Source organism: Triturus cristatus, chromosome 10, assembly GCF_964204655.1.
Source record: "Triturus cristatus chromosome 10, aTriCri1.1, whole genome shotgun sequence".
Taxonomy (NCBI): Eukaryota; Metazoa; Chordata; class Amphibia; order Caudata; family Salamandridae; genus Triturus; species Triturus cristatus.
The window spans coordinates 1048690568-1048834746 of record NC_140593.1 but is presented as its reverse complement, the minus strand read 5'-3'; the positions used below and the strand labels follow the sequence as shown (position 1 = coordinate 1048834746).

The 144179-nt window shown below is 46.9% G+C and overlaps 1 protein-coding gene across 1 annotated transcript; it reads right to left on the bottom strand.

The window, feature by feature from the left end:
• Positions 1 to 33172: 33172 nt before the first annotated feature.
• Positions 33173 to 137815, bottom strand: LOC146796538 (actin, cytoplasmic 1-like). Its single transcript, XM_085629159.1, has 6 exons — positions 137669 to 137815; positions 117001 to 117129; positions 91579 to 91818; positions 87752 to 88190; positions 42112 to 42293; positions 33173 to 33669 (listed from the first exon to the last, which is right to left on the bottom strand). Exons 2-6 carry the CDS (start codon positions 117121 to 117123, stop codon positions 33526 to 33528), a joined length of 1128 nt encoding a protein of 375 aa, XP_085485285.1. The 5' UTR covers positions 117124 to 117129; positions 137669 to 137815; the 3' UTR covers positions 33173 to 33525.
• Positions 137816 to 144179: the final 6364 nt, after the last annotated feature.

Sequence of the window (144179 nt, the reverse complement as noted above, 5' to 3'; positions counted from 1 at the left end):
GGACGACTCAGATCGGGGGAGTCCGAGCGACCGAGTAGGATGCATCCGGATGCTTCCGGATACGATTTGGTCGGGCTCCCATTGACTTCAATGGGAGCCTGTGTTCCGAACGAGAACACAGTCTCCCATTGAAGAAAGGAGTGGTTGGGGAAAATCGTGCACCCTGTGGCAGGTACCCAATGGTGAATGCAACATTGTTAATGGTTGGGAAGGGGGGTCCCTTGGGTACCCCTACGGTCCCGATTCGGAGGCCCCCAGGTGAAGGGGGGCCTGCTACAGGCCCCCAAAGACAGATATTGGTAGGCAATTCGATCCGTAGAAACCAATTTGGAACGATTGTCCGAATTGGTCATCGTACTCGCTAGTTCGTAAACCAAGTCTATAGAGATGTACGATTCGGTTCTGAAAGACGCGACCTGTCCGAACACCTTTCGGAACCAATTCGGACAGCCCTACTGGTTTCCAGGCATTGTATTTGGTCATTCAAAAATGTGTACGATTCGGTTAGAAACAAGGGCTCCGGATCAGATTCGGCAAACCCGAATCCAATTCGGAGCCCTTCCGAACGACATCGGAATGCAAGGGCATAGTTAACCTTCCACTATATCCACTTAAGCAGGGGTGCTACAGAAGCAGATTCTATCATTTTGTGACCGTTCTTAACTTTTATCGCGGGCTCACAGGTCAGCATAAGTCAGAAGAATAAAGGTTGACAGAGAGAAAGAAAAATATTAAACTGGCAAAGAAAACATAAGATAGAAGCAAATGAAGTGAGACGGCATAAAGGAAAGTAAAATGCAAATAATGAATGAAGGAAGGTAAAATAAGCATGCAGGAAAGAGTACAAAAGTACATGGAAAATAAGAAAAATATGTTAAAAAAAAAGTCATGAAAAAGGCAAAAAAATTAAAAAATGAAGGATGAAAAGAAGAAAAGGAAGATACATCGAAATTTCTAAGAAAAATAAAAGTCGAGAAAGAAGGAAAGCCTTAAAATATATTGAAATAAAAAAAGAAATGTGAGACAAAGGGATGGGCGACTGAAGGAAAGAAGAGATAAAAATAATTAATTAATGGAAAGAATACAAACATAAAAGACGAAAAGAAGGTATAAAGGAACAACATGAGCATGATAAGAATAAATGGATATTGAGAGGATGGATAGCTAGAAAAGGGGCAGATGGGCAGAGAGAAGAATGGACAGAAGAAAAGAAAGATGGAAAGAAAGAATGAAATATGCATAAAAACAAAGGAAAGATGATTGAAAGAAGGAAGGAAAGAAGCATAAGAGAAAAGAAAGAAGATGGAATGGATAAATGAGAGAAATATGCCAATACTGGTAAAAGTGTGGTTTTATGCCAAATTCCTTTCAAATCTTTCCCTGAGATTCGTAATTTTGCACCAATTTTTTCACATTTTCCCCATGGGTTCAATTCCCATGGCACGTCATAGGAAGAGTTGGTGTCACTCACTTTACGTGCACATTTATGACTATATATGGGTCAAAGTGGGGGTATTTTGTATTTCTGGCTACTCCATTAGACCTAGTGGTGGACTTTCGGCGCAAACTCCTGCCTCCTGCTATAAAACTTGAAAAATCACCATCCTCCAGCTCATCTCGTCACTGTGTGGCCTCAACAAAGCCCCAGAGGGTCCCAAACCACTTTGCAAATTGCTAAAGAACTCCCTTGAGATAGAGGCACTATCACCCTGCAGCCGCAGGTCTCCAAAACAGCAAAGTCCGGTCCTGCATCATCCAGCTTCCCAGCCCGACCGATGTCTCCCAGTGCCATCCGAAGATGCAATTTCTCTGGAGGGTCTGTTCGGACCCTGCATCAAGTCTTGAGGCTCCAACACCCACCTGTACCGGAACCCTTGCTTCAAAAAACACCCAACAAAGCCATTGCACTTTGCAGATCAGTTGTACGCCTTTTGCTGGTCGGTTATGTAGTCAGTGGGTTGGTTGTTTTTTTTGTCATTTTATACAGCGCGAACTTGGCCCAAAGGCATTAAAGCACTTTATATGAGTGCCAGATTCACTTTTTGTCTGTGTGTATTGTTTTAGGCACAGAGTGTTTATGTGATTTGCCCAGAATTACGGGGACTCGAACCTGGTTTGCCAGTTCCCAAATCGTCAGGTCTAGTAAGCTACTTCTCCCCAAAGGTTATTTCCTTTATTGCGATTCAACTCTATGCCTGTGATGTACGGTAATTCCCCCTCGGCTCTAAGGCTGTTCTGACCCTGCATTAGGGAGCTAGTGGCTTATGCAAAGTCAGTGTTCATTCTCATGTGTGGGCGGCTCTTTGTCTCAAAGCGGTCCAGTCTCATTGGCTGGTTGGTTCTTTTTCTCTATGTGGTCGGTGCTGCCTCAGTGTAAGATGGGTCTGTTTATTTGGAGGCTTGTCTTTTCCAGGGCTCTTTCCACATGAACCCCGGTCTCGGTCTGTTGCTCCCTATTCAGATCAGTCCTTTCCCTGTGCAGATTGGGCCCTGCATGACGGTCCTCCCTTCCAATGTGGAGCTTAAAGGTTTTTCTTCTACAACAAGGCCCCCTCGTTGTGCACTTTGGCCCTACTCCAGTGCAGCTTGGTTCTGTCGCTGTTTTGATCAGTTCTTTATCAGTTTAGATTGGGCCCTGCCTGACAGTCCTCCTGCCCACCTCTGCCTTGCCTTCAACAAGATGGTCTGCTTGGTGTGTATGGCACTGCGGCTTGATTACATCACTATGTGGGTCAGTTCTTTACCAGTACGGATTGGGCCCTTCCTGACAGCCCTCCAATTTTGCAGCCCATGTACTTCCTTCTACAAGATGGCCACCACAGTGTGCAGCGTGGCTCACCCTAGTGTGGCTCTTTTCCGTCAGTGTTTGGGTCAGTTCTTTTCCAATGCGGATTGGGCCCTGCCTGACAGTCCTCCATTCCACCATGCAGTCCTTTTCTTTCCATCTACATGATGGGCCCCTCGGTATGTAGGGAAGATCATTCCTGGGGGTCTCGGTTCTGCTGCATAGCTCTGTTCGGTGCTTGTCCATGAACGGATGGGGTATGTGTCAGAGTGATTCTTTCCCTGTGTGACTCGGTTCTGTCGCAGACGATCCCTACCCTGCCCGGTCGGTTTCGACCTTCTGCCTCTAGCGCTTCACAATTCTTTAAACATCATTTCCCAACCAAATGGTACTTTTCAAAACTGTCAAAATGATATTCCAATCCATTGGCTTCCTGATTAAGAACGTTCTTAAATATTTTGCACTATATATTTGAGGAAATATGAATTTTTATGGTCAATTGTGTCCCCTATCTAGACCCCAACGGCTCCATGTACATGTTACAAGTACATGTATGTTCCCTCCACTTCAAGCTATGAAGACGCAAATACAATTGTGTCCAACGTTAATATGTACTCTTTCATATCTGCCATGAATGGGCCAGATATTCCGTTCCTAAGTATGCCTTGCCACCGTCTTTACATGGTATACTTTTCACGTTTTCCAGCTCTGGCAAGGTAGGCCCTGAATTCTGCCATCGAGCTTTTTCCTGCTTCTGCCTCTGAATGCTCCAGCCTGGACCTGCATCTGTATCCATGAACTTTGTCTTACTTCCTGCGCGGCTAACGGTGCCTAGCCCGGCCTGTTGCCTGGCAAAACTGTATTCAGCCTTCAAGTTATCTGCTCCGTTCCTCAAGAAACGCATTCTTGTCTAGTAGCTTAGGTAAACATCCCTCCAGCTGCAGAGCAAAGGGCCTGGCCTTACTGCCTCCGTGCAAGTAATTCATGACTCTCGTTACCATGGTAGGCCCATGCCCCCTCGCATCTCATGTAGACACTTAGACGCTTGTACACGCACTAGCAGTCAGTATAGAATAGGATCTGTCCGAGAAGACCTTTCCGTTCAGATAATATAGTTCCTTAAACACAAGATATTAGATATGATTTAGGACTAGGTTGTCCTGACACCCCAGACTTCTGTCTCCTCATGTAGGGCTAAATGTCAAGTTCCCTTCACCCTCTAGTTACACGACAATCACACGTCATGCGGCTGCGCACGCATCTCTGCCATGTATTTCTGCTGACTTTGCAGGATTCTCTTATGGATCCACCCACTTGTGTCATCATCATAATGACGTTTTTAGTATACACCTCTATGCACGCCTATTGTAACGCCTTTTTCATTACGTATGTGTATTCTTATCAGCTGTTACGCCTCCTGCATCTGTCTTTACTGTAATGCATTACTATATATGCTATAACCTGTCAATAATGTATTGCTGATCCCTTCCTGAACCTTCGTGGTGGCGGAACTCGATTGCCTGGTTCGAACCATCATTCCTTTGTAAGGAATAAATTCCCTATTATACCCTCGAATACCACGGATTCTGCCTCTTATTTTTACTGAGTTATTCGTATTGTATTTTACCGCATAAATTAAGTCTAGGTAATTTAAATTTACCACATAATTGGCGCCCGAACAGGGACACCTCTCACACCCCACGCGCCGGAGGTGCGTTGCAGACCCGGTCTCCTGCCACAGCCGGACGGACAATTACGCGTACCCGCAGGATTTCCTGTATCTCCCTCAGGCCAACGGGGGCGACTGAGGCTGCGATCAACACCCAGACGAGGCGGTGAGGAGTGCGGAGAATCCCAACCAGAGCCTAGCTGAGAGAGCAAGATCCGAGGTATACAGAGGCCCACCAGAATCCGAAGTTCCGAAGTATCTAAGTCACGAGTCGAGTCCAGTCCAGTTTGGTCTAGTCCAGTCCAGACTTCCGAGGCCTTCCGTTCCGTGCTTCCCGGTGAGTACCGTTGCTGGGGACGCATCTAGACGTGCACATTAGTTTGTGCCGGTCAAGACGGGTCTGGGTACACAGACCTGGTCCGCACTGTTTTAGCAGTGTATCTGTGCTGTTTAGCAGTACATACAGTATATTTAGTATTATGCAGTTAACTAGTTTTATTCTAATTATTATTGTTCGTTCTAAAATGTTTGATATGTTTTAAATGTCGTGGTATGAGTGATTGTTCGATCTTCATTATTGTGTTTATTGTAATTATTGTGTTAAAAAACCGAATAAGAATTAAGTAACAAGGTTCAAGATGCCGTTATTTTCAAAATTAAGACAGATAAAAACTAGAAAAGGGATACTCGAGGAAGCTGTTCCCATCCCACCTAGGGACACTCCAGGGTACTTTATGTACCATAAACATGGCCTAGATGCCGTATTATATCTTGATCTATGGGTGGACTACACCAAGGATTTAGCAGAGAGTCAGAGATGGCCCGCTGCCGGAACATGGGATGCAGATTGCATCATGAGAATAGAAGAAGCGTTATGGAAAAAGAAAGCCAGACAGTCACAGAAGGATGCCATTGAACTATGGCGTAAAGAATCGCATAGACGCACAGAGAAAGCGCTCAGAAAGGAAGAGAAAAGTAGGGAAGATTCAGAAAAAGCCCGAGAAAACATTTTAATTGACGAAGGTACCCGAGTAAAATCAGAACAAGTAGACAGACAACGAAACACTCTTATGAATGGTATGTATCCTCTTCTGGCCGAGGGTTTGCCTAAGGCCACCTTGGAGGTACCAAAAGATCTGCCACCTCCGTTACTCCCGATTAAAGTACATCCCAAGACCGCAAAAGACATTTTCCTTTCTTCCTATTTAGACGATGCAGCCCCCGAATATGCTAATGGTGTGCAGCCATGCACACCACCCGTTAACGACGCTCAACCCCAAAATCAGCTGCACCCACCTCCGCAGCAACAAACTCCTACTCAAGTTCTAACCATTCCATCTGTTTCTACAGTCCTTCCTGCACCCACACTCTCTACCCTACACCCAACAAATCCTTTTGGACTTGGCACCTCAGGAGGTGCGACAGGAGGTTTTTCCACGCCACCGCCAACAACTAGATTGACTTATAGGGATTTAGCATACCAACGTACACCCCAAAGAGCTAATGACAATATATTAAATGAGCCTCTTTCCGATTGTAGATATGATCCAGTGCCAGGAAAACACGACAGAATGTTGCTGTCTTCAGTACGTTTGCGACGAGCTGCACAATATTTAATGACGTTACCAGGAATGGTTGAACATCTAGACAAAATATATCGTTTTATCCAAACAGGGCAAGGTCCTGAAAGTATTGCCGAAGCCATGGAATACCAGAAAGTAGACATACAAAAATTATTGTTACGCTTTTTCATAAACTGCTTGATCAGAAATAGAGATAGGCCTGAGGTAGATTCGGAGGAAATGCAAGCACTTACCAAATGGGGTCAGAATATAACAGACGGGAGACATGATAAACAGAAGTGTATAGAAGCCATGTGCCGAAGGATCAGAAAAGAAGTAGAACGAATACATGAAAGCAGAGTAGAAGCAGATAAAACTGAATCAGAGGAAGAGGAGGAGGAACAGTCAGAAACGAACACAGGACAATTTGAATTACCAGCTAAACAAATTATAGCTTATGTAGGAAAAGGAAGATCTTTTAATAAAACAATACGTCCGATACGTCCAGAATGTAACAGAATTTTTCAAACAGTTATCTCAAATCCAAGGACCCCTGAACACTTATTCCAGGCTACTGATAAATTACTTCGAGAACAAAGGGGGTACCATATGCTCGATTCTATGGATGAACAAGAATTAGCTAGGTCAGCAGTACAATGGGCTGATAGCTCTGAAAAATACAGTGATGATGCGCTAGCACACACGTTTCTGAATCTCACCCCAGACGAACATCGTTTAGCTAGTATATACATGATACAACATCTCCTTATATTATATAAAGGCCAACACTCCGATCCTGGTCCCCTACCTGATATATTGATAGAACTACTCATGAATAAATGGAGAGGTTTAGGTACCGATCTAATTAAAGTAATTCTAGAATACAGACATAGATATAGTGCCTTTTTGTGTCCAGAACATGATCCAGCTCCTTCCATGGAGAGAAAAACGTATTACATAGACAGACAGAATCCCTTACGCGAAGTACACCCAGTCAGAAATGATGACAATACGTTTAGACGCGTGTTTGTGTACACGCCCATAACTAAAATAGAACTATTGGAAATGAAAACATTAGTGCCCAGCCATGACAAAGATCCAGCAGGTTTTCACCGTGAACTAAAGGACATGTTACTCATGGGTGATTATACCTATCCTGACATTATGAAAATATTGAAAGTATTATTGCCTGCCGGTATTTATGAGAAACTCAAAGAAAAAGAATGGGAGGTGGGAGACCAAAAGATTGATTGGACCGCATTAGAAACTGAAGAAAATAGCAGAACTGCAGGCGTAGGGCTTGGGGATAAAACAAAAGCATTGCCAGGACTATTAGTACAAGTATTGCCACGTTTATTAACTACGAAAAAGGAAGATTGGGGAGCAATCTCAGCTTGTAAACAGAAACCCGATGAAGACACTAGTGATTTTTATTCCCGATTTGAAAAATGTTTTGGTATTAATAGCGGCCTGAAAGCAATTAGTGAGTCATATCCACATCTTTTTGTAACAAAACTAGTCGAGAATTCCCTGCCACAGGTTAAAAACAGAGTATTGAAAGTTGAAAGCACTTGGCAAGCTAACACTCCTTCACAAATGTTACAAATGTTACAGTATCACCAGAATAGAATTAGAGAAGAACAAGAACACGAACAAAGACGTATGAAAGACACGAAAATGAAAATGCTTGTCGCTCAGTCAGTTCCAGCTGACGGTCATAAAAAGGGTGCGACACAATCCAGTAACTCAGCGGTTCCCGTTAAAGGGACATGCAACTATTGTAAACAGCCAGGTCATTATATAAACGATTGTGCAGTTCTAAAACATAATATCTCCACGGGTAAAACTAAGGAGAGACCACGTCCGCCTAGACAGGATCAGATCCAACAACAAGTACCTCAACATGCACAGCCTATGCCGGTTCCACAACAGACCGTAGTGGTTCCACAACAACAGCCACAGCCTATTGCTGCAACACAAAACACGACACAACAGATGTACCAGTATGCACAAAATGACTACCCAGAGTATCAGCGTTACACATGAAATAGCCTAGAGAGGGAAGTTGGCTTACCCCTTATTGAGGTTCCTGTAGATCAAGAGGGTCCTTATGTACAGAGTCAAGTATTAGGGAAAGACAGAAAGTTTCTACTTGATACAGGGGCAAGCAGAACAACTATAAGCCACGATGAAGTCCCAGGGGCACCCCTCTCAGGCTCACAAAATATTTCCCTTGGTTTTTCAGGAAAGCCTACTATTAACGAAGTATCGCAACCACTTGCATTTACAGTCGGTCCATTGACACGGACTACAGATCTATTGCTCACGAAATCATGCCCAGAAAACTTGTTAGGTATAAAAACATTGAAAGCTCTAGGAGCTATAATATGTTGTTCTCCGGACGGAGTACGACTATTTTTGCGTGACTTTAAAGGTCACTACGTGTCTAGAGACATGGATCACCGGTTACAGAACCTACCTGCAAATTTATGGGCACAAGGCCCCACTGATGTAGGTTGTATGCACATTACACCATATCGAGTTACACTAAAAACAGGAGTGGTACTACCACGAATGCGACAGTACAAGTTACCGCCAGATGCTGTAGTGGCTTTACTGCAAATCATTGACGAGCTCATTGCACAAGGAGTGGTTGTAGAAACCGACTCCAATGTATGTAATTCTCCGATTATTCCGATTCTTAAACGAACTGATCCAAAAGCACCCCCAGTATATCGATTAGTTATTGATCTGCGAGAATTGAATAAATGCATTGTACCACAATATCCTGTGGTCCCAGATATCTCTTCATTACTGACAGCTATTGATTCAGAGGCAACGTTCTTTACTGTAATTGACCTCAAGAACGCCTTCTTCAGCGTCCCAATCGATCCGGAAAGCCAATATTTGTTCGGATTCAGTTTAAAAGGACGAAGTTTTAAATTCGCACGCGCACCTCAAGGATTTACAGAAAGTCCTAGCATCTACAGCCAAGCACTGAAAAGACAACTTGACAGTATCCACATGCCTGTTAACACTGCACTGCTTCAGTATGTCGATGATCTGCTGATCACCGCCCGAAGCGAACTCGAATGTGAAAAAGCATCACTGACGGTTTTACATTTCTTAGCCGACAAGGGGCACAAGGTGTCCCCTTCAAAGCTGCAATTTTGTGCCCAGCAAGTTGTGTACCTAGGGCACTTGCTGTCCAAATGGGGGAGACAGCTCACACCTGATCGCATCCAGTTAATTGTAAACATGCCACCACCCAAGACACAAAAGGAGGTACGGGCCTTTATAGGCCTCACTTCGTACTGCAGGCAGTGGATTCCCCAATATGCATTTTTAGCAAAACCTCTCATTCAGTTGACAACCCAGGAGGCAGCGACATCGACTGTCCTCCCTTGGACTCCAGAACATACACAAGCTTTTGAAGACTTAAAGAAAGCTTTATGCCAAGCACCTGTTTTAGCGACACCATGTTACAGTAAGCCTTTTACACTCTTTGTTACGGAACGTGAAGGTACTGCCTTGTCAGTACTCACGCAGGAACAAGCAGGATCACACAAGCCATGTGCTTACTTTTCTAGCACGTTAGATCCCGTAGCTCAAGCTCTTCCTGCGTGTCTGAAATCAGTTGCAGCAACAGCTTTAGCGATTAGACAAAGCGATTCCATAGTATTAGGACATCAATTGACAGTACAGGTACCACACGCAGTAGAAGTTCTCTTGAACCGGACACAGACACAACACTTGACTATAGCACGACTGACAGGTTACGAACTCACATTGTTTTAGCCACACATAGAAATCAGACGTTGTAGTACATTAAATCCTGCCACACTTTTGCCATTAAGTGGAACAGACCCACTGGCACATGATTGTATTGAAGTCATTACTATTACGACGAAACCCAGACAAGACTTGACAGATGTCCCATTACCAGACCCAGACCTGACACTTTATGTAGATGGTTCATGTATGAGAACAAATACAGGAAAGTTAGTGGCCGCTTATGCAGTCACGACAGACACCGAAGTCATTGAAACAAATTGTATCGACACATTATCAGCTCAAGCAGCAGAGCTTATTGCTCTGACACAAGCCTGTATTCAAGCCAAGAATAGAAAAGTTAACATATACACAGATTCACGTTATGCTTTCGGAGTTGTACACGACTTCGGAGTCCTTTGGCGAGAGAGAGGTTATTTGACTTCTCACGGTGCCAACATTCAACACGGTCCCCTCATTCAAGCCCTGTTAGATGCAATACATCTACCTACTTCAATATCTATCATGAAGTGTAAAGCTCATACAAAAGTCACCAATATTATTTCCCAGGGTAACGACCTAGCAGACCGAACAGCTAAACAAACAGCACAGAATCAGACTCATGCAACTGACTTGACAAAGACAATAGTTCCGACGCCGACACACTGCATGACAGTTAAGGATCCCGCCCTTGATGTAATTGACATACAGACACATGCTACACCAGAGGAAATAAAGAAATGGACTGAATTAGGAGGGATCCAAACAGATCAGGGATGGATGACGAAGGGAAAATCTATATGGTTTATCCCCGACTCAATGGTTCAAGTTATCATTAACACAATACATAGTCCAGCACATCTAGGAGAAAAAGCCAAGTTAGACAGTATTCAACATATTTGGTTCAACAAACACTTACGAGCTGCAGCCAAACAGAAAGTCCGAACTTGTATGATTTGTTGTCAGTTCAATCCAGGTAAAGGCGTACCTGTAGAGCAGGGTGGATTTCAACCTCCCGATCACCCTTTTGAAGTCCTCCAAATGGATTATATCCAGATGGAACGATGTCGAGGATTCAAATATATCCTCGTAGTTGTATGCGCTCTTTCCCGTTGGACAGAGGCGTATCCCGTCTCAGATTACACTGCCCCGACTACTGCCAAACAATTAGTTCGTGAATTCTTCCCACGGTATGGTTTGCCCCGTATCGTGTACTCAGATAATGGCCAGCCGTTCTCATCCGAGCTAATGAAACACATTTCACTCTTGTTAGGCTATCAATGGAAATTCCACTGTGTCCGACATCCCGAGGCAGCAGGTCTTGTGGAACGTCATAATCAGACCCTGAAAATACGACTTTCTAAAATCTGTAGAGAGAAAGGTGTCGACTGGATAGTAGCCTTACCGGTTGCACTATTTTACATGAGAATGGTAGCACATTCTCGCACAGGGCTATCCCCGTACGAGGTGGTCTTCGGTAGGCCACCAAATATGTGGGAGACGCCTATACCTCGTAAAATAACTGATGTTGATTGTAATATGCTGACAGATTACCTTGCTTCCTTGATGTCTGCACTACAATCTTGCCGTTCACAGGTAGCTGCAGCCTTTCCCGACAACACCGAGGTAAAGCCCCATGAAGTGGTTCCGGGGGACCTAGTTTTCGTCAGAAACCTCGACAGGAGGAGCCCGTTGGAGCCTCGTTGGCAACAACCAAAACTGGTTCTTCTAACGACGAGGACAGCAGTGAAGGTCGAGGGTCGCAAGGGTTGGTTACACTCGAGTCATATCAAGAAATTTCATGGACTACCATCCGATCTGAACTCTCAGCCCTGCCCCCTTCCAGAGACTGATTCAAAACTCCCCCTGGTTGAACAGACCGAATCTCAAAACTATAAACTGAAACTAAGGTCTAGCAGGTCAGACAATTCGATTGTTTAAGTACTCTCCAAGGTGAATCGGTTGAATTAAGTCTTGACATGTATCCTCTAGACCGAATGAGAGAGAGAAATAGACAGAAACAGCTCAAGAAACATGCATACTGTAAAACACTTCATAGTCACTGTATAGTGACATTGTTGATTATGTTTTTTCTAAGTCTTTTTATTATTGCTGCAAGTATACTGTTACACATGTACTATCCTATTTTCAAGCGTGCTTACAATGTTACAGCCGAACATTCTTCTAGTGAACTACCTCCACATGAGTTGTCCTATAGATTTGCGCTGCGCAACAACACATTCATTAGTATGTTACATCATTCCCATCAGACCAGCAATGCTACAAATTGTTGGATATGTGGCCGACTCCCTCCCTATCAGAAATACAAAGGAGTTCTGCCTCTCTTTCCGTACCCATTTACACACAATGGTTCCTGTGGAGCATGGTTTAGTTTGATTAACTCTTTAGATTCCAACACTGTAGTTTACCAGAGCAACTGGGTATGGGGAAACCTGAACTTAGTTTTGCTTAAAGCCTGTTATCCTAACAAGGAGGGACTTCCCAAAAGAACAGGAACTGACCTAGAAAATGAAGTATATGGATTAGATAATTTTACACTTAACCTCATGATTCTAAATGTTGAATCTGAAGCTACACTAGTCTTGCCTGCTATGTCAGTATTACCAGTTAAAGGTGAATTCTGTGTAAGAAAGAATGGTTCAGTACACCTGGGTCATAGTAAATGTACTACTGTGATCGAATTCAGTGATAAAGGCAAGTCTACATTTAGAGCTTCCCGTCACTCCTACTTCATCTGTGGCCACACCGCATATATACGCCTACCCCTAGACTGGGATGGTACCTGTTACATTGCATTCCTTCTGCCACCTGTTTTCCTAGCCCCTCCTGATTATCATAGAAATACCAATCTAGTACACCATAGACCCCAGAGAGATATCCCGATCGTTGACTACACCGAAACAGCATGGGAACAATATACAGACTTCAATAAAGGTCTCTTTCCTTACATAGGCGTTGTCTCAAATAGTAAACTGATACGTAGATTAACCAGAACCCTTGAAGCAGTAGTGAACGAAACTACCTCTGCCCTAGGCAACTTAACAGAGGAGCAGTCTGCGATGCGGATTGTTGTTCTCCAAAATCGTCTTGTCCTTGACGTCATCCTAGCAGATAGGGGCGGAGCTTGTAGGGTCATCGGATCAAGTTGCTGTGTTTTCATCCCAGAAAACGCGCCATCTGTATATAAAGCCATAACTCGTCTTCACAAGATTGCAAACCAGATACATCAGAATGCAGGCACCTGGACATGGTCCGGTTGGTTCTGGAGCGTGTTGTCAGCCTGGGGATGGAAAGTCCTATCCTTCCTAGGTATTGGCCTTCTCATAGTATTCAGTTGCTGCCTATGTCTACAATGTGGACCAGCGATTTGCGGCCTGTGTGCCACATCGTGTATTCCACGTTCAAGTTTTCATTCAAGATCCCGGAAGAAGAAAGAAGAGCAAATGATGTTACATGAACCGATTGATGGATTCCTGAAGATCGATATTTCATGAGGGTCCGTAGGGGACAAGGAGGGAATGAGGAAATATGAATTTTTATGGTCAATTGTGTCCCCTATCTAGACCCCAACGGCTCCATGTACATGTTACAAGTACATGTATGTTCCCTCCACTTCAAGCTATGAAGACGCAAATACAATTGTGTCCAACGTTAATATGTACTCTTTCATATCTGCCATGAATGGGCCAGATATTCCGTTCCTAAGTATGCCTTGCCACCGTCTTTACATGGTATACTTTTCACGTTTTCCAGCTCTGGCAAGGTAGGCCCTGAATTCTGCCATCGAGCTTTTTCCTGCTTCTGCCTCTGAATGCTCCAGCCTGGACCTGCATCTGTATCCATGAACTTTGTCTTACTTCCTGCGCGGCTAACGGTGCCTAGCCCGGCCTGTTGCCTGGCAAAACTGTATTCAGCCTTCAAGTTATCTGCTCCGTTCCTCAAGAAATGCATTCTTGTCTAGTAGCTTAGGTAAACATCCCTCCAGCTGCAGAGCAAAGGGCCCGGCCTTACTGCCTCCGTGCAAGTAATTCATGACTCTCGTTACCATGGTAGGCCCATGCCCCCTCGCATCTCATGTAGACACTTAGACGCTTGTACACGCACTAGCAGTCAGTATAGAATAGGATCTGTCCGAGAAGACCTTTCCGTTCAGATAATATAGTTCCTTAAACACAAGATACTAGATATGATTTAGGACTAGGTTGTCCTGACACCCCAGACTTCTGTCTCCTCATGTAGGGCTAAATGTCAAGTTCCCTTCACCCTCTAGTTACACGACAATCACACGTCATGCGGCTGCGCACGCATCTCTGCCATGTATTTCTGCTGACTTTGCAGGATTCTCTTATGGATCCACCCACTTGTGTCATCATCATAATGACGTTTTTAGTATACGCCTCTATGCACGCCTATTGTAACGCCTTTTTCATTACGTATGTGTATTCTTATCAGCTGTTACGCCTCCTGCATCTGTCTTTACTGTAATGCATTACTATATATGCTATAACCTGTCAATAATGTATTGCTGATCCCTTCCTGAACCTTCGTGGTGACGGAACTCGATTGCCTGGTTCGAACCATCATTCCTTTGTAAGGAATAAATTCCCTATTATACCCTCGAATACCACGGATTCTGCCTCTTATTTTTACTGAGTTATTCGTATTGTATTTTACCGCATAAATTAAGTCTAGGTAATTTAAATTTACCACATATTGATCCTCACAGAGTCCAAGAGTAACAGATCAAATAATTAATAGTGCTGTGGACTAGCAATCTCCTCCATTCCTTTTTAGGTCGAAGGACCGTCCGGTCTGCCGAAGGCAGAACCGGAAGTCCGGAGATCTTATGTTTCTTAGAGTGGCTATTTAGCCCGCCTCTATTTTTGGCTCTCCTCCATTGGCTGGCTTCCTAAACGGAGGCCAGCCATTGGAGGAGAGAGCCGTCCCTCCAAATAGGCTCTGTCTTTTTCAGATTCGGGGGCGTGTTCCGTGCTGTTCTTTCCACTTTTTAGCCACGCCCTTTTTGGGCGTGTTTTTCTCTCCTCCAGCCAATGGCAAGAGGAGAGAAAAGAAAAACACGCCCCGAATCTGAAACCGCCGCTGCGTTTCTCCAAGGCATTTCTGCTTTGCCTCGGAGAAAGGCGGTGGTGTGCTTGTTAAAGATTGGGTTTCTAGCAGGTGAGCTTCTGCATTCTATGATAGCCTATTGCCGCCAAATAACGAAGCTTGTCCAGCCAGGTAATGTGGGTGGATGTGTATAGGGGCAGGGGGTGATGCATGCCGTTTTGTATGCAGCCTTGGCTTCATTGGGAAAACAGTGAAGTGTTACCACAATCGGTGAAACATGGTGATTCCTTTTGGTCCCTGAGACGAAAAGTGCTGCCGACTGTAGGCTTGCTTTTAGCAGAGTGAAGTGAATCTTGCGAAGAGCAGTCAGGAGAGGGTTACAATAGTGGATATCGCCAGAGTGCACACTGTCATGCTGATTGGAGCTCACCCTACTGCTGTTACGGTATCGGGAATAGTTCCTGCTCCCACTCACCTCGAAGGGGGGGCTCACACGCCCGAGCCCGGAGGAGCACCCGGTGCCCTGGTGAAGACGCTTCCACCGTTTCCTACACTACTTCGTCCTGGCTTCTGATTGGATGGATTACAACGTCCCAGCCAATCATGTGCGACGCTCGTTGAAAGGACGTTACAGATCACTTTGCGTCCCAAGCCTCGTTTGGGGGTTACAGTCTGTTCTCATACGTTTGTAAACAACTTACGCGGGGGATACCTGAACAATTGATTCAAAGTACAACTGGGCGACTATCGTAGCCACAATAACAACACATATGTTATTAAAAGGTACATTAATTATAACATGTACTTTTACTTTAAATGCAATGTTTTGTTATCCATGCATTATGCACATTTTGTAATACCAGCTAAGGTTTCCGAAGGTCATTTGGGTAACCTATGCAATAGACTGTGGGCATTTTATTTACGGTGCACATTTTTTGTTCCTTCTATTGCATTTTATTTTTTTCAAGATGGCAGCCTTATATACCAATAGCAGACGCCATCACTCTGTACCGTTGCTAGGCGCTTGAAGGAGGTGGCGCCCCCAGGGTAGGAGACACAGCCCACTCCACGCAGCCCCGCCTCCCCCGCCTCTCTCTCTCCTTGCGCATCCTCCCCCCTGCCTTGCCTCTGGTATCCTAGCTCCAACGCAACAAACAGCCGCTGGGGCACAAAAACACCCCCCACCCCGCCTCAGTTAAAACACGGCGGCACGCTACAATCACTCTCTATCTCACTACCTCACTCTTTCTATCTCACTAACTCACTTTCACTACCTCTCTCTCTATCTCACTACATCACAACATCACTGTATGCTTATATATCACTACCTCACAACATCCCTCTCCCTCACTACCTCACTCTTTCACTACCTCACTCTCTCTATCTCACTACCTCACTCTCTATCTACCTCACTCTCTATCTCACTACCTCACTCTCTATCTACCTTACTCTCTCTCCCTACCTCACTCTCTTTTTCAATACCTCACTCTCTCTCTCTATTTCACTACCTCTCTCTCTCTCTGCTAATGCAATAGGTATCACATATGCAAAAAAAAAGCTAATGCCAATAGAAATGACAATGCCATTTATTTAGGGATACAAAAATGATAAAAAAATAATGAGCAATACCAATAGCTCTACCTATAATATTGCCGAGACCATTGCATTGTAAATGCTTGTTTAAAGATGGTAAAAAGTGATGTAGGGCAGTTGATCTGACCAGTAGGAGATGTTTTGCAGCCTGTGTAGAAGTTTGACGGTTGCAGAACAAACATTGTTATGCCAGTTATGCTTCCCAGTACATTTGCCTCATCTGTTATATTTATACAGTTGCTACATTTTGCTTTATAATAGATGGATTGATACAGTTCCACACTCGTTAGAATCAACTCGAGTCCACTGATGACCCACTCGGGGGTGGAGTACAAATGTTTCCCCTGTAATTTTTCCACTTGCCCCATGTCGTTCCTATTTCTTGAGGCGCCCCTGATGCATATATACCTCCCTCTCAGCCACCATAGCCCCATCCATGTCTCCACGCCATTCTTGATACGTCGGTGCGGAGTGAGCCCCCCCCAGTGCTTAGCTATGTTACGTTTTGCGAACATCATACCTAATGTTGCCCAGTCTTGATCCGCGTGGTTGAGATCTGTCTGTTCCCATATACTTAGTATACATCTTTTGGGCTCCGGGGTGATCGTCACTCCTCCAACTTATGTAATTACATCCATTTTTGTCTCCCAGTAGGATACTATTGCAGGGCATTACCACAGTGTGTGATAGAAGGTACCTTCCCTCCCACATTGTCTCAAACAGAGTCGGCTGTCAGTCTTCCCTATCTTGTGTAGAGTTACTCTAGTGTAATAGATACGTTGAAGTATTTTTAATTGTACTAACCTCAATTTGGAGGACATTGTTACTTCCAGAGGGGACGCTATTGCCTCCTGCCAATCAGTCTCATCTAAGTCTCCCACCTCCCCCTGCCATTTTTCGAAAGCCATTTCGTGGGATCTGGTTGATTGTTGATAATTTTACTGTAGGTCAGGGAGATGGCTTTCTTGTCTATCTGTTCTGTTAGGAGCCTATCCTCTAATGAGGAGGCTTCGGGGAGTATAGTTCCTGCTGGAATGGCTTTCGAAAGTGCATGCCTAATCTGGGTATATCGAAACAATTCTGTAGATGCTATCTCATATTGCTCTTGGAGTCGTGCAAAAGTAACTATTTCTCCCTTTCCCCAAAGTTACCCCACCGTTGAAATTCCGATTGAGTCCCAATGTTCAAAGCCCTTACTAGTACCGAGTCTGCCCAATCTCTGAGTTTCCCAAAGCGGAGTCATTTGCGTTATGTGACCGTCCCACCTCAGCTGTTTGAGTGCTATGTGCCAAATTTGAACTGTGGGTGTTGTGGGGCCCGTTAGTGATGTCTTACGAATTTTATTATATAGATGCCTCATGACTCCTCCCTCCTCCAAACTATTCCTGTCGGCGCAAAATACCGGTTACGTTTGCGGGGCGTGGAGCCATTGATTTATCACAATCAGCTGGGAGGCCCAATAGTATGTTTGTATATTCGGAAGGGCGATTCCCCCATCATACCATCCCTTTACCAATTTCTTCATGGCGATTCGGGCCGGCTTGCCATCCCAGAGCAGAGTACTCACCTCTGCCTCAATTGCCCTAAAATAAGTCAAGGGGACCAGAAATGGGGTGTTTTGAAGGGCGTATAGGAATCTAGGGGGTGCCATCATCTTGAAAAGTGCCGCCCTCCCAAGCAATGTCAGCAGCAGGGAGCGCCATTGCTTTGTGTCTTGGCGAAGTCTTTGCAGGGGTGCGAGGAGGTTTTTTTCCATAAATTCTTCCGGCAGTGAGGTGACATAAATTCCTAAGTATTTAAAGCAACCGCCCGCGATTTGCAGACTATACCCATTTGGGAGTTGCGGTGGGGGATCGCGTAGGATGTAGAGGATCGATTTAGCCCAATTAATAGTATATCCGGACAATTTGCCGAACGCTTCACAGATGTCCAGGAGCCTGCCAATGGATCGTCTAGGGGAGGCTACTTACATTAGTATATCATCAGCGTACAAGGATATACGATCCTCACACCCCACCGCCCATCTGAGGCCTCGAACGATAGAGTCCCTCTTTATCCAGGCTGCCAACAGCTCCAGCACCAGGGTGAATAAGATCGGTGATATGGGGCAGCCTTGACGTGCTCTACGCCCAAGGGGAAAGTTAGCTGAGGTGTGACCGTTTACTACTATGTGTGCTAAGGGTTTTGTATAGAGCAGCTGAACCCATGCACAGAATACAGAATTTAGGGCCGAAGCCCATGTGTTTGAAGACGGCAAAAAGGAAGGGCCACTGAACCATATCAAAAGCCATACGTGCATCTAACGAAAGGATGGCTGCTGCTTCTTGGATTGTGGGAGTAGGAGCCAGTACATTGTGTAGTCACAGATTAAGTGCTGTGTTTCTACCCGGCATGAATCCAGATTGATCTGGATGTATTAATTTAGTGAGATGGGGTGTGAGTCTGGCCACTAGAGTGTTTGCTAGTATTTTGGCCTCCGTGTTGAGTAGTGATATGGGCCGGTGTGACATACATTTCTGGGCAAGCTTTCCAGGTTTGTGAATAGCTATTATCGCCGCTATTCGCTGGTCTTTGGGGAGTTCTCCAGCTTTTAGGCTGTCAACATACATATTTAATAAATGTGGTGTAAGTGTTGTAGCAGTTTTTTTGTATAGTTCAATGGGTATACCATTAGGTCCTAGGGCTTTTCCAAACTGTATAGCATCTATGGCCAATGCTACCTCATCTGTGTTGAAGTCTGTCTCAAGGTCTTGGGCTTTTTCTGGTGTAAGTGTGGGCCTACCGATATCTCTATGGAATGCCTGTGCCTCCTTGACTGTGGCTGTGGTCTCTGGGGTATATACTTTCCCGAAATGCACCGCTAGTGCATTTCCTATCCTCAGGGCGTCTGTTATGGGGTCTCCCTCGTCCAGTTGCAGCTATGTCACCCACCAAGTAGCTCGCTCTCTTTTATCTAGCCAAGCCAGAATTGTCCCCGCTTTGTCTCCTACTTTATATACTTTGTGTTGGGTGACTAAAAGTCTAGTTTTCGTTTCCTCCCATAGATATTCTCTATAACCTTGCTTTTTTAAATTAAGGTCATGGGCACTGTCTGCGGTGGGGTTCAGGGTGTGTGTTCTCTCCGCTTGGCTCAGTTCTCGCTCTAGGGCTTCTACTTGTTTCTGTTTTTCCTTTTTTGGCCTGTGATTGCTAAAATGGCCTGACCCCGGAGAACTGTCTTATATGCTTCCCATAAAACTGCTGGGGAGGCGAGTGAGTGCTCGTTCTTTCGAAAATATTGTTGCGTCGTTTTGGTTAGGGTTATCCCAATTTTGGGTTGTTTAAGAAATCCCGGATAGATTGGGAAGGTCCGGCGTGGAATTGTGGCTGGATGTATGTATTTAACCACAACTGGGGAATGATCAGAGATGCCTCTGGGTAAGTGAGTCGCCCCTTCCAACTTCCCCAGACTATCTGCCAGCGTAATGTATGTAGTCTATCCTGGAGAGGCTATTATGTGCACTGGAGATGAAATGTGTTTTGTTGTTCTGAAGGAAATTTGAAACGCCATATATCTATGAGGCCCATCGCCTCAAGGAAATCAGCAAATCAGGGATTCGTACAACGCTGCTCTTTAGGTGGCTTACGGTCGAGCGTATCAGTGACTGTGGCATTAAAGTCACCACCTATGAGGAGTTCTCCTTCATGGAGTGCGAGGAGGAATGTGCTAAGGGCTGGGAGCGCCGCCTAATGGAGTGCAGGTGGGATGTACACTGAGACTATATTACATACCCGTCGCTCCCATTGGCATGTGATGGCTGCAAATCGTCCCTGGTCATCTGTCCATGTTTGTTTAACAATAATTGGGACCTGCTTTTGGACCAGGATGCCTACTCCTCGGGAGCCCGTGGTGAACTCTGAGTGCGCCACCTTTCGGTAACCCCATCTGTCCAAGGCCTTACATGTGGTTCCCACTAAATGTGTCTCTTGAAGCAGGGCTACTGCCGGTGATTGCCGTTTAAGATACTGTAAGACCAGACCTCTCTTTATTTTATCACGCAGCCCTTTAACATTCCATGACAGAAGTGTCAAGGGGGAACCATCCGGTATGGGCTCTAATGTTTTGGTGGCTGCTCCGTCTACCAGTATCCTACCCATTTACATAGCTTGCAATTGCGAAATGAGAATCTTGAGGATTTTGTGTGGGAAGCCTAATGCGTAAGTATTGAGTCCAAACCGTAAAGTGTGTGAAACAATAAACACATGTCAAATCTAAACCAATTATTTTTTCCCCCTTGCCCACCCCCCTCCCTGCCTCCCTGCATGACGGACTTAAAACTACCCGTCACCCCATCTGCGCAGAGTGCCTAATTCCCTTCCCCTATACCTGTATGGGGGGAGATTCGTCTGCTTACCCCTCCAGAATACCCCATCTCTGGGGTGAATCATGTTGGCAGAATCTTACTCTTGTTCCGGTACAATAGAAACGGGGCGAATATGCCAACCCAAACCAGTATGAGGCACCCTTAAAGTATCAAGTGTCTGACAGTTGTATTATCTTCTTGCTGCTGTCTCAGCATATGTGACTGCCTTATTGTCTCTTGGACTGCGTTTATAGGGCATTAGTGTCCTATGGCAGGACTAAGTCCGCTTTGTGGAGTCTCCTGCATATTTCCCACTGCCCTTCTCTACGATCTGGTATTCACTGCCTGAGAAAGGCTTTGTACTCTTCTCCGCTCGCCTGTGATGTCCTTTCCTGCCCTCCCATTTCTTCTGGCTACGTTGGCGTTCCGTCTCGTGAGCACTGTATCCCTCTTCTGCCAGTTCGTCCTGAGCCCGGGGCCTAGCACCAACCCTCAAGCCACTCCTGGACCTCGTCAGGCGTCGCAAAGAACCATGTTTTTCCCTCCGCTTCCACTCTTAGTTTTGCCGGGAATAACATTGAATATTTGAGTTCACGGTTCCGGAGCTCCTTTTGTACCTCTAGGAATCTGCGGCGTTGCTTAGATACTGTGGCCGTGTTGTTTGGGAAGACTGCTATAGTACTGGTTTCCATACGGAGTGGGGGGAAACACGGGCTGCCTGTGGAATCAAGTCACGATCCCGGTAGTTAAAAGTACGGGCTAGGATTGGTCCCGAGGGGGGGGGTGGCCCGGCCTGGGCTTTCCCCCTGGAACTCGGTGAGCTTTCTCCACTGAGAAGTAGTTGGACAATCCCAACTGCTGTAGTTGGTTCATGATAAGGTCTTCGATGAATAATTAGAGTGGTGTTCCCCTTGTTGTTTCAGGTACGCCAATAATTCTAATGCTATTGCGTCGCGACCGACCTTCCTGGTCGTCGGGCTTGGCAGCCAGGAGCTTGTTGTCTGCCACTAGTTGCCGCACTTGTTTTTGAAGAGCTATCGTCTCAGTAGTGAGAGTTTTTGTTGTTACTTCCACCTCTGCTACTCTAGTAGACATCTTTTGAAAGTCCGCTTGGATCAAGGATATTTCCACCGAGACTGACCAAATACGCGAGTCAAGGGAGGTGTGAACATTATTCAAAGTGGTGAGGATGTCTTGCAGTGTTACTTCTGGCCCCAACATCGTTGTAGGGCACACAGCTTGGGTGGCGTCTCTTTCCAGAGGTTCCGGCGGAGCCTTTGTATAGGCGTATTTGTCTAGTTTAGGTTGTTGTGTCCCCCGCTGGCCTCTGCCCCCCATCGCAGCAGTTCCTTGCCTGCTCAGTATATATTGAAGATTGGACTGAGGTGGTACTCACCGCTGCCTGCTCGCGTGTCGTGTAAGCACACGCGGCCTTTCGGGTTTTCCACCGCAGACCCTCTGGATTGTTTGTATACCAAGTGTCCGGAGGATGAGGCCCGGAGGGGGGAGGTGTCTTCCCTGCACTTAGTCTCTTATTATATATGCAATGCTGCAAGTCTGTTGGGGAGCAAGTTTATGGTGGTATTAATAGGCCTTGCTCGCCGTGTGATGTGTCACTTATCTCAACTCAGGCTCCACACAGTGCCTCTGCAGAGCCAACCGTTACTTAGTGCCTATTATGACTACGGCACGCTCTGAAATGCCTTATTGGTGGGTTCCAGTCCATTCTGTGCCTCATATTGCGGCCAACTTGCAGAGTCGAAGTCTTAAAGGGTGTAGTGATATTGGTGTGGGGGGGACTGGCATATCACCCCAGAATCTGCAGTACACGCCGTAGTGGGGCCCCACGCTGCAATTGCCAGTGTGTATGCACCGTTAGGAATCTGGTGTTTGCGGAGCAGCTGTAGTCTCAGTCCGCCCCTTTTTGTGTCCCACTGACCGTGTCTTGGCGGCGGCACCCTCTGATTGATGTCCGCTGTGTCTGGCTCGTTTAGCCTCGTCGTTTGACTGGGGCCGCTGTAGTAAGGATAGGCGGTGCCGGCTCCACCAGAGCCGCCGGCCACGGCTTATGGCGTAGGTCACATCTCCCTCGCATCTGCTCTCTCCCTTGCTCCGCTCCACCGGCTTTGGATCGGAGTCAGTCACGCCGCCTCTCACTGTGTGTCTGTGTCCCAGCTGGACCTCACTTGTGGTTCTCCTTAGTCAATGTGCGAAGCTGAGCCTCTATGCCTAGGTAGTACCGCTCTCAATGCGGGCGGCGCTGGATGGACTCCAGCTCCCTGCTTCAATATACAATTGAGGCTTCGCCCCTCGGTTCCGGTGTGGCTTCGCTGGTATGCATTAGGGTCTTTTTAAACCAGTGCTTCAGATGCCTACTTGTTCAGATGTTCCTCCCACTGCTTTTCAGGGAGTGTATGCCAACTTATTAATTATTGGATCGTTGGGATGCTGCCTGGGTCTCGGAGCTTCTCTAGGCTGCGCCATTTCCTTCAGCTGCTGGCCACGCCCCTCTTTGGCAATGTTTTTGAGTATGAGCTAGTGCTGGGTTCTGTGACATTGCCTTCTGTCCTGAAGCCAACCCCGGAAACCCTAACGTAGGTTCCGATTGTTCCAGGAAAATGTATGGGGTGTGAAAAGCCAGCATTAACCACAGCCACTGGTAATTCTTGTGGGCCACATTCCAGTTCATCATTTTTCACTCACAATTTTGCTACAGAGGCCACCCATATGCAAATCCATCGTGGTACTGCTACCATCGCAGCAGTTCATCTTGACCACATACCCTTTTGGTTTGAATAACATTTTTGTTATTCTCACTAAGATGCCCTTTTGCACAGGGTTTGCCCAGACATAGCTTCTGTTGTTTACTGTGCAATTTGACTCAAGTCGTACTTCAAAAATAAGGCCAGTAAGGCTGAAATTAGTTTGGGGTGTCTCGTGATCCCATTCATAGCAGACACGGCCTAGAAGTTCCAAATAGAATGTTCTTACTGGAGCAGAGCGAAGACTGGTATGCTTATGGTTGGTACTTGCCTACAGTGGCACAGTGAGTGAAAAGTGATGGACCAGAATGTTTGACAAATGAAGTCTTTTGGTTCGCACGGGGTACGTTCGGTGTATCATGCTTCTTCTCCAATCCTTTGATCAGATATAAAATTACTTGCAGCTACTGGTCATGGGTAATCAACATTAGGACTAAGGTGATTAACCAAAATGTGCTTATGTTTCCTGAATGTGGAGTGGTAGCTGTGGTCAAGAAGTTAAGGCGTATCGTTAACAGTTAGTGTGGTGCATGTTTCAAGGTATAACATATGACAAAAGATTAATCTGTAATATAAAGTTTCTTAGCTAGAACTGTAACACAATTAGGAACAAGAGCGATATCAGAATTGCCTAGCACCTACACTTCCAGAGACAAGTACACAAATATATTGCACATAGCATGCTGTAACATAATCAAATGTCATCTACTTCCTCTATTTTGAATAGTGCCACAGTAAACAACTCGCTGCTTTACCTTTTCCAAGCCCTTTGCCGGTCATTATTCGAAAAGTCACTGCTTTCATTACAAATGTCCAGGCAGTCAATGGCCAACTGTAATAATGAGGTTCTGCAAGGAGTTGGAAAGTTTATTGAAACCGTCACTAATATCAGTTGATGGCTTTCAGAGTTTTTCAATGGCTTTTGAAGCTTCTTATGGGATGATATGACCATAAGGACATAAATCACAAGTTCTTTAAAGAATAAAACTGTTTCTTGGTTTTAAAAATATATTTAAGACTTTAGGGTCAAACTTCTTAAGGTCCACCAGAGCTGCACAGACTCTCTTATGGCCTTAGTGTGAGTACCAACTGAATTTTGAACCCTGCACGTTAGTAGTTTTTAGTACCCCTGGGTATTTAATGGTGAAGGATGTGGCGGTTAGGGGCTAAGGAACTGGGTAGGTTTTAGCTTGAATTTGGCCTTTCACAGTCAAAATATTTCAGTGCCCTCTGTATTCCTCAAACCAAAGGAACGCCACAGATAGAATTATGGCCACCGCAAGACTTACCAAGAACTAAATGCCATGATGTTCTAGTAGCAGCAAACAATTATTTTCACTGATAGGTGCCCGTTGGGCTGGTGGTCCCTTTGGACAGCTTCAGCTATCTGAGCTAAAAGGAGCCTGAGTGGTTCACAAAGTATATGTTACAGGATATGGTACTTGAGCTATTGGTTGTTTGACCCTGACACTTTACCGGGCAGTGATCAAAGGGCCAGGCACAGGTGGGAGGATTCCCAGAGCTCACTTTATTCCAGCAAGGGAGATGGTTTGTGATGTGGCACAGGGTGGTCCTCAAGGGGGTAACAAGTAGCCTGGAGTTGTTGCAGGGAAGTATACACCGACAAGGAGCATTTAGGAACACCTGGGAGCGACTCACCAGTCCATTACATTGTCACTATCCCCTCCTTAGGACTGTTTATCCACTAGAGTGCCTCTTGATCCTCGACTGAACTGGTCCCCATCACAGGTAAGAACAGCCGGGCAGGTCCTGAGACAGATCACTGCTGTCCTCTGGCAAGGGCAAGCTCATAAGCAAACAGGTAGGCAGATTTGGGTAATGCTCAGCCAGATCGTCTCCTAGCCATGTCCTAAATGAAGGGAAACTAAAGATATACTAAGCAGCGCCAAGAGACTCACTTTGGAGTGATACAGCACTTATTGTATTGCCCGCTGGCTCTCAGTATCAAACAATGCAGAGGGTCTAGACAGAGGTTCAGATATTATATTAATCTGCAGGCCCTCATACAGAACATTTTGTGGGATCTCTCCAAGAAAGATATATTGAGAAAACTGCATTAGGCTGGCAGGACCGTATCCCAGCCCAAGCGAGACACCTCAACAATATCTCCTTACATGGTTAAACCGTGGAAAAAGCACCACACCATTATCAGGTACTCATCAAGCTGGAGTCGCATCCACGCTCACATGGAAAGGGAATGATTTATGGATACAGCCTGTTCATTCTTTTTTCAAGCCCATAGCCTAGACACCGTGGGCCCAATTCACAGAACTAACTTAAGACAAAATCCTAAACTTACTACCATTTTCGTATTCACAGAAGGCACTTACTCATTTTGGTATTCACAGAAGACACATACTCACTTCGGTATTCACAGAAGTTAGGAGTCCTAACTTTAGGACTCCTAAATGCCTTCAGTAAATACCGAAAGTCTTAAAAGTAGGATTTTTCTCAGTTTAGGAGTAAGGGTGGGCGTAGTTCGCGAAGTAGCACTTCGCGAAGCTACGCAAAGTGAAGTTCGCACTACGCGAGCTACGCGTAGCACTTCGCGAACTGCGAAGTAACATGTTCGCACTGTGCAAGATGTTGTTTTCAATGATTGCACAGTGCGGACAAGCAACCGGCACTGTGCAATCATTGAAAATGGCATCTTGCACAGTGCGAGCTGTAGTTTTCTGCTGCTCGAGTAGATTTTTACTCGAGCTGCAGCTTTCTCAACGCGAACTGGTAGTTTCTCATCGCGAGCGGTCGCGAGCATACGCGACCCCTCGCAATGAGAAACCTGACCTTCTCGCGTTGGGAATCTCGCCGGGAGGTTTATTTTCCATGCTCGCGATCGCGAACAAGGAAAAAGTCTCGCCAGGATGTCATTTTGCTTGCTCGCGGTCGCCAACTTGACGTTGAGGACCGCGAGCAAGCAAAAAATGACCGCAGTACTACGCAACACTACGCTACGCGTGTTCGCACTGTGCTACGTGCAGTTCACGTAGCGCGAAGTAGCGCGAACTTCGCAAACTACGCGAGCGTAGCGTAGTGCTTCGCCCAGGCCTATTTAGGAGTCCTAAAGTTAGGACTCCTAACTTTACTACTACTAAACTGAGAAAAATCCTAATTTTAAGGCTTTCGGTATTCACAGAAGGCATTTAGCAGTCCTAAAGTTAGGAGTCCTAACTTTATTACTACTACTAAAGTGAGAAAATCCTAACTTTAAGACTTTTGGTATTCACAGAAGGCATTTAGGAGTCCTAAATTTATGAGTCCTAACTATACTACTACTAAACTGAGAAAAATCCTAATTTTAAGACTTTCGGTATTCACTAAAGGCATTTAGGAGTCCTAAAGTTAGGACTCCTAACTTCTGTGAATACCGAAATGAGTAAGTGCCTTCTGTGAATACCAAAATGAGTAAGTGCCTTCTGTGAATACCAAAATGGTAGTAAGTTTAGGATTTTGTCTTAAGTTAGTTCTGTGAATCGGGCCCACTGTGTCTAGGCTATGGGCTTGAAAAAAGACCATCTTTTTCATTGGTTACTCTTGCTGTCCTTTGGAAATGCCGGTTTTTCACTTAGTAGTTCCTCCTTTTGGAATTTTGTATTCTCCCATGAGGACTGGCCCTCTTACGTGTGTTCTTACTGCCCTGGTTACTTATACTTAGAGATTACTCTTTTTTTTAGTTGGCCTGCCTCTTTGTTCGTCAACTGTTCTGTTTACTTGTGCAGTGAAACTTTGGTCATTTCATTTGCTTAACTCTCCCTCACTTCTTCCACAACACTGCTTCAGTTTTTTTGTCTTCCATGCCTCTCCCTCACCCCTCCCACAACACTGCTCGCAGGCCCCCATCAGCCCTCTTAGGCCACTGCTGGTTGCCTCGCTTGGATAATTTATGCAGTCTACCCCCACCCTCTTGCATGAGGCTGCTTGCCCACTCCAAAGGTCGCTGCTATGAATTCTTATGTTATTTTAAATTCGTCACTTTAATTTATATAGTTCACCTATCCATGCCGCTCAACATTGAGCCGACAACAGTCTCAAACACAGATATCCTCCTCCCCATTCGGGTGCTCTCCCCGTTGCGCCATATCCTTTCCCTAGTCATGTTGCTGGGTGCAGTACACCATGTGTAAAAAAGAGGTCCAAGGGACGCCTAGTGACAGACTGTGGTACTGCACCCTCACAACACTGCTTATACATTTGGTGGGCTCTTTCTTTGCTTCTGCACTTTTCATTACACTTCCCAGGGAGTGTGTTTTATAAGTTTTATAGGAAAAAAGATATGTCGTAACGTCCAGTATTGCCGACTTGGAGCGACACTGGCTCAACATCTAGTGATTCTGGGCTATCCTTTTTTGCTTTAATATTGTTGAAACACCCCAAGAAAAATGAAACAGTGGCATAAAGCCACAGCAAAATAGGGAAAAAAATAAGAAAATACTCTTCAAACTCTCCCATGCACAGCGGGAGAGCCACTGCTATAAAATTCACTGGACCATGGAGACTCACCCCATAATGCTTTGTAGGGCCTTTTATTTTAAAAAGCATGTTGCCCATATCTTTGCCTGTGGTAGTCCTAGGATGATGGGGCCCCACCAAACTGTTCAGCACCACATGCTTTTGTCTCTCAGCTCATCTTCTAGGGCTTCACTCACCAAGTTTTTTTTATAGGCATTTGAATTCTTCCATGGTTGGAGCTTTTGTTCTACAGCTGGGAAGGTGATTTCCTTTAGAGTTCATATGTATTCCTGAAATGTACATCATCGAAGCAGCTCTTATTTTCGTTTAGAAAGGAATCTAAATCTCGTATCTAAATCATGTTTGTCACTTTGCTATCACACAGTCACACATGTCACCTTTGCTTTATTTCTGTTTTAATCATGGTACAGCAGAGTTATTTTTGAAAACTTTCTATAGACTATTCATGAAATGCAAGGCGCAAGTCAAGTCACTGCTTCCTACAGGGTATTAGAATGGTTTAATGTGTATTTCTTTTTCAGCCAGTATATTACTCTTGTCTCCTCTCCCTCATAACCTATTTCCTATTTTCTGGTTCTCTAGTGCCACAAAGTCATACAAATGGCAATACCTCTATGCAAATATCATCTCTCGCCTGCATACAAAAAATAAAAGTAAAAAACATTGTCTGTTTCAATGGCAACAGCTCTAACTTCAAGAAATGCAAGACCGATTGCATTGCAAATGCCTGTTTATATATTATGCCCCGTGTGAGCAATTTCAGCCAGCCTCTTATCTACTCGTGTCTTGCGCATTGTTGTTAGCTCTAACTTGGCTTCGGCGCTAGACGTGCAGACGGACAGAGGAGTGCAGCTTTCATTAGTGTACAGAACCAGGGCCCAGACATGGTGGGGTCTGCTGCACCACAACGATGGCTGTCTTGTACTGCTCAATATTTAGTCCAGGGCCCCCTTTCCCTGTTCACAATAGCATCTAAGCTAAGCTAGTTAAACCAGTGGGCAAAGGAAACAAGCATTTGGAATGCAATAGGTCTCGCATTACTGAAGGTTTGACCTATTGGCGTTGCAAATAATAATGCAACGCCAATAGCTAAAACTTTCAGTAATACGAGACCTATTGCATTGCAAATGCTTGTTCTTACTTTCTTTTACAGGGACACAATGATTATCTATCAAAGCAACAATGTCTATCCATAAAAAATAGTAAACCATTCCAAACGGTTGAATCAACGATTAAAGGGACAAAAATGATAATGAATGAGGTCAATGTGAAAAACGTAAACACCCAGTACTGGGGTAAGAAATAACAGTCCGAATATGTGATCAACTTAAAACGGTGATAAACTATATGCTAAGTAGTACCTTTAACCCCTTCGACGCGCTTGACGGAACGGTTCCGTCATGCACGTCGGTTGGGCTGTGCTTATGACGGAACCGTTCCGTCATGGCCCCGCCCGCGCACGGAATCTTCAGCGTGGCGCGGAAATCCGCGCCGCGCTGAAGGGGTTAAGATCCCATGACATTCTTCAACAGCAGGCCAGTAGCCTGTAGAAAAGGGCCGAAATGTTCCTCCTCCAGATAACGACATGGATGGATGCTGCATTTGCGCTCGGAGAGTGGGGGGAGAGCTCACGAGTCAAGTGAAGGTCACAGCTGAGCAACCAAAAGAATCAATTGGTGATATCCCCTGGGAGGGAACCAAATACCGAAAGGCGGGACAGATGCACAATATTAACCAACCAAAGAAAATAAATTTTCAAAAGCAATCCAACTAACCAACCAAAAGCAGTGCAGGCCACTCGCAATTTTATCAGGTCGAGCTTTTTTTAGCACTTACTCGATCTTGCTGGCGAGTAAACTTAAGCTGGAAGAAACAGGTTCATTCAGAAAGTGAATGAGCAATTAAAAGGCCTTTAAATCATGTTTTTATCTTACGCATTTGCTGACTGCTGAAGGACAGAGGTTAAATGTCAGGTTTTTTTTTAACTAATTGTTGCCTAACTGTTCCTGGAAAATGGTTTTAACTTTTCTTTCACTTAATTATCACAGTTAATGGTTTTTGTCTAGTGAGCTGACAAGAATTGTGAAACAAAAGGATGTAAAATGTCAGCGGTCATGTGTATCCCTTATGTAGCTAGATTTGTATTCTATATAGAGTTAATGTTTAGTTTACTAAATAAAAGAAAATAGTTTTCTGTACAGCAGACGTGCTGAACTCATGTATTTAAAGGTGCTCTCATATGTGATTAAGAAGAAACTGCAATCTCAGTGAATTAAAATACTTGGCCAGGATCTAATAATTTGAAACCAGTTTATGGGTCAATAGCATTATAATTAGGCCGAGTAGATTATTTAAGACACTAGACCTGCAGGTCTAGTAACATTTTTAGGATTTTTTAAGGCCTGCAGTGGGCGTGTCCAAACTCCCCCATAGCCCATATACCAAATACAGTATGCCTTGCAGAGCATGCATGCGCTGCCCAGGCTCGACCTAAAAAAAGCGTCTTACTGGAAAGAGGGAATGAAGCATTCCCTTTCAGCACTTGGAACAGCTGCTAGTTTTTTGAGTGACTGAGGTGGGGCGGTTTCATGAGCGGGTCCACATAAAAAAACACAAAAAGGAGAAAAGAATCCTTTAAGAGAGGTGGAGAGGTGTGGCTCACTGGTTAGAGGCGGCAGAACCGTAAGCAGAGAATCGGCTAGGGACCAGGGTTCAATTCCCGACGCGGCAGGGTTGTGGACCAGGGTCAAAACAGACTCGATAATTCTCGCCTCGGTACCTACTCTAACCAGGAACACACTCGGCAACTCTGGGCATTAAGCTTGCCTCATCTCTACAACGGCCCCCCACAGACGCCAGGGATGCCTGGTTTCACTTTGGAGATACCCAGAAAGGGACCATCTCACAGGGATAGCCAGGACGGGTTCCCCAGCGGTCTACAGCGCCGGGACGCCCCGTTGCTGGGGCAGCTGTGCGCTTTACAAGTCTACAACATTTACATTTACATTTAAGTGGCTTTCTTAAAAATTAATGTTATTTCTTTTTAGAGTCTCCTTTTCACATAGTGTTTTATGAGCATGCAATATAATTGACTTCCTAAGATTACAAATCATTCCTAGATAGTAAAAATTACTGTGCAAATTTTGACTGAGAGTTCCCGGCTGAATAAGGAATCTTGCCAGGTGCACAGGACAGGAAACCACTCGTGAAGATTGGAAGATGCGATCCTGGAAGAAGCTGGACTCCGGCAGCAGCAGGGCTAGGTAAGTTCTTTTTTATATATATTATTTCCACCGCCCTGCGCTGCCCCACCACTTGGTTTTGGTAGCAGCTGCCTCTGGTCCCAGGGTAAATCCCACCTTGCCTGTAATGTAAATGGTATTTGAACCCGCATCCAGCTTCCGAGATGTGCTTAAAAACAGCCTCCAGGTGCCTTCCTCTCTCAAGTTACTCCAGATTAGTCCTGAGGGAGTTTCACCAGTAAGAGGCCGGTGATAGAGAAAATTGCAGAAACAGGATGCAGTGCAACTGTAAACACAAGGAGATGATGGATGGAGCGATGAAACCTTATCAGACACTCAACCCCCCCTCACAGATCTGGGTTGAATCCATCATCGTTCTTTAGCGCACTTTGCCACCCCAGTTCAGACCCAGCCATATGCAAAGCAGTCTTGACCGTGTTCCTCGTGGGAAAAGTCCAGCCCGAACTGCCAAGCCATGTCTTCCCTGGACTAGAAACAAATATCCTGGGACTGGTTTCGGGGTAACACCCCTCATCACCCAGGCTACGTTGAATCCAATGGCAAAGTGAACAAGAGACCCACGTCTGGGTATACCCTGCCAACTTAAGGGGAACAAAGCAGACACAAGGAGATGATGAACGAAGAGCCGGACCTTTTCAGACACTCACCCCCAGTTACAGATCTGGGTTGAATCCATCATCGTTCTTTAGCTCACTTCGCCACTCTAGTTCAGACCCAGCCATATGCAAATCAGTCTTGACCCTGGTCCTTATGGGAACAGTCCAGTCCAAACTGCCAATCCAGGTCATCCTGGGACCAGAAACAAGCATGCTGGGGACGTGGTCCCTTTCTCTCTTTGCCACTGTATTCAAGCTTGCCTGGCTGATGAGGGGTGTTACCCCGATACCTGTCCCAGGATGCTTGTATCTGATCAAGACTGATTTGCATATGGCTGGGTCCAAACTGGGGTGGCAAAGTGAGCCAAAGAAATATGATGGAATCAACCCAGATCTGTGACTGTGGGTGAGTGTCTGAAAAGTTTCAGCACTCCGTCCATCATCCCCTTGTGTTTGCAGTGCAACTATATCCACAATTCATTCCTCATTCTGACCCCACAAACTCACATTGTAGCAGTAAATGCGTTCCAGGGTGAAACTGCAAGGTCTGGCAATGGATTTAACCCAGGTTATTTTGCACACAGCTCAGAGCGAGGCTCATGGGAGCCCATTAAGAGCAGGGTAGTAAATTATTATTATTTTTTATATCTAAACATATATATATAATTCTATCATTTTATACCCCACTTGTGAAACTTCTAATCCCTGTAAATAATACAGGTTACTATCACCTAATTTAATAGTGCTCAATTTCCGTAGCTCGGAAGGATAAAAGGCTGAGTGGGCATTGCTGAAAGACAAACTTGTGATCCGCAGATGACAGCACACGTCATAAGCAGATGTTTTTAGCTCCGTGAACCACACTGTAAACTTGCTTTGGATTTTTACATGCACTGAACCCCTTAGGTCATTCAGATTAACTACCTGCAATCAGTCAGGAAATATATAATTTGACACCCCAAAAACCCTCCAAAATTCGTACCTTTATTTTCTATTAAAAACAAACGGCTATCAAACTTCTTTTATTCTTTGTAGTTGAACCAGCCAAGACTCAGTGAAACACTGTGTTGTGGGCACTTCGATGAAAAACAGCGTCGCCCACAAAGGTATTTAGGCTTTACGGCCTATTCCCTGTATGGCAGACTCTGGCCGGGATCATGGGCTCTAATATTGTACAAGATGTCCCCAGAAAAGAGGACAAACCAACATCCACGCCAACTGAACTCTGCCAAGATGATATAAAAGCTGGTAATGTGAACACAGATTTATTAAACCAGAACAAGATGCATTTACAACCACATTGACTGCCAATAGGTGCCTCAGGTGTCTTTTCTCATGGTTCAAAAAGGAATTTTAAACCTAGGAACACTGGTATGATGTAATCTTTCTTTTGGAAAGACATGGTTGTACAATAGATCCTGCATGGAATCTATATGAAGAAACGCTTTACAAGAGTAGAGTACCATCTCCTCTTTCCTCTAATGCTCGAAAATGTTTTAAATCTCGACTAAGGGTATAAAAATACAAGGTATAAAAATTATAAAAAGCCTCGTCTATGGTTGCTTTGGTGTTTGTTTCACTGCAACTTTATGGAGAGTCCACTTAGAAGCATTTTCGGTGGACGATGCTAGCACCGGACTCCTCGTACTCCTGCTTGCTGATCCACATCCCCTGGAAGGTGGACAGGGATGCCAGGATGGAGCCACCAATCCAGACATTGTACTTGCGCTCAGGTGGGGCAATGATCTGTGGAAGAAAAACAGAAGAATTATATGAACATGTACAACAACAATCTTTGGACAGAGGTGGACCGAGACAACATTTTTCGGATCCTATTCTCCCTCTTGGTAATAACCTTAGCTACAGGTCAAAGCGATGTGAAAGATATACTTGGGTCTTCAGTAAGACATTATCCTGCCAGCACATGGGAATACTGTTTCTACTAATGATAAATGTTTGCCAACTTCATTAATCTTTTCTTCATCATCATTTACACTAAGAGGAGTAGCAATCAGAAGGCTTTTCTTGCAGTGCAAGCAGAACCTAGGCCTCTGTCTGGGGTTCTGTGATGCATGCCTACACCTTTCTCTCTGCATCTCTCCCTCTTGCTCTCTCTCACTCTTATTCACTCATTCATCTGCATCTTTGAAGCTGGATTTAGGATGGCATTGCAGTTCAGGGCAAGATATTGGCTAAGCACACTTGGGTCAAGATTAAGGTAACTTTTCCTTCTCTTATTCCCACTTCTCTTCTTTTGTCAATGTATGGAGTAGTTTGCTGTGCATGAATTTAGAATGAAAATAGTCTTGCATCACCTTGCACCAATCTTTGGCATGGAGAGTCTGCTGACATAGCCTGGGCTGTACGTTTAATGAGATTTTGGGGGAAATCTTTCTTTTAGGCTATTACCAGCCTCATTAAGTTTGAGGGACAGGCAATACTTTTTTTGCTCTGTAGATTGTAGACTTGTAAGACGTTTATAGATCTTTTTACTCTAATAACTGGGAGTTATAAGGAATGGTTTTGCCAGTGTGTTGTGGCTTTCTAGACCCCTACCTTCGTGGTCAACCCACGAGGGAACAAGGCATTGGATTTTTTTTTTGCACCACCTGTAGGAGAGTAGGATCTGCTTCACATGGGTACCCCCACTTTTTGCTGGTGTTTCACTGTTTTTCGACCTTAGTCTGGCTGTGGCCCTGCTAATCAGGACCACAGCCTAGCTGCTTCCTCTCTAAAATGGTTTGCATGTACATTAAGTACATATCTAATTGGATTCTGGAGTGCCTTATAAGCCCCTAGTATATGGTATACTATGTACGTAGGGCATAGGTACCTCAGAGGCCTACCAGGGGCTGCAGCATGTATTATGCCACCCCTGGGGAGCACTCCAAAATGACACCACAGGTCTGCTACTGCAGCCTGGGTAAGGGTGTGCTTGCACCCCTTATCGTAGTATAGGCTACCTATTTCACTACCATTATACAGACACATATAAACCTATAAGCAACTCCTATGGCATGCCTTGACAATCCTGAAGGCAGAGTGCTTGGTTTTGTGTGAGAGGGTGCCCAAGGATGAGCTGAGCCCCTCTGCAGCTTTCGGAAATCCTTCCTTATAGCTGTTCTGTGATACAGCCATGCCATATCCTCTTAACTGCATTATAACCTCGTGGTAAATGCTAACTTTGGAATGGCTGCATCAAAACATGTTGTGTTTGGTGTCAAACGCTTTGGAAGACTACTCCCCTGCCAATTCTGGCGGCGGGGGTAGCATTCCACCCTTCTAGAGGGAGAGACATGTTCACACTGGCTTAACCCAGTAGGACTTTCCTGAGCCCTGGAATCACAAAATGGATGCTTCTGCCACAGACACGGGTCTGGCCTCCTGCTGCTGACCAAAACTCCGGCAGGGGAGGCCTGGACAATAGGTTTCCTGTCGAGGGGAGGTGTAACCACCTCCCCAGACAGGTAGATGTGTATTGGGACTGGGCGGGAGCACTCTCTGGTGCTTTGAAGTCCTGCACTGGGGGCACACTTGGTGTCCCTGTGCATAGTCCAGTTCAAACCGGTTGCAGGGGCTACCTGCCCCCGCTCTGGTGCGAAACTGGACAAAGTTAATGGGTGTAACCATCCCTCTTTCCAAGCCCACCCATAGGTGGGGCCTTAGAGTTAGTCCATCCCCTAAACTTACTATAAGTATAGGAATCCAGTCCCTAGGACTTTAGATTACCCTGGACGAAACTCTGCAACATATTTCCTGGACCTTCGATGTTCTACTTTAACTAGAAGACTGAAGAAATCTCCCTGGGGTCAAGGAGTGACTCCTCTGCTTGGAAGGCACCAAAGAAGCAACTGACCGGTCTGCATCGCTGAAGCTCCCGCCGGGCACCGAAGTCTTTGCATCACCAGAGGTGGATTTCCAGACTTCCCCAAGGCTACCCTGAGTCCACAGCAAAGTTGAGGCCTGTGGCTATCGTGGGTGACGTGGAATCATGACCCCTGGACACTGTGATCTTTTGCAGCAACAGCATCTTCCTGGTCCTCCTCGAAGTTGTGCTTTGGGCTCCGAGTAGGCCCAGCCTTGAGCACCTCCGGCACCGAAGATTGTTGGCCTCCACTCCACGAGTGACCTGTGGGCCAGTTTCAAGTGCGACCGCTCGAGGCTCCTTTGCGATCACTAGCCCGTTGGCTAGCAGGTCCCTACAAAGGCAACTTCTTTTCTGCTTGGGCTTTCCTGGTTGCTCCAGACGTGCCCTCACTTACCCTTGCTGGGTGAGTCTCTCAGACCTTGCTGGTCTGCACTGCAGTCCTTTCTCTGAATTCCAGGGACTTGCCGTTGCCAAGGCTTGTTGGGTCCATCTGGTCGCCGACACCGCAGCACTTGACAGACTTTGCGGGACAGCTCGAATCCGGCTCGTGGACTTTGTCGACGCCTCCTGGACCTCATGGCTGAAGAGTCAAGACACCCATCAACTCACCTGAAGCACCCGACATCTGTGGGCATTGGTCCATCCTGCCCTCGGTCACTGGCTAGTGACCCAGACTCTGTCCCCTCTGCTTTCAGGTTCCTTACATCCTAGATCCAGGCTTGGGTATCTCCAGACACTTCTCCTCTTCACGGCAGCAGCAGTTCTTTGCAGGCTCCCATTGAAATCGACGATACGACCGGACACCAAAAGACACCTATGCACCCGGCTTCTCTGGGTGAGGTAACTCGAGTACTCCGGTGCTCACGTGGGTGCTAGCCCTAGAACTTCTTAAGTCCAAAAGGGTTTGGTCCTGACTCTATTAGAAGTGTCACTAATCTTTAAATTTCCAACCTCGACATTGCCCATAGAAGATAACGGGAACCTGCGGTTGTGTTTACACACTGCATACAGTCCCCGTGGGTCCCCTGTGTCACTACCTTGTGTGTTTCCTTGGGGTCCCAGCGATTCTACAGGCTATAGGCCTAGTGTCTATTCCAGTCATGGTTCTTATACCACTTTTTTGGTATATGGTTTGGTACGCCCCTAGGGCCCAAACGTGTATTTGTGCTATTACTGATGATTGCTATCTTGTAACTTAAGTACTTCGAACTCCAGTCTCATAAAGAGACTAGAGGGGTGTGTGTTTACCTAAATGCATATATTTTAAATATATACCTGGTGTGGTTGTCCTTTCATTTGATCATTCAAGAGATTATAAACTGGTAAAACAAGCTGCTTTACATTCCTTCAAGACTTAGCCTGAAGGCTGCTCTCCATAGCTACCACTAGGATAGCTTTCAATAAAGGTTGTCTTTAACCTATCACCATAAGGGGTTGTTTGGACTGATACAAGGTGCCCACTACAACTAGTGGACAGCATATATCAGGCCACCTTCTCACACCACCCACCTTGTCATGATATATTCTGCACTTACAGGCTTCTCCTTCCCTGAGAATGTTGGTTGGGTGGAGATTCGGGGTCTTTCTTATAAAGACATTTGTAGTGCTGGTACCATGGAATCATAAACTTTGTGCTTCTCTTCTACATTAACATAGGAACAAAGGCATGTTTTTGATTCCAGAGACTATACCATATTCTGAGGGCTCCTAAATTAAGGTTTGATTTCCAGAGGGCCCTTACAATGGCCCCCTTGTTGCCCATTATCATAAAATAATTGAAGATGTAGGGCCACATGTATGAAGCATTTTTGCTGTCGGAAACGGCAATCAAAATGTTTTTACATATGAACAAAATACAAATTGCGATTCGGTATTTGGTAGAGGCATGTTTAGTGTGTCCCTTCCAAATACCAAATCTAAATTGGATGTATGAATGTTTTGTGACCGAGTTACTGTCACAAACCATTCGTATTTTACCGACTCTTTGAAGGAAGTGGTAACTCATTCGCAAATAGGAAGTGGTCCCAAAGGACTCCTTCCTCTTTGAGAATGGAAAACAAATATTTTTTAAGAGCAGGATGTGGTCCAACGGCCTGCTCTTAAAAAATGAAACTGCAAAGTTTCATTTTTTCTTTTTAAATGCATCCCGTTTTCCTTGACGGAAAACAGGCTGCGTTTTAAAAAAAGACTGCTTTATTAAAAAGCAATCACAGACATGGTGGTGTGCTGACCTCAGCAGACCGACATCCTTGTGATGGCTGCAATTCCTAACAGGTTGCAAATTGCGACCTACCTCAATCATATGCATGGCGTAGGTCTATTTGTAACCCACTAGGAATTCCTAATGAAACCCAAAAGAGTTTCATACTTTAGAGATCCTGATTCAGAGAGAATCACAATTAGGAAATTGGTAGTCCTAATGTCAGTACATCTGGCCCTTAATTATATTGCTTTGGGTCTTGATCAGTGATTATTATTATTATTGAATTTTATACCGCGCACGGTTACCATGAGGCATCCCAGCGCTTATAGAGACCAAGAGCAGGCTACTAATAAAAAACAGAGAAGCTACAGTTATTCTGGGAACAGATACGTTTTCAGATGTTTCCGGAATCTGAGAAGGTTTGGTTCGGACCGCAGCGAGAATGGGAGGGAGTTCCAGGCGAGCGCTGTATGGATAGAAAAACTCCTGCCCCCTGAGCGGGCTCTCCTGATTCTCTTAGTCTGAAGGAAATGTTTATTGTCAGAGCGTAAGGCTCTTGTAGACTTATAAGGGCGAATCATGTCCTTCAGAATAGCTGGTCCTTTCCCCTGTATGCTCTTGTGAGCGATGCACAGGGCCTTAAAGGTAACTCTCTCTTTAACAGGGAGCCAATGGAGTGCTTTTAAAGCAGGCCTGGCTGACTGCCTGGCCGGAACATTCCGCAGCAGCCTTGCTGCTGCGTTCTGCACTTGTTGCAGGATCTTAAACGTTGACTCTGGTGCTCCAAGAAAGAGCGCGTTACTGTAGTCCAGGCGTGAGATGATTAATCCTTGGACTAACAGCTTCCGGGAGAGTTCTGGTAACAGGGGGAGAACCTTACGGGCCGACCGGAGCATTCCATAACAAACGCCCGCGATCTTCTTGGCGTGTGTCCTAAAGGACAAGTCCGGCTCCAGCCAGACCCCCAGGCTCTTGATCTCTTTTTTTGGGTCAGGCGGGGTGCCCATGCAGTTGGGCCAGCTGTTTGGCGAGAGGGCAAAACTTGAATGACCCAAGATCATCAGCTCAGTTTTTGAGCCATTCAATTTGAGCGATGACCTGGACATCCAATCAAACACATCTCTCAAGCAAGCATGGAGTGTCTCTGGCTGTTTCTCCAGCTGTGTAAGACTCACCACTAGCTGGGTGTCATCCGCATAGCTTATGGTCTTAAAGCCAAACGGAGACACCACACCCTCCAAGGGTGCCATATACACGTTAAATAACGTGGGGCTAAGGGATGAGCCCTGTGGCACCCCGCAGTGGAGTGGGAGGGGAGGGGATTTTGCATTTCCTTCCCAAACCTCGAAGGTACGCCCCTCCAAAAAGGAGGCCAGCCATTCCAGGGCCACTCCTGTGACACCCGACTCAGCTAGACGTTGTATCAGCACCCCATGGCTGACGGTATCGAAGGCCGCACTGAGGTCCAGGAGGATCACTGCCACTGATCCCCCTGCATCCAAAGTGTTTCTGGCCTCCTCTACCACTGCTAGCAGAGCCGTGTCCGTACCATGGCCTGGTCGAAATCCCGTCTGGGAGTCCCTCAACCGGCCATTCTCCTCAAGAAAGTTTGATAACCGATGGTTCGCCAGCCTCTCGGCAATCTTACTCACTCCTGGTAGTAAGGAGATGGGCCTGAAATTGGCCAAGTTCTGCGGGTCCAAGCCCGGCTTCTTCAGAAGCGCTTTGACAACCGCACTTTTCCAGTCAGGCGGCACTATCCCCTGAATGAACGAGAGATTGATCAGATTGGTCAGGGGCTCTCCTATCGTCAGGGCGGCCTGCTTAAGGTACCGCATCGGGACAGGGTCCCGAGGTGAGCCACTTTTCATGCTCCCGAGGACCTTCAGTACTTCACCTGTAGATACAGGGCCAAATGACGTCAGTCGATTTTCCGACATGCTGAAGTCCTCAGAAGGGGGCGATGTTCCCAAGACCGAGGGGAGAGAACTAATAATAATGTCGATTTTGTTCTTGAAATAGGTGGCTAATTCCAGACATTTTTCCTGTGGTCTGTCATAGACAGGAGTAGGCTCAGGTGGTTTAAGAAGCTCCTTCATCACTAAGAAAGCTTCCCTGGATGAGGACGCAGCATGGTTTACTCTCTCCCCATAGAAGGAGGCCTTAGCAGTACGTATAGCACGTTTGTATATTCTAAGTTCGATGCGATATTTTTCCCTGCTATCTATCTCCGGGCACCTTCTCCATAATCTCTCCGCGCGTTTGCAGTTCTGTCTCAAGGTTCTGAGCTCTGGGGTATACCAAGGGGCAGACCCCATTCTCTTGTCCCTAATGAGCATCTTCTTGAGGGGAAGCACATGGTCCAGTGCATTGGTCAACCAGTTCCTCACTATAACATCTGCAGACACCGGGTCACAGCCCTTCTCAGGCTGAGTGTCCTCCAGACGGGCATTCCAAGTGTCTACCGGGAGCCTTGACCATGCCCTATCTATTCTAAATTCCCTGAGTGGGAGCGTGTCATCACACTTAATCTCCCAGTTAGCCATGATCAGTGAGTGGTCAGACCAAGGAAGAGCGAGGGGAGGCATGGCGGATATACCCATCATGTTCGAAAAGATGGGGTCAAGAAGATGGCCTTTGACATGGGTGGCTCCAGTATTTATCAATTTCATCTGCAAGGCGCTCAGCTCGCTCGACAAATTGGTAGCCCTAGGGTCAATTTCTTCATCGAAATGGCAATTGAGATCTCCTAGCAAGATGAAGTTGGATGCGGCCGCAGCCAGCAGAGTAGTAGTTTCCATTAGTGACGATGTAAAATCACCCATGTTTCCAGGGGGCCGGTAGACTAGGAGTCCTGTCAACGTGTAGGTAGGGGAAAATTGAAGCGAGAATTGGCAGCTCTCACAGTCCTTGACCCCTGCCTCACGTGCCTTACAACTCAGTGACTCCCTGTATAAAATGGCCAGACCCCCCCCCTCTCCCTGTGCCTCTGTCAAGATGGTAGATCAGATATCCCGGCGCCAGCGCTATCACCGCATCCGGACCCGAGGTGTCAGATAGCCAAGTCTCAGTAAGAAACAAGGCATCAACCTTGTGGTCCAGTAGTAGGGAGTTAATCTCTGTAGCGTGGCAGGGGAGTGATCTGCAGTTAAGCAGGGCAAGCCGACACAAGGTAGTGGGGATGGCATCTTCTACATCCAGGTGGCAAACTCTACATCCCCTAAAGCGCTTTCCGTCTTTGGCAACATAGCAGCATTTGTCATATTTCGGTGTTCGGTAGGATAGGAGCTCATCCTTCGTATACCTGATCGTGATGGAGTGCTGGGGACTCACATCGGGCATAGCTACTGGCCCCGGACCCGGTTGGGCACAGACGGGCTTAACTCTGGCGAAACTCCGGCGCTAGTCCGGCGCGTCCGCTGCTCGCGTCCGCTGCGCGGAGCCATAAGGGACTATTTATATAGGGCGACTAGACCGCTCGGCGAATGTGCCCCCACCTAAGATGGCCGCCAAAACTGGATCGAGCCCGGGGCCGGTCTAAACCCAGCACCCAGGGATCAGGGACAGATGGAAATGATTTATCTGCCTAACGAAGGTAGGAGCGTTTCAGAAAAACAATTTTAAAAGTGATTTTAAAAGTCCGTTTTTTTCGTCCTAAAAAGTAGTTCTAAATGCAGGGGGGATCGGACACAAGGGATAAATCAAGTGCAATTCTTCATCAAATAAAGCAGCAACTGAGCGCTCGACTAGCAGCCTCTCAGTAGTTCTTAATTGTCTTAAAATGATATTGTTTTCCTCTGTGTGTGATGTTCGGTATTCCTATAATCTGTTTTCATTTGCCAAGTACTCCAAGAACCTGGATGGTGGGGATACACATTTAACAAAAGTATCCAATAATTTAATCGCACATGCATTTAGCTCTCCTTCTGCAGCTGATAGGTTTGACGTACTGTGCAGTTTGATAATGCATAATCGTACTAGTATTAGTATTAGTAGTCGGAGGGTCTGAGCCAATCATGACATCAAGCCGAAAGTTACCTACACAGTAAACCAGCCTCCAATCCTGTTCATTACAATGGTTCCATTGCTTGCATGCGGTACTGCTGTTGGAAATTACCTTAATCTTCATTGTTTGTGGTGAAAGGCTTGTGATCTCCTTCTGCATTCGGTCAGCAATGCCCGGGTACATGGTGGTACCTCCAGATAGCACAATGTTAGCGTACAGGTCCTTACGCATATCAAGATCACATTTCATGATGGACATGTATGTAGTCTCATGGATTCCAGCCACTTCCATTCCTGCCAGGAATGGATGGACAGGTCAGCAAAGGACATAGTGCACCACCAAAAAAAACAATTCCTCCCCAAGACAAAATTAACAGTTTTCTCTCTCAAGAACATGAGGTTACCTTTCCAACATAAACAATGTATTGAGCTTGCACCAGTGTTGCAATATATTTTATAACTAGGCTTTATCCCTCCAATTTCAGACCTACATTATAAAGATCGTATGGCACAATAGGGTGGAAACACATCAGCTGCGTTAATATTCAATTGCATACACTAGAACAAGATGCAACATAACAGGATTTTTGTTATTTTTGTTATTTTTAAGTAGAGTGTCATCTGCATAAGCTGAATCCCTGACATCAGTATCACCTATTCTGAAGGTTCGAGGTACATCTAATTTCTTCAAGTACTGTTTCCTGTAACAATACAAATAAAATAGGAGGCGGTGCTAAACGTTATGCATCATATCCACTTGATTTATTTACCCTTTCCTTTGGCATAATTTTCATCTAAGGAAAATTGCCTCTCTGACAGTGAAATTCTTATGGTCTCAAAAACGTTTTCATATCCAGGGATTTCCTTTGCCAAATTACTGAGAAGAAAATGGTGTGGAGAGATTATTTTGCCAATTTATAATCTCTTGGTTAAAGTTTAGAAGATTATGCCTCTTATCTTACATATAAGAACTTCTATGAATACTTTGGATTTGGGAAAACAGGGACACTTAGAGGTTTGCCTAATAGATAATTTATTAAAATAATGGCATGTGTTCTATGTTCTGTTTATAAATCAAGGAGGTACTGTTCCTAAAAAATAGAAAAAGAAAGCCAGGTTGGAACCCTGGGGAATCTATATGATAATTACTTGGTGCCCTCACACATCCGCATGGATGCCATACTTCATCAAAGGATGTGCTCTTTGTCTGGCTGGCGCTACAATGCCGTACGGGCCCTGCGATAGGGCACTATTAAAGGTACTGGACCTTTATAAGTGCCCTAACCCCACTTGTGCATATAACTATATTCTGTCTAGTCAGTAATCTGGTGATTGGAGTTTGATTTATAGAAAAAGGCATACCCGTTATTTATTGATTGTAATCTTAGATACTGTAGCTAGATGTTTGAACCAAGTGGAGGAGGAGTGATACAGTGAGCTGATTAACAATCTAGCCTCTTACAATCAATGCAATGAACAGAACACTTGCAGGGAGCCTCCGAATCATGAACATTTCTTAAGATCAAAAAGTGAGAACAGGTCAAAAGAGAGGGTGAGCTTGAAAGGGAAGATGTAGTTGACTCATATTTTGAAAGTAGTTGGATGAGTGATTGACCTAACCGTATGAAATTATCTATTTCTGTAAATGCAGCACACACCTCGTTCTTCCTTATGAACCAATTATTGAGGTTTCGTGCCTCTAAGTAAAACTTAAAGGACAGAACAAGGCCCTACCCACTGAGGAACCAAGGGAAATAGTTATATAGGAAAAACAATGGTTCCTGTGGAACAATAAAACCTATATTTGTAATAATATGCACAATCGCGATAAGGAGGGTTCGACTAATGTCAGAGAGGGAAGAAACCACATAGACCGATGATTTAGTATAACACCATTTATAAGTTTTCAGGGGAGAAAAAAGATATATACATTGTTCCAAATTCATTGAAAAACATGTGTGCATAGTGTCCCAAGTAAACAAGGGAACCTAAAACATAAGTGAGAGTGTGATAATTATATACAAGGTTTCCACAATTTCATACAAGTCGACCATTATCAATTTATCAATTATCTTCAGTGTGAACAGCAGCCATATACAGCGATACGCGCTGGGTAATGGTTAGCTTCTTCTATGTGTCGACAGCGTTTCGACCCTCTAATCAATGTAGGGTCTCTTCAGGACTGAATGATGTAGGGACATCGATGAAGGAAATGATAAGAAAAGCATAAGGCCCATGTACTGGCAGAAATGTGAAAAATGAGAAGGATGTGTGTGGTAGAAAGTACCTGTTAGTTCAATTGCGCAGCCTCGTGAAAATGGTGTACCACACATGAAAAATGAAAGGGAAGTAAATACTCACATGAGGACCCGGCCGGGTACTGGTATTGTGAGGAGAGAAGAAAAGGGGTAACAGTCACACATTGATTGTGATGTCAAGGGGAAACTGGATGGAGGGGAAAGAAGGGATTTCAAATGTATTGGGAATATCCGGACACCACTTACCCCAATGTGAGTGAGGGAAGGCTGACAATTGAAGGATTCAAGCGGCCTATATGGCTCGTAGACAACTCACTACATCCGTAGGGGTCTGGCAATTCCAAATGGACTTTTGGAGAAGCGGTGTGGGGAGCAGAGATGCTTTATCGTTTAAACAGTGTCAGTCCACTGTAAATATTCCTGGGGAAAAGACTTAAAAAGGGCAAGATATCAGTAGCAAAAAAGGCTTTGCAGCTAAGGTGAGCATCGGGAAATGGTGGCGTTATGGCCGTTCCTTACCAGGATCATGAATTCGTTCCAACCAGAGTGACGATGCTACACGTGTGCCTCCACAAAGCTGCGTGGTACACTGATGTTATATTCAGTGTTTTTCCACCGTCAAGCAGAGTGAACGTCAGGCCTCGCTTGCGATAACCGCTAAGGTGTTTCATTCGGTTATCAGTGAACGTGAAAAAGTGAGGAAAGACCTCAGTTTGTGATAAGTGGGTTAAAGAAAGAATAGAGGTGTGTGGCACACGGTGGAGTAGGCACAAAAACGCATGTGAGCAGAATAATTACTTTTTAACTTAATGTTACAAGCGCACTGGACTTACGCGTGCATATTTACATATTATACAGAGAACATGGAACTCTTGTGCATGGTGCCTAATCAGTGATGGTTAATATTTCTTATAGGCTTAGGCAACAGGTTGCAAGTATCTTATCTCAGGGAGGACTCTAATCAGGTTTTCCCTAGTGTCAGTATATTACCACAGTCAACATATGGTAACATGGACAGTGTGTTTGGAAAACATAACAACTGTAGCATCCTGTCAAAACAGACTCATGAAATAAAGAGGTATCTTAGTATAAATGATCTCATATGTCATAATCGGTGTGTATACATATATTAGAACCAAATAATACTTAATTATTTCCAAACAAATCTCTATATACATAAGATATAGTAACGCACGATGTTCGGTACACAGGTACTGTTTCTTGACATAGCAGGCCAGTCAATGGAGTAACATTAGTGTTTCAGTGAAGTGTGGTGACATAACCTCTCCATTCTTCAGCACTCAACACTATTCAGACCCATCTGACTTTTACATCCACAGTCACACCATGACAATGGGATACTCTATACTTTCCTCCATAGAAAACCGACAGAAAGAAATACTCTCCTCTCATACAAAAGCCAACACCCCCGCGCATTGCGGGATGGGCTGCTCTTTGGCCAATTCCTTAGGGTACGCCATAATTGCACACACAAAGCAGACTATCTGCAGGAAGCTGAAATACTCAAAACCAAACTGGTCGCAAGAGGTTACCCCAACAGACTAGTGAAGAAGTCTATGAAACGTGCCTGGCATTGCCTCAGAGTAGAACTTCTCAAAACCAAAGACAAACCCAGTCTTGACAAAATTGTATGTGTCACTACCTTTGGCACTCATTCTAACCAAGTCCGCAGCCTGATAACAAAAAACTGGAACATAATCAGGAGCATTGATACCCCACTGTTTGCATACAAACGAGGAAAAAACATTAACGATCATCTCATCAGGTCAGCAACAGATATAAAGACACACAGAACTAACACATTAGTAACTGCATGGGGTCTACCTAAAATGAAAGGGCACCACAAATGTGGGAATTGAGTCTCGTGCAATTTCACATTTAACACCAATACGTTTGAACATGTTAATGTCAAACACAATTTAGACTCTTTCTCTAACTGCAACGCAACACACTTGATGTTGTGTATTGTATATGGTGTCCATGTGGCCTCCCCTATATTGGACAAACACAGCAACCGGTCAAGGCTCGTATCGGTCAGCACCGCTGTCGTATACGGCGATAAGTCACCAATGCCCCCCCAGTATCTCATTACAACGACAAGAACTACACTGCAGATGAGATGAAATGGCAAGTAATTCACATCGCCATTTTACCTGAGAGAGGTGGAGACAGCTCACAGATACTACAGCGCAGCGAATGCCGCTGGATAGATAGAGGTAGGTCAATAGAAGAAGGGCTCAACTCGGCTGAAGAATGGAGAGGTTATGTCACCACACTTCACTGAAACACTAATGTTACTCCATTGACTGCCCTGCTATGTCAAGAAACAGTACCTGTGTACCTAACATCGCGTGTTAATATATCTTATGTATATAGAGATTTGTTTAGAAATAATTAAGTATTATTTGGTTCTAATGTATGTATACACACCGATTATGACATATGAGATCATTTATACTAAAATGCCTCTTTATTTCACGAGTCTATTTTGACAGGATGCTACAGTTGTTATGTTTTCCAAACACACTGTCCATGTTACCATATGTTGACTGTGGTAATATACTGACACTAGGGAAAACCCGATTCGAGTCCTCCCTGAGATAAGATACTGGCAACCTGTTACAGCTTTCTGCATAATATGTAAATGTGCACGCGTAAGTCCCGTGCGCTTGAAAAATTAAGTAATAAGTGATTATTCTGCTCACATGCGTTTGCGCGCCTACTCCACCGCGTGCCACACACCTCTATTCTTTCTTTTACCCACTTATCACAAACTGAGGTCTTTCCTCACTTTTTCACGTTCACCAATAACCGGATGAAACGCATTAGCGGTTATCGCAAGTGAGGCCTGCCGTTCACTCTGCTTGGCGGCGGGAAAACACTGCATATATTGTCAGTGTACCCTGGTAATCACTGTCATCTGACCTGGAGACAAAGCTGACTCACGCAGCTTTGTGGAGGCACACGCGTAGCTTCGTCACGCTGATTGGAACAAATTCACGATCCTGGTAAGGAACGGCCATAACGCCACCATTTCCCGACGCTCATCTTAGCTGCAAAGCCTTTTTTGCTACTGATATCTTGCCCTTTTTTAATCTTTTCCCCGGGAATATTTACAGTGGACCGACACTATTTAAACAATAATGCATCTCTGCTCCCCACACCGCTTCCCCAAAAGTCCATTTGGAATCACCAGACCACTGCGGCTGTAGTGAGTCGTCTATGAGCCGTATAGGCCGCTTGAATCCTTCAATTGTCAGCCTTCCCTCACTCACATTGGGGTAAGTGCTGTCCGGATATTCCCAATACATTTGAAATCCCTTCTTTCCCCTCCATCCAGTTTCCCCTTGACATCACAATCAATGTGTGACTGTTACCCCTTTTCTTCTCTCCTCACAATACCAGTACCCAGCTGGGTCCTCATGTGTGTATCTACTTCCCTTTCATTTTTCACGTGTGGCACACCATTTTCACCAGGCTGCGCAATTAAACTAACAGGTACTTTCTACCACACACATCCTTCTCATTTTTCGCATTTGTGCCGGTACATGGGCCTTATGCTTTTCTTATCGTTTCCTTCATAGATGTCCCTACATCATTCAGTCCTGAAAAGACCTTACATCAGTGGTCTTCAAACTTTTTGATGCCGGGACCCCCCCATCAAAATATTTTAGGCATAAGGACCCCCTCTTGCCAAAAACGTCTTGAACCTTGTATTCCTTATCATTGACAACCATAAATGTTCTCCAGAGAGACAGTCTGTGGTTGCACCTCATTAGTACCAGTTTAACACCCAAATATAGCAATAAGCAACAAAGAGGTAACTGGTACAGTTTTACAAAGGGCCTTCTACAGAGAGGTAACACCTGTTGCTGCTTTTTAGTAACATTTGAACCTTTTGAGTAAATAATTTTTTGTTAAAATTAGCAGATTAAGCGGCAGATGATGGATTATGTTGCAAATGCGGCAAATCTATAATTATGCTAAAATCGCTGTGGCCTTACACCATTTCATTGTAAATGAGGCCCATAGATTTTAATAATATTCAGACCCTATATAATGCAATTTTTAGGTCTCACCTGGCGAAAGCAGCACATGCGCTGCCCTCGCCATGAAGAGGACCTTTTTGAATCAATTCTCCCCGTGGGTTTACATGCACGTGTCTGCATGGACAAAGATGGCTGCTCTCGCCATCTGTCCAAAGCAGACAGCATACGTGTGTCTGTACTGACTGTGGACAGTCCGACGCCATCTTGCGAAGCTTTCATTGTCATAGCAATGAAAAGGCCGCTTCGCGTATGCAGCTTGCCGTGTATGGGTGTACAAAATGTGCTCGCGCATGACGGCATGCATTCAATTTCCCTCCCTCCCCTCTTCCATTGTGTGCATGCTTTCCCGCGTATGTGTGGACAAAATGTTTCTGTTGGTTTTTGTTGTCTCATGTTTTCCTAAAATTCTACGCCTGAAAAGGGCTCTCAGAGTGAAAGCACTGCGAGACCTAACCATGGTAGCAAAAGCTGTGTATGCTCGTAATGTAGAGCATGTCACTCTGGACTCCTTGGCATAAATGGTAGTTCTTAACTGGGACTACCCTCACAAAGTCCATTATGCAGGAAATGGAATGTTTAAACTAGGTATTTGATTTTTTGGTGAGAGATCTGGGTCCCCTCCGTCTTGCACCATGGTGTGAACTCCATTTCATACTTGAAAAGCTGTGAGCCATTAGGGTACTTCCAACTGCGTGAACCGCCATGTTTCAAACCGTTCTGTGGTATCTTTGCCCCCCGCGGAATGTTCACGCCTCCCTGCCATCATCGTAGAGTTACAGCCGTACTCTTGTTCTCCTCAGCGCCCCCACCCCCTCAGCGAGCTGCACCCATATTCCCTCTCCTGCAGTTTGACATTTGATTCATTTGCCCTTTCTGTTGGCGTCCAGACATTTTAAAAAATGTAGCTCCTGTGCTGTGTTTTGAGGAGCCTTTGAACCCTGAAGCCGTACTACATGCCAGAACTGGCCCATCGCCTCACACTGGCGAGACAACAGTACCTTTGTGTATTTACAGGTCTTCTACAGCCCCATCACCCCCACTTTTCAATATGACTCCCCCAGGTAATCTCTCCTTCTCTTTAGCCTCCCATGTTGGTTACATTTGATCACCAACCCCCCAAAAGTGTTTACAACATCCCTTTTGAGCACATGAACTGCGTTCCTTGCACTGAGTCACATCTACATTGCTATGCTATCGCCTTGTTATGCTTAAAGGGGTGTTCGGCGGTGGGGGCCGTGGATGGATGGCTGCCCCCACCCCTTCTCCAATACACACTCATTGGAAAACGCACATCTCGTGAGAATCAAACTGGATTGCCTTGATAGACCTCCACCTCCCCAAAAAAGTATTTGTGATGCCATGCCTTCAGTTCGGGAGAAAATAGGTAGTTTTAAAAAGCTTATTCGTGTGTATGTGTATCTTTATATACACACATTTTGGGCACTTGGTGCTGTAAGTAAGAACATCCCCTGTTTGCTTAATTTGTAGCAATGTTTTACATAGTCAGTTTTGACACCCTCCCCATTTTACTCTTTTATTAACATTTGTGCTTCTTCCCATTCACTTCCCACCATAAAACCGCCGACAATCTTTTCCGAGCATAACCAGGGGTTCTGCTTCCTGGGGTGCTCCTATCCCGATCTCCAAGCTAGGTCATATGCCGGAGTTTTACAATGTGTGTTTTCTTTCTTTTCTGTTACTTTGCTCATTACTTCACCCCATCATTGGTGCTCTTCCGAGGACATGGGTGAAGAGCCGCCCTGTGACCCTCCAGTTTTCTGACTTTAGATGCAGTTCTCATGACCCCAACCCCCACAGAGATATACACAGAATCCTAAGTGGAAGGACATATTTTTAACCCAGGCAGTGTTCAGCCCTTGTTTGATATGGTGCATACCATCCAACCCGAGACAGTGGAGAGCAGTAACGTCATTTCTTATCTATAATGACCCCCCACCCCTTCTTTTATGTGCTGGCATGTGTTGGGGGGTATTTAAAAATGCAATTGATTCAGAAGCCCCCACACAGGATAAGCCCCTCACGAGTTGCATTACTTTCCCCTTTTAACAACAAACCATAAAATGATTTCAAATGGTAAAGGCAGAGGGGGCACAAGCTGTTCCTAACGCAGGCAATGGCCCGTTTTTGCCCCTTTAATAAAGAATGCTGTCTGAGTTGTTTCTATTTTATATGCCCGAAGATGCCCTCGCCCCACTGCTGCCCCCCCCAGGATACTCACACCAGGGTTGTGACAAAATCTTTTTTTTTGCTCTTAAAGAAACGATGCTTAAATAAGCCCACCCCTTCTCTATTTAAATTCTAAGCACTTCTAAGCACTCTGCACCCCAATATTGTCCCATTCTATAATGTCTCTTCCGATCGCATTTCAAGTGCTATTTTTTTTTAAATCCCTTTTTGCACATTCAATACATAGACCCCTCCCGGCCTCTTGAACGCATTGCACTACCACTCAAAAACGTCAAGTGATTTGATCAATTGAATGCAACTGCACTCTCTGAGAAATCAAAGCCAGGCAGACATCTGAACACACCTTTCTGCCAGTGTGCTGCTGGCCTGAAAGAAATGCAAATGTTCACAACGAGTTAATCTGCAAATCCTTTACATTTGCAGATTAACTCATTGCACACATTTGCATTTCTTTCACAGGCCAGCAACACACTAGTAGAAAGGTGTCTTTAGCTGACTACGATTCCCCAGCACAGGAGATTCCCGGAATTAACCGTCTGGGAAGTTTTCTTTTATCAAATGAAGAGCGCGACCCCCTTCCCATGCCTCCACGGCCCCCCTGGGGGTCGCGCCCCACAGATTGAAGACCACTGCCCTACATTGATTAGAGGGTCAAAACGCCGTCGACACAAAGAAGAAGCGAACCATTACCCAGCACGTATCACTGTATATAGCTGCTGTTCACACTGAACATAATTGATAATGGTCGACTTGTATGAAATTGTGGAAACCTTGTATATAATTATCACACCCTCACTTATGTTTTAGGTTCCCTTGTTTACTTGGGACACTATGCACAAATGTTTTTCCAATGAATTTGGAACAATGTATATATCTTTTTTTCTCCCCTGAAAACGTATAAATGGTGTTATACTAAATCATCGGTCTATGTGGTTTCTTCCCCCTCTGACATTAGTCGAACCCTCCTTATCGCGATTGTGCATATTATTACAAATATAGGTTTTATTATTCCACAGGAACCATTGTTTTTCCTATATAATTAAGCAAAACTTAATCACAAGCTCCAGGTTCTCTGGCATTGTAATTTACATGGTGTCAAGGCGTCTCATATGTTGCTTGACTTTGATCTGATACACAATGTCTGGCTTAGAGAGTGGAAAACAGTCTTCAGAATTATGGGAATTTTGTAATTAACAGGTAAATCATAATATTTGTAACCCTGGGCGAGACACTACGCTTCGCCCACGTAGTGTACGTAGCGCTGCCTGCTTCGCAGTTTTCGAAGTAGGCAAAGCAGGCAGCGCTACGCACACGCCAGGGCGAAGCGTAGCTGCCTGCCACCCACCACCCACCTCCCGCCCGCCCTCCTTTTTAAAACATACCCTAATTGTAAATTAAATAAAAGTAAAAACTCTTACCTGAAGCCCGGCGTCTCCGGGGCTCCCTCTTCCTGGTTTCCAACTTCTTCTGACAAATGCGCATGCGCGGACGCCCGCGCATGCGCATTTCTTGCGAGAAATTTCCACGTAGTAGTATTTTGTGTGAGCTTCTTCAAGAAGGATGTCTTGGATTTTAATGGTATGGTTTCTAAATTGTAACCAATATGGCTCTGTAGTGCCGGATTCTTCTACTCTCTCATTTAGCTGCCATTTGTTTCTTTCTTGTCTACAGAGCACAGACTACTTCCCTATTACTATTTTTAGGATTGCTTAGGACTGTAGACATCTATTTAGCATCGAATACGGACTATAGCTATGTAAAACTGTCACAGGAATATTAGGGAGGGTGGAACTTGCAGAGTTTCACTCTGCAGAATTTCGCCAACAGGTGGAAAATATCCTGCTGGTGCTGCAATTTAGCACCGGTAGCGCGAGCAGTGCTGAAAATCAGCACAAACAGAACGTGCGGCCTTTCGAGTTGATTTTACTCCACTCAAAGTGAAAATCTACTCGAGTGATAGCAGATCTACTCGAATGACAGCCCTCTGACCAGAATGCCAGTGACCACCCGGGTTAGAAAATAGTGTTAGGAATCGCTAATTCTCATTCGTGCTCACCAGCTCCAATATTTTGAGCCTCGTGGGGAACAAAATCAGCCACAGAGCGATTGGCGGAATATGGCTTGAGTAACTCTGAGAGGTCAAAATTCCTCAGGCGGAATGGAATTTTTCACCCACTCCTAAAGAATATAAGATACAGATCCCATATTGAGTCATGGAATGAGGGCTTGAGAGCCTATGGAATATGAAAGCCTAGAGTTCAACTAAATAATTCTGAGTTTTTATCATTCTCTTGGTATGTATTTTGCAGTACATGCAACTCTGGGGCATATTCTAAAGGATTTATCGCCAAGTTATCGGCACTTCATCGCAGCCAAAGTAGCGTTAAATTCATCGCACCATTCACAAGCTGGTGCTAACAGCCGATATCACTAGTTTCCCTGTGATAGCAGACGCAAAAAACATCACGATGGATGACACTGGCAACTAACGCTAATGATATGCAGAGTAGGCGTTCCAGTGCAAAATGCAGCGAAAAGACAACTTTGCAACATTCTCAACGACCAGCCAGATTTGCGATAAGACCACAAAACAGGCGATATGGCACGTTAGCAGCAGGAAATTAACACCTGCTCCGACCTGGTGCAAAGTCGGACGACAACCAGCACCAGAGAAGGGAGCACAGCCCATAGCCACACCTGAAGAACAACAGATGCCATTGAGCTACTCATCATGCAGCTCGGAGCCCCAACAGGGCCACAACACCCACAGCAACCACCCCCAGGACTGCCACCCCCACACCCCAGATTCCCCCGCCCCCCCAGACCACCACAGTGGCAGCGCAGACAAAGACAGCGGACCTTCAGGAAACGCACCAGCCTCACAGACTTAACTCCAGAGCATGTCATTGCCCACTACAGACTCAAAAGGACAGCCATCCTTCGAATCCTGAACATTATAGCCCACAGGCTGATGGTACCAACATAGCGGAAAACCAACATCCCTACGCAGACAAAGCTGCTGGCTGTGCTGCACCTGGTGGCCTCTGGGACATTCCAACCAACAACCGCCAGAGTCGGAGAAGTCTCACAGCCAGCCCTATCCAAGTTCCTCACACCTGTCCTGGATGCCATCATCAGCTTGGTACCCCAGTACCTATACTTCCCACACACTGCGCAGGAACAGCTGGAGACCAAGCAAGGCTTCTACGCCATGGCTGCTTTCCCGCACGTGTTGGGGGCAATCGACTGCACACATGTACTCCTCGTGCCTCCTGCCGCCACTGCACGCAATTACCACAACAGGAAGCACACGCATTCCATCAATGTGCAGGCCATAGTGGACCACCGGGGACTTTTCACCAATGTCGTCGCCAACTACCCAGGCAGTGTGCATGATTCATACATCTTCCGACAGTCCATCATTGTTGGAGGGAGGACCACCGGGTAGTCGGAGGGACTATTCCGGGGCACCTTCCTACCGCAAAGTTATAGCCGAGCGCCGCTGAGAAGCCACCTCGGGGAGGTCTTTCTCCTAGGATCGTACTAGGCCCAGTAACACCACCACACAGGACTCAATATCAGTTGCGTGACTTGGTTCTTTATCAGCAGTAGCACCTTCAATATTTACAGTGGGATCGAGGGATCCTATAAGAGTCTCAATGTCTGTTAGAGGGATAGGGTAGCGGGACAGTCTTAGTACCAACCAGGTACGGGAGGGCTCGGCGCCAGACCTTGAGTGCTGGTCTCAGAGCGGCTCGGACGTGGGGAGCCGCGACGGCGTCTGCAGGGCTCGGGTGGCAGTTCCGCTTAGGTTGAGCCGCGACACAGTCAGCAGGGCTCCGGTGGTAGGTCCGCTTCGGTCGAGCCGCGACGAGGTCAGCTGGGCTCTGATGGTAATGTTCAACAAGGTCGGGCCGCAACAGCGTCAGCAGGGCTCCAAAGGTTCGTGAAGGTCTTTAAGCACGGTGGAGCCGCGACGTCGTCAGCAGGGCTCAGAGGGTGGGTTCAAGGTGAGTCTTCTTCCGTAGGGTCAGCCGCGATCCGATCAGCAGGGCTCTTGACTCCAGGATACAACTACTGTCCTGTTGTCGGGTCGCCCCAGATATAGGACTGGAGCCCTTTGATGTCCGGACCCTTGCGCCCGGAGGGGGCGGAGAGGCCGAGTAGGGAGCGGCCAGACGCCCAGCAGGAGAGGCGCCAGGCCCCAGAGAGCTGTGGGGCGATCGCACCTAGGTGTGGAAGGACGGTTGGGGGTCCCATCGATACTGCCCTCCGCCGGGAGTGGGAAGGGTTCCCGTAGTATCCCCCGGGCCAGGGGTTGGCGCCTTGATGTTGGGCCTCGCTGGGACAGAGGCCGGGTGAAGCGGGGTCACGCAGGTGGTCACGTGGAGTGACGTATAATCCAAAATGGAGGAGCCCCGAGGTGCATGGGACCTCGTGCGGCTTAGCGCGGGGAAACAGGACCACGCCACGAGGCCGGCTCCCACATGCGTCCCCCCCAGCTGAAGGCAGGGAGAGTCACCCATCTCCTTGGGGGTTCTCCTCGCCGAGGCGGAAGAATCGGGACAGGCCGTCAGCATTGGCGTGGTCGTTGCCGGGCCGGTGTTCCACAGTGAAGTCCATCCCTTGCAGCGAGATGGACCAGCGCAACAGCTTGGGGTTCTCGCCCCGCATTTGCATAAGCCACCGCAAGGGCCGGTGGTCAGTCTGGACCCTGAAGTGGGTGCCGAAAAGGTAGGGCCGGAGCTTCTTGAGAGCCCATACCACAGCGAAGGCCTCCCGCTCGATGGTGCTCCACCTCTGTTCTCGCGGCAGCAGTCGGCGGCTGATAAAGGCCACTGGTCGGTCGAGGCCCTTGGCGTCCAGCTGGGAGAGGACCGCCCCGACCCCGTACTCCGAGGCATCGGTCTGGACTACAAATTCCTTGCTGTAGTCAGGGGCCTGTAGCACAGGGGCAGCGCACATGGCCGCCTTGAGAGCATCAAACGCGGTCTGACAGCGGGGCGTCCAGTGCACCGCCTTGGGCTGTTTCTTTGAAGTGAGTTCCGTAAGGGGGCCCACAATGCTGCCATAATCCTTGATGAATCGTCGGTAGTAGCCTGTGAGGCCTAGGAAGGCCCGGACAGCGGTTTGGGTTGCGGGGGGCTCCCATGCCTGGATGGCGTCGACTTTTAACTGGAGGGGCGCCACCTGGCCACTCCCCACCTGGTGGCCCAGATAGGTCACAGATCCTTGACCGATTTGGCATTTACTGGCCTTAATGGTGAGCCCGGCTCTTTGGAGAGCGGCCAGGACTTCCCCAAGGTGCCCTAGGTGCGCGGCCCAGTGGTCGCTGAAGACAGCAATGTCGTCGAGGTAGGCCGCGCTGAAGGCTTCTAGTCCGGCCAGGACCTTGTTTACTAGCCTCTGAAAGGTCGCTGGGGCGTTCTTCATACCGAAGGGCATTACCCGAAAGTGGTAGTGCCCATCGTGGGTGGAAAAGGCTGATCGTTCTTGGGCGCCAGGAGTGAGCTTGATCTGCCAGTACCCAGCGGTGAGATCAAAGGTGCTTAGGTAGCGGGCGGCCCCTAAGCGATCGATCAGCTCGTCTGCTCGTGGCAAGGGGTGGGCATCGGTCTTGGTGACTGCGTTCAGGCCCCGGTAGTCGACACAAAATCTGAGTTCGGGGGCAGTGCCGGGGGCGGCGGCCTTCGGCACCAAGACTACCGGGCTGGCCCACGGGCTGTCGGAAGGCTCGATGACTCCGAGGGCGAGCATCTTGGCGACCTCGGTCTGTATGCAGGCTCGGACCCGGTCAGGTATTCTATAAGCGCGGTGTCGTACAGGGGGGCTGTCCCACGTGTCCACGTCGTGGACGCACCAGGGGGTCACCCCGGTGGTGAGAGAGAAGAGGGCAGCGAATGGTTGCAGCAGCTTCTGGCAATCATGGCGCTGTTCTGGTGTCAGGGTGGCGGAGAGGCGGACGCCCTCCAAGGAGCCGTCTTGGCCCGAGGACCCCAGGAGGTCTGGTAGGGGCTCGGAGTCACTTTTGCCCCCATCGTCGGTAGCCAGCAGTAGGCTTAGTTCAGTTCGGGCAAAGTGGGGCTTGAGCCGGTTGGCGTGCGGGACCCGGAGGGGGTTCCTCGGGGACTCCATGTCGACCAGGTAGGTGACGGGGCTCTTCCTCTCAACTACCTTGAAGGGCCCGGTCCACTTGTCCTGCAGGGCGCAGGGGTCCACGGGTGACATGACCCAGACTTGCTGGCCCGGCTCGAACTCGATGGCTGAGGCATTTTCGTCATACCAGCGTTTCATGTCTTCTTGGCTGGCTTCGAGGTTGGCTTCTGCCAGGGCCCGGAACTTCCGAGTCTGGTTCCGCAGGGTCAGGAGGTACCGGTAGACGTCGGGGGGGGGCATCTTGGACGTTCGCCTCCCAGCCCTCCTTGACCAGGCTGAGGGGCCCTCGGACGGGGTGCCCATACAACAGTTCGAAGGGGCTGAAACCCAGGGATTTCTGTGGTACCTCCCGATAGGTGAACAGGAGGCAGGGCAGCAGGATATCCCATCTCCTCCTCAGGGGCTCTTCCAGGCCCTTGATCATCCCCTTCAGGGTTCTGTTGAACCGCTCGACCAGTCCGTTCCCCTGGGGGTGGTAAGGGGTGGTGAATTTATAGGTGACCCCACATTGTTGCCAGAGGGATCTCATGTACGTCAAAATAAAGTTCGTACCCCTGTCGCTCACCACTTCTCGGGGGAACCCCACCCTGGAGAAGATGCCCATCAGGGCCCGGCCCACCACTGGAGCTGTCACAGTTCGGAGGGGGACGGCCTCTGGGTACCGGGTGGCGTGGTCGACCAGTACCAGGATGAAGCGGTGCCCCAGGGCGGTTCGGGGGTCGAGGGGCCCCACGATGTCGATTCCCACCCGTTCGAACGGGGTGTGGACTGCTGGAAATGGTTGGAGGGGACTTTCACTCGTCCCCCAGTCTTCCCGCTAGCTTGGCAGGTCGGGCAGGACCGGCAGTGCTGGTCCACGTCTCTTCTCATTCGGGGCCAATAGAAATGGGTCACTAGGCGGCTGTAAGTCTTGTCCCGCCCGAGGTGTCCGGCGAGGGGCACGTCATGTGCCAGGTTCAGGAGGAACTCTCGAAATCGGAGCGGGACCACCAGCACCCGGCCGCCCCCTAGTTCGGCGACTTTCTGCTCGCTATACAATAAGTCATTGTCCCAATAGACCCAGTGGGTTCCCGTGGGGTCCCCCGCGGCCTGTGCGGCCGCTTGCTGTCGGGCTCCCTCGAGGGACGGGCAGGCCTTCTGCTCTTGCTGGAATTGTTCGCGGGTGGGGCCCCCGTTGTGGCGCCACTGGGCCAGCTCGGGGATCTCGCTGAGGGGGGCGGCCCCGTTGGGAGAAAGTTCGGATGGCCCGGCCTCCTCGTCAGGTTCCTCCGTGCCGGAGGAGGGTGATCGTTCGGGGCCCGTCGGCTGGTCGGGGGCCGTGGCAGCGGCTGGTTGGGCGGTCATGGACCAAGTGGTGGCGCAGGCCCACTCGGGTAGTCCTAGCATCCCCAGATGCTCTTGGCGTTCCACCTGGGCCCAGGGTGAGCTCTCTAGGTCGTTCCCCAGGAGGCAGTCCACCGGGGCGTCGTCGCGGACAGTTACTTTTAGGGTGCCGGACACTCCTCCCCACTCGAAGGGGATCCTGGCCATCCGGCACATGCTCTCGGTGTTGTCCGCGGTCCGGACAGGGCATAGGACATGCGGCAGGATTTGTTTGGGGGTCACCAGGTGGCAGCGGACAGCGGTCACACTGGCCCCAGTGTCCCGGAGGGCCTCGGCCCGTCGCCCATTGATGGTGTCCCACTGTTGGTACTTCTGGGTGTTGCTTGGGATAGCGGCTCGGGGCACCATTTCTCGGGAGCCCAGGCATACAAGCGACATGGCAGCTGGTTCCCACTCGGGGGACCCATCGTCGTGGTTTTCCTCCTCGTCTTCTCCCTCCCCCAGGGCTGCGGCGGCTATTTGTCGGGGAGGGGGCCCAGCGGTCCCGTTCCGTCGGTTCACGGGGCAGGCCGGGTCACTCGCATAGTGGCCGGTCTGCTGACAGCCGAAGCAGGTCACTGTCGGTCGTGGTCCAGGCCGTGCGATAGGGGTCCCCCTTCGGCCCTGGGTAGGGGAACTGTGGTTGGTGGCTTGACCCCGTGGCGGGCTTCTGGGCGGCCCGGCCGGGAATTCTCAACTGCGGTGGGACCCCCTGTGAGAAGTTGGCCTGATATGTAGTGCTCACTATTCTAGTGATCACTGTGTATCATTCCAAACGACCCTTATTGATGATTGGTTGTAAGTCAACCTTATAGACCAGCTATCCTAGTAGCGTGGACAAGAGCAGTCTTCAGGCTAAACTCTAGAGGGCGTGTTAAGCCAGCTGTTTACCATCACATATACCCCTTGAACACCAGGTGAAAGGACACCACACAAGTTGTTATGAAAATAAAGGATATTTATTTATAACAAGACTACCCTGGCTCTTTATGAGTCAGGGAGCTAAGCACACTACGAAGCTCTTATGAAAATACTTCTGGTTGCACAATTTACACAAATGCCCGAAGGGCACGAAACCATTTACACTGCAAGTGGAATGGAAAAGGTTAGATAGTTTAAAGTTACTGATTCCGGAGGAATCCGATCAGTGGGACTAAACGAAAAAGGAACTGGACACTTGTAGAGTGAACCTACGATGGAGCACCGAGATGCTCGAGTTACCTAGCCCAGAGGCTGCGGCTGCGTGGGGTTCAGCAAGATGTCGGGAGTCCTCGTTATAGTCTCAGGAGCCTGAAAGAAGAAGTTGCTGGCAGGCGACCAGTGTTGATGTTCAGAGAGATCCAAGCCTGGATCGGTGATGAAGAAAACCTGAAAGCAGAGGGGACTCAGTTCTCATCCGCTAGCCAGCGATCGTGTGGGTACCAGGAAGGTACCGGCTGAAGTCACCTCGACCAGGTGAGTGGATGACGTCGGGCTCGGCTGTTCCTCGGACCAGGAGGCGCGGCGGCGACCAGGATGGAGGGCGAGCTGTCCCACAAAGGTGTCTGCTGTCGATGATGCTGGGCCCAGGAATGGGGCAGCAGGTCTTGGCAGTGGCAAACCCACGCGGTGGAGTCAAGATGGCGTCGGGAGTGGACCAGGAGGGTCCGAGGTACTCCTCTGTTGAAGGGGAGCAAGAGCCAGTCTGGAGCAACCAGACCAGTGATGAAAGTCTGTCGTGGTGCGTCGTGAAGAGGGCCACAAGCCGGTCGGCGAGTGACCGGACAACGCGGTGAGCAACAAGGAGCAGAAGGGCCCCCACGCAGATCTTGTGGATGCTGACTTCGGTGCTGGAGCCACTCAGGGTTAGGGCTTCTCAAACCCTAGGTGCACTCACTCGAGGGTCCCTCGGTGGGCGTGCTAGATAAGCGTCGTGCAGGTTCTGAAGATGGCCGGTCCCGCAGGTCTCGTCACACCTACGAATCTCAGCTGGGCTGATGATGTAGGTAGAGGTCAGAGATGGCAGGGAACCCGGGTCTCGTCGAGCTGGGCAGTCTTGATCCGTGGGAGAGACGTACAGCAAACCGCAAGCGCTTAGGTGGTGCCTGCTGGTGCAGGGTGGCTACTCCTTAGCCACAAGGGAGAGTCTTCAGAAATAGTCAAGAGTTCCTTTCGTGGAAAGTAGTTCAAGATTCAGAATTATCCAATTTGGGAAGGGGACCCGCTCCCACCTTTATTCTAGGAAAAAGGGGCTGGCCCATGACTAGGTCCTACCTATGGGTGGGACCAGGAGGGGGGTGGTTACACCCCTATCCTTTGTCCGGCTTCGCCCCAGCTCAGGGGCGGGTGTGCCCCCGAAACTGGTTTGAGCCGGGCTATGCACAGTGAGCACCGGGGTGCCACTTGCAATCACCTTCCTTTCAGCCCTGCCTACCTGGGATACACAAACCCTGTCTGGGATGGTGCTAACACCGCCCTCGACAGGAAACCCTTTGTCCAAGCTCCCCTCGCTGGAAGGTCTCCCAGCCGCAGGAGGTCAGACTTGTGTCTGGTGGCAGCATCCATTTTGTGATGCTGAGGCTTGAGTCAACTTTAACCGGGGTTCAAGGTTACTTCCATGTCGTGTCCCTCTAGAAGGGTGGAATGCTAACCCCGTCGCCAGAACTGGCGAGGGGTTCGTATTCCAATTCGTATGACACCTTACTCGACATGTTTGGGTGATGCGATACCAAAGTTAGCAAATAACCGCGAGGATTATAATGCACTTTAAGGTAGTTGGCCCGCGTCACCATGGAACGGCTATTAGGATTTGGTTCCGCAAGCCGTCGACGGGCTCAGCTCGCGCCAGAGCACCATCTCACATGATTCCCAGCACTCTGCCTTCAGGATTGATAAGGCCTGCCATAGGAGTGACTGACAGGAATCCATGCGTCCATTTAGGGTTAGGTATAGGAATACTACACCTACAGCAACGGGTGATTACACCACCTTGCCCCAGCTGTCGTGCAGCCAGTTGTGTCAGATTTGGGCGGCCATCCAGGGGTGGCATAATACATGCTGCAGCCCCTGGTAGGCCCTGGGTACACCGATGCCCTGGATACCTGTGGTATGCTGATACAGGGACTGATAAGGCGGCCCAGTTCCAATTAGTGGATGCACCTAATGTACATGTGTGTTAATTTCGAGAGAGAACAGCTAGGCTGTGGGTCTGATTGGCAGGCCCGCAGCCGGGGAAAGTCGTAAACCAATGAAGCAAAAGCAAAAAATCTGGGTGATCATAGGATTGCAGACCCTACTCTCCTACATGACCCCCCCCCCCAAACTTTGGGACAATAAGCTAACCTTGACCAGGTGAGTCTTCTTGCTCTAAGTGGAAATACCTGGAGAGCCCATCTGCATTGCCATGATCAGTGCCAGGTCTATGCTCCACTGTGAAGTCCATCCCCTGTAGGGAAATGGACCACCTAAGTAGTTTGGGGTTTTCACCCTTCATTTGATTTAGCCACAAGAGGGGCTTATGGTCGGTCTGAATCTTGAAGTGAGTGCCAAACAAGTATGGCCTCAACTTCTTCAGGGCCCAAACCACAGCAAAGGCCTCCCTCTCAATAGCTGACCAATTCTTCTCTCTGGGGGTCAGCCTCCTGCTAATGAAAGCTATGGGCTGGTCATGACCATCAAAATTCAGCTGAGATAGAACAGCTCCCACACCCAACTCCGAAGCGTCTGTTTGGACAATGAATGTTTTGGAGTAGTCTGGACTCTTTAGGATAGGCGCTGTGCACATGGCCTGCTTTAGGTCATCGAATGCCTTTTGACAGCTGGCTGTCCACTGAACTTTTTTTGGCATCTTCTTACTTGTCAGATCGTTTAGCGGGGTCACAATGGATCCATAATTTCTGACAAATTTCCGGTAATAACCAGTCAGGCCCAAGAAAGCTCGAACCTGAGTCTGGGTGGTTGGAGGAGCCCAGTCCTGGATGGCCTGTATTTTGCTCTCCAATGGCTGAACCTGGCCTCCACCTACAAGGTGGCCCAGGTATACAACCTGTGTCTGCCCTATCTGGCACTTAGTGGCCTTGATAGTGAGGCCTGCCTTCTGCAGAGCCTCTAACACTTTCCTCAGGTGGACCAGGTGATCCTCCCAGGTGGAGCTAAAGACAGCGATATCGTCCAGATACGCCGCACAGAAGTCGTCCAACCCGGTGAGAACTCGATTCACCAGCCTTTGGAAGGTGGCAGGTGCACTTTTCAAACCAAAGGGCATTACCACGAACTGATAATGCCCACCCGGGGTAGAGAATGCTGTTTTGGGCTTGGCCTCCTCAGCTAACCTGATTTGCCAATACCCAGCTGTCAGGTCAAATGTACTTAAGTAGTTGGCCGAAGCCAACCGGTCTATACGTTCATCTGCTCTTGGTATCGGGTGGGCGTCAGTCTTAGTGACTGCATTGAGGCCTCTGTAGTCCACGCAAAAACCTCATCTCTTTCTTACCGCCCTGGGTGTGAGGTTTTGGTACGAGAACTACTGGACTAGCCCAGGGGCTGTCCGAGGGCTCAATGACTCCCAGCTCCAACATTTTCTGCACCTCCGTCTTGATGCAGTCTCTGACATGATCAGGCTGTCGATAGATTTTACTCTTTACGGGCAGACTGTCCCCAGTGTCGACCTCATGGGTACACCAATTGGTCTGACTGGGTGTCAGAGAGAACATATGTCGGAAGGATTGAAGAACCTGTTTACAATCCTGTTGTTGATGTCCAGAGAGGCTGCCACAAAAGACAACACCATCTACTGACCCATCGTCAGGGTTCTGAGAGAGCAGGTCCGGGAGAGGGTCACTCTCCTCCTCCTGTCCCTCATCTGTGGCCATGAGCAAGCCCATGCCCTCCCTGTCGACATATGCCTTGAGCCTGTTTACATGGAGCACCCGGTGGGGGCTCCGGGGAGTTCCCAGGTCTACCAAGTAGGTGACCTCTCCCTTTTGCTCAATGATCGTGTGGGGCCCAGACCATTTGTCTTTGAGTGCTGCTGGGGCCACTGGCTCCAGCACCCACACCTTCTGCCCAGGCTGATACACAGTCAGGACAGCCTTTTGGTCGTGCCAAGCTTTTTGTAATTCTTGGCTCGCCTCAAGGTTTTTAGATGCCTTTTCCATGTACTCGGCCATCCGCGAGCGGAGATCGAGCACATAGTCCACAATGTTTGATGCCGGCTTTTTGAGAGGTCTCTCCCATCCTTCCTTTAGCAAACAAAGGGGTCCCCTTACAGGATGTCCGAACAGAAGTTCAAAAGGGCTGTAGCCAACCCCCTTCTGCGGGACCTCTCTGTAGGCGAACAAGAGGCAGGGTATCAGGACATCCCATCTCCGCCGAAGCTTTTCAGGTAGTCCATGAATCATCCCTTTTAGGGTCCTGTTGAATCTCTCAACAAGCCCATTGCATTGTGGGTGATAGGGTGTGGTGAATTTGTAGTTGACACCGCACTCCTTCCACATAGCAGTCAGATATCCCGACATGAAGTTTGCACCTCTGTCGGAGACGACCTCCTTAGGGAAGCCCACTCTGGAGAACACTCCAACTAGGGCTCGTGCCACAACAGGTGCTGTAGTGGTCCTAAGGGGAATAGCTTCAGGATACCTGGTGGCGTGGTCCACCACCACCAGTATAAACTTGTGCCCTGATGCTGTCTGGGGTTCCATTGGTCCGACAATGTCGATCCCCACTCGTTCAAAGGGTACCCCCACCACCGGCAGTGGTATGAGGGGGGCCTTTGTCGTGCCACCTGACTTACCACTGGCTTGGCAAGTGACACAGGAGCGGCAAAACTCCTTCGTATCTTCGGACATGTGGGGCCAGTGAAAGTGTGGAACAATTCTGTCCCAAGTCTTATTCTGGCCTAAGTGACCTGCAAGGGGAATCTCGTGGGCCAAGGTAAGGAGGAAACCTCTCAGAGACAAGGGGACGACCAGCCTCCTGGTCGCGCCAGGCTTGGGGTCTCTTGCCTCGGAGTACAGGAGTCCATCGTCCCAGTACACTTTGTGGGAACCTGTGGCGTTCCCTGCAGCCTCAGCAGCAGCCTGCTGTCTGAGGGGTTCAAGTGAGGGGCAGTCTAACTGTGCCTTCCCCAGGTCTTCCCTAGAGGGTCCCCCTGAGCCCAGAAACTCAACCTGACCATGTTCAAGCTCTTGTGGCTCAGTTTCCCTCAGTTCCTTAAGGTCAGCCTCCTCAGAGACTTGATCCACGACCTGGGGCAAGGGGGAAGGCGAGGCCTTACCCTTACTGCTCCTTTTCTTGGATGGTGTCTGGTCCGTTCTTCCAGGATCCAGCACCTGTTCAGTGGGGCATCTTTTGGCCTGTGACCTGGTCACAGCAAGGACATGTGCTGGCAAGCCTAACATTTCCATGTGAGTCCTCTGCTCCACTTCTGACCATTGTGACGTTTCCAAATCATTGCCCAACAGACATTCTACGGGGAGGTCTGAACTAACCACAACTTTCTTCGGGCCACTTACCCCTCCCCAGGAGAAATCAACAACTGCCATACTGTGATTGGTAGTGACATTGCTGGCATTGGTCACTAGGTAACCGGTACCTAGCATGATCTGTCCAGGGTCCACAAAGTTAGGCGTCACCATGGTGACACTGGCACAAGTGTCCCTGTAGGCCTGAGCCACTTTTCCATTGATCAAAGGCGTCTGCCTGTATTTGCCCAAAGTATTGGGACTGGCATCAGGGGACATATCCATATCCCCTGTACAGACAAGGACGGCCTGAGTGAGTGTGCCAACTAAGTCGTCACTCCCCTCAGTTCCCAAGGTTAACCCAACTAATGCCTTGGGAGGCGCACTACCACTGCTGACTGTACTAGGGGGTGCAGGTGCCTTAGGGGCTGCAGTGGCAGGAGTTTGCCCTCCTTTCTTGGTGCACTCACTAAACCAGTGAGTCTTACTTTTACAGTATTGGCACCACCTTTTTGACTGGCCTTCTGGAGTCTTCTTTTTCTGCTGTGAAGCCTGACCCCCACCCTCTTTGGTTTGTTGGGGGCCTGTCGAAGACTTCTGGTCATTTTGTTCGTTCTTGTTACTACCCTTTTGGTCTGCTTTCTTCTGACCACCCTGGTTCTGAGTCTGGTTCTGCTTGACCCTTGTTCTGACCCATCTGTCTGCCTTCTTTCCCAATTCTTGGGGAGAGGTCAGCTCCGAGTCGACAAGGTGCTGATGCAGCAATTGGTTCTGACAGTTGTTTAAAATCTGTTCTCTCATGATAAGATTGTACAATCCTGTGTAATCAGTAACCTTGCTACCCAGCAACCAACCTTCTAAAGCCTTAGTGGCACAATCGACAAAGTCAGCCCAATCCTGAGACTGAATTTTCTGGGTGTCCCTGAACAGCACCCGGTACTGCTCGGTGGTTAAGCCGAACCCATCAATCAGTGTATTCTTCAGGACTTGGTAGTTGTTGGCATCCTCAGCTCTCGTGGTGAGGAGCTTGTCTCGTCCTTTACCTTCAAAGGAGAGCCACAGTATAGCTGCCCACTGACTTGGGGGGACGCACTGGACAGTGCAAGCCCTCTCCAAGGCAGTTATCCACTTGTGGATGTCGTCCCCTTGCTTAAAGGGGGGCACTATTTTACTCAGGTGTCTAGTGTCTATACCCCTGTCTTTCTCTCTAATGAGAATGCTGCCACCAGTGGGATCTAACCCACTCAATTTCTGCTCTCGGGCCAAGGCAAGTCTTTCTTTGGCGAGGGCAAGTTCTTCCCGCTCGATCCTCAGATTGACTTCCCTCATCTTCGCTTCGTGCTCCCTTCTCTGAGGGGACGTCATCCCTCTCTGAGAAGATGCCTGAGAAACATGTGTTCGAACAGATCTGTTAGAGCCTCTCGAGAGAGACCTAACTCGTCCGTTCCCAAGGTTAAGCCTGTTTAAGCGTGGGCCCGAGGCTCCCCCAGTTCCATTCTCATGCCTGCTTAAGTTGGTCCTTGTGAGCCTACTGACTACTACGGGACCTCCGTCTGCCTCGTCCCCTTCTAACTCTTCTTCCTCCTCACCATTGAGGTCGAGGTCAGGGTCACCAAGGGTTCCCTCTAAGGGAGGCATGTTCCCATCAGCATTAGGGGGGCCTGTGTTAGAGGACCTCCTAGCATCGTAAGTCTCTAAGAGACCTATCAGAAATGCGATGGTAGGGTTAGAACCCTGGTTTAGCTTCCTGGAGGCACACAGCTGTCTCATCTCCGTGAAGCTAAGAGCTGCATATCGTGACACGACCTGTGGAGGGTCGATGACCACTAAGGGAGTCTCTGCGGACTCTCCGTGGACCGACATGCTTTCTAGTGAGGTGTAAGTGATGCACCTACCTACACTATGTGTTTCTCTACTGATCCCTTGCTAAGAGTTATAGTCAGGGTGTGCTAGTCCCTGTTTCACTATAACAGCTGGTTCAGTAGAACTCAGAGTATTCTAAGTTAAGTTATATGTACCTGGGTACTTATGTGATCTTTCAACTTTGATATTCTTAGGATACGTGTGTGGTAAAACAACAGCAAGCTCAAATCCCACCGCTGCTCACCAATGTGAGAAGTTGGCCTGATATGTAGTGCTCACTATTCTAGTGATCACTGTGTATCATTCCAAACGACCCTTATTGATGATTGGTTGTAAGTCAACCTTATAGACCAGCTATCCTAGTAGCGTGGACAAGAGCAGTCTTCAGGCTAAACTCTAGAGGGCGTGTTAAGCCAGCTGTTTACCATCACATATACCCCTTGAACACCAGGTGAAAGGACACCACACAAGTTGTTATGAAAATAAAGGATATTTATTTATAACAAGACTACCCTGGCTCTTTATGAGTCAGGGAGCTAAGCACACTACGAAGCTCTTATGAAAATACTTCTGGTTGCACAATTTACACAAATGCCCGAAGGGCACGAAACCATTTACACTGCAAGTGGAATGGGAAAGGTTAGATAGTTTAAAGTTACTGATTCCGGAGGAATCCGATCAGTGGGACTAAACGAAAAAGGAACTGGACACTTGTAGAGTGAACCTACGATGGAGCACCGAGATGCTCGAGTTACCTAGCCCAGAGGCTGCGGCTGCGTGGGGTTCAGCAAGATGTCGGGAGTCCTCGTTGTAGTCTCAGGAGCCTGAAAGAAGAAGTTGCTGGCAGGCGACCAGTGTTGATGTTCAGAGAGATCCAAGCCTGGATCGGTGATGAAGAAAACCTGAAAGCAGAGGGGACTCAGTTCTCAACCGCTAGCCAGCGATCGTGTGGGTACCAGGAAGGTACCGGCTGAAGTCACCTCGACCAGGTGAGTGGATGACGTCGGGCTCGGCTGTTCCTCGGACCAGGAGGCGCGGCGGCGACCAGGATGGAGGGAGAGCTGTCCCACGAAGGTGTCTGCTGTCGATGATGCTGGGCCCAGGAATGGGGCAGCAGGTCTTGGCAGTGGCAAACCCACGCGGTGGAGTCAAGATGGCGTCGGGAGTGGACCAGGAGGGTCCGAGGTACTCCTCTGTTGAAGGGGAGCTAGAGCCAGTCTGGAGCAACCAGACCAGTGATGAAAGTCTGTCGTGGTGCGTCGTGAAGAGGGCCACAAGCCGGTCGGCGAGTGGCCGGACAACGCGGTGAGCAACAAGGAGCAGAAGGGCCCCCACGCAGATCTCGTGGATGCTGGGGAGGCAGACTTCGGTGCTGGAGCCGCTCAGGGTTAGGGCTTCTCAAACCCTAGGTGCACTCACTCGAGGGTCCCTCGGTGGGCGTGCTAGATAAGCGTCGTGCAGGTTCTGAAGATGGCCGGTCCCGCAGGTCTCGTCACACCTACGAATCTCAGCTGGGCTGATGATGTAGGTAGAGGTCAGAGATGGCAGGGAACCCGGGTCTCGTCGAGCTGGGCAGTCTTGATCCGTGGGAGAGACGTACAGCAAACCGCAAGCGCTTAGGTGGTGCCTGCTGGTGCAGGGTGGCTACTCCTTAGCCACAAGGGAGAGTCTTCAGAAATAGTCAAGAGTTCCTTTCGTGGAAAGTAGTTCAAGATTCAGAATTATCCAATTTGGGAAGGGGACCCGCTCCCACCTTTATTCTAGGAAAAAGGGGCTGGCCCGTGACTAGGTCCTACTTATGGGTGGGACCAGGAGGGGGGTGGTTACACCCCTATCCTTTGTCCGGCTTCGCCCCAGCTCAGGGGCTGGTGTGCCCCCGAAACTGGTTTGAGCCGGGCTATGCACAGTGAGCACCGGGGTGCCACTTGCAATCACCTTCCTTTCAGCCCTGCCTACCTGGGATACACAAACCCTGTCTGGGATGGTGCTAACACCGCCCTCGACAGGAAACCCTTTGTCCAAGCTCCCCTCGCTGGAAGGTCTCCCAGCCGAGGAGGTCAGACTTGTGTCTGGTGGCAGCATCCATTTTGTGATGCTGAGGCTTGAGTCAACTTTAACCAGGGTTCAAGGTTACTTCCATGTCGTGTCCCTCTAGAAGGGTGGAATGCTAACCCCGTCGCCAGAACTGGCGAGGGGTTCGTATTCCAATTCGTATGACACCTTACTCGACATGTTTGGGTGATGCGATACCAAAGTTAGCAAATAACCGCGAGGATTATAGTGCACTTTAAGGTAGTTGGCCCGCGTCACCATGGAACGGCTATTAGGATTTGGTTCCGCAAGCCGTCGACGGGCTCAGCTCGCGCCAGAGCACCATCTCACATGATTCCCAGCACTCTGCCTTCAGGATTGATAAGGCCTGCCATAGGAGTGACTGACAGGAATCCATGCGTCCATTTTAGGGTTAGGTATAGGAATACTACACCTACAGCAACGGGTGATTACACCACCTTGCCCCAGCTGTCGTGCAGCCAGTTGTGTCAGATTTGGGCGGCCATCCAGGGGTGGTAGGCCCCTGGTAGGCCCTGGGTACACCGATGCCCTGGATACCTGTGGTATGCTGATACAGGGACTGATAAGGCGGCCCAGTTCCAATTAGTGGATGCACCTATTGTACATGTGTGTTAATTTCGAGAGAGAACAGCTAGGCTGTGGGTCTGATTGGCAGGCCCGCAGCCGGGGAAAGTCGTAAACCAATGAAGCAAAAGCAAAAAATCTGGGTGATCATAGGATTGCAGACCCTACTCTCCTACACCCCCCTCCACCGCCTCGCTGGCGGGGAGGTCCCGTGGTACTCCGTGTGTAGTCCCCCACGGGGTTCCGGGGGACCCGGGTGTTGACCCAGCGGTCCGCTTCGGCGGCGAGCTTCCGGGGCTCGGTCAGTTTACTGTCCAGGAGGTGTTGCCTTAGTTCAACAAAGCAGTTGTTGGCGAGGTGCTCCCAGACAATGAGGTCGAACAGTTCGTTATATGAGGTGACCTTGCTTCCTTTTATCCATCCTTCCAACGCTCGGCTGAAGAAGTCCACGTATTCGACCTATGTGGTACCGGGGAGCTTCTTGCAGTCCCGGAAGCGTTGCCGGTACATCTCGGCTGATAGTCCGTAGCGTGTGAGTAGGGCTTCTTTCATGTGGTCGTATGAGGTCATCACCGCGTCGGGGAGTTGCAGCAGGGTATCCCGGCCCTCGCTGAAGAACCTCCCCCATAGGCCGGCACCCCGATCCTTCCGGGGTACCCGATGGGAGGTCATTGCTACTTCGTACGCTCGGAACCATTGCTGGATGTCGTCATTTTTATAGTACTCCTTGACGACATCCTTGGGGATGTGAACCTTTGGCTCGGTCAGGGGCAGAGCGTCCCGGGCTCCGGGGTTGCTGGTCTCCCCTGTTTTAGCTTTTAGTTCAAGTTCCTTAAGGCTCCTCTCGTGCTCGAGGGTTAGCCGTCTCTCCTCTAGTTCCCGATGCCGTTTCTTTTCCTCGATTTCCTCTTGCAGCCGTAGTTGCTCCAAGGCTATCTTCTTCTCCGCCAGTAGGAGCTCACCGTCCAGCCGGAGTCGGGCGAGGTCCATTTTGTGTGTCCGGACCCTCTCCCGTTCTCGTATTTCTTCGTGGGAAAGGCTGGTTTCTGGGACGGTTCGCTCCCCATCTGTCGGGGTTGGGGTCGGCAGGTTTCCGTCCCGGGCCGAGGTCCCTTCGGCTCGGGGTGGAGTGGTCTCGGGTTCTGCCCAGGCTTTCAGGGCTTTCTGCATTTCCTCCTTGGTGCCCAATCCTGTGGTTGGGATCCCTTTGTCCTTGCAGAATTGTTTGAGTTCTTTGTGGGTGTATTCTTCCAGTTTTTCCAACTGGAAGGTTGCGGCCACGGTTGCTTCTTGGCCGTCCATGGTTCCCTTTTTCTTTTTCCGTCTGGTCAGGTAGTGGGTTCATTACTTGCCTGTACGATTGCGTCTGGCTCGGATCCCGTCGCTGGCCACCAAATGCTGGAGGGAGGACCACCGGGTAGTCGGAGGGACTATTCCGGGGCACCTTCCTACCACAAAGTTATAGCCGAGCGCCGCTGAGAAGCCCCCTCGGGGAGGTCTTTCTCCTAGGATCGTACTAGGCCCAGTAACACCACCACACAGGACTCAATATCAGTTGCGTGACTTGGTTCTTTATCAGCATTAGCAAGTTCAATATTTACAGTGGGATCGAGGGATCCTATAAGAGTCTCAATGTCTGTTAGAGGGATAGGGTAGCGGGACAGTCTTAGTACCAACCAGGTACGGGAGGGCTCGGCGCCAGACCTTGAGTGCTGGTCTCAGAGCGGCTCGGACGTGGGGAGCCGCGACGGCGTCTGCAGGGCTCGGGTGGCAGTTCTGCTTAGGTTGAGCCGCGACACAGTCAGCAGGGCTCCGGTGGTAGGTCCGCTTCGGTCGAGCTGCGACGAGGTCAGCTGGGCTCTGATGGTAATGTTCAACAAGGTCGGGCCGCGACAGCGTCAGCAGGGCTCCAAAGGTTCGTGAAGGTCTTTAAGCACGGTGGAGCCGCGACGTCGTCAGCAGGGCTCAGAGGGTGGGTTCAAGGAGAGTCTTCTTCCGTAGGGTCAGCCGCGATCCGATCAGCAGGGCTCTTGACTCCAGGATACAACTACTGTCCTGTTGTCGGGTCGCCCCAGATATAGGACTGGAGCCCTTTGATGTCTGGACCCTTGCGCCCGGAGGGGGCGGAGAAGCCGAGTAGGGAGCGGCCAGACGCCCAGCAGGAGAGGCGCCAGGCCCCAGAGAGCTGTGGGGCGATCGCACCTAGGTGTGGAAGGACGGTTGGGGGTCCCATCGATACTGCCCTCCGCCGGGAGTGGGAAGGGTTCCCGTAGTATCCCCCGGGCCAGGGGTTGGCGCCTTGATGTCGGGCCTCGCTGGGACAGAGGCCGGGTGAAGCGGGGTCACGCAGGTGGTCACATGGAGTGACGTATAATCCAAAATGGAGGAGCCCCGAGGTGCATGGGACCTCGTGCGGCTTAGCGCGGGGAAACAGGACCACGCCACGAGGCCGGCTCCCACAATCATCAACCGACGCTTCCAGGATAGCTCATACGGAAATGCAGTGCTCGTTGGTAAGTTCAAAATTAACACACCACACACTGCAACTCCACAATCATGCAACTCATAACTCTGGGAATGCACATGTTACATACTCACATACAACATGCCAGACAACATGCCCACCCACCATACACGACTGCACAACGTACTGCAGCAACCTGGGCTAGCCACGTATATGAGCCATCAACGGCATGGCACCTCAGCCACACAATAGCAGAATGTGGGGAGAGGTGGGAACCAGGCATGTGCGTAGGAGGCAAGTCACCCATGAATGCATACAAAGCCAAGTGTGGCATTGATGTGTTGGACAGACCTCAGTATGCAGACCACAGACATATCCATGTCGACATATACTGCTGGTGGTGGTAGTGTTGTCGACAGTGGAAGCAACCATGTCACCCCAGCCAGTGGGGAAGATCTCAGAAATGTAGCTTGTTACGTTCCTCTTGTAAGCGCATGCGGAGTGAGCTGGCCCGGCGTATGCCAAGCTGGCGGAGGGGTGTGAAAAAAAAACACATAGCCCTGGGCGTGGTTCTCTTCCAGAATGGCCAACGTGTCTGCCAGGGCAGCACCTCTCAGCCCACTACGAGGCCGATGCCGTGAGCAGTGGTGCCAGCGATCCTGTGTGCCTGCTGCATCCCAGGCCGCAGGTCCTCAGACCTTGTCCTGCCCGCCCAGAGGGCGTCCAGGCCTCACGGCTCACCTGCTGACACCGGCATGTCTCCAAGAGGGCCCACCACGTGCAAGCTCCAAACCCGAGGCCCGCGACCTTGGCAGTCTCCTCATACCATCACGGCCTCCGCGAGCAAGGCCCGCAGGACTCCTTTCACGTTAACATACTCCCCTGGCATACACAGCGGACAAGTAGGTCACACATTTGGAACTGAGTTGAAGAACCAGAATCTTATGGGCCTGGCGGCGCAGGGTACGCCTTAATCTCCTGAGTTCACCTGCCTTGTTGAACAGAGACACAGGACACTCTGTTGGGCATAGAAGATCAGGTTTATTAGCTGCAGCTAGCACAGTTGTCCAATAAGTACACTCAGTATGTTCTCAGGAGACTGCCACTTTACTCCGTGGCGCACAATCTTTTATAGCACATAGACAGAATAAGATTAACAAAGAACACTCCCAATACATACATGGTTAACCAATGAGAAAAGTTTGAAAACAAGACATAACCAATGAGAAGAGTTTGAAAACAAGATATCAAGTAACCAATGAGCCTCTCTTCCAACTGTGTTTGTCACCCCTCCCTGCTGGTTAATCAGTGGTAGTGTCCACAATTCAACTTGCAGGTGGCAGGACACATTTGTATGCCTTGGAGGACAGTTGTGAAATGAGAGAATACAAGTAGAGAATAGCGAAGGCCAGAAGATAAGATAAAATCAGGAGAGAATAGTGTGAACCAACAGATAGTCGAGACAGGGATTAGTCAAACCAGACGAGGATTAGTGGACTCGGCCAGTCCCTGACACTGGTTTCGTAAACAGAGGCAGAAGGCTATTTAACACGTTGCAGTAGGAAAAACAGGAAAGGACTTTGTTCACCGTGCTGCCTGAGTGAGGGCAACACAAAATGGCGGCGGAACACAAAATGATGGCTGAATACAAGCGAGATCGAAAATCGAATGTCCTCAGAGTCTTGATTACACAATGGCAGAGTACATATTTAATGGCTGATTGTATGTCACTATACTCCCTTCGATGTGGTGCCACCAACTCTGTGCATAGCATTCCGACCACACAGGTCTGTGGGCCCTTGCTGAGTTCTGCCTTCAGCCTACACTGCGGTCCTGCAGGCCTCACACCAATCCAATACAGTCCGTACCAGGCAGGACACGGCATCGTCGCAGGGAGCACACCCGCTCAGCTCTGGTGCCTCCACCTCCGTAACCCAGAAATCTTCTACACATGCCATTTCAACGCCATGTGTTAGAGATCAAGGAGGAGCTGGTTGCACAGCGGTTGACCCGTGCTGACCGCTGCCTCCGGCCTCCTCTGCGGTCGAGTAGGACACACAATTGGAACTAAGTCTTGATTTGGTCATGGCAGAGTTTATATCACAGTACGCAAGGAGAGGAGTAAGAGGAAGGAGTGGTTCAGTCCGGAGGACAATAGGATCTCCATTCCGGAGGTGATCGAATACTACCTACAACTGCACTGGTGCCACTGACTGTGCATCGCAAGCCGACGACACGTGGCTGTGGGCTACTGCTGACCACTGCCTCCGGCATACACTGCGGTCGAGTAGGACACACAATTGGAACTGAGTCTTGATTTCCTCATGGCAGAGTTCATATCATTGTACAAGCCTCATCGCAGACTGCATCCCCTTTCAGCTCTGGTGCCACTGACTCTGTGCCACTGGAGTCATGGACACTCTCTGGTTGAACTTTAGTGGCATCTGAGTCTATGGCCTGGGGGTTGTCTTCATCATCATGTAGCTGATACTGACATGGTGGGTAATAGGAGACTGTAGCATTCAACTCCTCCATATTGCCTGTTTCTGCATGCTTCTGCCTTCTGCATCATGCCCTGGATGGACACCTTCCACTGTCCCCCGTAACACTCCGCAACATTCTCCGTGGACATCAATGAGGACCCGCTCAGCTCTCTTGGCCCTATCTCAGTTCACTGCAAGTCACCGTCCCTTGCGGGTTTGCCTGTGCCGGCAGCAGTGCATCCGGGGCCACTAACTCTGTGCAGCTCAAGTCATGGACCCTTGCTGTTTGAACTTTGAACTTCTGATTGTCTAATCACTGTTGTAGTTGTTGCCAGCACCAAACAACCCCTGGGCGGTGGCTCACACTATCCAACATCCATCCAGCACAGGTGTCACTGGATGTGTGACCCTGGCAATTAAAGGTGCCGGGCGCACATGCCCGTAGCCAGTTCCACAAATTATCTCAGTGTGTCTGTGTGGTCATTATGTATGCATGAGAGCCCCGGGCCATACCACATTGTGCTGTGTACAGCGTCCGCAACCTTGTCACCTCAGGCAGTGGGCTAGACATGTAGTTGTGTCGGACCCCCATGTGAGCATAAGGGAGTGGCCCAACATACAGCAGTACCGCGTAGGGTCATTCAACACGTGACTCTGGGCGTGGTTGAGTTTAGGCCTTGCCAAGGAAGTTACTACTGCGTGTGTCTCTGGTGTACTGTCAGCGCCACCCGTCACGCAATATACAATGTTGCTATGTAGCATGCCCCCGGAGTGAGGGCTCGGCCGAGGGGTACATGAGGGTGCGCAAGGCCACTCGGGGTCAGGGATCAGACATGCCAACTGTTGTGTTTGTGGCTATTTCCGCAGCATGAGCCAGAGGTCTACCCGCAACCGCATGGCGAGTTCAGCCTGGCATAGACTCCACATCTGTGTCTGCCCTGTCCTTACCATAGGCCTACACACATGTGGCCGGCCACCTTCAGCGCACAACATCACTGTGTCGTTGTCAGCCTTGTGGACATGCGCAGACAGGCCTGACAATGGTGTGCCGAATGGGTTCGGGGGGAGGGAGGAGCAGCAGTGAGGCTACGTAATACACATTGATGCCGCTCATTTGCAACAAGCAGTACATGTCATCCATAAATCACAAGGTCACACATCACACACCAATGAACCAGTGAGCCTGCCTACACATCATGCAGAACCAACTATTGACACATGTCTCTCTGCACTGTCATAGGTGTCCAAAGATATGCACTCTGCGCTTGGATGATGACACCCCTCAGAGCCCCGAACACACAGGCCCAGAGGCAGTACAATGCGGCCCACAAACGCACCAGAGGCATCGTGGAACGCACATTTGGCATGTTGAAGCCACGTTTCAGGTGCCTGGACATCACAGGTGGAAGGCTCTTGTACAGCCCAGACATCGTGTGCAAGATGATCGTTGCATGTTGTGTGTTGCACAACATATGTGTACGCAGCAATGCCCCATGGATACGAGTGCCAGATGCACCGGACGATGATGATGATGATGATGAAGATGAGGCAGGTGGACCACACCCCACTGCAGCCGCAGCAGGAATAGCCCGTAGGAACATCATCATTGACAATTTCTTCACATGAGCACGTCACATTGTGACAGTCCTTAGCAATCATGGGGCAGTACAAAATGACCACAGGCACAGCATGTGCAAATAAAGGCATTCCAAAAAAACATTCCCTGAGTGCATGTCACTCATCTGTACAGGCACATCACTCAGCCAAGTGTGAGAGCGACACGTAGTGCTAACAATTTTATGATTTGTTCATGAATGGTGGGTGTGCCACCTCTGTGCAGAGAGGCTGTTTGGGTGTCACGTATTCGTACTGCCAGTTCTGTGTGTCACAGTTAGTAGGGAATGCCACTCTTCGGCGTTTCACATGTGTCACGACCCAAGGCATCCCAGCGCTAGTAAGTAGAGGATGCGCAGCAAGAACAACAGTCGCCTGAGAGGGCTTTAGGAAAATTTAGCTCAGTGTCTAAAGTCCTGATGGCCAAGGGGAGATCGCTCCCGAGCTTAGTTACATTAAAGCTAAAGGAGCAACCTCCTTTTCGGGCCCTTTTAACTGCAGGGACGGTGACCAAATGCAGGTAAGAGGATCAGAGTTCCCTTTTGGGAACATACAGGGTAATAAGCTGTTGAAGGATGGAAGGATATTTCCCATGAAGGACTCTATGGGCAAAGCACAGGGACTTATATTTATTTATTTGAGCAATGGGAGCCAGTGAAGAGAGCATAGGATGTACCTTCTTTTAGTATTGTCAAGCTGTGATTGAACTCACCCTGTCATCCTACCATTTTTTACAATTTAAAATCATTTCTCTTTCCCAGCAATATGCCCTACAGTTTATAATTCACTGATGCACACAAACTACTAAAATTGCTTTTAATTTGTTTTACTTTCTACTTTCAGAGAGTTTGATCATGCACAAAATAAACTAATTTAAATTAATTGGCCTACTTCAGATGTCTTTCATGCTGTCAGGATGTCTTATAAAGACCTCAACTCACTTTCATTTTGAACCATAGAAATTATGGTATAATTTGTGTTAGTTTTCAAATAAAGGTAACACATTAATTGGATTCATCATGTAGTAATTGGAGTGCTTTGGCGCCATCCCTTGTGGACTCAAATAGCCCTGACAACCTGTAAGCAGAAGCAATTCTAAATGTAGAATATTAGGAGTATCCCTTTATTAGGTGGGTAGCTGTTTCAATCACATGCAAAAACACAAGAGCAAAGCCCTTTATCAGGCGCTGTGAATCTAGGTATGTGCAAGGTGCAGATTGAACCACACCTCTGTGCTAGGAAAGTTGAGATTGTGTTATGGAAGGTGCAGATATTTGTAAATTGGTTGGTGGAACGTTGGTGGAAAGTAGGATGAACATAGCAATGGGATTGTGAAGGTGTGAACGGCCAATTCTTAGAATATAAACCTGGTGGTTCATTGCTAGGATCCTTGTAGAATGTAGTCCCAAAGGCATGTTTACACTTGACTCCCTAGAGCCTATTCCTTCATCTTTCATCATCAGCCATACGTTGTGTGGGAATGAGATCGGGAAGGTTTGTAACACTGGTGCCCATCATGGAATGTCTGCATCGCCAGGGGTCCCAACAGCTGCAACTATTTACACATGTTTTACTCTGAGATATTGGGAAGCAGCAAGACAGAGTTTGGCAGGCAGTCTGCAGCAAACACGAGGAAGAAGGTAGAGAAAGGTTGATAAAGGGAATTTCAGATAGTGGCATCAGACAGGACTTCAGACAGAGGACCAGAAAGGAACAAGTTAGATGTAACTAATTGGTACAGGTTATAAAAGGCAGGAATGTAAAGGCTGGTACGGGGGGATGTTGGAAGAGCGTCCCCGTGTAGCAGGTAGACAAAAAAAAATGTATTTCAGAATTCAGACAGGACGGCAGGCTGAAAAAGGTAGGTGGAGGCAAGAAGGAACAGCTGTAGCAGGCTCATCTTTAGAGGGTGGTGTTAGAAATGGGATTTTTGGTAGGCTAGGGCATGGGTCAAAGCCAGGCAGAAACCACCACTCTAGTCAGGATAAGGGAGTTACAGGCTTATCTTAGAGGCAGTGTGTAAAGCATTTGCACATAACCAACAGTAATACAGTGTAAGCACTACAAAAGGACACCACTCCAGTTTAGAAAAATATCCAACATTTTTATATACTTAAGACAAGACCAAAACCAATAAAAATCCACAATACAGTACTTAAAAATCTTCAGTTATCAAAATATGCTTGAAAAACAGTTCCTTGATGTCGAAAGCTCCGTCCGGGGCTATCACGGTGTCGTGAACAAACAACTCCAAACAGTTCTGGCTGACTGTGGCGTCGCGGGCCAGCTACGGTTTCGGGAAGACCCGCAAACAGTACCTTTCAGAAATGCAGGGTGTCGGCGACCTCTCATTGAGCTTCCGAAAGCACGGCATCCGCAGGCGTCTGTTCCGGAGGTCGGTGCAGGAGTCGTCGGGCCCTCGAAGTCACACGCGTTGCAGATTGAACTCTTCTCTGTTGAAGTCAGGAGCGCTGGTTTAGGTAGGCATCGGGAGCTGCGGTGCGAAGTGGAGCGGTGCCGCGTGCGGTGCCCTCAGGTCGTGGTGCAAGCAGCGGCTCGGTGGTGGCATCAGATGGCGTTGTCGGTGAGACCCGGGCCGCGGTGTGAAGTGTATGCGGTGCAGGTCGCGTTGCAAGCAGCAGTGTTGTCGTTGCTGAAGCACTGTCGTCGGCTGACAAACGAGAGTCGATGGCGCCGGCGTCGGTAGGCCAAGGCTGCGGTACGGGATGCGGGCCGTAAGTCGTGTAACTTTACGAGCGGTGCCCTTGAACCACAGTGCAAGCAGCGGCATAGATTTCAGTGTGGAGCGGCATCGTTCAGGATACCAAGGCGTCGTCGTGAAGCAAGGCGGTGCGGAGTGCGGTGCCCACATGTCGCGGTGCGAGCAGCGGCTCGGTGGCAGTGTCAGCAGGCATCGACGGTGAGACCAGGGTCACGGTGCAGCATTGCGGCGGTGCCCTTTATGCTGCTTTCAGGACACAGAGTCGGCAGCGGCGTCGGCAACATCGTTGGGTTGCTTCTTCTTCTGTTGCAGCACAAAACACACAGTCCCCAGTGCTGACAGCAGAAAAGCTTAAAGTCTTTCTGTTCCTGAGACTTCTTGTACGGGGGAAAGCTCTATCTCAAGCCCTTGGAGAAATTCACAAAAGTAGATTGCAGAAAGTTCAGTCCAGTCCTTTCACTGCCCAAGACAGAAGCAGCCACTGCAGGCCAACACAGCAAAGCACACAGCCATGTGGTAGTTCCTCTTCACAGCTTCTCCAGCTCTTCTTCTTGGCAGTCTTTATGGTCAAAAAGAGTTCTTAAGTTCAGGGGTCTAGGCCCCAGTATTTATATCCCAAAATCCTTTGATCTCTTAGGCAGAGAGTGTCTGTGCCCAGCCAGAACCAGTTCTGTCTTCTCTGGTGTGACTTCCTGGCAGGAGGTGGAGACGGCATGGTCAGAAGCAGACCAGGCCCTTTGAGGTGCAAGGAAATCTCCTCCCCCTTCCCCAATTGCAGCCCAGGTCTATTCAGCCCTTTCCTGACCCACCTAGACTATCTGGAGCCACTCCTGCTCCCCAGCCTTCTTGTCATCCAAAACCCGGATAGGCAATCCACATTCCAGCAGAGGCACACGGGATGACTAAGCAAGAAAATACCTACTTTCTAAAAGTGGTATTTTCAAACACAGAATGTAAAAATCAGCTTCCCTAAAAGATGCATCTTTAGTTCAGGCATACTAAACTTTATTTTCCTACCTAATTCGCCGGGCCAGGTATGTTTGTAAGATGTTATAAATAAACTCTCCATTCTGTTCTATGGGGAACAGGTAGCCTTGCAATAGAGAAAAATCTAATTGGCCGTAATTCTCTATCAGGACATGCCACACACACCAGGGCATGTCCTACCTTTCACATACACTGCACCCAGCCAACAGGGGTACCTTGGGCCTACCTTAGGGGTGGCTGACATGTAAGAAAAGAGAGGTGAGGAACTGGCAAGTGTGTTCACTGGCCAAGTTGACATAGCAGTAACAAACTGCGCTCACACTCCGCAATGGTGGGTCTGAGTTACCTTTTCAGGGCTACTCACATGGGTGGCACAATCAGTGGTGCAGGCCCGCTAGTAGCATTTGATCCACAGGCCCTGGCACACTCAGTGCACTTTACTAGGGACTAACAAGTAAATCAAATATCCAATCAAGGAGACACCAATCTATAACACAATTTACCACAGGAGCACTTGTACTTTACCACTGATCAGCAGTGAGAAAAGTGCGCAGAAACACTACGCCAGCAAAAACAGAATCAAAACCGGGAGGTCAGAAAGCAAAAACTCAGTAGAAACACGCCAAAAGATGCCAAGCCTAACAAATGTCCCCTCCAGCTGAAAGTATGGAGAACTACCCACCCTCTGGGAGTTCTCTTCACTAAGGCGGAAGAACCTGGACAGACCATCTGCATTGGCATGTTCTGTGCCAGGACGGTGTTCCACCGTAAAGTCCATTTCCTGTAGGGAGATTGACCACCTCAGCAGTTTAGGATTCTCACCCCTTATTTGCATCAACCATCTGAGGGGCCTATGGTCTGTCTGAACCTAGAAGTCAGTCCCAAACAGGTACGGTCTCAGCTTCTTCAGTGCCCAGACCACAGTGAAAGCTTTCCTTTCTATGGCACTCCACCTCTGTTCCCTGGGGAGTAGTCTCCGGCTAAGGAAGACTACAGGCTGGTCTAGGCCCTCTTCGTTTAGTTGTGAGAGCACCGCTCTCACTCCATGCTCTGAAGCGTCAGTCTGCACGATGAATTCCTTGGAGAAGTCGGGGGTCTTGAGCATGGGTGCCGTGCACAGGGCGGCCTTCAGGGCATCAATAGCCTTCTGGCAGGACTCAGTCCAGAGCACCTTCTTGGGCTGCTTCCTGGAAGTCAGCTCTGTTAAGGGGGCAACAATGGTGCCATACCCCTTAATAAACCTCCTGTGGTACCCGGTGAGTCCTAAGAAGGCCCTCATCTCTGTCTGGGTCTTGGGGGGCTTCCAAGCCAGAATGGTGTCAATCTTGGGTTGTAGGGGCACCACCTGGCCGCTTCCTACCTGCTGTCCCAAGTACCCCACCGAACCCTGCCCGATCTGGCACTTACTGGCCTTGATCGTGAGGCCTACCCTCTGTAGTGCCTTCCACTCTTTACCGAGGAGCTGCAAGTGTTCCTCCCAGCTGGAACTGAACACTGCGATGTCATCCAGGTAGGCGGCACTGAAATCCTACAGCCCAGCCAACACCTGGTTGACCAACCTCTGAAAGGTGGCAGGGGCATTCTTCAACCCAAAGGGCATTACCCGGAACTGGTAATGTCTTTCTGGGGTTGAAAATGCTGACCTCTCCTTGGCCCCATCGGGTAAGGCAATCTACCAGTACCCAGACGTTAAATCAAACGTGCTGAGGAACTTGGCAGCTCCCAACCAATCAATGACCTCATCAGCTCTGGGGATGGGGTGTGCGTCAGTCCTGGTGACGGCACTGAGCCCACGGTAATCCACACAAAACCGCAGTTCTGGAGTGTCATGGGGTGCAGCAGCCTTTGGGACCAAGACCACCGGGCTGGCCCAAAGACTGTTGGAAGTCTTGATCACCCCTAACGCCAACATCTCAGAGACCTCCCCTTTAATGCTGGCCTTGACCTGGCCAGTCAACTTGTAAATCTTGTGCTTCACAAGAGGGCTGTCACCGGTGTCCACGTCATGGGTACAGCAGTGAGTAACACCTGGGGTCAGCGAAGTGGGGCAAACTGTCCCAACAACTGGTGACAGTCTCTCTGCTGCTCTGGAGTCAGTGTAGGGGAGAGGATCACACCTTCCACTGACCCATCATGCTCTTTGGTAGACAGGAGGTCAGGGAGAGGTTCACTCTCCTCTTCCACCCTATCATCTGTCGCCAAGAGTATGCTCACTTCGGACCTCTCGAAGTGGGGCTTGAGGCGTTTCACGTGGAGGACCCTCAAAGAGTTCCTTGGAACCCGCAAATCCACCAGGTAGGTGACATCACTTTTGTGCTCCACCACTTCAAATGGCCCAATCCATTTGTCCTGCAAGACACAAGCTTCCACTGGGGTCATGTCCCACACTTTTTGCCGTGGTTGGAATTGGGTGGCATTCTTGTCATACCACTTCCTCATTTCTTCCTGGCTGGCTTCTAGGTTCGCCTGAGAGAGTTTCCTGAAGCAGGTACTTTGGTTTCTGAAGGCCAGCATGTAACTAAACACATCCTGGGGAGTTTTCCTGGGAGCTGCCTCCCAGCCTTCCTTCACCAAAGTCAGAGGTCCTTTCACAGTGTGACCATACAGAAGCTCAAAGGTACTGAACCCAAGAGACTTCTGTGGTACCTCCCTGTATGCAAAGAGAAGGTACGGCAATAGGACGTCCCACTTATGCCTCGTGGGTTCTGTTAGACCCTTAATCATGCCCGTCAAGGTCCAGTTGAATCTCTCCACCAGACCGTTAACTTGTGGGTGGTAAGGGGTGGTGAAATTGTAGGTTCCATCACACTCCTTCCACAGGGATGTCATATACTTGGATATGAAATTGGTCCCCCTGTCAGAAACCACCTCTCTGGGGAACCCCACTCGGGAAAAGATCCCCGTTAACGCCCGGCCCACCACTGGCGCCGTCGTTGTCCTGAGAGGGATTGCCTCTGGGTTCTGGGTGGCATGGTCCACCAAGACCAGGATGTACCTGTTGCCCATGGCTGTCTTGGGATCCAGTGGCCCCACAATGTCCATCCCTACTCTTTTGAAGGGAGTTCGAACCACTGGAAAAGGTTGGAGAGGAGCTTTGACCTTCTTCCCACTCTTACCACTTGCCTGGCAAGTTTGGCAAGACCGACCATGCACATCCGACTGCCTTCGCATTTGGGGCCAGAAGAAGTGGGTGACAAGCCTGTCAAAGGTCTTGTCCGGGCCCAAATGTCCTGCCAAAGGCACGTCGTGAGCCAGACTCAGTAGGAAGGTCCTGAAGCACTGGGGTACCACCGGCACACGGACTAACCCAGGCTCAGCGACCTTATGCTCACTGTACAGGAGATCATTCTCCCAGTAGATCCAATGTGATCCGGACTGATCACCAGCTGCCTGGTCTGCAGCCTGCCACCACAGACCCTTGAGAGAAGGGCACTCCTTCTGCTCCTTGCAGAATTCCTCCCTGGTGAGACCCTCTTCTTGCTGCCAATGGGTCAGCTCAGAGACATCCCCCAGTTCAGCTACCTGCTCCCCTGTCGGCAACGGGGCGTCCCCCTCAAGGTCCGCCTCCTCCCGGTCCATGGGAACTTCAGGGGCCGGTTTGCCGCGTCCCTTGCCCTTTCTCTTGGCAGGGACTTGGGCCACTGTTTCAGGCTCCAAGTCCTCTTGATCACCCTGTCTGGCCGCCATTGACCGAGTGGACATGATGCCCTCTCTGGCAACCCAAGCATCTCCAAGTGAGCCCTGAGCTCAACAGCCTTCCATAAGGACTGCTCAAGGTTATTACCTAGCAGACAATCTACAGGCATGGAAGGGCTCACAACCACCCTCAAGGGACCTGGGACCCCCCACCACTCAAAGGAAACCTGCGCTACCACAATGACTTGGTGGAATGCCCCTGGGACTACCTGCTTCTCGGAGACCAGGTGACACCGGACTGAGGTCACACTGGCTCCAGTATCTCTGAGAGCCTCTACCCTTTTCCCATTGATGGTCACCCAGGTGCTGTATTTCTTTGTGTTGGGGGCACCGGGTTTCCTGGGACCATCTCACTGTCCCCTAGTGAGACGAGGGTCATTTCTGCGGGGTCCCCACCCTCCTGTGGTTACTCCTCCTCCCCAAGCACTACACTAGCCAACACATTGGACTGCCCACCGGTGGGTGGCTGTGCCCCTTAGGCACTTGGGGTCCCCCTTCATGTGACCCACCTGGTCACATGCAAAACACTTGCGGGGGCAGGTCTAAAACAGGTTTTCCTGACGAGACCTCTTGTTTCTTATCTCCTTGGGGATGGGAACCTTTACCCTGGGTGTTAGTTTAGGGCCCTTTAGAGAACTCCTGTATTTTACCCTTGTCCCCCCCACTTTTCAGCTGAGGATCCTGCCCACCTTTGGCTGAGTCTCCCACATATGCTTTCCTGTGGACCCTGGTACTCACCCAGCGGTCCGCCTTCATAGCAAGCTTCCTGGGGTCAATCAGTTTACTATCAACTAGGTGCTGGCACAGATCTGCAAAACATAGACTAGACAAGTGCTCCCATGCAATCAAATTGTAGAGCTCCTGAAAATCTTTCACGTTACTGCCCTTCACCCAGCCATCCAGTGACCTGCAAACCATATCTAAACATTCCAACCAAGTGTTGGCATCGGACTTCTTACTGGACCTGAACTGATCCCTGTACTTTTCAGGAGTGAGACCATACTTAGTGAGAATGGCGTCCTTCATGTTTGGATAGGTGAGGTGATACCCCTTACCCAAAGCTATTAAAGTATCCCTGGCTTCTTCTGGGAAGAGAGGCCACAATCCTGCTCCCCAATTTTCCTCAGGGACCCCATTCATGTGTATCGCTTCCTCGTAACCCTGAAACCACCATTGTATGTCATCCCCCTTCTTGAATTCTTTGCCTACATTCTTAGGGGTGTGCACAATCCTGTCTACCTGTCTTGATAGGTTGCTGCCACCATCTGAGCTGGCTCTACTCCTCTATCCAGCTCCTTTATCCTGAATTCATGCTCTGACATCATCCTTTTCTCCTCCATGGCTAACCTAAGCTTCTCCAGTTCTATTGCAACTCTCCTTGCTTCCTGTCTGTGCTCCAGCTCTCCTGGGCACAGGCCACTGCTGCCTGGCTAGGAGGGTTCCCCCCCTCCCAAAATCACATCGACTCTAGGAATAGGCTCCTCCGCCTCTCCACTGAGATCACCAGACTGCTCGCTGGCATGTCTGCCTGATACCCAGGCCCTCAGTGCCTTTTGTAGCTCCTCCTTCCTCGTGAGGCCTCTAACTTGGAATGTTAGGTTTTTGCAAATTTATTTCAATTCCCTAACATTGTAGGATTCCAGCTTATCCTCCTCAAAGGCAATTTCCAGGGATGCAACAGATGATGCTCTTGATACAGGCATAGTGAAGTAGCAAGTTCAAAAATAGGCCAAAAAGAAAAAGAACCAGTATGTGGCACGTATGGTAGTAGGACACACCAATCACTGTAAGTCAAGTGCAAACACAAGTCCTATCCTCACCGCTGATAACCAATGTTAGAAATGGGATTTACACTCCCAAAATAACCCCTGCTCACCCCCTTGATAGCTTGGCACGAGCAGTCAGGCTTATCTTAGAGGCAGTGTGTAAAGCATTTGCACATAACCAACAGTAATACAGTGTAAGCACTACATAAGGACAGTACACCAGTTTAGAAAAATATTCATTATTTTTATATACTTAAGACAAGACCAAAAACGATAAAAATCCACAATACAGTACTTAAAAATCTTCAGTTATCAAAATATGCTTGAAAAACAGTTCCTTGATGTCGATACCTCCGTCCGGGGCTATCACGGCGTCGTGAACAAATCCAAACAGTTCTGGCTGACCGCGGCGTCGCGGGCCAGCTACGGTGTCGGGAAGACCCGCAAACAGTACCTTTTAGAAATGCAGGACGTCAACGACCTCTCATTGAGCTTCCAAAAGCACGGCGTCTGCAGGCGTCAGTTCCCGAGGTCAGTGCAGGAGTCTTCGGGGCCCTCAAAGTTACACGTGTTGCAGATCGAACTCCTCTCTGTTGAAGTCAGGAGCGCTGGCGTCAGTAGGCGTCAGGTGCTGCAGTGCGAAGTGCAGCGGTGTGGCATGCGGTGCCCTCAGGTCGCGGTGCCAGATGGCACAGTCGGTGAGACCAGGGTCATGGTGTGAAGTGAATGCGGTGCTCGTCGTGGTGCTGGCATGTCGCGGTGCAAGCAGCGGCGTTGTTGTTGATTATGCGCTGTGGTCGACGGACGAACAGGAGTCGATAGCGCCGGTGTCGGTAGGCCAACGCTGCGGTACGGGATGAGGGCGGTGCGTCGTGTAACTTTATGAGCGGTGCCCTCGAACCACAGTGCAAACAGTGGCGTAGATTTCAGCGTGGAGCAACGTTGTCGGGGATACCAAAGCGTCGTCGTGAAGCGAGGTGGTGCAGAGTGTGGTGCCCACAGGTCACAGGGCGAGCAGCGCCTCGGTTCGGCGTCAGCAGGCGTGTCGGTGAGACCAGGGTCGCGGTGCTGCTTTACGGCGGTGCCCTCTGCTATGCCTTCCGACACGGAGTCAGCAGCGGCATCGTCGACGTCGTCGGGTTGCTTCTTCTTCTTTTGCAGCACAAAACACACAGTCCCCAGTGCTGAGGGCAGAAGAGCTTGAAGTATTTGCTGTTCCTGAGACTTCTTTAACAGGGTGCAAGTTCTACCTCATGCCCTTGGAGAAACTCACAAAAGTAGACTGCAGAAAGTTCAATGCAGTCCTTTCACTGCCCAAGACAGAAGCAGCCACTGCAGGCCAACAGAGCAAACCTCACAGTAATGTGGTAGTTCCTCCTCACAGCTTTTCCAGCTCTCCTTCTTGGCAGTCTTTTTGGTCCAAGGGAGTTCTAAAGTTCAGGGGTCTGGCCCCAGTATTTATATCCCAAAATCCTTTGATTTCTTAGGCAGAGAATGTCTGTGCCTAGCCAGAACCAGTTCTGCCTTCTCTGTTGTGACTTCCTGGCAGGAGGTGGAGACAGCATGGTCAGAGGCAGACCAGGCCCTTTGAGGTGCAAGGAAATCTCATCCCCCTTCCCCAATTGCAGCCCAGGTCTATTCAGCCCTTTCCTGACTCACCTAGACTATCTGGAGCCACTCCTGCTCCACAGCCTTCTGTCATCCAAAACCCAGACAGGCAATCCACATTCCAACAGAGGCAAACGGGATGACTGAGCAATAAAATACCTACTTTCTAAAAGTGCTAATTTCAAACACAGAATATAAAAATCACCGTCACTAAAAGATGCATCTTTCGATTCTGAGTTCAGGCATACTAAATGTTATTTTCCTACCTTATTCCCTGGGCCAATTATGTTTATAAGATGTTATAAACAAACTCTCCATTCTGTGCTATGGGGAACAGATAGCCTTGCAATAGCGAAAAACGAAATTGGCCGTAATTCACAATCAGGACATGCCACACACACCAGGGCATATCCTACCTTTCAAATACACTGCACCGGCCCACAGGGGTGGCTGACATGTATGAAAAGGGAAGGTGAGGGACTGGTAAGCATGTGCACTGGCCAAGTCGACATGGCAGTTACAAACTGCGCGCAGACTCTGCAATTGAAGGTCTGAGTTACCTTTTCAGGGCTACTCACATGGGTAGCACAATTAGTGCTGCAGGCCCGTTAGTAGCATTTGATTCACAGGGCCTGGCACACTCAGTGCACTTTACTAGGGACTATTAAGTAAATCAAATATCAAATCATGGAGACACCAATCCATAACACAATTTACCACAGGAGCACTTGCACTCTACCACTGATCAGCAGTGAGAAAAGTGCTTAGAAACACTATGCCTGCAAAAACAGAGTCAAAACTGTGAGGTCAGAAAGCAAAAACTGAGGGAAAACACGTCAAAAGATGCCAAGGTCTATAGTGGTGCTTAAGGAGGCAATCAGATGGCCAGAAAGAGGTTTGCCAGCAAAGGTGTGAAGACTCAAACATATGAGAGGACAGAAGCACAGTGAGCAGGTTGAGGATCGTAGGCAGGACAACAGGTCAGAGCTCAACCATGTATTGTGTACTTGTCACTCTTGTTGATGGTGGGAAATTGCATTTTCATGAACATGTGCATTAGAGTCTGGTGCTTGAGCTATGATCCCTCATTAGGCAGACATGTGTATCAGCAGTGGGCATTGTGGTTCCACACTACATGGTTCATCTGTTCAACCATCCTAATTTCCCACCAATCCTCTGATAACACCCCTCAATCCGTCCGTCATGACGGAGTCTAACTCTTTGCACTGTCACCACCATGCTCTTCCTAGCAGGTAGACACATCTACTGTATAAAAATGTCCCAGAATCCTGCAGACCGGCACAGATATTCACTATTTAAGAATATTAATGAATATCCCACAATGTAGAATAAAAGTTCCATAATCAATCCTGCAGCCAAATTATCACATAATAGCAAGAGCATTGATATTGACTCACCCAGGTAAGATGGCTGGAAAAGCGCCTCTGGGGACCTGAACCTTTCATTGCCAATAGTGACCAACTGACCATCTGGCAAGTTATATGTTTTCTCTAGTGAGGACGAGGAGGCAGCAGTCATCATTTCCTGATCAAAGTCCAAAGCAACATAACAGAGCTTCTCTTTAATGTCACGCACAATTTCCCTTTCAGCTGTGGTAACAAAGCTGTAGCCCCTCTCAGTCAGGATCTTAATGAGGTAGTCTGTCAGGTCACGACCAGCCAAGTCAAGACGCAAAATAGCATGAGGCAGGGCATAACCTTCATAGATGGGCACGGTGTGGGTGACACCATCACCGGAATCCATCACAATACCAGTGGTACGACCAGAGGCATACAGGGACAGGACAGCTTGAATGCTAACATACATGGCTGGTGTGTTGAAGGTCTCAAACATGATCTGAAAAAGAAAAGTTGTACAACGCAATAAGAGAACAAAGGCTGGTGCAAATGTTGGTTGACAGATAATGGTTGTGTTATCCATCAGAAAATGCTGTAGTTTCATTAAGTAGTTGAACTAATGTTAACACTATTTATAGCATTTCCAGAAACATCCTACAGATAAATGCAAGATTCTGGCAAGTAGAGAGTAAATAATATGCAGTCATATTGCAATCAATCACGGTTGGTATCCTTTAAGGCACTTAATGTGGATGGGACGTCAGGGAGAATCATCTTAATTTGTATGGGTAAATAGATTTATTAGCAAGTTGCCCCAGAATTCCAGAGATGTGGAAAATGTCATAGGAATACACGTGTGACACAAAGCCTATCATTTTCCCAGTCTTTTATGATTTCACCAAAATGTTTTCTCAGACAGTCTGAAAATTAAACTTTCTAGTTCAGACAGTAGGAAACTAGATTATGTAAAAAAAAAACTTGTAATACTTTAAGTGTAATGAAGAGAGATATAGTGGTAAAGTTATCCTCATTCCATATGTTGGAGTATGCTTTGGTTTTTAGTACAAATCTGATCTCCGAATTTGTATTTTATTTAGGTTCCATAACCCTCAATGGGCCCGACTTAGACTTTGGTGGACAGTAGTTCACTACAAACCTGGTGGGGTACCATGTCAGCCTAACCATTGTTCCACCGGCTCTAATGTAAGGGACTGTCGGAGTAAGGATATCAGGCCTCCTGCCCTATTACGTGCGAACTAGTTAATACATTTTGTTTTCTGTCAGTCGCCGCCCGGAAACACTTGGCGGTCTGGAATCTCAAAGAATGGGAAATGACATATACACTCTGTAAGAAATCTCCCAGGGTGTGAGGGTCATTAGTTCTTTTGTTTTTAAATAACAAACTCCTACTTTCAGAGTCTGGTTTTGAAACAGTAAATAAGTTTGGTGCGCAGCCATTTGAAAGACAAAAAGAAGAAAGAACAATTGATGGACAGAATGCAGAACAATGTCATACATTCACCCCAGTACAGAGATCTGGGCCTAAAGCCGTCAGTGTTTTGCTCACCATGCCATTCCAGTTTGGACCCAGCCACATGCAAATTAGTCTTGACCCTGCGCCCAATGGGAACAGTCCAGCCCGAACTGCTAGGCCAGGTCCTCCCTGTAATGGAAACAAGCATCCTAGGACCGGTTTCGGGCTTTCAGCCCTCATCAGCCGGATAGCTTGACTCCAGCGGCATGGAGAGCATGGGACCCACGTCTGGGCATACCCGTCCCACTCGGGGTGACAAATGCAAAAAGAACAATTGATGGACTGAATGCAGAACAATGTCATACATTCACCCCGTACAGAGATCTGGGCCTAAATCCATCATTTTTTTGCTCACCATGCCATTCCAATTTGGACCCAGCCAAATGCAAATCAGTCTTGACCCTGCGCTCAATGGGAACAGTCCAGCTCGAACTGCCAGGCCAGGTCCTCCCTGGACTAGAAACAAGCATCCTAGGACCGGGTTCGGGCTTTCAGCCCTGATCAGCCAGGATAGCTTGACTCCAGCGACACGGAGAGCACGGGACCCACGTCTGGGCATTCCCGTCCCACTCGGGGTGACAAATGCAAAAGAACCATTGATGGACAGAATGCAGAACAATGTCATACATTCACCCCAGTACAGAGTCTGGGCCTAAATCCATCATTTGTTTGTGTAGCACTTTTCACCCTACTGTACCACTGGATTCAAGCTAGCCTGGCTGATGAAGAGTAATACCCAGAAACTGGTCCCAGGATGCTTGTTTCCGGTCCATGGAGGACCTGGCTTGGCAGTTCGGTCTGGATGAGGCACAGGGTCAAGACTGATTTGTATATGGCTGGGTCTAAACTGGGGTGGCATGGTGAGCAAAAGAACGATGGATTTGACCCAGATCTCTTGAATGGGGGGGTGAATGTATAATTTATTCAGCATTCCGTCCATCATTTGTTTGCGTAGCGCCATTTGAAATATGGCAGCTGCGAATCAAACTTGCAGTGCCTCAGAGGAACCGCCGTAACTGTGGTTCCAGAGATCACCAATGGGACGGCAGTGATCCCTGGATATGGTGGGCAGTAATACATCAGGCTAGAAGACTTAATGTCATCTGCCACCCTTACGGACGGAGAGCTGGCACCAAACACCAATCAGGCCCGTTACCTTTGACTTATTTGACAGAATACTTCTTGAGAATTACAATTGCCCCAGGACCATGAATTAACTCCATTTTGGAATATGCTGGAGGTTTACGCTGACATTTTGTATTTAAGAAATGGTAAGATGCTAGTAGGACTGTGATAGAAATCGTTCTGAATTTTATAAACTATTATGCTTTCTCTGAGTTATAGGTGATGCATCTTCATTTTTGTAATTTTTGTTTATAGGCTGTACAATTTACCTATCTCGCTGAATTGTTTGTTGTCCATATCCATGGTTAAGAAGGAGGTCTCCTAAGAACATGCAATTATAAATATATCTGGTGACAAAATGATTCCTAAAATATGCAGTTGTTGAAAAGAAAACATTTAAATGTACTCCATGGTTCAAATCTAAAACTTATGAAGTTTTATATCAGCTGTGTTTATGTGAGCGGCATTTCAAAAGACGTGCAATAAAGAAATAGGTTGATTGATGTTAGCATTGCGATGCTTTGGTGGACTCTGCCTGGAAAGTCAATGCAGTTTGCGGAGGGAACTTGTTGACACATGCGTTACCTCTTTTACGTCACTGATTACCGTGGCTTTGGTTGCACAGAAATCAAAGAAGAAACCTACTCAAAGGAATTTGTGAGGATAGGTGCTATACGTTTAGTTTCACGGTAGAATTTGGCAAAGTAAGAGGGTGGGGGAGAATGTTAACACATTGTTTCACTGGAATAAGGGACTGAATAAAACCCTATAAATTCCACTATGAAACTGAATTTGTATTGTATGTCCTTTCCTAAGTGTCAAAGAGTTTACTCAATAAAATTAAAAAAGATTCCATGACAACCAGACCACATTCTTAATAAGTATGCTTTGTTTCTATGCAGCGATTCTGTATTTGTGGTGAAATACAAACTAAGACTGAAGAATGTATCTGCCTTGGTAGAATAATCAAAACCCCAGACAACAAAGCTAACACACTTTTCCCTGGAAGCTTCTTAAAGAAGAGTTCCTGACTTCTCAAACCACACATTTGATTTGGTGAACTTGAGTGGGACCAGTGATTCTCTCTATGAAAGTAGATTTTCAACGGAATGCAGACAACAAAATGAAAATATTATAACAAAATGAGTAAAAGTAACAATATGCACAGATGTAATACACTTTCTTCGAAGGTTATGATTGTTCAAGTTGTGGTTATGGATTAACACACCTGTGTCATCTTTTCTCTGTTTACTTTAGGGTTCATTGGTGCTTCTGTTAGCAGGACAGGGTGTTCCTCTGGGGAAACTCTCAGCTCGTTGTAGAAGGTATGATGCCAAATCTTCTCCATATCATCCCAGTTGTTCACAACACCATGTTCAATAGGATATTTCAAAAAAAGGATGCCTCTCTTGCTCTGGGCTTCATCACCAACGTAGCTGTCGTTCTGGCTCATACCAACCAACACGCCCTAACAAGAGGGGAAGAGGCAATGTAATGAAAGCAATGATTTTATATGTATCCACAACTCATTCAAATAATTAAAGTTTGATAAAAGTGACAAATACAGCTGAAACCATTGAAAGGACATCCAGATACAAAACCATAAACACAGGGTTCTTCTTCACAGAGGGGTCCAAAGTAAGATGGACACTTGGAAAACAGCTTAAGTAGTCCACTGTAATTATTTCAAGATGGAACACGACTCCTGTTAATAGTCAAACATTTGGATTCTTCTGCCCCACTTCCTCTCTTTTTCTCTCTCTTTCTTCATTATTAGCTCTTTTTTCTATATCTCTCTTGATCTATTTTTCTGTACAACTCTCTCCATCTCTGTCTTTCCCTGTACATGTTAAATATTTAGGATAGATGTCTTGATGTACTCAAACCCCACAGGTATGTGAATAAGGGCTTGACTACAGAGGGCCAGTTGCCTGAAAACAGATGAAAGTCTAAAACCTTGCCCAGCAAACGACTATCTTCCATCCTCGCCCTGACCCCACTGAAGTTTCCTTTGCAGTCATTGTCAATTTTTTAAAATGTATAGTAAAAAGCGTACGTCTCCCTCTTGGAATCTAAGATGTTAACTTAAATAAATTGAAATTATATTTTCCATACTGTATCAGTTTGGAGGGACTGCATGCTAATGAGCTATGTGCAGAATGTTATTCTGAAGGAGTTTCATTTTGTAATGTATAACAAAAAGTGTATGCCTCCTTTGTGGAATCCAAGATGTCCATTCAAATAAAATTAAATAATATTTTCCATACCGACTCCGAGTCCGAGTTTTAGACGGCCAACGAGCTACGTGCAGAATTATAATATGAAGGAGTTTCATTTCTAAACTGTCCCATTTGGCTACAGCACCGCGTTCTAAAACTATTGCAGCATTAACAGCTTTTTAATAGCTGAACCCTTATAGGTAAATTTCTAGCTGTTTCTAAACTTACACTTTTTCACTTTACTGCAAGTTGTATTGAATTGCAGTGATTTGCCTGCCCTACGTGATTTATTTAAAGCTATTTTATACTGATTTGTATGCATTTCTCTTAAAGTGGCCTCCTTGTCTGTCTGAAAAAAGTGAAATTGAAAGAGAACTGTCTTTAACTGTACTAAGGACTTCTTACATTTGGACATCCCAATATTACAGCAAGCTGAATTTTCAAGCCAAGATGTTTCAGATTCTGCTCTTCAGCATTAAAATCTTTTATGTGGGAAGTCCTTCTTCTATTAATATCCTCTCTTTTCAATGAGCTCTAAAAAGGTATTTTTTTATCTTTACTGTTTAACAACTATTGTCTGTTTTGTGATTACTAGCTATGCTTTTATTTTTTGTCTGAATCCTTTTTTGTCGGACTAGTTTTTAGATTTAAACAATGTATCATTTCATTGTCGAATTTTACTTTGGGCTATGTATTTTTTATTATTCAATTTAAACTGGCTCTCAAACAGTGGCGAGTAGACATTAAAAATGGTGGTTGTCAAGGACAATCCAGGGTGCCACATTTATTATTGAGGCAGGATTGTCAATAACCTAACTCCTATTCCGTGCATTAAACATAACTAGATGGAGCGACATTTATACCCAAGACATCACAACCATCCCTCTATCAAGGCTCAAAGTTTTCCACAAACTCCTAGGCCCTACAGCTACTTTATACTCCTCAATTACAGAGAGTTGCAACCAAAGACAGAAACCAAAGTCAAACTTGAGTCTTCCACAACTATATTGAAGAGTGACAGGAAGTAAAAACGTAAGCGCAAATCATAAATGGACCTTACAAAAGCAGTTCTATTGCCTCCTTTGATATTTGAGGGGTGGACACCACCATCTCAGAGCTAGGCAATTCATGCCGACAATCCACAGCCTCCCATCAGGTCTGCATATTGCAGTGACCTTCCTTCCCCTGTCAACCACCATGGTTCATTAGTTTGTGAACTTTTGCACCACTAATTTATGTTCTATACTTGACATAGGGCCAGATGCATTAAGCATTTTTCTCCTGCGAATCGGCCCGTTTGCGATTGCAAAAAATGCTTGCGCAATGCATCAAACCCAATTTTGCGATTCAGTAACCTGTTACCAAATCCCAAAATGGGTTTGGGATTCACTATTTGGAAGGGGCGTGATATGGCGTCATGCGATTCTGAAATTTGTAGGGGTGCATTATATTCACCATTAGTCAGCATCCACATATTAATTGATGCGTGTTAAGTAGTGCCTTAGAAATGTATTACTAGAATCGTTTAACATAGAAGTGATTAGAATTGTAATAATGCTTTTCATGAAGAGTAATGCTTGAAGCTATCGTGAATGTATTTAGTAAACGCACAATGATTAGCTTTCAGAAATGCAATGTATTAGGTTAACATGTGCGATGTTAAAGTTACACGTGCAAGTTGCTTGCTCACGTATATGAAAATAATGAACTAATGCTTAGAGTGTGATTTAATAGAGTGTTTAATAGAGTAAAGGCCCGATCGCATATACATTTAAAGAGAAAAGCCTGTTTATTTTCCTATGTTAGCTAAACGTAGGCCGAAAATGATTTCCCTTGGTAAAGGCTTTGGGTTGCAGGGAAATGTAAAATCTTGGAAACGTGAAATGTTTTTCGTTCCCATGTTTCTGTTTCAGGTGCAAGGACATTTAGGTCGTTAGTGAGACTAGGTCTTTGTTTTAGGAGTTAGGATGCTGCGAGGAGCCAACAGGGGAGTGTACTGGAATGTGAGGATGATACTTTCAGCGGAGAAGGTGCCTCGGACCCAAGGTCAAGCTAACCGTCGTTGGACGCCAGACAAAGCTGTAGGAAAACTACTGGGAGAAGACCTGGCTGAAGAGGTGTGCTAAAGGGCGTGTTCTACGATTTTGGGGTTTTGTATTATGGACAGTGCCCCGTGGGTTGAGCAGTTGAGGTTTAGACGGGAAGCTAGATAGAGCATATTAGATCGAGCTCTGACTAAGTGAATGTACTTCTTAGGAAGTCTTCATTTCTGACACCTTTTATTCTCTTGCCTGGGATGGGAAATGCTAAGTAGGGATGTCACCTTAGAGTTAGTGTAGGGATAGACTAATGCTTTTTCCTTTTGACTAATGATTCCTAATTTGGATATTGGTTTAACTATCGCTTTCTTGATGATTTTGGAGTCAGTGATTCTCTTTGTTTTGGGTCGGATGAGAATCCTGCGTAGGCTTGCCTTTGTATTAGTGCCCATTTACCTTCTACACCTTGTATTGAGGTGTCTGTATGTTCAGCTATTTTTGGTTGTAATAAAATCTTATAAATTTTAGATTCGGAGTCAGTGGTCCTTTCCAAATGAAATCTAATTTTGGTAATTATGTTTTGTTAACTATATTTCCTCCCCTCTACACTATCTAGCAGATAAAAAGATCCTGGCGACCTGAGAGGATTCTTGGAGATAACCAGGTAAGCAAGAATCCGGCCTTGTCAGTTGGTAGCAGAGTAGGATGGTTATCTCTGATAGTGAGGGGAGATCTAGATCAGGATAAGAGATTCCAGAGGCCCATAGAAGTCAAGTGATGGTGACTCATCGGATGGCGAGCAGCGGACGACGGCGGTTGATGGAGATTGATGGAGAGTAGCAGTGCGGCGGAAAGCAGCAGTTTGTGGAGGAGTGAGTATGAATAGGGTGAGATGTTTTTAGATTGCGGTGTTGATTTGTTGTGTGATGTCTTGTGGAGTTGGAGCGAGTGTTGAGTGATTGTGAGATCAGGCTGTGAGCGCGTGCAGCCCGGGAAAGTCTAAGGCTCGACGAGTAGCTTAAGCGATTGTGGTGTAGAAGACACCCAAGGTAGATTTTGTTGACCACCGAAAGGGGATCGTGAGACGTCATCGATCACCTGGACCGAGATAGGGGGAGCGAATGTGTGAGTGCGTGAGGAACCGACGCTGGTTGTGGGTTGTCGTATGTGGAATTTGAGTATTTGTAACCTATCAGAGGTGATTGTCTGGTTGTTTGCGGACAGACAGTTGCCAGCCGAGGTCGTCAATTTCGAGAGAATGTTGACGGACAGTCAGAGAAGTAACTTGTGTGTGACAAACGGTTATTTGAGCATGTGAATGGGACGAATGCAAGGGTGAGATGTGAATTGTGAAGGAGGGGAACTGCTGCGAGCGGAGGACGAGTGACGTCAGAAGGTGCCGCGCTGCGATAGGTCGGTTGGTGTGAGTCGCGCTGCTATTGGTGGGTTTGACATCAGGAAGTAAACGAAAACATTGTGTGTGATCGAAAATTGCTCATCTTGAAGTGTTTTAAAGTTTTCCGAGAATTGTGTAGAGGTGACAAACATGTGGTTACTCGTGGGGGAGAAGAAGCCCCTCCTGAGGACACTCCGGCGCAATACATGGCAAGAAATGTGGGATTGCATACCATAATTTGGCTTGAAAATTGGCCTAAAATGACTCAGGGTGAGGGTGAATTGGTTTTCCCGCGATATGGCTCTTTCAGGTTGGAAGTGTTGTACCAGTTGAAATCTGTGATGGCGGCTTTATGACCTTTGCCGAGACCTACACAATATGAGGCGTTGCATGCATGGATTAGAGCAGCACACAACAGGAAAAGATATCGAAGTCAGGAAAGGGTGAAGAAATCAATTAAGGTGTTTCAGGATGCAGAAGAGAAGAGGTGGAGAGTGCAAAAAATAGAGGGAGACAGGTTGTATCCATTATTAGTAAAGACGGATGGCTCGAAGGTAAAGAGCGCGGATGATGACAGTGATACTGATGACAGTCTACTAGAGAGGTTGTTGTCCCAGAGACCACCTCCATACAATCTAGACTCCTGTGAAGGGAGGTCGGCTCAAGCAGAAGGGACTGGTGGAGTACCAACTCAGTCAGAAGTGAGAGTAGAAGGGAAAATTTCGACAGGGACTGAGGGCATGAAAAATCAGTCTGTAGTAAACCCCGAGGTTGGGAGAGGTGTGAGGTTACCAGATGCTTTAAAGGTACCGGTGACCATTGTGCCCATTGTCTCTGTTTACGATCCAGATCAAGAGAAGGTTGGGAGTTCAGTATCGTCAGCTGTAAGAGCGAGGAGTGTGGTCGAGGGAAATGGATCAGAGAGTGGGATGGAGCAAACTCCAAAGCCTATAGAATGGAGTACGCCATTACCAGCTACAGCAGACTCCTCTAGGGGACAGGGAGAGGCGAGACCAGTGAGGCCGAGGTCTTTGGCCGAGTCAAGATCAGATTTGCGGATGTGGGCACCGCCAGTGAGAAATCAGAATCAGTGTGAGAGGACGGTAGAAAGTGAACGTGGCACGATAGTAAATCGTTCTGTTCCTATGAGCATGTCAGAAGAAAGTAGGTCTCAGGGACGAGAATGTGATTATGATGAACGAGATGGAGCAGCTTGTCGAGAAATATTGAAGGAAGCCTTGAAGGGAAGAATGTTAGATGTTGTGAGGTTGAATGCAGAAGTGGATGAGATAATAAATGGAAACTTGCCTCTTGAGAGAATGTGCATGTACGAACAAGATGAGTTACTCTTTGTAGCGAAGGATGTGACTCAGAAGGCAAGAACTGCACATGAGAAGTTGTCAGATTTAGCTAAGAGGTATGATGTGGACCTGTCTAAAACTAAATCATTGCAGGAAAGTCATAGACTGCAGTATAGCGATCAAGAATTGGAAGAGAAAAGGGTCATGGGATCGAGAACCCATATCAAAGATTTGATTATAGCAATGCGTGCATGGCTCATGCTTGACAAGTGGGAAGAAAGGTGGTCCAAGAAGAAGAGTTCTAGAAGAACGATAGGAGAGACGCCACCCCCAGGTGGAGGGATGACGGAGGTAGGGAATTTCCCTTTACAAGAGGTACAGAATGGAGGATACGTGCATGTGCCTTGGAGTAGGGGTGACTTGGCTGCATTTACGAATGACTTTCCCCGTCTAAGGGAGAAGCCTGTGGAGTGGTACAAGCAGGTCGAACGGTTTGTTAAAATCTCGAAGGTGTTGTGGGTCGACTTGAATACATTGTTTGACATTGTGGTTCCGAGTGATTTATGGTCGGCATGTAAAATTGCAGTTGAGTGGCCAACTTCAGAGCCAGACAGGGATCTAATTTCAAATGGTCCGTCACCTATAGTTATGAAGAAGTTTGAACAGGTGATCACATGGTTGAAGTCGAAAATTTCACCGCAGGACATTGATTGGGTCAAGATAGATCGGACAGTGCAAGAGCCAAAGGAGACAGTGCATGAGTTTTATGAGAGACTTTTGCAGTCTTTTAAGCAGTACAGTGGATTAGATGTGTTAGACACAAAAGACATGGGGCAGTTTGTTTCGAAGTTTGTATTGGGATTGAGACACCAAGTGATCCAGAGCAAGATGGCGGCCGTTCGTTCGGCTGGATGAACCGGTGGTGTATCCTCTCCCTCCTGGAGTAATTCCCCTCTTCTGAGACTTCAATCCCCCCCGGGATGTATGGCGAGTGACGACAAAATGCAGAGGAATAACGGGGGGAAAAAAAAAGATAAGCATTGCTTGAAAGCGCTGCAGATTTGCTAAATAACGATTGTCATGCTCAGGGGGCTGTTTTATGCGCAAAGGATTCTTACCGGCAAGCTGTTACGGCTGTGGTGCGGCTCTTTCCTCCATCGCCCCAGAGTTCTTCTTGGCTCATCCTGTCCTCCTCCTGTGCAGAGATATTCGGTGGTGACAATGCCTCCAAGGCTTCCGGCGAAGAATCCCCCAGCCAAGACTCGAGCCTCAGCGGCTTCAGCGGCAGTGTCAACACGGTCCCTCAGTCCCACGGCGGTCCCCGCCCCTGGCAAGGATTTGCAGGCAGCCTGCTGTGATGCTATGCGTCAGGAGAAGCCGAAGGCAATCGGGCGGCTTTAGCTACAACCGGCAGCAAAAAAACGAAACAGACTCTACCGGCATTGTCCAAGCAGCAGTCGGCTAGAGTAAAGACATCTGCCAGTGGTCAAGGGAGGGGCTAGAGCTAGTGGTGGGATTAAGGGGGGGTTGCTGTTGGGGGGAATCGAAGGTTTTTGTGCAATTTTTTAGTTATGCTATTGTATTTTGTAGGCTCTGGGCTATGCTAAAATTAGCAATTTTGCAATTATGGCTGTTATTAAAAGGAACAATGGGTGGCATTTGAGATTAGCTTCATTTGTGAGATTAAATGAGGTTGGATAAATTGCGATTTAGCTCATGGAACATATGCGGCCTAAATGACGGTAAAAAACGAGCCCTGTTCGCTAAAATGATCTACACCATGTAATTGGATTTTGTATGTCTGCAAGAGACACATATACCGTGGGGTAAACGGGATAGCTTGAAAGTTCCTGGTTATGACCTAATTGCTTGTTCCCGTCAGACGTCCATGGTTAGAGGGGTGGCTATTTTATTGAAACGAGGAGTTGGGGGTTGTAAAAGGGTCCTAGAGGATAGTTTAGGCAGATGGGCGATAGTAGAATTAGTTTTTGAGAATAGACCTCTAACCATCTGTACAATATATGGCTCTAATTTGGACGACTCTGAAATCTTTAGATATTTAAATTTAGAATTAGCAGGATGGTCTCAACCTATGATTTTGTGTGGGGATATGAATATTAGTTTGCCCGGGAACTTTGATTTTACTGGGTCCTCAAAATACTCTGGTAGGAAACCTCAGGTATTTAAGGCCCTTCACACTTTAGTTCAAGAACCTGGACTGATCGATGTCTGGTCTAGGCATAATAAAGATGAAGACGGGTACACATATTTTTCTGCTCCCCATAACAAAGTGGTCCGTTTGGATTACTTTTTCATGTCCGATCAGGTGGCAGAGGCATCCTCTATCTCGGTTTATCCAAGAATCTTATCGGACCATAACCCACTCATTGCTATATATCCGCTTCCTCGCATGCCCAGACCACCCAGGGCGTGAACATTCGAAAGAAAATTACCATTGAACTCGGCTTACTTGGAACATATGAGAAAGTGGTTACCCGAATTTTTAAACATTAACAGGAGTACTGCCTCTGACTGTATCGTGTGGTACACGGTCAAGGTTGCAGTACGCGGTGAGACCAAGAGTTTTGCAGTCTTTCAACATAAGACTACTCAGGAGCAGATTAAGAGACGTGTTGAGGAGCTCCGCTCCGCAGAGATGGAATTAATATGTAATATTAATGTAGGGTCTAACACAGAGCAAAGTCAGCAGAAGGTTGCTATAATTAAGGCTAAACTTTTGGAGTTCTTCGGGCAGGACTTGGCTGCTAAGTTTGCTCATTATCGGGCAACGATATATGAGTTTGGCGAAAATTCGGGCAGAATTCTTGCCAAAAGGCTCCAACAGAGAAGCGTTTCAAATCGCATTAGTAGAATTCAGGATTCACAGGACAATATTCAGGACACTCAAGAGGCTGTCATTGATGTGTTCCTGAAGTTTTATATATCACTTTATATGGACGATAAGCTTAATTCTCTAACTCAAGCTATGTTTGCCGCTTTTTTTCAGAATATCGATACCCTAAGGGTCACAATGGGTCAAAATGAGACACTCTCCACCCCAATTACTTGGGAGGAGGTTGAGCTAACGGGAAGGCCGCCGGCCCCGATGCCATCCCTTTAGAATTCTATAGGGCATTCAGCGCCAAGATCTCCCAGGATATTTTGTCAATCTTTAGGGGAGCACAGAGGGGATCTATCCCGCACTCCTGGTCTCAAACTACTATCGTCCTCTTTCAGAAAAAAGACAAGCCTCAGTTAAACCCTTCATCTTATCGACCAATCTCCTTGATAAATACTGACAACAAAATCTATTCTAAAATCCTATCTTCCAGACTAGCGGCGGTTATTACTCCGCTAGTATCCATACAGCAGCATGGATTCATTCCCGGAAGGGACACGGTCGACCATGTTCGCCGAGTCATTGCCCTATTGGACTGGGCTAAGGCCACCAGTGCTCCCCTTGGGGTGATCCTGTTAGACGCCGAGAAGGCGTTTGACAGGGTCTCCTGGGGGTTCTTATGGGCTGTGCTTCGCTGGAAAGGCTTCTGTGCTGAATTTTTTCAGGCTGTCAAGTCATTGTATATCTCTCCACCTGCGGTACTCCGTATCGCTGGTCAGCAATCAGGGTCTTTTGATATTAGTAGGGGTACAAGGCAGGGGTGTCCTTGTTCACCCCTGCTGTTTGCTTTATATATCTACCCGTTTCTTAGCAAAATTGAAAGTGATCGAAATATCTGGCCGATTAAGATTGAAACCACTGAACACAAGACATTAGCCTATGCTGACGATATAGTTGTTTTCACTAGTGATGTCAGAGCCGCGTTTCCAGCTTTAACAACTCTTGCTGAACATTTTGGTTTGTTATCTGGCTATAAGCTGAATGTTTCAAAAACGCAGGTAGTCCAATCAACTGCTTTGTGTCCCTCTGCTGTTTCTGTGATATCAGAAGCAACTTATTTAGGGGTGAAAATGACTGAGTTTGTTGACAATATTCCCGACCTAAATATCGTCCCAGTTATAAAGTCGGTTAATATCAAGCTTGAAAGGTTAGACCATCTGCACCTTTCTTTGTATGGTCGTTGCAATGTACGTAAGATGTTGGTCCTCCCTAAATTTCTCTATCTTTTCAGAACTATCCCCCTAGAGCTTTCACGAAAGAGTATTGCTAAGGCTGAAAGGACTTGCTACAATTTTCTCTGGGGGTATCGCCGCTCACGAAGGGCGGCAAAGTGGATGTGTCTTCCTAGGGATCATGGAGGATGAGCTGTCCCTAATCTCTTGTTATATTATTGGTCTGCTATGCTCCAACATCTAGGTTTACCGTTGCTGGGAGATAGGGCAGAGGTTCTGCTCTCGAATAGACCGACAATCTATGAAATCAGCTTGGGTTCGGCCACTAAGGGTATATTAATGTGTATTCTGGAGCCAAGCTACTTTAAGAGAACTAGGTTCAAAGTCAGAGCTACCATGTTCTCAGTCTGGCGGAAAATTCGCCATAAATGGTCAATCCTAATATTAATTTTTATACGCCCTTTAAAGCTGCCCGGCTTCTTCCTTCTATCTTTCAGGACCATATTATTTTTAAGTGGCAGCTTCTAGGCATGAATTGTATAGGTGATCTAAGTGTAGGTGGGCAAACAGTTTATTTTTCTCTTTTAAAGGACAAGTTTAATTTGAGTACTCACGACTTTTTCAAATATCTTCAGATCAGAAGCTTTATCGATAAACGCTTACACGAAACACCTGCATTGTTTGAAAGGGTCATTCTAGTCGAGTTAATTCGAAGAAGGGCTAGAATTGGGACAATATATCAACATATGATATCCGGCTTACCTGATGACATTGATCTTCGAAATTCTAAGTGGGAGACTAAACTTGGCAAGACCGGCGTGGACCTAAGGTCAGCGCTAGATCTTGCAAGTTTTGTCTTAGTTTCTGGCAGCTTACGGACTCAAAGTTTTATGTCAATATTTGACCTCTATTACACACCGGCAAAAATTTCAAAGTGGGGGGCACGGAAGGGTGATTCCTGTTCTAGGTGTGGCCTTCTGGCCGCAGATGCTATACATATGTTCCATTCCTGTCCGAACCTGAGGGAATTCCTCCATGACGTCGAGTGCTTCCTAAACTGGATTCTTAATATTCCAGTCATCATCTCTCCAGAGTTGGTAATAATGGGGTGCGCAGATAGTGAGCTATCTGAAAGAACGACTCATGTCTCTACATTTTTGTTTATAGCCATGTCTATGATTCGTCTGTGCATTACCTCTCAATGGCTAAGCCCCGAAGCCCCCGCGTTTTTTAACTGGAGAGCCAGGATTTTGGCTCTGTTCAATCTGAAGTCAGAAGTTTTCTTATTAAGGGGATGAAGGAGGCGCGAGGTTGCTTGTAAGATCTGGCTACCCTTAGAGGAATGGTTAAAGCAATGATTTTCTTACTTCCAATAATTGATATACTGCCGAATTGTTTTTTACTTCTTGTTTGATTTTTCACTTCCCTTTTTTTTCTTTTACATTTTTTATTCCCAGGAAGTCTATAAAATCTTAGTCAATTATGTTTGATGCTTTTATTCCCCAACTGTACTCCCTTATGTCCTTACCTTTTCCTATATTTCGTTATGTCAGCTGTTCCTTTTTTTGTGATATGGTATTCATTGTGATATGCTCTTGCCTCTCAGGAACTGAATCACTCAATGAGCTGAGGGAAATCAAATTAAACTTAAGGCTGCATTCAGTGAAGAACTTGAGCTCTGCACTTCACGTCATGGAGGAATGAACCCTCCCCTATCCTCCACGCAGAGGGTCTCTTGTCGATGTCTGGGGCAATATTTGAGTTTTTAATAAAAGAACTATAAAAAAATAGAGACGGTCACAAAGTTAGACACAAGATCAGCTATTGGGTGAAATTCTGGCCTCCTGTGAGTGTTATGTGTTCAGCCACTTGCGAGGAAAATGAAAGCAAGGTACACACTCATGTACAGAATGCTTGTAACTTACTGATGTGACATGGTTTCAGAGCATTCACAAAAAAAAAAGCTAAGCAGGGTTTGTATGTGTATATACAATGCTTTTGAGTCACCTGCATGACCCGGTTTCAAAGTACTTGTGATAAAATAACTAAATGAGGTATGCACTGCATCCAAAATGCTTGTGCATAACTAGCGTAGCCTGGTGTAGAGTACTCATGAGAGAAAGCTAAATAGCATTACAAAATTTTGAAAACAAAAAATTGTGATGTTCCATAAACATAGAAGTAGGACTACAATGTTTCATCGTTCACGGTGGATAGAACGACTTTATTGACAGCACTTGCCAACAGAAAGCACAGACAAGGGGAAACCTGAGAATTTATTAGCAAATCCAAGGTGTTTGGCCCCCCTAAAGTTAAACAATACATGCATTTGCATACAAAATGCCTGTAAGTTACTGATGCCAACGAACACTCACAAGAGAAAACTATGTGAGTGTGTTGCACCCCTAAAGCGAGAAACTCCACAAATGAATGATTGGCCAATAATTGTGAACTTTGCAAGACTGGGCTCATAAAATATCAACTTTGCACAACCCTAATGAAGGCCATCCTCATACTATCCAGTTCCATCATAACACACACCAACCTCTAGGCACTCCTTAGAAATGCCAGCCATCTGGTGAAAATATCTTTGGTTGCCCATCACTGCTACTGAATGACTTGCCATACTCAGAAGCGGTATTGGCAATTCCCTTGTTTGCCTTGACGATAAACTCCCCTTGCTTCAGTCCACTGCATTATTCCACTACCACTGGGGTGTAATATTAAGAAGTGGATAGTTCTAAGTGTAATCCTTTCTCTAGGACCCACTTATAAAGTCCACACTCTATAACTTGATTTCATGCAATAATGTCAAGAACTTAGAGGTTCCACCGTGAGAACCAGCTGCCCCAGCTCTTCTTGGCTCAATCTGGAATTGATATTCGGCCAATGTCTTACCAATTCAGCTATTTAATGTTCTAACTTTAATAAATGCTCTGGCTTTTTTTTGATGCCACAGTATCACAGGTGCCCACTGAGAAGTCTTCAGATAGTGTATAATTGAGTGTTAGCCCCATCGTATTGTTATAGATAGAAGGTTGGTAGGTAGGTAGGTAAGTAGGTAGATAGGTACGCTGGCTCTCAGCCACCCCTCTTCATTCACTAGTATGTTGTGTCATTCACATGTTTCTTTTGCCCATCACAAAAAACAAACAAAAAAAAATGTATTGGGATTGAGGCCAGAGGTTAGTCTCATGATAAAGCAGCACTTGATTTGTTGGCAGAACAAGCCTGTGGACGAGATCTTGCGGTATGCCAGGTACTGTGGTGATGAGATAGAATCAAAGCATAGGAAGTTGAAAGACAAATTGATGCTTGTTCAGATGCAAACGGCTCAGGGGCAGCCTAATGGAGGAACATTAGGGAAGAAGCAGGGAAATAACCAAGGAGGAAACCAGAATGTCCAAGGTCAGGGAAGACCAAAGTCAATTGATCCTAAGACAGGGATGGATATGGTGACATTGAAGAAGACCACTGCGTGTCATCTTTGTCACCAGATTGGACACTGGAAACGCGAGTGTCCTTTGAACCCGATGAACCAAATGCAGCAGGAAGGAGAGATAGTTCAGGTTCCTGTATCTGAAATGATTCCCACTGTGACTAGACCTAAGATGGTGAAAGGGGGGACCAATAGCCCGCAAGTGCAATTCCCTCAACCACCTAGGGTTCAGAACATGCAACAAGGAGTCTGAACTTACATGCAGATGCCCATGTTCGAGGGAAGTGAGGAGTTTGGTCCGGATCCATTGGCATGACGGTGCCTGAGAGGGGAGGAAGACTGCATGCTTGGAACAGTCTTAGAGGTAGACCAGGGGGACCATTTGTGGAGGCTGACATTGATGGTCACCCTACCACCTTTTTGGTTGACACTGGTGCTACCCGGTCTACTGTAAGATCAGCAGTAGTCCCCAACCTACCCCTCTCTAGACAATCGATCCAAGTTGTTGGTGTAGCAAATAAGAAACTGACTAGTCCAATGACAGAGCCAATTCCAGTGAGAATAGGAACCTTCAAAGATCGACACCAGTTTGTGGTGTGCGACTCAAGTCCAGTTTGCCTGTAAGGTAGAGACCTGTTGTGCAAGTTGAATTGCACCATCTATTGCACACCGATGGGAGTGGAAGTACAGACGAAGGATGATGATGCGACCTTTAAGGTTGTGAATCAGCGTGTGTGTATTGAAATGTGCCCAGCACTGACAGTGGAGGAGCTTCCACTTGATTTGAGGGATTCTGTGTCAATTGATGTGTGGGACCTCAGTGGAGAAGAGATCGGATTGGTCAAGGGTCTAGATCCAGTAAAGATCCAGATCAAGCCAAACGTAGAATTTCCTAGGACGCCTCAGTACAACTTGAAACCTAAAAAGATCGCAGGGATAAAGCCTGTAATTGAGTCTATGATCAAGCAGGGAATTCTGAAGGAGATAATGGGTAGCCCATGCAATTCACCTATCATGGGACTACAGAAACCGAGTGGGAAATTCAGGATCGTCCAAGACCTGAGAAAAATCAATGAAATAGTTGTTCCATGTTGTCCGGTGGTACCGAATCCATCTGTGATCCTGTTTCAGATCCCATGTGAAGCTGAGTGGTTTACAGTGATTGACTTGTGCCAATCATTCTTCTCGATTCCACTACATGAGGAAAGCCAATTTCTTTTAGCTTTCCGGCTGGAGAACCATGTGTTAACGTGGTGTCGTATCCCACAGAGGTACACAGAGAGTCCATCGATCTTTAATCAGATCTTGAAAAAGGATCTTGAAGTCTTGTGTTGCCGCAGAACTCCGTTCTGGTGCAATACAATGATGATTTGCTTGTTGCGTCAGAAACTGAAGACGCTTGCAGGATCGATACCATTGCCTTACTGAATCATTTGGCAGAGAATGGACACAAGGTGTCTCCGAGCAAGTTGCAGTACTGTCTGAGTGAAGTGCAGTATCTGGGCCACAGAATTGAGAAAGGCAAGAGAAAGGTGTCACCAGATCGTATTGAGGCTAATATGAAAATGCCTGGGCCTACCACTCAGAGAGAAGTCAGAATGTTCTTGGGGATGGTTGGCTATTATCGCCAATGGATTCCCAATTTCCCCTTTGAAGCGAAGCCCTTACACCGGCTGACGCGCAAGGATGTGAGTGATCCGGTACCATGGGATGAAGACTGCTTGAGATCATTTTTGAGGCTGAGAGAAGCTTTGTGTTCCGCTCCAGCTTTGGGGATGCCTGATTATAACAATTCTGTTGCGAGAGGGAAGGTTGCGCATTGGCAGTTTTGACTCAGAGTCATGGAGGTGTCCGTAGACCAGTTGCCTACTTTTCAGCTACTTTAGATCCAGTAGCTTCTGCGTTGCCCGGATGTCTCAAATCCGTTGCTGCAACTGGTGTCAGTATCGAAAGATGTGAGAGTATTGTAATGGGACATCCACTCACAGTTTATGTGCCACATTCTGTTGAACTGTTGATGACAAGGACTAAAACACAGCACCTCACGAACAATCAATTGACGCGTTACGAGCAAGTTATACTTGCTGCAGGAAATGTGACGTTGAAGAGGTGTTCTGTTTGAAATCCTGCAACATCGATGCCTATTCCAAATGTAGATGACGAAGATTGTGAGGACCACGACTGTCTCGATGTGACTGAACTGTGCACCAGACATTGTTGATGAACCGCATATGAACAAATAGCAAAAGGTGCACCACTTTCAGAAAATACAATGTATTTTGAATTAGTCCATATCCATGGTGTCTTTTCTTTTTCAAAATTCTTCTTTATTTTTCATTTGTTATATAAACATTAAAAACAGCCGACGCGTTTCGTCCAACTTGGGACTTCTTCAGGGCTGTAAAAATTCATAGAACAATACACGTAAGTGAAACATGTAACGACATTACGACAAGGTGATTTCTAAAAAACAAAATAACATAATCCAATTACATATAAACATAAACATAAACTTAAGAGTTTACAACATCAATTCAGTTCCCATAATGATCACAAAGGACACCACTAGACAATCCTAGACAAACATAAAAATGTTTACAATAACTTACAAATCCGTGTATATTAAAAGTAAGTACCCAACGAGTTTTATATATATATTGTTTGTGCATACTGTTTATACAATGATTAATTAGAATTTTCAGTTCAACTGGACATATCAACATGACTCAATCACTTAAGTCTCACAGAAGCGATTCAATGGTAAGCCCAAACCTCTATTGTAGGGCCATATTACTTGTTTAAGGCATTGTCAAGGACCTCCACAAGGGAAAAAGGCACAATTGTAATCTATAGTCATGCTCTATCAGCATAGTGGGAAAGCTCTGATTTTATTAGACACCATGTTTTCTGTCGTGTATCATGTCATACCACAACTATAAAGCTCAGGAAGGCAGTAAGTATTCACGGTTATGCTACAATCCCCCCTATGTTTCCCTATTTGAAACGACGAGGAGAGAATGGAAGTGTACCCACCGTAAACTTTGGTACACCAATGTATGCTTATAATGGTGGCGATTCCAAGTACACCAAACACTGTCACTGGAAAAATCAAGTAGTAAAAAGAGAAATATGAGAAAGTTTTGTAACCGAGTCTCCTATCATGATAACCGTTTGATGTAGCATCCATAAACCCAGGGGGAACAAGCTATCAAACTTTCTCCCCGTTATTAATTAATAAGGGTAACAGTGTAATATAAAATGCTCCAATTAAGGGGCACATTACAGAATTCCTCAGGAAAGTATATGTACTTACATTCGCAAAGTAAGTATATCAATTATAGATAAAATGATCCTTTCGAGAACATCAGTAAAATCCCAACCTTCCAGTGTGGTTCGTATTAAGACTTCGTCCAATGATACGGACGATACAAAGAAACCTTAGGATGCCTATAATTCAAAAGAAACCGATCAAACACATTGCGCCGCAAAAGTGGTATGACAAGAAAAAACAACTATAACGATAACTTAGCAAACGGGAGTGGTAAGGGCATAACACTATGGAAAGATAAGCGCTCCATTTCTTTATGTCAAAAAATGAGGACAAAGTACCGGCCTATCTCAAATGTTTTCCCATATACATAAATACGTAATTCGGTTAGGTGATAGTACAACCAAAACGGCCGTGTGGTCTTTGAGGTTTTAAGGTAAATTATAACAATTATCATCGTGAAGTGAGACCCATTAACACAACCCTTTAGTTTCCCCCAAAACTAAGTAATTCTAAACTTTTGCTGCAATCCTGATAAGAGGACCCCAGGTCATGTGGAGAGAGAATTCAGTTCATAACCTACCCGATTCCGCATCTTCCTCGTACAAAAAAGGGGGGGTGACCGCTACCGTCAGATGTCTACAAACCTGAACAGTTAAACTTTTGAGTTTAAATAGTCTTACCCGTCCAATTAAACTTGAAACACCTGAGTTTCCCATCCCGCAACCACGGAAGGGAGCATAAGCTGTAAATGTGGGAGGGACATGACTTTGGTCGCCATCTTAGAAAGGTAAAAAACATGCAGCGGCAAATGGAAATAAACCCATTTATCGTTTAAAGTGTGGTACCTAAATATATTCAAGTTACTCGCACATTCACAATGGAAACAAACGAAAAATGGAACATAATACCCAAGGTGTTAACGGATCTCCCATAGTAGGGTGTAAACGTGGGATGAACATGACTTTGGTCGCCATCTTAGAAAGGTAAAAGACATGTAGCGGCGAATGAAAATGAACCTATTAATCGTTTGACGTGCGGTACCCAAATGTATTTAAGTTACACGCACATTCACCACGGAAACGAGCGTAAAGATAGACCATAAAAACCCAAGGTGTCAACGGATCTCCCATAGTGTCTTTCCGCAAAAAAGAGGAACAAAGAAACAATTGAGTACTAATATCATTAATAAATGGTCGAGTACAAATTCCATACTCATCCCGTTGTGACAGAGCCCTCACAGATCAGGCACAGATAGAAAGGGGAAAAGAACAGAGTAATGAACATAAATTCAAATATGAACTCGATTCGTTGTGAGTGTGGGAAGGGTACAGTTAACAATAATGCATATTTCTTCTTCTAATCCATCATTCAAAAGTTAGACATGTTAGTGGGGATACAGGTCGAAAATAGAACAATATCAAAATGTACAAAGAGGAAGGTGGGTCACTAAATCACAATAAACGTGGTGGGAATCATCAGTGCTAATTAGTGACCCAAGTACTATAGCAGTTTAAGAAGATGCAGTTGGAAACGAATTATCATTAATTCACTTATATCAGTTAGAAGCTACATATATGAGCAAGGTAACAGTTGAATGCAGGGAGTTCTCAGAGCAGCATTTTTTATTTATTTTTTATATATCCCGATTCACTAAACATGAGACATTATGTTTTACAGAAAGTAATGCATTTCAGATTCTATATTATGTCCCATTTCAACACAGCGAAGTCTACATATCCAGCCTGCCTCATTTCTTCTCAATACCAGCTCTCTATTTCCCCCCCTGGGGGATGTTGGTATATGGTCTATCCCAAAGAACCACAATTCATTAGGCTTATGTTGTTTAGTCTGGATATGCGTTGCAAGGGGGTATCTAGGATCCCCATTCTCTGCTGCCCTCAGGTGTTCCTGTATTCTGACCTTGAGTTCCCTTTTGGTACTACCCACATATATGATGTTACACGGGCAGCCCAAAATATATGTGACAAACTTGGTTTTACACGTAATGATATGATATGATATGTTTGAGTGCACACTTGGGGTGAATTTGAAATATCACCAATTGATATGATGGGTTATTAAGAAATCCAGTGCTGTCCTAGAGGGATACCGTTAGCTTTGTCTTTTCATTGTTGATGAACCGCTCCTTGACCCTGATGAAATTTTCTGCATGGACAGTTCATGCCTAAGAGACAGTGCTGGTCGATTGAGAGCAGTGTTTGCTGTGTGTACCATCACAGGGGTGGTTGAAGCTGCTTATTTAGAGGGAGTATACTCCGCACAGGTAGCTGAAATCATTGCCTTGACCTGTGCCTGCTTGGCTGCTGATCAGATTCGGATAACAATTTATACCGATAGTCAGTATGGGTTTGGTGTCGTTGACGACTTTGAACAGTTATGGTCACAGAGAGGGTTCATGACCACTTCTGGTTCGCCCATTAGAAATGGGGAATATGTGAGGCAATTGTTGGAAGCATTACAATGACCGAAAGAGATTGCTGTTGTCAAATGTTCAGCTCACTCTAAGGGAAGCGACTTTGTGCTGATGGGGAATTGCTACGCTGACGAAGTTGCCCGGTTTTGTGCAGAACAAGGACGCATATTTACTGGAGGGTATACTGGAGAAAGCCAAGAAAGAACCGATTTCAACATGATGTTAGCTATGGCCGATACATGGGAGGAGCTAAAGCGACTGCAGGATGAGGTTACCGATCAGGAACGAGATAGCTGGATACGAGCAGGATGTGAGAAGGGAGATGTGGATGTGTGGGTTTTGAGTGATGGACGAGCTGTGCTACCAGAGTGTCTGTTGAGTCCAATGGCAAGACTGATTCATGGCGCAGTACATCTTGGCAGAGATGCGATGGTGCGTGTGTTCAGGCAGATATGGTACAATACAAAGTTTTGTGCAGTAGCTGAAGCTGTGTGTCAAAGGTGAGTTACATGTCAGCAGATGAATGTAGGAAAGAGAACTGCAGTGACCTTAAGCCACATTGGGAGGTCAGGAGGGCCCTTCAATAGGATGCAGTTGGATTTTATTGAGATGCCAAAGTGCAATGGGTTGAGGTACATCCTAGTTGTGGTATGTGTCTTTTCAAGGTGGGTGGAGGCTTACCCAACACGCAGATGTGATACACTCACTGTAGCTAAGTTGTTACTGAGAGAGCTTATCTCGAGGTTCGGTTTTCCGACCTCTTTGGAATCAGATAGAGGGACACATTTCCATGGCGAAATCATGAAATTGCTCTGTGCTGCCTTGAATGTGGATCAGAGACTGCATTGCAGTTACCGACCAGAGGCTTCTGGGATTGTGGAACAATTTAACGGGACTTTGAAAGCACGGATGGCAAAAGAGTGTCTTCGACATCCCTGAAGTGGCCTGATGCACTGCCCTTAGTTCTCATGAGCCTTCGTAGTGTTCCTGATAGGAGGACTGGGTTGTCACCTCATGAGATACTAATGGGGAGGGCAATGTGAGTACCAGCAATACCTGCCACTGCTTTGATTAACATCACTGATAACTTGATTCTCGACTACTGTAAGGGACTGGCTGATGTAGTCCGTTCTGTGTCCCAGCAGGTGCAAGCAGCAACTGTTCCAGCCGCACGTGACCTGTGCCACGACTTGTGCCCGGGAGATTGGGTGCTTGTGCGTAAAAACGTGAGGAAGAGTTGCCTGGATGTTCATTGGCGTGGTCCGTACCAGGTAATACTGGTCACGAACACGGCAGTGAAGTGTGGGGGATTGCCGAACTGGGTGCATGCCTCTCTTACCCGCAGAGTTCCAGCACCCTTGGAAGATACAGCCCCTCTCGTAAATTAAAATCCAGCTGAGGTGGCAGGGCCATCTGAGAGGGCAAGTCAAGCTGTGAGGGTTGCTGATGCAGTTGGTGGTGCACTAGATCGAGTAGAAAGGGGTTGTTCAAATTGAAGCCCCGAATTTGATTCAGACGGAGAGAGCGTTGCTGTGGGTGGAGTAGAGTCAAATTCTGCTGATGAAGGAAGTAGTGCACAGGGTACTCGAAGGGAGAGCAGAAGTGCCACAGAAGCAGAAAGAGTTTGGCCCGTGAGTCAGAGGCGGCTGAACTTGAGATTGGCACCTCAGAGAGATCTTGCCCCAGTTTCTGAGACGTCTGAATCTGAGCAAAGTGATGAAGAGCAAGCTCAAGTCAATCTGAGAAGGTCAAGGAGAGCAAGAGTGCTGTGTCAAAGGTACGCCTCACCAGAGTGGACATACGTTGTGACTGATGCCAGGCATACCGAGCACAGGGAGGCTGAGGTCCTTGACGCTAATCAGCAATTCTCCGAACCTGAAAATAGACGTGCTGTTACGAGTTCCAGGGTTGGAAATCGAAGGAATACTGACTCTCAATATTCCGAATCCACCACTTCTGAGTAAGGTTTGTGAATTGATCTTGGAGACGCTGGTTTTGCCAACTTTTGGTATTGTACCACTGCATCAGGTGTTAGTGGAATTCTGCAAGGTGTCTTAGAGATTTTGGGAGCTGATCTTATTCTGAACTGAAGGTAAAACTTTTGTTGTACATAAAGTCCAAGGAAGAAGATAACCTAGGCCCGAGTGGAAGAAGAATAAAATTAGGGACTTCCGTTGAGACGATGAAAGAGGGCTAAGGAAGTCTTTTTGCGGACTGTGTAAATAAGGAACTGAAATTGCAAGGGGATTTCCAGCTTTGAGACGTTGTTTGAACTGGTTGACATGCAGTACCCGGAGGAGAGAGAGACTCTTACTTGCTGCTGTCGAGTCAAGAACTTTAAGAACGTTGGAAAGATGGCAGGTGCTGGAAATACTCACCGTAGGGCTAAATTAGTGATAGGTACACTTTTAGGGTTAGTGATAGTCGCTATAGTTGCGATAGTTGTAGCCTCATATATAGTTTCACATGAGCAGGAGAGGGAGGTACAGGGGAAACCTACACCTACCACCTCTAGCCAGAAAGAGGTTACTATAGGAGCTCAGAGAGCTTTGATACTTGAAGAGAGCCGTAGGTTTCATATCGATTTGTCTAGAAGTGACTTTAAGCTTAATGCTTATGCGAAGCTGTTGTATGAGTATGTGGATGCAATGGATGCGAAAGATTGCTATATGTGTATGCAGCTACCTTCTTCAGTAGATGAGGGTATTAGATACCATTACCTTCCACTAACATATGGAATTTCTTGTAGCTTGTTGCTTAGTATCTTTTATGGGAGAAGACAATTTGAGTATTTCTTTTCCAATTACGATGCAGTACTTCCTGAAGTTCCAGCTTATAAGCATTTGAATATATACGATTATTACAAGTCATAAGACAGACTTCGGAAGTATTTCATAACGACTTTGGAATTGGATTTGCCTTATGCTCACCGACATAATTTGACATGTTCATTGTCAGAGACAGAGAAGAAGTTCTTAGGTCAAGTAGAGGATAGATATAGAAAACTAACCCAGACACGAAATACAGGAGAGAGTCCAGTCGATTGGACAGATGAGGAGAGATTGCACAGATCCAAGGGGAGTTATGGACCCATAGCGTTAGATCAAGCGTAAAAAGGGAAGTTGTGTGTGAGACGTCCTCAGACCTATTACGAAAAGGTTTCAGTGGGACAAAGTACGTGTGACCATATCTTTACCATGGAGGACTCTGCTAAGAACTTTTTGCAAGGTCCGGTGCAAGTGATTCGAACTGTGTATTATGTGTGCGGAAGGAATGCCTATGTGAGGTTGCCTGCGAATTGGTATGGTACATGTTACTTGGCTATTATTTTTCCGAAAATCTATCATGCAGAAGACTTAAATCTTTTTGAGATTGGAGGTCATTCTAAACTAAAACTTGAAAGTTCAGAATGTTGCACGTATATTCCAGACAATAGCAAGGATCTGGAGAAATATATAGATAACATCACCACGATTCATCAAGAGATTGGGGATTTGACGGAAGAAGGCGTGTGGGAAAAGATTGGTAAAGGATTTGGTTGTGTGGGAAATTGGTTTGCGAATTTGGGAAAGGGGTTTCTTGGATTTGTGTTGAAGCCTCTCATTATTGTTGTGGTTTGTGTGATTTGCTTGTGGGGTCTCATCAGAGCCTATAAGTGGTACAGAGGAAACAGAGTTGAAAGAGCTCTCAGAGCGAGTGAGAGGCGAATGGCTAGACTGCAGGATAGTCAATACCAGAATCTTAAGAGAATGGAGAGGTTCAGACAGGGGAAGATGGCAACAAGCACTGTTTAGGTCGGTTCTTTCTCCAAGGGAAGTAATTGTGTGATGGTGTGATGACATTTGTCATCAAAGAGGGGAACTGATAGAGCGTCATGCGATTCTGAAATTTGTAGGGGTGCATCATATTTACCGTTAGTCAGCACCCGCATATTAATCGATGTGTGTTAAGTAGTGCCATAGAAATGTATTACTAGAATCGTTTAACATAGAAGTGATTAGATTTGCAATAATGCTTTTCGTGAAGAGTAATGCTGCAAGCTATCGTGAATGTATTTAGTAAACGCACAATGATTAGCTTTCGTGCAATGCAATGTATTAGGTTAACATATGCCATGTTAAAGTTACACATACAAGTTGCTTGCTCACGTATATGAAAATAATGAACTGCTTAGAGTGTCATTTAATAGAGTGTTTAATAGAGTAAAGGCCCGATCGCATATACGTTTAAAGAGAAAGGCCTGTTTATTTTCCTATGTTAGCTAAACGTTGTAGGCCGAAAATGATTTCCCTTGGTAAAGGCTTTGGGTTGCAGGGAGATGTAAAATCTTGGAAATGTGAAATGTTTTTCGTTCCCATGTTTCTGTTGCAGGTGCAAGGACATTTAGCTCGTTAGTGAGACTAGGTCTTTGTTTTAGGAGTTAGGATGCTGCGAAAAGCCAACAGGGGAGTATACTGGAATGTGAGGATGATACTTTCAGCGGAGAAGGTGCCCGGGACCCAAGGTCAAGCTAACCGTCGTTGGACGCCAGACAAAGCTGTAGGAAAACTACTGGGAGAAGACCTGGCTGAAGAGGTGTGCTAAAGGGCGTGTTCTACGATTTTGGGGTTTTGTATTAGGGACAGTGCCCCGTGGGTTGAGCAGTTGAGGTTTAGACGGGAAGCTAGTTAGAGCATCTTAGATCGAGCTCTGACTAAGTGAATGTTCTTCTTAGGAAGTCTTCACTTCTGACACCTTTATTCTCTTGCCTGGGATGGGAAATGCTAAGTAGGGATGTCACCTTAGAGTTAGTGTAGGGATAGACTAATGCTTTTTCCTTTTAACTAATGATTCCTAATTTGGATGTTAGTTTAACTATCGCTTTCTTGATGATTTTGGAGTCAGTGATTCTCTTTGTTTTGAGTCGGATGAGAATCCTGCATAGGCTTGCCTTTGTATTAGTGCCCATTTACCTTCTACACCTTGTATTGAGGTGTCTATATGTTCAGCTATTTTTGGTTGTAATAAAATCTTATACATTTTAAATTCGGAGTCAGTGGTCCTTTCCAAATGAAATCTAATTTTGGTGATTATGTTTTGTTAACTATATTTCCTCCCCTCTACACTATTTAGCAGATAAAAAGATCCTGGCGACCTGAGAGGATTCTTGGAGATAACCAGGTAGGCAAGAATCCGGCCCTGTCAGGCGTGTTTAGGGTGTCCCTTCCAAACAGCGAATCCTAACAGTATGCATGAATGTTTTGTGACCATGAATGCGGTAGCAAAACATTCGCATTTTACCACCCACTTCAAGTAGGTGGTAAGAATTCGCAAGTGGGAAGGGATCCCCAAAGGACCCCTTCCCCTTTGTGAATGTTTGTAAAAGCATTTTTAAGAGCAGGCAGTTGCCTTAAAAAATTTAAAGAAAACTTTTCATTTTTCTATTTGTAAAGCATCTCGTTTTCCTTTAAGGAAAACGGACTGCTTTACAAAAAAACGATTGCTTTATTTAAAAGCAATCACAGACATGGTGGTCTGCTGATCTCAGCAGGCCACCATCCCTCTGATTTTTATGATTACTAGGGGGGGTCGCAAATTGCGACCTACCTCATTAATATTCATGAGGTAGGTCATTTGCGACCCCTTTGGAAGAACAGAAAGTGTACTGCACACTTTCATGCATGCCGTTTTGTGATTCCGTATTTGCTAATCGCAAAGATTCGTAATTAGGGAATCGCAAAACATTTTTTTTTATGCATCTGGACCTTAGTCTTTGCTGTGCATCTTATCTTCATAAAGTGCCTGAGCGATACCTGCCCAGGCCCAAGCAATACATCTAGTTATTCTGTACAATCTATCAGCACAAGACAAAATAAAAAAAAACTGAAGAATAATCTAAGCACAGGAGACCAGGCTCTGGAACAAGTTCTATCCTAGTCTAAAATGAAAGCCACCCATTTTATGCAAGCATTTGAAGACAAATGACTATACAGGCGTACTGCTCCCTCCCCCTCCAGCAAAGGATGGGTGCTGTTGACCAAAACACCTCTGACTGCAGGTTCATCATAATACCTATTGTAACTCATCACACACCTTCACAGTGAAAGGCCATAACAGGTAAATATACAGATCCGACCCATAGTTGGCACAAGTCAAGACTGGTGGGGTATGGATCCTTTCTGTGATGGCCATAACATTCACGCCTGTATAAAGCACAGGTTAGGACTTTTCTTCTGTAAACAACAATAAGTAAAACTAAAAATTGTTGGATAAATACTGAGAAGACATGAAAGTCAGCGTGTTTGTGTTTTGTAATGAAAATGTTTGATTGGTACCAGACATGCACTTCATTGGTATTTACGTGCGAAAGGGACCTAAAGCGTACTTCTGTGGTTTTAAATCGTTTAGCACAATATCACTCAACTAATATATGAACAAAGGAAAATAAACTAAAGGAGCCATGCTATACCAAGTTGTTCTTGCAAATTAGAGGTCACTTACCTGGTATCTTGGGTGTCCCACGATGGATGGGAAGACAGCACGTGGGGCATCATCTCCAGCGAAACCGGCCTTGCACATACCGGATCCATTGTCAATTACCAGTGCAGCAATATCATCGTCCATGGTGAACTGTGGGAAGAGGAGGCATGAATACTGTTAGCAGCAAGAACAGGTGGAATATGGGGGGAGCTGGAGAGTAGAATGGCATTCACTCATTACACATTTTGCCCCATATAAACTACTTGTGAATTATTGCTGCATTCTGTATGCAGTACAGGAAGAGTTGCACAAAGACCTCAAAAGGATTCTATAAATTTGTTCAATAATAAGAGAAAATATAATCCCTCGTGGTATGTGTATATTCACACCAAATCCAGGTCAGACCTTTACTACACCAGCTATGATTAGTTTCCTTATTTTCTCTGTTACTAGACCCAGCTTCATCGGACGTCTCTGTATGGAAGGGATGGGGTCTTTGCCAAACACATTCTTGAAAAAATTAGTTTAAAAAATAGAGAATTTCCAAATGTATCTAAAATAGGGTTAAAGATACACCCCATGTATTCCTCTTTTGTGTGACTGATTCTCTTTCTATCCACCCTTTGGTTGAGGTTCCCAGTGTCACACCTCTTGTGGGCTTGGTTCCTCTTGTGTTTCTATTCACCATCTAAATTCCCGAATTCACCATCTGCGGCCGATGACCCTCACAATCATCCACTTTGTGTTGCTGGATATTCATTCCATTCCATTTCCTCCTCTCCTTCTGCTCTTTTGGGTTGCTTCTACCTCGTGCTCACCACGCCCTCCCTTCCGCTAATTACCCACTTGAATAATCCTTATGTTACTGCGCCTTATCCTCCCTTGCATGAGGTGATCTCCTCTTCCATCCCACCTTCTGTAAATGATGCTCCCTTCAACCCACCACTTTGTTCCTGTTATTCCATATCTACCTCGCTTTGTGAGGCAAATCCACGTTCCCCGCGTGGCATGAAGGAGGTCTTCTGTAACCTTTGTGTAGGACAGATTCCACTTTAAAGGCTATTTTTAACTGGTCACACTATTTCATCCCAAAGAATTTCAGTTTGTTTATAATGTAAATGCTTGGTGTGGCATTGGAGTGTAGGTTTTGGTAAATCACATCAATCGCCCTACCTTTACCTATTTTCCTTGTTACTGACTCGAAGGAATCAATTAGATTTGTCTAATATGACCTTCCTGTGTTACATCACATTTCAATGGACCTAGTAACTAGCTTCTCCCAAGAAACAGTGACGGATGACTAAATCCTGCATAGGTGATTTCATAAATGTTCTCCTCCCCAGGTGTTGTATTGATTAACCTGAAGGTGTAGGACGCTTCTGACTTAAAAAGTAGATCACTCTTCTTTCAATTATATTTGACTACATAACATCTCAGGAAATACTTAACTGTGACGTATCTTTAGTTGCAAAACTGTTCCATACTTTCATTCTTTTCAGAGTAGGAGCCCTTTTTTATGAATGTGTTTCACTCTTGTAAATAACTCAACAAGGTTGTTAGTCTCTGTGCTCTGTTAATTTCTTACTATAGGTCTCACTGCAAGTTCACCTGGGATACCCATGTGGTTTTCCTGCACCAGAGAAAACGATATCATGGGGATGTGTAATTATGAGACACTTGAATACCTTTGTACTTAATGTTTTCTTGGTGAGTTGTCTGAATGGGTGTGGGAAGGGGCATCAGCAACACAGTGTTGCCGATAAACTTGTAATCCGGATTCTGCAGGTAACTTCTGTTACTGAACCAATCTGGATTAATGGGACACTCGTAATGAGGGCTTTGTGGAAAAACATATTTTAATCGGTTTCCATAGAATCCACACTCTCCGTTCGTTATAAGGCAAATCGCTATAATTGAGAAATGTAGTAAAATTGCTAAGAACACATGCTCACTGTTTTATTTTTGTTTTTAAAAATGTAAAATTATTGATGAGAAGTTCATGAATTCCTTTAGTCAATGTTTCATCTGCTTTCTCAACCTCTAACTACGCACTAGTTCACAACGTCCTACCTGGTCCTGTCCCTTTACCAACTAACTCTTTGTGAGCCCCAGTATAAGGGATTCCTTGGTAAATCTGCTAGTCTCCAACTCCTCCAGGTGTTGTTTTGCAGTTCTTTTGTTGGCCTTTCATAAATTGTTCTTTTATTTCTATTAGTGACTGATTTTTAAAAAATGCAAAGTAATCTGTGAGTATGGTCTCCTTTGCTATATAGATTACGTTCGAAACATGTACTTTCAACAAGCATAGGCATAGCCAATAGGTCTCGCATTTACACGAGTTTGAGCTATTGACATTGTAAATAACAATGCCTTTTATTTTTGTTTTCGTTTTTAAAACATAAATAAAAGGAATTGTCATTTACAATGCCAATAGCTTAAACTCGCGTCAATGCGAGACCCATTGCATTGCAAATGCTTGTTAAGAAGAGGGGACCTTCAGAGAGGGCTTGCGCTCAGTGAATAACTTAGAGTGAATGAACTATTGACTAGGGTACACGGATGCTGCCAAACGCTACTTCAGAGCGAAAGGATCTATTTTCACAAAGAATAACGTAATTATGAATTATGGTCTTCCAGATGGATTTGATGTTGTTGCCCATCTCAAATATCTTTTTATCCAATACATTTCAATAGGACATTACTAAATCATTGCACAATACAGCGAGGCCTGCTACCACCTGGAAATAGGAAAATTTCTTGTAGTGATTCACAGGAAATGCAGCATTTCTTCCACCATCTCACTTACTTGAGTTTAATAATGTCGACCTGTAAATCGGTCTGTTAACAGAAAATAGGTGCATGCATTGTGCATCAAGCATGTCCTGCTGTTTGTTTGCGAGGCTGAATAGCAGACGAATGTTGGACAAATTGCAGTACTGATGGAAGCCAACGCTGCGGGGGATTGAATATTGCTTTGAGAAATCTTTCTGACTCATTGTTTTTTATTAGTCAAGAAAGGTCCCAGCTTTGGTTGCAGAAAGGTTTGGTAAATGCTCCAGTATACATGTAGAAGAAGGGAAGGGGTGTAGGAGCAACGGGGAGAGATGGGGTGACAGAAATGCAGAGACAGCAGAGAAGTGACAGGAGAAAGAGAGACAGAGGGAGAGGTAGAGGAGGCTCTAAGAGCAATCACAAAAGAGAACTGAAAGGGGTGACAGTCACCCTCCTTGGGGTGAAACTTATTGCACAAGGTGAGAGAATAGAACGAATATAGAGTGGGGAGCTGTGATAAGAAGAGGAGGGAGAGGGAAGGAAGGCATAAGCCGGAACATAAGAAGAAAGAAAAAGGGGATCGGAGAGAAGAGTGAGCAAAGGGAGAAGAGCAAAGTAGTAAGTGGAAGAAAGAAGAAAAGCGAGGATAAGAGGTTGAATTGAAAGAGAGAAAACATGGGTAGAGGTAACAAGCATTGGCCGCGCGGCAGTAAAAGTAACGCCGCGCGGCCGTAAAAGCAAAAGTGATCGCGATCACTCTGAAAGCGAAAGTGATCGCGATGACGCGCTAAAGCAGCGGGTGGAGGGGCATGGTGCTGAAGGCTGGTGCAGGAAAGGCAGATGGCTGGGCGAGAAGGGAGGGGGGAATGCGGGGAGCAGCTGTGCGTGTGCACGCCATCGTGCACTGAAGCTTGTAGCCAGCACAAAAATGTGGGCAGCACTATCAAAACCCACCTACTAAATGTCTCGCCAGACCAGCGCATGCGCTGGGTCAGGCAAGACCTAAAAAGCAGTATGCAAAGGATTCAGAAGAAGTTTGATTTCTAAGTGGTGAACTTAAAAGGCATACACAGCTAAATATTGCTTTCCATGTACTATTTACAAAGGGCCATTAGTTTGTTGCTTCTTAAAGAAAGCCTATATGCACAGACGTCTTTCGTTTGTGAACAAAAAAAGACGCAAATTGTATACCATAATGACAGCAAAGTAAAACAAATGAATCTGTAAATATGTAATATATATTTGTCCAACCCTAATCGCTTCAACTTTTGTTAATATGTACTCTTGAGTAAATTTGCAACTTGTATATATGTAACTCTAACCACGAGTGTCTGTAGTAGACATGTACTTACTACCATTCTTTTTGAGTTTAGAGTGTATCTGTTTGTATCATTTTGTATCTTTTATGTAATTTTGTACTCTGAAGTCCTCATGTAATGTAACTGGTTCTATTGTAAAGCGCTCTGACACCTTCGGGTAAAGTATGCGCTGTATAAAAACGCATAAATCAACCCACTTCCTTAACAAAACCGCCATTAACTGGCAATCAAAATGATATTATGTTCATAAAGTAACTACATCTAATAGCACACTAACTTATTTACAAACTACAAATCATGCTATATCTCAAATCTAACAAAAGGACTACTCATGCAAAAACTAATGGGAACACACATGGTTAATGTACCGATACACTAAATGACATGGTCTTGCTAGTGAATTAAAGCAATTTCATACTACGAAGAAGACATGAAAGCCAATGGATCAATGGTGCTGATCACCAGCCACGTCTATTTACCTCTTATTGTACTTTTTTCAAGGATTGCTAATGTAAGGTCTTCTAGACAGCTAAAGTGGTCAGTAACTACACCTAAAAAGCAGAATTTAGGAGCAAAAGTTATAAAACAGAAAATAATATGTAGAACAGTGTTTCGAACCTGTGGTCTGGGGACCCCTGGGTGTCCGCAAAGCCTCCTCAGGGGGTCTGCGCCTACTTAGAAAATCATATTATATTAACAGATTAATAAAGTGTATATAAATAAAGAAGCTACATGTACAATTAAAACATTTAGGGACTTACTTATAAGCCTCTTGCGCCGCCGGTACGCCCCTTAAAACGTACTGTAAATGTGAAGGAGTTAGAAATTGGAGGGTAAAAATGTAATTAGTATCCTCAGATTGATTTGTGGGAGCAGTGCAGGTGCATCAAACAGAATATAGTATGGATGAGTGGCCTCAATTGAATTTAGAAAAGTTCCAACCTTTCTATTAAAATTAAATTCTTTATTTTTTTATATGTGTTTGTATGATTTAAATAGAATGTGTCATCATTTGTGTATTTGTTTGATGAATGCATTTTTTCTGCATTTTTTGTGTTTTGTTTTGCGGTACAAATCATAGTCAATGTTTAGGCCGGGGTCCCCGGCTTCCAGTAATGACTCAGCGGGTGGGGGGGGCGCAGGATTCCACTAATGATTCAGTGGGGGTCCCCTGGTTTCTCTAATGATTAAGTGGGGATTCACAGAAGTTAAAAGGTTGAGACCACTTATGTAGAACACAAAATTCCTACTGCTTTCTGCATTATCTGAAAGGCCATCGCAATTCCTTAATAAACTCTGTTACATATCGCTTTGCACCTTGTTTCATTCATAGGGGTAGTTTTTGAGCTTCTGAATGGTCTGTTTACTTGCATTTTCCCAGGCACCTTTGGGATGGGCGAGAGCTGGGCTGGCGTGAAGGGTGTTGCCCTTCCTATGTTCCTCGAATGTCACTTCCTCCCTGTGTGTCATGCGCGGCTATACTGGCCACGTCTGTCTGCACCTTTACCTTTGACCCTGTTTACAAGGAGTCTCACTGCGGCCATCAGACGCTGCTCCCATAAAAGGCAATGTCAGCGCATCCTGGGTGATTTAATCGATAGTCGTTTTGCTGACACTCGAGGGGCGCTGAGTGTCATTGGTTAAATTAGAGCGCGGTCCAGTCGTAAACGTGGCACAAGAACTGCACGGGATTTCCGCTGAGTTTCTGGACGGATTTACACGTTTGCACGTACAATAAGGAAGTGGTTTATTTCCATGTAAAGCACTAGGCATAATGCACGCAGGACTCGTACGAGAGGCAGTGGTTAAAATGCTTGATAGTGTTATAACCACATTTACCGGTATTTTGCATTCAGGGAGGTGTAGTGTTGCGCCTGTGACGCAGCGGGCGCCACACAGTAACGTGCAAATCACGTGACCCGCGTAAGCTAAATAAAAGCTAGTTACGTGCATGCGTACGCCAGTAGGGCTGCGACCACGAGACTGAGCATACAAATCACAGCCGGCTCCGTGTCTTATTTATAGGCCCCGCCAGCTCCCGGAATTGGCCTGAGGTGTAGCCCTGAACCTCCGCGACGCTGCCCAACACAACAAAGTGGCGACGAGGGTGGGTGTGCTCGCGTGTTCCGCGTGCTGGTGTGGTGGCCGCAAGAGCGTTCCTCCGCTCGCGGTGCTCGTGCCCCAGTGCGCGCATGTGCTCGGCGACCCCCTGTGACAAGCGGCGCTGCACCCCGTGGCCATCGGCACGTCTGCCGCAACCGACCTCGGCCCAAGGTGCAGCGAGAAACAAGCGAAGCGCTGCAGTGGTGCCCACGTGGTCGAGGCCTCCACTTTGGCCTCGCTGCTGCTTGCCCCAGGCCCAGTGAGGCGCGCACTAGTGGAGAGCCAGCCGGTATCCCTGCGAACGGCGGGAGGAGCCTGCACTGAACTGTGAGTACCTCTCCCTGTGGCATAGTGGAGGGGAGGAAGACAACTCGAGCTGGTCCACTCACGATAAAAGCCGGCCTACAGTGCCCAGAGCATCACCACACAGCCTCACTAGGAGGCCTCTCCGCAGAAGGGGCGAGACACGACCACCAGAGCGGGGATCCCAGCGCAGAGGGAGCCAGGCACGCCAACCACACAAGAAGGCCCAGGCACGTGCGTCTGAGCTACGCAGCTGCACCCGCAAGTAAAGAGTGGCAAGAAGGCAGTGGCGCAAGGGCAGAACTGAGCATTGCAGAGGCCCACTGAGGCCTGGAGGACAGGGCACGGCGGCGGCATGGCCACCATTCCCCCCATCGAGCCCTTCACAGTAGAGGGACCACCCTCGTCGCTAGCGGCCAGGTGGAAGGACTGGGTGGACCGGTTGCGCATTTTCTTTGAAGCCACCAAGGTCCACAAGGACCAGAAGCAGGTGATGTTTATTCACCTAGGTGGCAAAGACATACACAATATTGTGAAAACGCTAGCTGAAGCTACCCCCAAGAGCCACCACACGCTAATAAATGCCCTCAACGAACATTTTGAACCAATGGCCAACCAGGACTATGAAAGGTTCATCTTTCGGCAAGCGCGCCAGCTTCCGGAAGAATTGCTGGACACGTACCACTCCCGTCTAAAGAACCTAGTGGCCACGTGTGGGTTTCGCGACGAGACTAAAGAAATCAGGGGACAAATAATACAGGGGTGCGCGTCGGCCAAGCTGCGTGAGCGCATACTAGAAGAGTCCGGCAAGCCCCTAGCGGAAATATTGACCATGGGACGGACCAAAGAACTGTCAAAAGCGTGTGCCGCGCACATGGAGGCGGCGCTGCAAACGCCGATAAAAGCAGAATCAGTCAATGTAGTGACAACAAAGACCCCACAGAGAAGGAGTAGAAGAGGACAAGTAAACCCACCCCGGGACAGGCAAAGACCTGCGGGTACTGTGGAGGACCGCCACACTCGGCGGCAGAGTGCCCCGCGAAAGGCAAACGGTGTTCAGGCTGTGGGCGATTCAACCACTTTGAAAAAGTGTGTCGGTCAAAAAAGTATCGCAAACCTCGCCAGGTAGCCCACACTATCAAAGAGGAGGACCCTGAGCACAGTGACATGGACGATGATGAGGAGGAGGAGAGAGTGGTGCACAAAATTCATATGATTGGCACGGCCACCCGTCAGTCGAGACGCCTACCACAGTGCAGCATTCGGGTAGGAACCCAGGAAGTCACCGCCGTGGTCGACACCGGAGCTACCATCAACATCATGGCGGTAACCCTATACAGTACCATGGATCCGAAGCCCCTGCTCCACCCCTCAACCATCACGGTGTTTGCGTATGGCCAAGATGCTCCTCTGAAGGTACGGGGCCGATTCCAGACGACCATAGCCCATGGCGCTAGGACAATCATGACTAACATCTACGTGACTGAAGATGGCCAAGGAATGCTCCTGGGGTGCCGAGCCGCGGAAGATCTCGGAGTCGTAACATTCGCCTTCGGAGTACATCATGAATCGCTACAACACCTCCTTGCGGAATTCACAGAAGGGTTCCAAGGAATAGGGAAGTTCAAGGGGAAAGAAATTCATCTCCACGTAGACCCAACGGTCCAGCCCGTCGCCCTACGCCACCGGCGAATAGCGTTCCACCTGTGACCCTTGGTGGAAGAGGAGCTCAAGAAACTGGAGGCCGCGGGGATGATTGAGAAGGTGTCAGGTCCCACGCCATGGGTATCCCCGATCGTCGTCACCCGGAAGCCTAAACAACCCGGCGCGGTGAGAATTTGCGTGGATATGAGACTCCCCAACGTGGCGATCAAGCGGGAACGCCACATCACACTCACGATAGACGACCTCATCGGAGAAATGGCGGGGGCCTGCTGGTTTTCAAAACTAGACCTGAGATCCGGATACCACCAATTAGTATTAGACGAGGCCTCCCGCAAACTCGCCACGTTTTCCACACACGTGGGACTCCGGAGATACACCAGGTTAAGCTTTGGTGTGTCCATTGCTGCAGAAGTATTCCAAAACGTGATACAAGAGTTGATTGCCGACATCCCCGGGGTCATCAATGTCAGTGATGATATCATGATCCACGCGACAACCATCAAAGAACATAACAAACGCCTACTTCAAGTGCTACGCCGGGTGCGGGACGCAGGCCTCACCCTTCACCGAGAGAAGTGCGAGTTCCTCTGCCGAAAGCTACAGTTTTTTGGTTACACTTTCTCCGCAGAAGGGGTTAACCCCTACCCCGAAAAGGTGCGAGACATCAAAGAAGCCACCGCGCCCACCAACATCACGGAAGTCCGTAGCTTCTTGGGAATGGTTAATTACTGTGGGAGATTCATCCCAAACTTGGCCAACTTGACATCCCCACTACGGGAGCTGACGAAGGAATCCACTACCTGGAGGTGGGGTCCGGAGCAGGTCCACGCCTTCGAGAAAATAAAGGAGACACTTTCCGAAGCGACCACCCTAGCATTCTTTGATCCCACAAAACTGACCCTAGTAGCCGTGGATGCCGGCCCGGTAGGGCTAGGAGCGGTTCTCCTGCAAAGAAAGAGCCAAAGCCGCCGCCACGCATTGAAAAGTGGATGTTGCAGCTACAAAATTATAACTGCAAGGTAGAGTACCAACCCGGGTCCAAGAACCCGGCCGACTATTTGTCTCGCCACACGAGAAAGGCCACAGCACAAAAGATGGAGGATGCCGCGGACACGGAAGAATATGTCAGGTGCATCACGGCGCGGTCCTGCCCTATACCCCTATCCATGGAGAGCCTCCGGGAGGCAACGAGCCAAGATGAATGTCTTCAGCGGGCCAAAAGCGCGATCCAGAACAGCAACTGGCACCGTTCTAAGGAAGAGTGGAAGGATCTCACCGCCACGGCACAAAAAGTGATGGACAGCCTATACCATGTCCGAGGGGAACTCACTGAAGACAACACTGGGTGTTTGCTGCGGGGGCACAGACTAGTCATCCCCACATCACTGACCCAGAGGCTGGTGGACCTCGCGCACATTGGACATCAAGGTATGGTGAAAACAAAGTTGCGGCTTCGCACCAAGGTGTGGTTCCCGCTAATGGATGATCTAGTGGAAGCCACAGTCAGGGCCTGCCCGGCGTGTCAGGTGACGGGGGAGACACCCAGGCCTGCCCTGATCATCGTAGAACCTTGCCCAAGGACCCCGTGGTCCCGTGTGAGCATTGACTGTGGCAGTTTGCCGGATGGCCGGCACACCCTGTTAGCGATCGACGACCACTCCAAGTATCCGGAGGTAGAAATAGTGTCCGTCCTCAGTGCCACGGAAATCATACCCAAGATTGAAAAAATAATGGCGGCCCATGGCCTCATGCAGGAGCTGCGAACGGACAACGGGCCCCCGTTTCAAAGTCAAGAGTTTTCGGAATATCTGAAGTTCCTTGGTATTCACCATTGGAGGATCACCCCTCGCTGGTCCGCCAACGGAGAGGTTGAAAGATTCATGCGAACACTCAACAAAGTGATACGGATTGCACATGACAAGGCTCAGTTGTTGGAACTGGCCATATTCACGTTCCTCCAGAGCTATCGCCAAACACCACACTCCACAACTGGTATTGCCCCTGCTCACTTGTTGATGGGAAGGGTAGTCAGTGACTCAATTCCGCACCGCCCGGAGTGGCGCCCGGAGGTCCCCAATGATAACCTCATAGATGCCCAACGCCAGAGAACACACGCGCAGGTCAGCCGTCGCCAACGGTCGACGGTGGTCAACCTCCGCAGAGGAGACAGTGTGTTACTCAGAAATAGAGTCACGAGCGGGAAGTTTCGGCTAGTCTTCGAAAAGGACCCCTGGACAGTGGTCTATGTCAAGGGCACCCGCATTGTGGCCACCCGAGGAAGAGAGAGAGTAACACAGAATGTGTCACACTTTAAGAAATACTACCCCGAAGTGCCTGAACGGTCACTCACCCAGGAGGACAGTCCCCGCAGGAGGATAGCAACAGAGGCGAGGCCGGACAGTAATGACGGGGGGGCCAATTCCTGAAGTGACTAAAGACGCTGGCAGTCTAGCAACTCCACCGCATATCCCGTGCCAGCGAGACCGGGGACCAGCGGATGGCGAGGTCCGGTCCTCTCCGGGGGGCGGTGACCAAACTCAGGTGATGACCAGTACAAGCGATGGCTCTCAGGGTCATGGACTGTCGCAATATCGTCTGAGGAGTAACCCGGAACCATCCTGCCAGTTAAGAGACCATTTAACGTAAGACTGTTTCATTTATTATTGGTGGGAGCTAGCGTGATGTCTGCTGTTTAACTTTAAGGCTACAGTTGGCTGCTCTATTTTATTTTGATGTTGTTGGGGAGGAATGTAGTGTTGCGCCCGTGATGCAGCGGGCGCCACACAGTAACGTGCGAGTCACGTGACCCGCGTAAGCTAAATAAAAGCTAGTTACGTGCCTGCGTACGCCAGTAGGGCTGCGACCACGAGACTGAGCATACAAATCACAGCCGGCTCCGTGTCTTATTTATAGGCCCCGCCAGCTCCCGGAATTGGCCTGAGGTGTAGCCCTGAGCCTCCGCGACGCTGCCCAACACAACAGGAGGGTCGAGGTCAAAAGTGGAGTGAATTCAAGGAGAGCTAAACTCTCCTGGGATCCTTTTAGACCCACACGGCAAAACGGCTGCAAAACATATTTCCAGCAGGCATCAGGTGTGTTTTGCACCCGGTTATTACTTGTGCTTACAAAGTGGGGTATAAATTATACCGCATAATGTGTGCATTGTTTAGAGTGACCCTCTCGACCCTAGGCACTGATAACAGGCGTTAGTTATTACCCAGGTTAATGGTACACATTTTATCCTCCTCGAAAGAGCCTCGCAGGTTTCAACCTGTGGCATTCAGGTTGCACACCATCTCGAAAACGGATGAAAATTGTCGACCAGGACTTTAGTAGAATGTTCAGATGTACTATTCGGATTGTCACTGTTGATGTGTATGCACGCTCTCTCTTGAGCGACCCCTCTGCAAGATTCATTGATTATTGCTGTATCTCCATACCCAATGTTGATCATACACTTTGCATTGAAGACTTCTTGTCCCATCGGTCAATATTGTTATTGAATTGTATAAAAAATAAAAATAAAGTTAAAAAAATAAAAATAAATTGTCGACCAGACTATTACATTAGCCCAGATTTTTGACATGATGTTCAGTGTTTTCGTGAGCAGGCTTTACTAGTGAGGCCCTATTAGTCATCCATTTGCACAGCTCTAGACATGTGTCCTGAGATGGACTCATTCCTAGGAAATGTATTCTGCTTTAATGAGCTGTGCTTCTAGTCCCAAAGGCTCACACGTCTGCTTTAAGTGTTGTATTGATAAAGTGTGAGCATCAAGCCTAGTTTTTTTCACTTTTTCTTGGAGCTACCACTTAAAAAAATGAATCAACTACCATTTCCTTTCCATAAAACTTTCCTTTCTCTTATTCATTCTCATTCATTTATCTTTCCAAACAGCCTACACCCCTCAGCCCCACAAAAAACCTAAACATTCTACCTTGAATTTCCTTTCTAATCTTTTAAAGCCCCTGTAGAAAAGGAGGCTTCCCCAACAGATAGTTGGCATTTGGCAGTGTGCCGCCTCTGCTGAGCCTCACTTTCAGAACTTCTGTTTTGCCCCTGCCGCTCTATGGAATAATGTACTGGATCTCTGTAGAAGCCCTGTCCTTCTGCTGGTTGTTGAAAGGTGCTGGTACTTTTGTCTTGGCTGCTCCTGCTAAGTTACTCATGGGTCTTACAATCCTTGAAAACAAAGATCCACGGAAATGCATGGAGTCTACGGTGAGGCCTGAGAGACGGATCGATCAGTGTCTGGTCAATAAAGCCAGATCAGTACTATATTTTCAGGATAACTGCTTGTTTGGTAAATTATTGCCATATAGATGTATCGAAAGAAATGTGGCCCTTGTGAGAATCTGGCACAGATCCCACCCATATAGACAAATGATGGACACTTGACTCTCAGGGTGTTGACGCTGTTAGATTTTTTAGCTCTGTCTGAACAGCACGGCTGTCTCTGACACCTGTTGTTACCAATTAATTCCAGCTTTACATAGAGGGAGCTTTGACACCACCCAGCGGAGTATTTCACTCCCACCTCTTGCTATTGGCTGTTTGAAGTATCATTCTGCCTCCTATAGAGTGTTTGCATTGAAATGTATGAGGGACTGTTTTGCAACTCAAAAGTACACTAGGATATCACACATTAAATTATTTATCTCATAGATGCACATACCTAAAGCAGTGATTTTTAAAACTTTTTTCACTGGAGGAGGCTTTTCAAAATGTTTTGGTCAGGGCTGAAAATGCAAGACAGACTTTTGGCTTTACCAGTGCTTGTTTCACATGAGATTTTTACTTCCACTACTATGTTGCCATCTGGTTCCTCAAATTTTTCTAGTGTAAATTTGATTCTCTTAACGGCAAACCTCTGCCTCCCACTGACTTCTGTTAATTTACCAGTAAACATAGGGAATACTCAGAGATAGCTGCACGGCCGCCTTAGGGTGGCACAGAAACCACGCACATGCTTGTTTACATTCAGACGGCAATCGATTGTGAGCTTTCTGGTCTTCACCCCAAAAACAGGTTTGTGTGATCCACTGCAAATCTGAGGATACACTCCACTGGTGAAACTTCTGAGGATCCACCAGGACTGGGGGCCCGATCCCACAAGAAATGGGACAACTACCGGATTAGACAAGTTAGATCCCTAATGGATCTGCTGCATAGACGTGCGCCTGCCCTACAGGGCCATTCTCCGACAGTGGATTTGCAGAGTGCTGTTGACTTGACTAAGGCAAGCATTTGGCATTGCAGTGATTTGGATCTACTGGTAAGTACTAACTGTGCCACAAGTGTTATGATTAAGGACAATGCTCTGCATTTCAGCACTCGCGCAGAAATCCTCTCTGCATGAACAAGGTATAGCTCGCCCCAGTGGCAATGTAGGCAATTTAGTGAACAAACATTGGTGACTTCCTGAAAGAATCAGAGAGCGGAATGAAACAACAGAATCACTTCTCTTCCCCTCCTCTTTCAGAAACACTTCAACTGCAATTCTAAATTTGTGCCGGTGTTTGCAGGTGATGAGCACTGGCCCTCATTTTTTGGGACCAGGATTTATTTTTCATAATTTGAAGTTGAGGAAGAGACAGAAAGACAGAAAAGGGAACAGAAGATAAAATTACAACAACAGAAAACAGTGTTAAAAAAGAACCTGCCCAAGTGAGATAAAGTTTCAGGAAATGTAGGCAACAAAAGAAAGGGGCATAATGTGGAATCAGGATTGGGCAGTAACGCCAAATCCCTTAAAGGTTTTTGGCCCTGTGCTTCTTTCTGTATTGTATTATCATTGTTATTTTACAATTATTTAGTATTATTATTGCTATTATTGTTATTAATATAATGTTATTATTGTTACAATTATTTGTGTACTTATTATTATTTTGAAAAAAATAACCACTTTCGAAATTTGAAACATAGTGGACGAAACCTAATCTGATTACCAAGCGTTCACCTTGTGTTCCCAGAATCATGACTGATAGTACATGAGTGAATATGAGAACCTGAGTCGCTTTATTGATCTGATAAGCAGAGGTGGACTTGAACTATGGACCCCGTGCAGAGTGAATGAGTTATGCACTGGTGCTGTTAGCGAGGTGATTACCAGGCACAACACCAGGAGGTTTCAGAGCAGGCAGGGACGTGAGCAGTCTTTGCATCCGGGTTATTTCCTAGTATGGAATATTTACCTGGAGGCTGCTTGAAAATGTATGGATTGAATACGCCCAGTGATATATTGACCTCTCACCACTACACAGTGTTCCTTGGTCTGAGGACATCCGGCAAAGTTCTTGCAGGAAACTTAATGAAGAAATTGTCGGTCCAGCGGTTTGCGGGGTGACGTTTACTCAACCATCATAAGGACTCTGGTCCTGTGCTCCGAATGGGGGGAGAGGGGCGTGGGGGGGCTATGGGTGGTGGGGGGGGTCTTTCACGGGGGGTGTTGGGTTGTAGGGTGGATTTATTGGGGGGTGTTTTTGGTGGTGGGTGGAGGAGGTGACCAAAATTACTGTAACAAATTTCAGCAAGATCATTTCAAAGTATTCAAGTTGTTGTTTATTTTGGTTATTTTTCAAGGTCAATAGCAGGAATACATTTCCTAAAATTCCTAAATTGTTTGTCTATTTTCATTACAATCAATGGCTGGTCCCAGACTGACGTGCGCAACCTGGAATATTTGCGGTCTGAATGACCCTAAGAAGCGCAGGATTTTTCATAAAATGCTACAGCTGATGCAGGTGGACTTAATTTGTCTGCAGGAAACTCATATCCCTTGGGGTAACCGCTCCCATCTTAAATTTCCGGGCTATGATCTAGTGGCTTCCACTCGACAAACCTCTACTATTAGGGGTGTCGCTATCATTTTAAAGTTCGGGATTGGGCGGGTTAAAAGGATAAAACAGGATAACTCAGGAAGATGGCTAATTGTAGAATTGTTGGTTAACAACTCTCTGCTTTCTGTATGCTCGATATATGCATCCAATTTAGATGACCCGCAGGCCCTTATGGATTTAAACTTAGAATTAGCTACATGGCCGCAGCCACTGATTTTTTGTGGGGATTTTAATATTAATATTTCTAGTCAGCTAGATATTAAAAAGCATAGTGCGTATACCGGGCGGAAGCCCCAAGTCATAAGGCGCTTCGTACCTTACTCTTTGAACATGGGCTCGTAGATTTGTGGCATGTTAATCATCCAACACATGATGGGTTTACTTTTTATTCAATACCTCACCAAAAGTTGGTACGTATCGATTTTGTTTTCATGTCTTCTGAAGTTCTTGGTTCTGTTAAGATCCAGACCAATCCCCGGACCATATCTGATCATAATCCTATTATTTTTAGTTTCTCATGGGATCGCTCTGTTAATCAAATTAGATCATGGACTTTCGATAGGAAGCTTCTCTTGGACAAACTCTATCAAGAACGGATGTCGCTTTGGATCCCAGAGTTTTTTTAAATTAATAGCCCCACTTCATCAGCCAGCATAGTCTGGGATACCTTTAAAGCCGCTTTACGCGGCGAAACCAAAAGAATTGCATCCTATCGATGGGTAACCGAGCAACAATCCCTCAAAAAAAGAGTAGTAGCACTTCAACAGGCTGAGTTTGATTTAAGCACTAACATTCGTCGGGGTCAGGATCTAACAATTAGTCAGAAAGCGGTTGCCTTAGCCAAAGCTAACTTTCTGGATCCTCTATATGAGGACATTGCAGCTAAATATTTTCGATTTCGATCTTCAATGTATGAGGTGGGGGAAGCTGCCGGAAGAGTCCTAGCTAAACGTCTGCAACAAAGGGCCATCACTAGTCAAATTCTTAGGGTCAACGACCATTTTGGTATAACTCAGGATTCACCTACAGCTGTCCTAAATATTTTTGTCGATTTTTATTCGAACTTATATACTGAGGAGTTAAACATAGTTGAGCAGCAACAAACCTCTTTACCGCAATTTTTTGAATCCCTTGATATCCAGAAGGTTACTACCGATCAGAATCTAATTCTCGCAGAACCCATTAGTTGGCAAGAAGTTGAGGCTGCTATAAAATCTCTTTCCAATGGCAAAGCAGCCGGCCCTGATCTTATTCACCTTGAATTTTATAAGATGTTCTCATATCTATTTAAGCGTCAGCTACTAGAAGTTTTTCAACTTGCCCAGATGGGGGTTATCCCCGACTCCTGGCGACAATCCACAATAGTACTATTTAAGAAAAAGGGTAAGGATGAACTTAATCCCGCATCATATTGGCCTATAGCACTTATAAATACAGATAGCAAAATTTACTCGAGGATTTTAGCTTCTCGGTTAGCACAAATAATTTCTCCTTTAGTTTCTATCCGTCAGCACGGGTTTATTTCTGGCAGAGACACGACCGACCATATCAGGCGGGTTATTGCCCTTCTAGATTAGGCCAAAGTGTCAAACTCTCCCCTCGGGTTGATCCTGTTGGACGCCGAGAAGGCGTTCGACAGGGTCTCCTGGGGGTATTTGTGGGCCGTTCTACACTGGAAGGGTTTGTCGCTGGAATTTATTAAGGCTTTACAAACCTTATACATCTCCCCAATTGCTAAAATACGTATCTCAGGTAATGAGTCAGGCTTTTTTTCTATCAGTAGGGGCACCAGACAAGGATGCCCCTGCTCTCCTCTACTTTTTGCTCTATTTATCGATCCCTTTCTTTCTCGGATAGAAAAATCACAAAATATCTCTCCAATCTCAGTTCACGGTATTGAATATAAGGCATTGGCATACGCCGACGACATAGTAATATTAACAGATAATGTCGCTGGCTCCTTCCCGGCAGTTGAGACTTTAGCAGTTCAATTTGGCTCAATTTCGGGCTATAAGCTAAATATTGCAAAAACACAAATTGTTCAAACATCGGCTATGCCAACTTCCCAGGTCCCTATTAGCTCACAGGCAACATATCTGGGCGTTCAGATTTCGGCCGAGGTTGAACTGATTCCGGATTTAAATTACTCTCCTGTTATTGATCTGCTTCATAACAAGTTAAAAAGGCTGAATCACCTCCACCTCTCTTTATATGGACGCTGTAATGTCCTTAAAATGTTTGTCCTTCCTACATTTTTATATCTATTTAGATCTATCCCATTATTAATCTCTAACTCCACTTTAATAAAAGCTCAAAGGGTTTGTCAAAGGTTTTTATGGGCATATCGTAAACCAAGAGGGGCCACTAAATGGACTTCCCTCCCGCAAGATCGTGGCGGGTGGTCAGTCCCTAATTTAGTTTATTACTATTGGGCAGCCATGATTCAGCAATTCGCTTTTCCATTATCAGGGGAGACTGTTGTGATGCCGCCCCATCTTGCACCATCAATATACGCAATTGCATTAGGTGACACTACAAAAGGAATACTAACACGTATCCTTGAGCCAAGCTACTTCAAAAAACCAGATTTAAGGTGCTGTGGGCTTTATTTGTGATTTGGCAAAAGGTCAGGCGTCATTTTTCGATCCCCAAGCTCAATTATTATACCCCATTAAATGCTTCTGGATTACTCCCAGTAATATTTCAAGAGGGTGTAGTTTTCACTTGGGCCTCTTTGGGTCTTAGGGACATTGGAGATCTTGTGGATTCTGGCTTGATGGCCTCCATTCTGTTTTTGAAGCACAAGTTTAAGCTACAGTCCAACCATTTCTTCAAATACTTACAAATCAGAAGCTTTCTTGATAAAAAATCTCTCTCAGACCCAAATCTGTTTGATGAAATTTTAATAATTCAATTAGTTCAAAGAAAAGTCAAAATCGGGATTTTATATCAATCCTTTCTCTCTCAACTCCCAGATGACTTATCTGATCATAATAGCAATTGGGTGACTAAATTCGGAGTACCTTGTATCGATCTAAAAATCCCATTGATGTTAGCTAGGACTGTCTTGGTTTCTGGTACTCTTCGTACTCAAAGTTATATGGCCATGTTTAATCTTTACTACACGCCTGCAAAATTGGTCAGATGGGGAACCGTTACAGGTGGTAAAAGCTCATCTTGTGCAAGATGTAAACTCCAGTCTGCGGATTCCCTTCATATGTTTTTTGACTGTCCCGAGCTGTCGCTCTTTATCAATCAAATCAAAATATTTCTTACACGGATTACCCAGTCCCCAATCAAAATCTCGGCAGAATTGGTAATTATTGGTTATCAATATTCTATGGCTTCTGAGAGATCAAGATATTTGCAGGCCTTTCTGTTTATTTCAATGGCAATGATTAGAACTTGTATTACTTCTCTTTGGATAAACCCTGAGCCGCCTACTTTCTGTCATTGGCAGGCGAGGATGTTGGCTTGGTTTAAATTAGAAACTGCTGTACAAAAGTTCAGAGGAAAGAAACGACGTTTAATTGCTTCTAAGAATTGGGCTCCTTTTCAAGAATGGTTGGCAAACTAACAATCTACTTCTGCCTGTTTATTATGTATTATTCTTTTATGCATATATTTTTGTATGATCTTGTCTCTTGTTTTCTTTTAAACTATTTTCGTTGTATAACTTTTTTATGGACATTTGTTTGTATAACTAAGGTTTCATTTTCTCCTCCCCACCACCATATGGGGTTCTTATGCAAAAACTAAAATAAAATAAAAAAATAAAAAAAAAGGAAACTTAATGCCAAAGGAGAGCATTCTGTGTTTGAAGACCTCCTTCAGGCCGGTCCTGATGGCCAAGTGAGCGTCAGACAGCAGAAGGAAGAGTACAGATTTAAGGAACCCTGTTTATTACAACAAAAGTGTTCCTTTGGATAAGGTATGAAACCTTGCAAAGAAACAGAATTGCAGCTCGCGGCTCACAAAAAGGCTTGGGAAGAGATCTCTCCTCCTCTGCCTGGAATGGAATTGAGGCAGGTAGACTTTGAGTCCTGTAAACAGGGGCAGTCTCAGGGTCTCCTTCTGAGGACCACACCTAGGGCCTGATCAGTTCACTCATGCATGTAACAATGAACCAACAAACACCACCAGGCTACGCTGTTGTATTAAACATGTATTGGCCAATGTACATCAAACACCTATGGTTCTGATTTAGATCTTGGTGGTCAATTTACTCTGTCACAACTGTGACAGAAATCCAGTCCGCCGAAACAGAAATCCCAATATATCCTATATATATAAACAGCCACTAGTATAATTCTTCCTAGCGCTGGCTAAACAAGGACTACTGTACTTCAACAGATAGACAATAATGTGTCCTTTCCAAGCTTTGCACAGAAAATGTGAAGTGTTTGCACTGAAAATGCAGCGCACTGGATTCCAAAACAGCACAAGTACATTCACAACCTTTAACAGAGGCTTTCCTCATTTTGGACAAATAGTTGCGTCCAAAGTTTTTAATTTGATCCTTTGGCCACTTTAGTAAAAAAAAAAAAGGGGGATAGCACGAGGAAAGTGACTTTGTTCGCTCATGCAGAGCAAATGCAATATATTGGGCAGAGCACAATGAACTGCCCCAGGAGCACCTAGAAGACGGGCCTGCAGTACTGTAGTTGAGCCGGATTCATTACTGCAGTTTTAGTTGTGTTGCATCCTGTTCTGTGCACACTCATTCAGGACGTCTCAGCATCCTCATCTCTCAGTATCCCTCTAAGTGGACCCCTGAGGCTTGAAGACCAGTTCAGAGGCAACAAACCAAACAAGCTCTGGAACCTGTGCCTTCTATCTCCATTTGCACCATAAGAGCCATACAGCTGTTGTACGCACCTCTGGCGGGATGGGGCGTCTCTGCTTCAGATTGCTCTTAAGGGAGAATCCTTTTGATTTTAAGCCTCCTGTCCTCTGGAGCCAAATCAAGGAAGCAGGACGCATTTTACTGCCTGAAGCAGTCCTGCTGCACTCCTTCCTGATGCGCCCCTGTCCCATGGGGCCAAGCTCTGCTGCCACCCAGGGTTGGAATGGGGCACAACACAAGCCTATGCAGGGAGGGTATATTTTCAGGGGCTCCCTCAACCCTTCAGGCGGGCCCCTATTTAGACCAAGATCATTGATTATCTGTGAGATATGGGAGACTCAAGGGCCCCTCCTTACATTCTGCAGGAGGTGCCTTCACTTTGCTGTATGCCACTGGGGATTGAGGGCGGTATCTGCCTGGCAGAGGCTGCCATCACGACAGCAAGTCAACGTGCTGGCCTCAGCTAATTGTCTGGGTTAAGGTACCGTGACAGCAGCAGCAGGAGGCTCTGCCCCACCTAATATACATTGCCCTATATGATAGTGTTAAAAGGGGTAGATTTTGATGCCCTTTCATGCATCCAGGAACAGTGAGAACTTCAGAAAGTTGCTCTTCAGGCCACACTAGTCCTTCTGTTGGTTCCAATGCATGCTTCTGTCTGATAACGAATTCAGTTCATAGACAAATAGCTCTTCTTCGTGTAAACATATGCCCCTAATTTAAAACAGTATCCTACACCACTTCTCCACCAGCTCCCGTCCTTCCCCGAAGGATGCTGAAGGCATCTGGTATAGACCATGTCCCAAGAAAGTCTAAACACTGCACAATGGAAGTATGCTTACCTTTGCGCTGGGTCGTTGTGATTTGACGACAGCTGCAGGCGCTGGGGTGACACTGCCCACTTCTGGTGATGGAGCTCAGAGTGACAGGCTGTCAGCTGGGGCTTCGGGAGTTATGAGACATGTGCTGGTTCCCCATTGGCTGGAATGGGTCTTAGTGAAGTCATAATGGAACGAAACATGACAGTTTTACGAGCTGCCCATTTATGGCACGGCCTTTAGGCCCCCAGCTTATCTCCTTTATTGCTGCTGTACCCCTTGGCGAATAGACTATATTTACAGCATTGATGCAATCTGGGAAACTTTAACCCCATGGGACGACCGCGCCGCGTGCTGGTGCAAGGTCAGTCGTCACTTCTACTCCTTTCCTGTAAATGTGCTGTCCTGCCAACACCATTAATTTAGGAAAGTGCCTCTTTTGGACATGGTTAACCCCCACTCTCTGCCTGAAAAATTGTGTAATTTCGAGTGGAAGTGCACAGGGTCCCTTCCAACCTGTTCCCCTGTGCCAGAAGCTCTTTCCCTAAACTACCTTTTGTTTCCCAATGGCACCCGTTCAGTACTCCTTGTAAGTCCCTTGTAAATGGTACCCCTGGTAACTAGGGCAGCATGAATTGTGCCACCCAACGGTCCCCTCACCATGGCCATGCGCCCTGCCATCGCAGACTGCGTGCCCCGGTGTAGATAAAACCGAAGAGTCGATATAGCACGCTTCACTGTGTGCCATGTCCACAATCACTGCATGTGAAATAGGTAAGACACCCCTCTGGCAAGCCTTATAGCCCTAAGGTAGAGTACACAATATCACCTATGAGGACATATCTGCATGAGCGGATATGCCCCTGCAATAACCATGTTGATTCTTGGATATTGTAAGTGAACAGGGAAGGCTTGAAGAGTACATGGGCTGGACACTAATTTTTACGAGTTCTCCAGCTCTGTGACTGTACTATGGGACATTTAGTACCGAACACATCATCTTAATAAACCTTCACAGAGTTTAGTGTCAAATGTATTAATAATTGCACACAGAGGACCCCTTAGAGGGGTCCCCTGAAACCTACCAACCCTTAGGGCCTCATGTAGGTAGCATACCAGTTACCACTTCTTAAATACCGAGCCGTACCGAATCGGTATTTAAGAAGTGGTAACTCGTATGTAGGTAATGAGTCGGTAATTTTTACCGATTCGTTACAATTCGGTAATTACCAAATCGGTATTTACCGATTCGGTAATGAGGCATACTTTCCCATTGAGGGGAAGGTATGCCTCATTACCGAATCGGTAAATACCAATTCGGTAATTGTGGAGAACATGCAAGGGTGGCAGGGTGTCACATTGACACCCTGTTGCACCCCTGATTCGGCCATGTGTGCACATGTGGCACACATACATGCCCTAAGGGCATGTATGTATGCCACATTGCACACTGCTACGCGCGTAAATATGCTTCAACACATACATTAATTATTTACCACCAACTATAAGTTGGTGGTAAATACCGACTCTTAAACACACCCACACACTCCCCCTACATCTCGATTTTGGTTTCGGAATTTACCGAATCGGTAAAATTACCGATTCGGAAAAGTTACCGATTCGGTAACATTACCGATTCGGTATTATTACCGAATCGGTAATTTTACCGATTCGGTAAATTCCGAAACCAAAACTTGTCCCCCTACATACCAATAGCCAAAATACCGGTCGGTAACGGTATAATTACCGAAAATCGGCCGTTACCGACCGGTATTTGGCTACCTACATGAGGCCCTTAGTGTGGCCACCTACTGGTCCAAGCAAGCTTATCACTACCAGACACAGCAAAACCAAAGGAGATGATGGACGGAGTGTTAAACATTGCAAGCATTCACCCCCAGTCAACTGATCTGGGTTTAATCCATCATCATTCTTTAGCTCACTCCGCCACCCCAGTTCAGACATGGCCATATGCAAATCAGTCTGACCCTGTGCCTCATGGGAATAGTCCAGCCCGAACTGCCAAGCCATGTCTTCCCTGGACCGGAAACAAGCATTCTGGGACCGGTTTCTGGCTAATCAGCCAGGCTAGCTTGAATCCAGTGGCAAAGTGAGCAAGGGACCCACGTCTGGGCATACCCTGCCAATTTAGGGTGAACAAAGCAAAACCAAAGGGGATGATGAACGGTGTGTTGAACATTGCACACACTCACTCCCAGTCAACTGATCTGGGTTTAATCCATCATCATTCTTTAGCTCACTCCGCCACCCCAGTTCAGACATGGCCATATGCAAATCAGTCCGACCCTGTGCCTCATGGGAACAGTCCAGCCCGAACTGCCAGCCATGTCTTCCCTGGACCGGAAATAAGCATCCTGGGACTGGTTTCTGGCTAATCAGCCAGGCTAGCTTGAATCCAGTGGCAAAGTGAGCAAGGGACCCACGTCTGGTCATACCCTGCCAATTTAGGGCGAACAAAGCAAAACCAAAGGGGATGATGGACGGAGTGTTGAAAATTGCAAGCACTCACCCCCAGTCAACTGATCTGGGTTTAATCCATCATCATTCTTTCGCTCACTCCGCCACCCCAGTTCAGACATGGCCATATGCAAATCAGTCCGACCCTGTGCCTCATGGGAACAGTCCAGCCCGAACTGCCAGCCATGTCTTCCCTGGACCGGAAATAAGCATCCTGGGACCGGTTTCTGGCTAATCAGCCAGGCTAGCTTGAATCCAGTGGCAAAGTGAGCAAGGGACCCACGTCTGGGCATACCCTGCCAATTTAGGGCGAACAAAGCAAAACCAAAGGGGATGATTGACGGAGTGTTGAAAATTGCAAGCACTCACCCCCAGTCAACTGATCTGGGTTTAATCCATCATCATTCTTTAGCTCACTCTGCCACCCCAGTTCAGACATGGCCATATGCAAATCAGTCTGACCCTGTGCCTCATAGGAGCAGTCCAGCCCGAACTGCCAAGCCATGTCTTCCCTGGACCGGAAACAAGCATTCTGGGACCGGTTTCTGGCTAATCGGCCGTCATCAGCCAGTTTAGCTTGAATCCAGTGGCAAAGTGAGCAAGGGACCCACGTCTGGGCATACTCTGCCAATTTAGGGTGAAAAAAGCAAAACCAAAGGGGATGATGGACGGAGTGTCGAACATTGCAAGCACTCACCCCCAGTCAACTGATCTGGGTTTAATCCATCATCATTCTTTGGCTCACTCCGCCACCCCAGTTCAGACATGGCCATATGCAAATCAGTCTGACCCTGTGCCTCATGGGAACAGTCCAGCCCGAACTGTCAGCCATGTCTTCCCTGGACCGGAAACAAGCATCCTTTGACCGCTTTCTGGCTAATCAGCCAGGCTAGCTTGAATCCAGTGGCAAAGTGAGCAAGGGACCCACGGCATACCCAGCCAACTTAGGGCGAACAAAACAAAACCAAAGGGGATGATGGACGGAGTGTTGAACATTGCAAGCACTCACACCCAGTCAACTGATCTGGGTTTATTCCATCATCATTCTTTAGCTCACTCTGCCACCCCAGTTCAGACATGGCCATATGCAAATCAGTCTGACCCTGTGCCTCATGGGAACAGTCCAGCCCGAACTGCCAAGCAATGTCTTCCCTGGACCGGAAAACAAGCATTCTGGGACCAGTTTCTGGCTAATCAGCCATCATCAGCCAGGCTAGCTTAAATCCAGTGGCAAAGTGAGCAAGGGACCCACGTCTGGGCATACCCTGCCAACTTAGGGCGAACAAAGCAAAACCAAAGGGGATTATGAACGGAGTGTTGAACATTGCAAGCACTCACCCCCAGTCAACTGATCTGGGTTTAATCCATCATCATTCTTTAGCTCACTCTGCCACCGCAGTTCAGACATGGCCATATGCAAATCAGTCTGACCCTGTGCCTCACGGGAACAGTCCAGCCCGAACTGCCAAGCCATGTCTTCCCTGGACCGGAAACAAGCATTCTGGGACCGGTTTCTGGCTAATCAGCCAGGTTAGCTTGAATCCAGTGGCAAAGTGAGCAAGGGACCCACGTCTCGGCATACCCTGCCAATTTAGGGCGAAAAAAGCAAAACCAAAGGGGATGATGGACGGAGTGTCGAACATTGCAAGCACTCACCCCCAGTCAACTGATCTGGGTTTAATCCATCATCATTCTTTAGCTCACTCCGCCACCCCAGTTCAGACATGGCCATATGCAAATCAGTCTGACCCTGTGCCTCATGGGAACAGTCCAGCCCGAACTGTCAGCCATGTCTTCCCTGGACCGGAAACAAGCATCCTTGGACCGGTTTCTGGCTAATCAGCCAGTCTAGCTTGAATCCAGTGGCAAAGTGAGCAAGGGACCCACGGCATCCCCTGCCAACTTAGGGTGAACAAAGCAAAACCAAAGGGGATGTTGGACGGAGTGTTGAACATTGCAAGCACTCACCCCCAGTCAACTGATCTGGGTTTAATCCATCATCATTCTTTAGCTCACTCTGCCACCCCAGTTCAGACATGGCCATATGCAAATCAGTCTGACCCTGTGCCTCATGGGAACAGTCCAGCCCGAACTGCAAGCACTCACCCCCCAGTCAACTGATCTGGGTTTAATCCATCATCATTCTTTAGCTCACTCCGCCACCCCAGTTCACCAGACAGAGTTCTGACCTCAGGGGTTGAGCACCAGCGTGCTCAGAGGTTGAGAATAAAGCCTGCCCTGGGCAGAGGTGTTCACACCTTCCCCCAGTCAGGAAGAGCCATCTGTGACTGGAATCTTGAAAGGCCTTGCTGCCTTTGAAATATGACCCTCCTGACCATACCCCCTTTTGGATGGAAGATAGTCACAAAAACATAGAAAGAATTGGAGGTGTGTCCCCTCTGCCAACTCCACCCCTCAGGTGCTGGAGGCAAGGCGAAGAACAAACCATCTTGAAGATAGTGGGACGTCTCCAATAAGGGTTGGACTATGTCCGTCTCCCACAGTAGGTGGGCATAATAGAGGCTGTAGACACCACAAGTAAGAGGCCCATTAGCCACTACCTGTCACTCCCTTGTAAACACCCCTACATTTAGTATTCAGGTGGCATCCACAGACCCTTAATTTAGATTCCATGGACACAAGAAGAAGACGAATGAAGAAACGCTGTTGGACCGAGTACTGCAGACCTTGTTGTGGTCTTTGGGTGGAACCTCCTGCCTGCCAACACTTTGCAAATTGCCAAAGAACTCCCTTGGGATAGAGGTACTATCTCACTGCAGCCACAGGTCTCTAAAACAGCAAAATCCGGTGCAGCGTCTTCCAGCTCCCCAGCCCGACCGGCATCTCAAAGTGCCATCCAAACATACACTTGCTCTGGAGGGTCAGCTTGGCCCCTGCACCAAGTCGTGTGGACCCAGGATCCACCAGAGCTACTAGGCACCAACACCCGGTGCACCGGACCCCTTGGTGCCGTAGGTCTTCAAAACAGCAAATTCATGTGCATTGATGTCCAGCTACCCAGACCGACCGATGCCTCTGAGTGTAATCCAAAGATACACTTGCTCTCGAGGGTCAGCTTGACCATTGAACCAATTCTTGAGGCAGCAGGACCCACCGGAGCTCCCAGGCACCAAAACCTGGGATACCGGACCCCTTGCTGAAAAAAAAACCGACAAAGCAGAGCCCAGACAGACTTCAACTTTATAGCCAGCCAGCACCTGACGAGGGACTTGAGGAATTTAGCGACTCACCTTAGCAGTGGCCCAGCAGCTCCAGAATAGTCACTCCAAGTTGTCAGCTCCTGACTGCATGGTTCTTCTTTGTGCGCCGTTGCCCAGCCACACATCTCCTCTACAACCAGCCAGCCCGGCAGGGGCATCTTCAATCCAAGCTGTGCTCCGACGGCCCTAGAGCCCTTGTGGCCCCTACTCTCTCTTTAGAACCTTCAGACTTGCCTGCAAGTCCTCCTTTGCTTTGTTTTTGCAGGTAGCCCTGGTCTTCATAGCGCTCCAGCTGCAGAGACCCACTTTGCCTTGTTTCCAGAGAAATCTGGGAAACTTCCGAGAGCTTGGCCTCAGCACTTTGGTCTTTGGCCCGAGCCTCTCGATTTCCAAAAGGTTAACCACAGGAACCACTGTATTGCATTGCTTTTCTACTTGCCTTTTTCTTTCCATAGTAAATGTCTTGTGCGTAATTGTAATTAGTGCATTTTCTTGTAATTTATCGTATTGCAAAAAAGTATTTACCTTGTACCAAAGTTCTTGGTCTAAATATTTATATACAAAGAAGAACTATTTTTCTAATTTGGTTTCGACTTCATTCTTTGAGTGTGTGTAAACATTAATTGCCTTGCTGTGTACAACAAATGCACAGCACTCCTCTGATAAGTATAACTGCTCACCCACACTACCACAAAAAAAGAGCGTCAGTATTATCTACTATTGCCACTGTGAACCAATAAGGGCGTCTTCGACCTCTTTGCATAGAGTACCTCATTGTGGTGCACTATATAAAGAGGTGGGTTTCCTATATTGGTGGTTCAGCGGTGGGGTCTACG

Bases quoted from the DNA above. Each gene is read 5' to 3' on its own strand.
- LOC146796538 (XM_085629159.1), bottom strand. From the start codon at position 117,123: ATGGACGATGATATTGCTGCACTGGTAATTGACAATGGATCCGGTATG. The intron at 91,819-117,000 runs GTAAGTGACCTC...CCCTCTTGTTAG, and splicing joins TGGGACACCCAAGATACCAG to GGCGTGTTGGTTGGTATGAG. The intron at 88,191-91,578 runs GTGTGTTAATCC...TTTCTTTTTCAG, and splicing joins ACAGAGAAAAGATGACACAG to ATCATGTTTGAGACCTTCAA.